The sequence below is a fragment of the Aythya fuligula genome, chromosome 5 (assembly GCF_009819795.1).
Source record: "Aythya fuligula isolate bAytFul2 chromosome 5, bAytFul2.pri, whole genome shotgun sequence".
NCBI lineage: Eukaryota > Metazoa > Chordata > Aves > Anseriformes > Anatidae > Aythya > Aythya fuligula.
In genome coordinates, this window is record NC_045563.1 from 27,096,561 (window position 1) to 27,237,590 (window position 141,030).

The 141,030-nt window shown below is 47.1% G+C and overlaps 1 protein-coding gene across 1 annotated transcript; it reads left to right on the plus strand.

Annotated features, from left to right (window-relative positions):
• The first annotated feature begins 6,246 nt into the window (after window positions 1-6,246).
• On the plus strand, window positions 6,247-82,669 carry ADCK1 (aarF domain containing kinase 1). Its single transcript, XM_032188650.1, has 10 exons — window positions 6,247-6,376; window positions 10,864-10,947; window positions 34,168-34,371; window positions 57,248-57,406; window positions 61,200-61,358; window positions 65,023-65,139; window positions 76,373-76,522; window positions 76,770-76,967; window positions 80,354-80,547; window positions 81,883-82,669. Exons 1-10 carry the CDS (start codon window positions 6,251-6,253, stop codon window positions 82,052-82,054), a joined length of 1,563 nt encoding a protein of 520 aa, XP_032044541.1. The 5' UTR covers window positions 6,247-6,250; the 3' UTR covers window positions 82,055-82,669.
• The last annotated feature ends 58,361 nt before the right edge of the window (window positions 82,670-141,030 follow it).

Below are 141,030 nucleotides of genomic sequence, written 5' to 3' on the forward strand. Positions count from 1 at the left end.
AAGAAAGAAAGAAAGATTTCCTTTGCGTTTTTAAAATGATCTTTTTTGCTTAACATGTCTGGACAGTCATGGTGTCAGGTGTCTGTATGCATCACTTTTCACACATACCCCAAAATGATCTGTATGGTGAGTAAGGAGTTTAGGCCCTACAGAGTGCTTTATCCTTAGCATGGCTGCCAGTGGGGATGTTTTTAATTTGATTTGAATACCACAGCTGGTTTTGAGAACACTTCTTATAAAGCATACTTCTCAGGAGTCTTTTGGGGTAGATTTAGGCTGTTAAATCCTCTACACCTTTTTCATCTACTTCAGCACTTTTCACATTTGCAGATGCAGAATTAAATGGCTCATGAAATATCTTGTAACAAATGAAGTTGACAATACAAAGTAATGGAATAAGCTATTGCTAATATCAGATATCTGTATGCCTAACAGTCACTGCACATTGTGGGATAAAAACGATCAGAACAGATGACACTTCTTAACTCAAGGGATAAATTATGCCACAGGTAAGATGCTAAAACAGTGAAACAGAAGAGATTTACCTAGATGGAAAGGTTCAGCCACATCAGCAACCCCTGCACTTCACATTCCCTTAGGGGTTACAGGCAGCATTCAGAAGGAATAATTATAGCTAGGGGAAAAAGATCAGAAGGTCTATTAGATTAGTGCTTTTGTAAGAATGTTTAAATTCTTCAAGCCACATCTGCATTATCTGGAATGACTTTAAGGGAGAATGGCTTCATTTCTGTTATTCTTTATAGCTAGTAGAGAAGTAAAATTTTGCAGGTATGCAAAAATCTTCTCATACACTTCTGTAACACCTTGCTGTTTCCAGGGTGTTTTGTGAACTTCGTTTTGGAAGCTTTCCGCTCCCAGCTGATGAACATGCTCTTTCAACAGAGGTTGTGGTGGCCCACTGCAACTTCCCCACAGGTTGTAAGAGGAAGTGGCATATCGTTTAGCCACCAGCAACTTCAGAAAACAAAGTGAAGAGAATTGTTATTTATTTTATTGCTAACAGAGATTATAAGAGATGGAGGTGGAGTGCAATTGTCTAAAGTGATACTGATCAACAATGCTGAGCATTGCAGGAATCTTTTTTTTCTTTCTTGCAGGAAGGAACAAAACCAGTGGAAGTGGATTTTGAAGCTCACATAAAGTGCATCTCTGAGCAGCACATCACTTTTGTTGTCACATTCAGGCAATTTTCATTAGTGATTGCGTGGACTGACTGACCTGGGGCAATGGGCATTTTTTTCTTGAGAGATATTTTATCCAAATACTGGCCTTGTACAATATGATCTGTAAGAAGCCCCTAATCTGAAATTGGATGGCTCCCAGAGTCAGCTCTGAGTTTTCCAGTGCTGATACAAAGGCAGAATCTGTCAATCTCTGTATAAAAATCAACCAAGAATGTGGGAGGGTTTGGCCCAGCAGGAGACCTGTAGGTGTACGTTGTGTTATTTTCTGCAGTCAGCTCTAGGGAGGTTTTCCATGTTGATTTGTACAACTATTGAGTCTTATACAGAGGTGTTTGTAGTATTTCTTCTGGTGGCCCAAACCAATTGGAAAAGAATCAAAATATTTCAGAATTAGATATCTCTAGCAGCAGAGATCCTGCTGGCCAGATCTTCAGCACATAGGAATTGGCATTGCTGCACTGACTCTTAGAGCTGAACTAGTGTGTAGGTGCAGAGGAGGCACCTGCCTCAATATTTGTACTGGTACCCATCCACAGAAGGGCAGGGCAGAGAAGTGAAGAAGGGTCTGCCAGGTCATGCTCTTCTCATTCTGCTGGTAACAATTTCTCCTGATACCTTTTCACATCTTCCTGTTAAACTTGTTCCCTGGGTACACAAAACCATAGGGTCTCCTGCTCTCTGGGACTGCTTTGATTTCTCCCTAAGCCTCGTCCTCTACCATACGTTAGGAATGTCTGGTGTCAGTGAGACCTCCCAGACATCTTTCCGTATTTTTCATCTAAGGGAATCTAGAAAAGAGGTGGTTTCTCAGTAGTAAAGGCTGGTCCTTTGTTGAAGTAATCTGTCTGCTCTTCCCAATCCAGTGCTTGGGACAGGGAGGCCTGAGTTTTGTTTTAGGGAGGCCTTTGGATTTGTTTTAGTGCTTCATGAGATGCACACCTGGGATGCAAATGCCTTAAAAATAAAAAGGAAATACTTTTCACGTTTCGTCTTTCACAGCAAATTGGGGTAATCTGAGATTTAATTTATTCACTAGTTGAAAGGGAAGTGGAAATCAAGCCAGCATCTTTCTTTTGAGCCAAGCTCTTTCTTGTGCACCCCTGTGGAGGCTCACACAAAAGAGCTCTGATCACTCTAACTAGGTGATTGTCCTAATTATAGAAAGATTTAGCTTTGCTTTCATAATTGCCCACTGCACTTGGGCACATGGCATTGTTATACTACAAAAGCTTTTTTTTTTTTTTTTTTTTTTTTTTTTTTTTTTTTGTCCCCAGCAGGCCCAGCGTCAGCCTGTTTAAGGGAGCTGCAAGGAGCAGTATTACTCTGAAACAACCTCACAGAGCTCTTCCAGGAGAGGCCAACAAAGTCAGCTGCAGACCCACTCCCTTGGCTGAGAACATTGCCAGTGCCTGTGATCTAGCAGTTAAAGCAGGGGGTTCAAAGGCTGGGCCACAGCCTTGGGCAGCCTGTGTTGAACCAGTGAGCTGTGATCAGGAATTAGGGATTTTGTGTGCAGTAGTTTGGGAGCTTTAGATGGGTACTTCACTGTTACGCCCAGTTTCAGCCTCACCCATGGAGGTAATGAATTTACAGACACTAAAATCTACAGCAGAACTTCCACAGGTTCAAGGGGATGGAGTAGATCCTTTTCCCATATGTCTAAGCTTGTTTTATCCTCCGTGTGTCGGCGGGGTAATCACCCTGAGCTCTGCCCTTGGTGAGTTGTATCTTGAGAGAATGTTTACCAGTAAACCTGCCTCAATAAACAGACCGTTTGCTTCATAATGTGAGTATTTCTAAATACCCTTTTTTCCCTGTCTCTGCCTTTTTGTGTGCAACTGTATCCATGCAAATATGAGTGGAATCACAGTATGGAGATTGTTTCCTGACGCTGTTTCAGTGTTTCCAGAATGCTGTTAGAAACAGTAGCTCTCCAAGAACTATTGATTACCTATTTGGTCTCTGTGTGGTTTTGGTTACTGGCATCCTTTTATAGTATTTTTGCTTTTGGATTAATCGTGGCAGCAGTTTCCTTCCAAAACCCCATCCTAAATACTTTCAATTTGCCACCAGGGATTCCCAGGCATTACTGAATTGCAGGTTTTCTTAGCAGAAAGATGCCGAGTGGGAAACAACAGTTCCTTCTTCTTGCAACGGGAGAAAAATTGTACCAGGGTGACAGAGCGCTGGCACAGGTTGCTCGGGGTGGTTGTGGAGTCTCCTTCTCTGGAAATACTCAAACCCCGTATGGATGCCACCCTGCACAATGTGCTCCAGGTGATCCTGCTTGGCAGGGGGGTTGGACTAGGTGGCCTTCACAGGTCTTCAGATCTTCCAACCACAGCCATTCTGGGGTTCAGAAATGCTGAGTTTGAAATGGGTGGCTACCAAGCTAGGTGTTAGTTTCAGGGAATATGAATGCTTTATCACAAATAATGTGTATTTATGACAATTCAGCAACATGTTGCATTCTCTGCTCTGTGCCTTCTCTCCCAGGCATGGCAAAGTGGCTGTGGTTTTGTTCACCTGTCTCTCAGGCCTTTTATCCCCACCTTTATTGCAGGAAGGCTGTGGTGAGGAGGTTTAAAAGACGTTTAGATGTAGAGCTCAGCGATTTGGCTTGGTGGAGGACTGGTTAGGGTTAGGTCAGAGGTTGGACTCAGTGATCTTGGGGGTCTCTTCCAACCTAGATGATTGTGATTCTGTTTTGCATAGCACCTCCAAAATACCATTTATTATCAGTTCCATTTCTTCCAGCAAGGATATAAACTGGAAACCTTTTTATTATCATTATTTCTCGGCTCTGCGACCGCTCCCCTTGTGGCCCCCAGCCCCACGCAGGGGGCCGTGTGATGGCGGCCCCGCCCGCAGACTACATTTCCCGGCGTGCCTCGCGGGGCAGGGCCGTACCACGCGCGGGGGGTGCGGCGGCGGCGCTGCGGCGGGGCGGTGAGTGCGGGCACCCCGCGGGGGGGGGGGGCACAGCAGGGCAGGGGGGTGGTTAATTAGTGCGGGTGTTAATGGGGGGGGGGGAATGCCCCCGGGTGTCACGGCATGCAGGGGGCTCCCTCGAAGCGCAGCTGGTTTGGGCAACTGCGCTTCTGTGTCTCAGGTGTAAGGGTTCCGTTTGTTTTATGGGATTTTTTTGTCACTGCAGTGCATGGGCATGGACCTGTGGGGCTGGGGGCGAGCTCGGGTGCTGTGCCCCTGCCTCTGTCACCCCAAGTGCTCCTCGTGCTCGTGACGAGCACATACTTAATATATTAATAGATATACACACTATATATATTAAAAAAAATGGCTGTTTGGGACTTTGACCATCCAATGAACGAGATCTTCCCAAAGCCTGCAAGGAGCAGCAATGCTTTAATGAAAACCCCTTGGGGAAAATGCCTTTTGAGGGTGCTGAGGAATGCAAGAGATCCCCAGCAAGGAGCCCCCAGCTCCCCAGCAGGGGAGGGGGACAGCTGTCCTTGGGAGGTGCACCTGGAATTGGCTGCAGCTGGAGGACCAGGTGCATTTTCTCTGAGTTTGACCATAGTTCAGAGGAGCCCTGCTCGGCCAGCTGCCCCTTCCCGTGTGAGAAAGAGCTGGGGTGCTGCAGGCAGCTTTGCCCGGTGCTGACAGGTTGTGTTGTGGCTTTTCTGTCCTAGAGCTTGTAAGGAAATAAACAGAAGTAATGAAGTTTAGGTAAGGTTCATGTACAGGGTCTCTTACGTTATATTACCCTGTTTGGCTGATTGTGTTCTTGTGAACTGTTCCTGAAAGGCTTGACCTATGTCGCTGTAGGTGTTTTTTGGTTACAAGGCTTCCAAAAGGGAAGGCACAAGGCAGACCAACCCCACTACAGGGTCACAGCAAGAAGTAGGAAACTTTCTTGATCAAGTTTAACTGTAGGAGAATGAGTGGGCTCCGTCCTGATGGGGTGAAAATCCCACACTGTTATGGATGTTCTGGAGAGCTTGCAGAGCAGGTGACCTGTGCTGCTTGATCCATGATGTAAACAAAGACTGGTCGGTCGTGTTTGCTAATACCTGCCTAAGGGAAAATAAAGAAAAATACAGCTAGTTGGTAATCTTTTTTTTCAGATTTGAATCCTCTAAAGTGACATAAAGAGTCCTGAAATCTGTATCCTATATTTAATGAATTAGATGTTTACTCCAAGTAATGAGTACAGGTGCTCCAAAGTTGTTAGTGTGGTCAGCACATATTTTTCACACCCTCATCTTCCAGAGGAGGGGTGAGGGAGGAAAGGAGTGACACACCTCGGGCTTATGCCAGGCCTGCGAAACAGCCAGGACTGGGTTGTTGATAACCACAGGCGTCTGTCCTGGCAGAGCAGTTCCTGCCTGGCGCCTGGATGGGATGGAGGTGATGGGAAAGTGAGTTTTGTTCAGCCACCCCCATCAGGTCCTTTCCCCTGCCCTGTGTGCAGCTGTCTGCCACTGACCCGTGAAGCCCTTGCAGGGCTTCCAGGGATACATTGTGTCTCCTCCCCAGTGCTCCTCAGTGCTGAGGAGCTTTTGCAACCAGTCTGACAGAATTTCCAATAAATTTTAGGCTCTTAGTGTTTAAAGAGCATTCTTTAAAGCCTGCTTTTAAAAGAAGTCTTCTAGTATCCCCTTACAACCTGCCTGTGCTACGACAGCTTCAAAACACGTGCAGCGAAGGGGCAGCCTGTTCCTGTGATCTGAACTGGCTTCTGGTGAGCACGTGCTCCCTGCTGTCCGACCACCTGTTGTTTCTCCTTGCAAAGCCTTTGGGAGCATGAGCAAATGTTGAGTGGTGGTTACACAAGGTCTAGCAGAGTGAATTACTTCTAGATTTGCGGCCTGTGGACACTTGATTTAGAAATAACAGTGGGGTCAGAGCAGAATTGCTTGTGTTTGGTTGCTGTGTGATTGCATGAGCTCTTGGCTGGGAGCAGTGCTAGCAATGCGTAATTAGAAAAGGAGTGATTAAAACTTAAACTCTAAGGTCCCTGTAGGCTTCACTACATCATTCTCAGGTGTTGCTTTTTTGTGTCTTGGCAGGGTTCATCAGTCATGGCACGAAGGGCCTTGAAGCTTGCCTCACTGGCAGCAGCCACTTCTGGCATCTATCTGTATGGCAACAAGTTCCTGGACCCCAATGATTTTGGAGTGGTTCGTGTGGGCCGAGCCATTGCCACAGTAAGTGTCGTACAGGTGAAGTACAGGAAGATTCCTAGGTGGGTAAGGGAATTGGAGTTCACAAAAACTTGGGATTCCTTGCAGTCCCTCTCTCCTTTTCCATTTAGCAGTCTCTCCCTGAGTCAGACGGTCAGGAAGGGGGCTCCTCAAGTTGTTGACACACTGAGGAGAAAATGGGTGAAAGCATAGACGGAATAGAGGTGTCATTTGCACATTTTGGAAAGAACCAAACAGAGGTACTGGGCTGCAGAGAACTGTCCCTGTCTTCCTGGATTGTGTGGGGTCTTTGGAAGAAGGGCTTACTTTGGGCCCACATCGCCATCAGCCACCCTTCAAGGTCAGTTATGTGGTAGGGTCTCCTGCTGCCTTTAACAGTGATGTAGTTCAAACTGCTGTGTCTTGATTTGTAATTTGCATATGCAACTTTTTACGCTGGGACATTTTGTTTAAAGCATTGAGGTTGTTGTATTGGTGTCCTATGGCTGCCATTGCCCTGAGAGCCTAGTTATAAGAAATTTGGGTAGAGAAGGGCAGGTGCTTCGTAGATCATTCTCAAAGCAAATGTGAAGTGAGAGTGGGAGGTGATCTGCTCCTGAGATTGCATTGGCTTCCAGATACAGAAAATAAATCCTCGCTTCCTTAATAAAGGTGTCCTAATAAACCCTCCTAGCATCATTGCTATTTCACCCTTGTGTTGATCACAGCTTCAGAAAACCTGAGGATGGAGACTGCCAGCCAGGTTGTTGCCTTCTCCTGGGGGCCATTCAGTGATGAACCCATGAGCAGCCAGGAACAAGGAGAGCAGAGACTCAGGAGGGGATGTTGGTCTGTCTGTACCTCACTTGCATTACGCACCTGTCACTTCAGGCCACAGTCTCCATCATTTACAGACCCCCAGTGCTAAGCTTCTGTCTGTGTGCATGTTCTATGACTTCTAAGCACTTAATTAATGAGTTTTACAGGCAGTCAGCTCCTGATAGCAGATGCAATATGAAACAAGCTCTGCTGGTTGGCTCACATGCCATGCCATTTATATGTGCAGGCTGCGCAATGAATTGTTGTGAAAACATGTTTATTTTGAAAAGCGTGAGGGCAGAAATATGAATTTTAGTCTTCCCTTCTTAAAACAAGTGTTAAATTTTGTGCTCTGTCCCTGACTATAAAGCAGCACTGCCTGGTGGCAAGGAGCAGCTCTCCCTTTTTCTGCATGTGAACATGGGCACAGAGAGGGAGCACAGATTATTGCAGCTCGAGAAGAGTCTGTTATCCAGGGTGTTTGGGCTGCCCAGTCTGCCCATGAGTTCTGCCTGCTTGATCAATGTTTCTTCATCTACTTGAAACCGGTGTTTGTTTGTTTTTGTGGCTGTATTCTGTTTAAGACAAAAAAGAGTGAGAAATACTCAGTGATGAGGCTGTGCAGATGGTCTGTGTTTCGAGTGGTGGTGAGAGCGTATTTCCCCAGCGAAAAAGTAGGGGAAAGAAGATTCTCATCAGACAATCACAGAATGGCAGAGATCGGCAGGGACCTCTAGAGGTCACCTGGTCCAACCTCCTGCTCAAGCAGGGCCACCCAGAGCAGGTTGCCCAGCCCCATCCCCAGGTGGTTTTTGAAGATCTCCGACGAGGGGAGACCCCACAGCCTCTCTGGGGAGTCTGTGCCAGTGCTCAGTCACTCACACAGTATAGAAGTCCTTCCTCATGTTTAGACAGTGTTCCTGGTGTTCCTTTGCTTTAGATGCTGCCAAATCGAAAGATGTGCTTGACTTTCGTGTCCCCTGCCTTCAGGGAAGTCATAAGTCATGGGCTGAAAAGCACTTTGCTGGCCCTGCTCTTTAATGCCTTTGAGGGTTCTGCACCCATGGCTACGAGCCAGAAGTGCTGCCGATGCTCTGATGGCAGCATGTGCTTGTGTCTGTGTATTTTTCAAACAAGAATTTTCTGTCTCTTTTTGAAATTTCTGTTGCTTTAATACATGGGACTGCATATGGTCAGGTTGGTCCTGAGAGATCCTTTAGTCCTGCTGCACCAGTGATCTGTCTTCCTACCTTGGGGTCAGCTCCTAGCTGGAAAAGCAGGGGTCAGCTCTCATCTGGGCACTGGCAGCACAAACTGGTCTCGTTCCTGGGCCATACACAGGCTGAAGCCAGTAGAGCAATTCAGTGTGTTCATTTCCAAGAAGCTTTCAGCTTCTTGGGATTGCTCTTTCTGCAAATGAAAGCTGAGGTTCTGTAGCAAACTTTGGATATTGGTGGCATCTACATGGACCTAACATGTCTGTCCTTCAATCTAGCCCTGTCCAGGCTTCTTAACTGGTTGCTTGACCCTATCATTGGATTGTATTCAGATAAAAGGAGGCTGTAACTGGAAGGCTGTAGTTCTTAAGAACTGAGTTCAGCAGCGTCAGATGAAAAAATGTAAGATAAGTTACAGTGTTGGGGCAAAAAAAAACAACACAGCAAAACTTGAAAGAAAGAACACATTGAGGTTAAGAAACCTGAGTTAGACCACTAAGACTCCAGACAGTTTTCATCTGAGTTTGATTAGAAAGATTTGAGTGTGCCTGTATTTTAAGCATGTTGGTTCAGTTGTCCTTTGTGGACTTCCTGAGAAACATGAAGTTCCCTAGTAGAAAATTTCTTTCCCGAGCCTCAGTTCAGGGAACTGGCTTTTGCTTACATGTAGATAGATAAGTATTCAGAAAAAAACATTTTGCCATGATCTGATGAGATCCAAGGATAGCTGTAGGAGTCGTGGAGAGTTAATGGAATCGAAGTGGAAGCACAAGCCTTTGGGACGCTTAATGCTAGGTTGGATACAGGATCTGTTGAAGTAATCCAGCATTTGTAAGCGGAGGTTGATCTTGTAGGTCTTCTTATGTCTTGGAGACTCAGCCTCACACTAACATAAATTATGGTGCTAGTCTTGTATGAGAATGAAGTCAGTAGACTGGGCGGCATCACATCTCAGCCAGTTTCTGTGCTCTGGTAAAGGAACCTGGCAGAGCAGTTGTGCGTTTGCCATATTTCTTTGAGGGGCTCCAGGTTGTTTTGGGTCCATGGAGTGAATATTCCGTGCTCTAGCTGGGATATATCTCAGACACGAGCAGGGATTTGGCAATGTCAGGGTTGCCTATCAGGATCATCATAACACTAATTTAGTGTTTAAGATTATGATGTAATTAGCAAACGCTAAATTAATTCCCTCTTCCTCTGTAATACAGGCCAATCTGTTAGCTGCTTCTCTTCAAGTTGGAGGTGATAATTACCCTCGTGGGCCAGAGATAAAATGAGAACCAACTCAAGCATTCATGCCAGGCTGATTTGAACGTCCCTCCACTTCAAAGTTATTCTTTGAGGTTGGAAAGATGCTTTGAATTTTTTTTCTTCCAAATGTGTGTCTGCGTAGCGGTGTAGCTCCTGAGTTCATCATTAAGGGCAAGAGAGCCTGAAAAGCCAGAAGAAAAAAAAAAAAAAAATGTTGTACTCAGTTTCCAATCTGGGAAACAGGAAACGTGAGAAACCTAAGCTCCACATGGAAAAAAGTGTGTCTATTTTTAGCTGATTCCCTGTTGATTTCCTTGTGGAAGCTTCTCTGGTCTTTTGACTGTTTCCCTTGTGTCTGCTCCAGTAATGCTGTTTCAAACCAGACTGGATCCTATCTTCTCCCTGGCTCTGCAGATCCCTTGTCTATGCTTGATGTGCTTGATCTGTGTCCTTCCTAGGCATTTTGCAGTGAAAGGGGGGCTGTTATCCCATCCCGTTGTTCATTTGCTGGCATTCTAACTGTGAAAAGAGAGAGACTTTCGACAGAGGATGGAGTTGTGAAATACCCAAGATCCATTTTCAGAAATCATTAGGACACTTAAGAATCTAATGTCTATTGTCTGTGGCTATATTTAGCTAATAAGCTTTAGATGAATCCCCATGCTGTACCTCTGTGATTGGGTATCTGGCCCTTTTGCCCTCTAGTCCTTCAGGAAGTTGAATATCCCGAGTACTTGTGCTAATCAGGGAGCTTCTCTTCAGTCACCCTGTTCCCTGCTGAGCCATCTGACCAGACTGAGCTGACCAGTGTGGTTAGGCAGGCAGGAGGTGTAAAGATGAAGTGTGGGGTAACTGGTAGGGCACAAACAGGACTTCATGATCTCTCTTACTGGCAGCAGACCTTATAGTGGAAACCCCAGGTGGCTGGCTGAGCATAGGAGCCACAGTGCAAGGTGCTGTACAGAAATTACAAAAGCTCTTTGAGTTTCTCACATGGAAGACAATATAGGCATGCCAAGTGCTGTTTTTTTTTTGGGGGGGGAGGTGCATATCAATGAGATCAATGCACTGTTTTCTGTAAATGTTCATTCAAATGTACTTTTTGTTCAAATTCTTCTGAGTCTGTTACTGTAAACTCCACTATAGAGTCTAGTCTTTGGAGCCTAAGCTGCATACATTTATCCTTAACAGACAGTTTATTATTTTTTCTGGTTTAATTTTCAGACGGCAGTAATCAGCTATGACTACCTCACCTCCCTTCGGAGCGTCCCGTATGGATCAGAGGAGTATGACTCCCTTAAATCACAGGTAGGTGATACACTGAACTGTGTTCCTCAGAAACTGCACAAGGCAAAGGTGTGTTGCTAAAGCCATTGCTGTAATGCAAACTATCAGGCTGTCAGCCTAATAATTCAATATGCCTTCTACTAAACTGTTGATAAAAGCAGAGCCAAACTGCAGCATATTGAATAAAATCTGGCAAGACCTACACTGCCTGATGGATAAGTCACTTTGTCAAGAACAGGCATGTGCAAACAGTGCTCACGTATGCCCTTTAGACATTGATGTTCTTAGTGTATGGGGCAAGATGCATCTGGGCTCTGTTACTGGATCCCTGCTGCCCAGACTGGTAGTGTGGAGGTCAGCTGCTGGGAGGGGTCTGGCAGTGGTTTCTTATCTTGCTTATCCAAGTAGGATAATAGCTGTAATATGAAGGCTGAGAGATTTAAGTAAAAGAAGTGTTGGATGGAAAATAATAGGGGTGTGAATCAGGCTTGCAAATCGTTAAAGAAATTAGTAACTGGGCAAATGAAGGTAGATTGCACTACAAGACTGTCTTCCGTTGTGTTTTGATGTGACTAATTGATGTGAATAGAGAAAGCATTTCTAGTGAGAGGTAAGATAAGCACCTCTGTTGCTCCTCTCAGTCCTGTGCTGCACCTTTCACTCTGTCCTGCAGCCCTACGGTACCTTGAGCTGTGAGTGACACTGAGTCGTACTTGAGTGTATGTAGTGTAGCCAGTGTCTCTGCTATTGCAGCTCAGGGCCTCTTCGGATTGGGAAATACAGGTTGTGCTGAATTACACACATCTGTGTAACATTTTTAAAGTATGGTCTTTCACCTTCTTTGTCTTAGTACTTGTTGGATTTGGGCCACTGGTGTGGCTGTAATGTATTGGGTAATGCTCTCCAGGGATGCTCAGACCGGAGGGGCTCTGAAGCTGGAAGCAGCGATGGGCCTGGCTTATGGTTGAACATTGGGCTCTATTTCATGCACTGTACCAAGCCTGTGTCAGCCATGCTGGTTCAGACCTTGTCCGGAGTTAGAAATCAATAACATTTGACTTCAGTATTCATCTGTCAGAAAACCAACACCATCAGTGTGGTCTTCGAGTGTTTGGAACAGTTTGCAGAGCAGCTTTTCTGTTTTTTTTTTTTTTTTTTTTTTTTCTTATCCTCTGCTTCTGTGTGAAGATGCTGAACTGTTCTGCTGTAGCTCCTCATCCCAGGTGAGTGGTGCTAATGCACTGGCATAAATAGGGATAAACACGTTGGGAGTCTGGAGCTCTGCTTTCCATCTTCCCATGTCTCTGCCACTTGCTTTGAATCCTGGTTTGCAGAAGCTTTGTAGCTTTCTTGAGCGACACCCAAGTTATGGAGTTATCAATGCTGTGGACAGCTTGTTACTTGGCAGCAGCTCGTAGCAGCCCTTGCAAATTCCTGACCTTTTGCCATGTGCCTTCATGGCTTCATTAACCTCTGTCATGCAGGCATTGATGGTTTGTCAATTCATGCCCCAGGCAGCCAGGACAGGCCCTGTTTGCTGGCACTGCATAGTGTGGTGCTCTCTCTGCTTGGCAGACAGGACCAGCTGAGGCGGCCTCTGCATGTGGCACGGCCCCTGGCTCTGTGTGGCCAGCACTAGCCTCTGGCTGCATCAAGGAGAATGAGCTGGAAGACAAAGAAGAAAGTAAGTGCAGGCATAGTGTGATATGACAAAGCTCTTTGGCCTTTGGAAGCCTGTCCTGCTGTGGGTAGGTATTTTTGGAAGGCCACCACTGAGCCTGGAACTAGCAGTAAGTAGTCGTGGGTCCCTCAGCAACGTCACTGCAGTGCTTGTGCTCGGAAAGCATCAGCTTGGCAGCAGAGGATTTTCTGGGTTTAGAGCACTGCACAACAATCCCTTTATTTCAATGCAGCTCCAAGTGGATGGCAACCAAGTTTTTACCATCTTGCAGCTCTTTGAACAGCTTGTGGGAGCTGAGTTTGTTGGTGTTGGACCAGCTCAGAAGGGGGTGACTTTGAAGATCTGTTGAGTTGGTACTAAAGGTTAATCAGTGGATGGGACCAAGAGGATGTGAATGACCCTCCCAAGTATGTGTTGTAAGTAAAGGATATTTATTTAGATGTTAATCATACTTGCCTCTCTCCTGGATAGATCTTTGGTGCTTTCAGACGTTCATTGTATTCTTTTGGCTTGCTGTTCCTCCCCTGAAGCCAGCTGCACCTCCTCTTCATATGCTGAGTTTGGACTTTCCTTTTAAACATGTGTGTGAATTGTTTACTGATTTCCAGTTTCATTTCTGGTGCTGTGCTTGGAACAGCGATGCTGTGAGGCAGGGGCTTGGTGTCCCCGGGACTGCGGATAGTGCCAGCAGGTCTGGGTGCAGCTGCTGTGCCTCTTCCTCTGGTGAGGGGGTCAGTGCAGCTGCACTTGTGTCTGGGCTTGCATCTGGGAATGGGGAAGGGCTCCCTGCTGTGTAGCTCCTCCTGGTACTCAGCATACTGATGGGTGCTACTTGAGTGCAAATGATAATGCTTAACTCTTGGTGGATTCCCAGCCAGCCTCCAAACCAGGGCTTCTAAAGGAACCCACAGGCTCAGCTGGGAGATGGGAAGCCTCAGTGGCAGCACCAGTCCCTGAGCCCGTTGGGGTGAACCAGGGACATAGTCATTAGGAAGCAATTAAATGCTGAGCAGATTAAAAAGGAAATGGGTTCCCTGGGGGCTTTTAGCCAGGTTCCAATGTAGCTCCAAGGAAAACTCTTCAATCTTACTCTATTTTTCTGTTTCTCAGGCACCACTTTGATGCTAATGTCCTCAGCTAGCCAGATCTCAGCACCTTTTATGGTCAGTAGATCAGGGAAGTATTTTCTGCTTTCCACAGGGCAGGAAGCAGTAGCTGGAATGCCACTGTGTGACCCTGGGGCTGGTTTAAATCACTTACACATCTCTGTTGTTTCCATCAGCCAGGAGACATGAGGAACCACCTTCCTGAAGGCACTCATAGCTCTTATTAAACAGCGATGAAGAGGGAAGAAGTCTTACCTTTTCCACTGCTGCCACTGCCTTAGCAGGGGTAAAGCAGTGCTCGCTTCAGCTCACCACTGGTGAGACCATACGTGGAACTGGATCGTTTCCTGGGCTAGCTGCCTTTGTCCTGCTTTTGATGATATTGCCAATGTACTGATGGCAAGGCCAAGTGGTGTAGCCATGGTTAGCCCCAAGACTCTGTATGTCTGTAAGTCCAGTGTCAGTAACATCTGTGGAGCTTTGAGGTTTCTTCAGTGCTTGTCTCTTCCACGAAGTGGTTCTGACCATCTTTGTACTAGTACACTTGGGCATTTCTTCCTATTCCTGTCTCTGCTCGTACCGAGGATCAGAGGAGGGCACAGAGCCATTTCCCAAGTGGGACATTTCTTACCTGTTACTTCCTCAACAAACAATTTTATTCTGTAGAGGGCTGCATTTCTCTGATAATCTTCTGCCTCCTTGAGTATTTGTCTCCCCAGTCCCGAGTCAGCCTACTCTGTGACATTTCCAGCGTGGCTCTCATCACAGCACCTGCATGTCTTGGTTGACACTTCTTATATTGCCGGCATCAATTTCTGTTGATCCTGCTGTCAGTCAGGAGGTATCTCGCAATGAGCTGTTTGTTTAAGGGCTGGCATCAGTGGGCTCCTATGTTGTTGTCATTGTAGTGAGAGGATCGCAGCGGGTCAGTCATCTTGCAGGTTTCTGCACTAGTGGCCACAGCTGAAAATCTTGTCATCTTCCGATGTACGACAGAAGGTACTGCTGCAAATGTTGATGCAGGTATTTTTTTAAACTGAGAGGAGGAGATGGCAAGGAGAGAAAAGATCTCTGGTCCAGGTGTCTCTGGAGACGGTAAGAATCCATTCTTGAATTAACTTTGCTGGCAACAGAATTGCTTTGTCAGGGAAAAGACATTTGGGGAGGTTAATTAACTTTCTTCCTTTTGTGAGCAGAATGTGGTGGTTCTCATTCAAACTCTTGGTTATTGGGCTGTCAGTAGCTGGGCAAATATTTGGAACGTGTAATCTTGTGCCATCATTATACAGAATGGGATTTCTTGCTCCATAAGAGTTATTCCTGGCATATGTTGACTTTATTTCTCAAAGTGAGGTGGGTATTATCAAAAAAGAGATGTTTCACAGTGAAGTTGCCTGACTGAAGGACCCTACTGCCCTGGAAAGAAAGAGTGAGCACACGTGCATATTTTTTCCAAAAATAGCCTCCAATTCCTGGATAGCTCAGACCAGTAAAACAGCCTGTGTCTGTGGCCCTTCCCCATGGTTAAGTAATGCTGCGTGCCTTAGTAGGAAGGGCATCTTAAAATAGTTCCTTCGTGATGGAGCTGGGCTGTGTCTGCAGAGAGCAATGCCTGGGAGGTCTCCATGGCATTCCTTCAGCCAGCCCTGAGCAGGGACTGGGGGCTGTTCTGCACCACAGCCTGTGCATGCAGTGGTGGTTCTCTTCGACTTGAATTTGTGGTGAACTGGGCTGAGGAGCAAAAGAGCTCCCTTACGAGACATGGAATAGCCATTAGGTGGCAGTGACTTCCTGTCACCAAGCTAAATGGGAACCAGTAAGAGGTGAAGAGCCTCACAGCCCATCTACAGTCCCTGAGCTGATCATGCGAGGTTGCCCCATTATGTCCTCCCCAGGATATCTCTTCATCTAGAAGGCAGGGTTGGTGCTAATGCAGTCTAAAGAAGCTACTAGCAGGGCCAGCTGTAGGCTTGATGACTCTCCATTTGAGCGCTGCTGTCTAGCAAGCTTCCTGCCAACACATAAAGCATGAAAGCTTTGCACTGAAAACACATAACAAGCTGTAAAATAAATCTTACAATTATAAGAAACTTCCTTTTCCTCCTCCTGCTTTCTAGAGTGCTGTCAGCTGAACGTTATGGCCACAACATCACTAGGTTTTAATTTAGTAGCATTGCAGGAAGGTCCATTTTTTGGGATGTGTGCCTACAAAGCAGGATGTTCTTCAGTCCTCTGCAGGGATTTATTCAGAGAAATGGGCCATTGTGACACTTCTGGAGGAGGAGGAAGGAGAGAGGTGAGGGGAAAAGAGGCAGTGCCTCATCCACTGCACTTGTCTTGATGGCTCTGCACCCTCATTCCTGAAACGCTTCTCTCCAGGAGCATGGGTGAGGTGTCAGGCATGCTTCTGGTCTGTGCAGAGGATTTCCTAAGTGGTCCTGCACGTTCCTGGCAGCTCCCCAGCAGAATGAAGCTATGGGCCTTGCGAGCATTTTGCCTTCTCTCCTCCAGGTGGGGCTATCCCTTTGCATTTGAATCCCTGCATCCTTACAGCTTCTGAAGAGGTACCTAATAGCCAGAGGAACATCTGAAGAACATTTCAGCTGGTGCAGTGAGGAACCCATCAGGGAGCTCTTGAAGGATGTAGGCTGTGAGGAGCTTGCACCATGAGGAGCACTATAAAAGGAGCAACTGGGAAGCGAAGAAATAATTTTATTTGATCTAGTGTTTGGACTACACCTTGAGACCTAATGTGGAATGAACACCTTAATGCAAGGTCAGACTTGTAAAGAGAGGCTCTGAAGAGTGTGTGGTTGAGACTTATTTGCCTAGATTTTCATCCCAGGTATGAGTGTTGCAAATAGATAGACACAAGATTTCTCAAAGTTGAAGAGGGAAGGAAGCAAAAAGAAAGCAGGATTGCATAGGATGCTACTTTAAGGAACTTAAGACTGCTCCCATTGACTTTGGATCAGACCCTTTGATAGGATGTTTCCTTAATGAGGGATTGTGTAGCCTTGAACACAAGGTTGGTTTAGATAACCTCAAAGAATCAGAAAGCCCATGTTGGAAGGGACCTCAGAAGAATAATGGCCCAGCCCTTCATGGGAATTGACAGAAGCTGAAACAACTTGGTTGTTGGAGGCTGCCTGTTAAATCAATAGAGATGGCAGGTAACCAGTGCTTTACCTATTTAAAAAAAAGAAGACATCTGTCTTGAGAATTGAAATAATACTATCTGAGATTGGGGAAAAATAGATATGTAAACATTCATATGGGGATAGAGTACAGCAAAGTTGAAACAGGTAGACAGACTGATGTTGCATGCAGAGGATATTTCATATAGCAGGCCAGGTTGGAATTGTAGAGAAGAGCTGAAAACTGTGGATTTGCTCTGCTAAACCAGTGACCTTATCACGTTCTCCCCAAAGTGTATCTGATAAAAGAATGTGCTGGAGGGTAGCACACAATTACCTTACCTGTCAAGCCAGTGTCTTCATTTGGTCTGGGAAGTGAGTGCAGAGGGGATGGCTGTGCTGGGTGGTGTCTTGCAAACGCTTCCATGAAGTTCTTGCAATGTGGAAGGCATCTTGGTGGCTTTCAAACAAACCCTTTCACCTGTGTGAGGGCTACCCAAGTTGCATACTTGAGGTAAAGGTATCCCTGAAGGCAACTCTGCTGTCTTTCTCCATCTAGTGCCTCAGGGCCAGGCCAGACTTTGTCAGGCTGAGGAAGCCCTGTCCACTGGGAGAAAAAGGCAGCTGTTTCTCTGAGTTTGTCTAGAGACAAAGCAAAACATAGAATCCAATGCCAGGCTTGGAAGCTACTGCTTAATTTATTGACTATGGTGTCTATGCCCTGCCTAGAAACCTGCTGATGTGAACATGTCTGCATTTCAGTAGATCTGGACAGAGGTGTGTCTACGTGTAGATGTGTGCCTGTGTGTTCAGCATGTGAGCATTTCTGCTCAAATAGCCACTTCCAAGACAGAGTCAAAGATGGCTTTGAGTGAATCCGAAATGGTAATCACATTCCCTGCTACCATAGTTAAGTGTACTTCTGATCCCAATAGAATTGGTTTGGGGTTTCTCCCATTCCTTTTTTTTTTTTTTTTTTTTCTTTTTTTGAGAGAGAGAGAGAAAGAGCCCTGTCTGAGTGACTGCAAATTGTGCTGATGGTGCACCATCAGAGCAGCTTGCTGTTCCCTCCTCTGCAGCAGCAGCATCTTGGCAGGTCTGACACCAGTAACAACGTGTTTTTGTCAGTGTACTGAGCTGATGTGACTTGGAAGGGGCCCACAGGGAGCAGATAAACATAGTGGCAAGGGTCATCTTCATACAGCCTCTGCTCTGTTCCTAGCTCCACTTCAACAATGAAGCTGCGTGTGAGCCTGCACATACACACGCATGCACAGTGCTTTATGAAATGCCTCCTGCCAAGCTTGCACCCATTTACTGCCTTGCCAGCTTTGCTGAATTTAGAGGTAAATTCACTGAAAAGGTCACTAGCAGAATTGCTTTTCAAAAAAACAGCTCCTAAAATGCCTTTACTGCCCCTGCAGTTTCTGTTGGAAAATATATTGGTTTTGAGTTGCCTGTGAACTCTGTATCCATGCAGCCTGTTTGTTATCGTAGGGTTGCTCTGAACACAAGTTGTTTTTTTCAGCATTGCTGAAGGGCAGCAGGCTTTGCACTCCTATTTGTTTATTGTAGGATTGTTGTGTGAAAAGAAGTAGGGAAGATAGGCTTTCTTCCCCGGAGCCCTTTCCTTTGTGTTCACAGTCAGGCATCGCAGCTGGACATTTCCAGAGCCCAGCAGGAGCTTTCTCATCTCTGCAGTGCCCTGGTAGTGCCTGTTCTCTATCTCTTCTTTTACACGACAGCTTCCCTGCTTGTATTTCTTTCAGTAAGCTGAGGTTTTGCTGTGGTAATCTGAATTGGGAGACATCCATTGCCAAGACACAGAGTGGTGATCCTTGACTGAGCAACGTCGTAATGAAATGATCACTCCTGAGCGATGGGGAGCGAGCAGCAGCAAGGCTGTTAGCTGGGGCCATATTTTCCTCACCCTGGGCTGGTGCTTGTGCTGGGCTGTTCACTTGAAGATGAGATATCTGCAACCTGCTGTGTGTGGAGGGCTCCCAAGAGCTGTACCAGCTCCTGCTTCCCTGACCGCCAGGGCTTACATCCACTGCAGCTTCCCTCCACCTTCACTGGCCCCAGAGGCCACAGGTTAGGGACTGTGTGTACCAGGAACGAGGGTGATGTCTGATTCTTCTAAACCTGTATTTTGATTTTGGGGTAGCAAGAGCTTGGTGTGGCTCAGGACTGGGCAAAATGCAAGCAGCAGTAGCTTTATACAGGCACCTCTCCTGGTGTATTCCCATCTGAACACAGGCAGCTTCCCATGCTGTCTCTGTACAGACTTACTCCACCCTCCTGCAGGGCTTTTACCAGATGGGGCACAGACTTTCTTCACCCAGCACTGCACTTACTGGTGCCTCACATGGCAAAGGTTCGCCACAAGATTGATTTTTTTTCAGAGAAAATCAAGACCCAGGTCCTGTGTGGATTCATTGTCAACCCCAGGCAGGTCTTCCAATGCTGCGGCTTTGCATGCTTGTGTCAATAGCAGCTGAGCCAGGAGAATTTCCCTTCCCAGTCCTTTTCTAGAGTAAGGTTCCCCGCAATGGCTGAGCTTGATCTTCACCTGGAGAGATGAGCACCTACGCATGCTTTAACTTCTTTCCTAGAAATCTCACTCCCAAAATAGTCAGACATCAGGTTCCATAACGTGCTCAAATTTAATGAGCTTCCAGTTCAAGAAACTCTTTCATTTACGAGCAGCCTACAGAGGCTGTTACATTTCATATTAGTATTGAAAGACTAATGCAGGTTTGTGGCTTTTGTTTGAAGGATACTAAATTTAAATAAAGCAACAACAAAAAAAGACATTCTGCCCTTTTGCAAAATCTTTGAAATGGTCGGGCATATATGCAGCTAATGAAGGAAGGTTGCTTAAAATATCTCCAAAAACATTTACTGCTTATAATTACTGGACATATGTGTAGTTAATTAAAGAAATAAAGTACAGATAAGACACAACCACCATCCCAGTAGCAGATGCTCCTCCTTCCACCTGCATTGCTCAACAGATTTCATCTCAAGAAGGGAAATGAATTCTCAATTGCAACATGCGTAGTAATTAACCGCACTGTAATTCCGATGTGCAGTGCTGTCACCCACCATCGGGTGGGAGTGGAAAAGGCACTGCATTTTGTTGATGGTTGAACATTTGTTTTCCTCATCATTTTGACACCAGAGGTAATTGCCATTCCTGAAATATTCTCTCGCTATCATTACAAAGCAACTGTTAGGGACAAATTAATTATGAAGAGTCTCGTTATGACAGATTAATAGGCCAACAGAGGAGATTTCTTTTCCTCCTTTCAGGCAATTGAATAGTAAAATCTAACAGCTCCCATATAACTGTTAGGAACATGTGCTTTACTGTAAACCAACACTTATTTTGCTGGAGATGAGGGATTTGCAAGCCTAGGAATAGTGTGTAGAATGTGTTTCTAAACTTGCTTTTATTGAGCTTTTGGCTCCCCGGTATCGCATGCCAAAATCAGCATGAGACAGGGTATTGCCATATGGAGGGCAAGTCTTCGTGGTTGGGATTGGACTGGTGGGGTCATGGGTGAGCAGTGTTGTGAAGGCTTGGAAGTGAGGAATGCTGGATGTGTGGGTTCGATGGATTTTAGAACAAGACAAAGTCATTACTTAGGCTGTTTTATGGCCACTGAGGGTTCCTGGTGTGAGGAATGTCAGATCCGATGTGCTGGTTGAGTTCCAGATAGCCAATGATGTTCTGCCTGCCCGTGTCCCTCTGGAAGTTGCAGACTACCTGTCCTAAATTATGCTGAGGACTGGTGTGGGGTGGCCCTAAGACAGCTGCAAGCCTGTGGTGGGAGTGACTGTGGCACTCTGCCTCCCTGTGACTGAAGCGTTGTCCAAGCCCAAGAGCACAGGAGTTAGAAATACCCAAATTGCTCATGGCTGCATTTAGGAGTTCACCCAGCTATGTGTAGTCAGGACAACAATTTATATAGACTTGCTTACAGGGCATTCAAAGAGGCAGTGAGATGTGCATCTCATCACTGACTGCCTACTGTGGGATGCCAGTGAATCCGAGGTGCTGATGAGCACACAATTAAGAAGGAGCTTATTTTAGGATCTAGAACAGACTTAACATAGACTTAAAGCTGCCTCCTGGAGGAGGCCTGTTAATGTTTCATTGTGACTTCGGCCTCCTTCATAGGATCTCTGCGTCTCTGTCAAGTATGTAAATATTTTAATCTTAAATATACTGGAAGTCACAGACAGCATTGCTTCTGGATTACTAGCATCTGATTTCTTCTCATTGCTTTGCTTCATGTCAATCTTGCATGATGGCAATTCTCTGTGGTCTTTTTTGGCATGCAAGTTTTGTTGGAAACTGCCTATTTTTGACTTGTCTGTTGATGAAGATTCTCTTGCCTATTGTCTCCACTGCAGTGTCACCTTTGTATGTTTTTTTTTTTTTTTTTTTTTTTTGTCTGGTGTTAGTCTCTTATATCAGGTTCTTGTCCTTTTCTCAAAGGAACCTCAACATTTGCCACATGAGATTCAGACGGAAACCTCCTAGATGATGTTTTGTTTCTCAAATTGTGGCAGGCGCTGCCAGATTTGTAGTTTTGTCCACAGAAGTGTTGTAATTGAGTGATGATGGAATAGGCTTCTCTTACCCTGCTCCTTGGGGTACTTGCAGAGGTGATCTGTAGTAATCAGCATCTCATATTAAGAAAAAAACTATCCTAGATTTCCACTGGATAAAGCCCATTTCTTGCTGTTTGTAGCTGCTTCTCTGGGAGGGTGGGGGATAAAGGTAGAGAGATTCTTTCGCAGGCAATTGGGCAGAGATCATTTCAGAATGCCCTAGGCTGAACCACTCGTCCAGACTATGGACCAGTCACTGTGGTCTTGGATGGGTTAGGTAACCTGAAGGTGGAGGCTTTCTGCTCTTTTTCTTGTTGGCTTTGTGCCCAGCTCCCCATGCACTGACAATATTTCTTGTTGTACCCAGTTTCTCAGAAGTAAAATAGTGGCTTACAGTGAGTCTGCAGGTGGAGGGATGCTCTGTTTTCTTAAATTTAGAATGAAAGAAGACATTCAACAGCTTTACTGACTCTTTTCCTCTTGTTTCTTATAATATATTTGACATTTACAAATGCGGTATCCCTACCTTGTGGATGCTCATTCATCTCTTAGATGAGAGAGAGAACTCAACACCTGGCAATGGAAAGGGCAAAATGTTGAATATGTAAGCTTTTATAAAGATGATCTCAATTTTATTCCCTTCACATCCTCAGTGAGCCCCAGCCAAGTGTTGTTCGTTGTGATACCAACTGCAATAAAGGCAATTGTCTCTGGTACTGCTGGGGGTAATTCCTTCTGCCTATGGTGGGAGCAAAAGTAATCTGCTCTGGATAATGACTTACCAACATACAGGTTCACCTGGGCTGTTGGTTTGTTTATCTCAACGTGATGCCATGTCAAATATTTTTACTTTTTTGAACTGCTATCTCATGCCTTTTTTTTTTAAGTGGCACCCTCAAAGCCGTTATAGGTTCTCTGTTGCTTGTGCAGCCAGGAAGATTCAGTAGACCAAGTGCTATCTCCAGTAGCACCCACATAAGTCCATTTTTTCCCAATCCTGCTCCCATTGGCACCTATACAAACCTAATGTTTCCAGTATGAAAGCAGAGGAGTGGCTGTGAGGAAGGATCTGACCTTCTAATTGCAGTTTAGCAAGTCTATTGATTGTACGTGGATCAGGAGAGACATCAGCTCAGTCTCCCATGGTGGGATCATTGCTGGGGTGCCAATAGACACCAGCAGCCTTTCTGGGTGTGTAGCTCTGTGCTCTTTGCTGGAGGAAAAAGCTGGAGTAATTTATGTGTTTTTCACTGAAGTCAGCAACTCTGGCTGATACCCAGAGGGGAACAGATCTGCTGAGTAACAAAGGGACATTTTTTCTTTTTTTTTTTTTTTCCCCTCTTCATCATAGGCCTTTTTAAATTAGGCCTGTGCTATACCACTGATGATGACTTAGTGCCGCCACAGCCACTCTCCTTCTGTTGGACGTAGTGCTATGACAGTCACTGCAGTTTTTTGGAATTGACAGCATAATCCCATGGTTGTTATCTTTCCTGACTTCCTAGTCAATCTAATTTAATCACTTCTAGGTATTTCATGTGTTGCTGTCTCTCTCCTCTTCAGGCACCCTGTTCCTCTGGGAAGAGGGCTGTACTTTAAAGGTCAGAGCTTCTCAGACTAAAGAAGGGGAAAAGAATCTGCCTCTGTCAATTTGGTAAGGCAATGTCTTACTGAGGTCTCTAGAGAGGCTGCGATGGAATTTCTTCTTTCTGTGCTCTGTGACCAAACTGTGAGTGCTGGTGCTCATCTGTGTGGCCGTGACTGAGGGAGCCTGGTTGCTGTGCTGTCCCGGCCGTTGGAGTGACCTGCCAGGAGAGAAGCTGCATATGCACAAGGGGGAGAAGCTGCTGTCGCAGGGCTTCATCGCCTGATGTTGACTGAGATAGGTCCTGACTGGAGGTCAGCTGTGACGTGCAGCTGGTAGGGTGGGATTCGACTGCTGGGAAGAGAAAAATGTCAGCCCGGATTCTGTGGTGCTGACAAAGTGGATGTGACGATTTCTCCCCTCCAGCTGCAACGGCTGCCTCTGTGCTTCCTTCTTCCCCGCACCCCCACACTGGGGAGAGCAGACTGTGTGACGCTACCCCGTCTTGGCCCACTGCTGCTGAGCTTGGTGAGACTTTGCTGAGCTTTCTCCATCTTTCCTTCTGTTTGGAACATCCATCCTGATGTACCTTGCCAGTCAATGTGGTTCATCCAGACTCCATGGCTTTTCCAGTGCCATTTTATTGCAGGATGGAGTATGGGTACTAAGGGAAGAAGCTGTCAGATGTTCATCTTCATCTCTGCTGCTAGGCTCCTTCACTTTCCTTTGGAGGCCAGGAATATTCAGCATTGAACAGATGGCCTTGATACTGATTTTATCACATCTTCCACCTCTTTGCTATACCTGGTAACACTCTGTGTGCTTCCTTTCCCATTTACAGTGTCTGACCTCTTGAGCAGTTGTAAAATGTTACCAAGTTAATCTGCCCGGTATCACCTAGTTCTATTATTAAAGCAAATCATGAAACTCCTGATGCCATTCTGGTTCAGCTGTCTTGTAGGGGCTCCTGACATACTCCACCTTGTTTGTTTTGCTCGCTCTACTTTATCTGGGATTTTGGACTTTTTTTTTTTTTTTAAGTGAAGAGACCATCTCCATACCCTTCTCCCCAGTGTGCAGCTTCCCTGTGCATAGCCAGAACTGATTCAGTGGCAGCTAATCCCTACTGTGGCCTCGATTGAGCTCATTTCCCCACCCTCCCCATGGCCCAGGACCAGCACTCTCATCCCATGCTACTGCCTACCCAGTGTTTCCTTGCATGCCTATGGCTGTCTGGGGAGCGTTCTCCCTTTAGGTAATTTTTGCTGCTCAAAATTATTTCTTGCTGTTAGGTTATTAGTCTCCGGAATCTGTAGGGTGTGTTGTCAGCAGTTTCTGTTTAGGGAACACTTGTGAATATAACATATCTCAGTTGATCTTGCTCCTTACAGCAACTGAAAATAGCAAAAACAAACAACAAAAAAAAAAAGCAGGGTTTAATCGGACTGATGGCTGGGTGCCCCCCCCCATAGCTAAACACACAGACGTTTAAGATGGTGTCTTTACAACCCTCAGCTTGTTTCTACTGCCAGCCCACATGATTTGATCCAAGCTGAGCTGAATTAATTTTGTTAGCAAGGTTCTGAAAGATGCTGTGTCACATTTATTATCGTTTCACCTGCCTCTGTACCAGGAGCTGCAGGCACTGTGATCAATGGATTAAGACACGTGCAGCTTCTGCATATGTCTCTGTGCAGCCGCGGTGCTGAGTGAGTTCCTCTCCTCCATGGGTGCTCTGATCTTAAGACCTGATCTTAACTTATCTTGATGAGTAGGTGCCATTCATGCAAGTGTACCTACCCCAAAAGAGAGGCTGTGTGAAGGGTCTGTTGTGTCATGGGTTGTTTTTGGAGTATTGTTTTCTGGAGAGCACTTCTCTCAGGGTTGAAAACAGCTTCAAGAGAGAATGGACTTCATGCCGTGTGTTGGACACAGCTCAGCACTTTTCCTTCCCAATAGGAAAGGTGGATACAACAAGGCATTTCCATACCTGTGTGAGATCATCTGGGGGATGGATGTAGGGGTAAGCCTGCAGACGGCCTGCCAGCAGAGTCCTGGCGTGTGGCACAGTGCCTGCACTGCCCCGTGAGTCCTCTGCCAGTCCAGCAGCCCAGCCGTGTGCCGGACATCCTTGGTGGGTGCATTGCAGATCTGTCAGAACCCAAAAAGGGTTCAGCAAAAAGGGTCTGAAAACAGCATTGGGGTTGTCTTAGCATTGTAAATAAAAGATAAAGGCATGACAGTGATAGGAGGGAGCTATGTGAGATACAAAATGTCTGATTTAACATATGGAATGGAAATGAGCCTTCCTTTTGCATTGGTGCCCTCCAAGTTTCCTCAGAACTAGATCAGGCTTTGGCATGTAAGTTTCCCATACTGCCCAGAGGCTTCAGAACATCTTATCGTTGTAAATTTCTTTTCCCTTTTTACCTTCCAAAGTTTAACTTTCATATCTGTAGTGAGGTGATACCTGCCCTGGTGTTACTTTGGTGTGTATTTACAGTAAATCATCAGCTTCTCTAACTGTGAAGGAGAGACCATCTGAAACAGACAGGCATAGATGCTAGAAGCAAAAAATGTCTCTGAGATAAACCTGACTGGTAAGAGATGGTCTTTTTGCAAAGTTCTGCCTGTCCTTTTGTGTCGGGTGTGTCATGTAGGTAATATAGCACAAAGTACAGAATTGGGAGCTTTGATTTTTATTCCCAGTCCTGCCAGTGGTGTTCCTTGTGGGACCCAGTTGAATTGTTTCATTCGTATGAGTTCATTTTCTTGGATCAAAGGAGAAGAAAGAGGGTTTGCCTTCGTGAAATGCTTTCAGAGGTGTATGTGAAACTGGCAGTAAGAGTGTTAAATAGTCTTATGGTTAAGGCTCCTAGACTATGAGCCTGTGATGTCTGGAGGCAGAAAGGGATCAACTTGACTCTCAGATTGCAGTGTTCAGCAGTTTGATCTGGAACCATTAGTTGGTGAGCTTGGGCAGGTAATGCCATAGCTGTAGAAGTGCAACATCCCAGTTATTTCAGCTGTTATTTTTCCCTTGTATCTGACCATCCCTTCTGTGCACTCCTTGTTGTCCCTGCTAAGGAGACTTAGAATAGTTGCATTATATCACAGAGGTGTTTAGATGGGAACAGCTGCTCCCTTCTGATTTTTTTCCTGAACTGCCCCACAGATAACTAATTGCAGCTCAGTTGCTTCTATTAGCTATTTACCTAAAATTGAGCTGGCTAATGAAAATGTTTCTAATTAATACGAGGCAGATTAAAACTCATTACAGCAAGGTCGTCAGTAATGAGAGATAATCAGAGCACAAATGACCGAGCTTGGAGCAAAATGAAGATGGAACTCAAGCAGCCGATCGGCGCTGGCTGTGCATGCACCAGCCGGCAGAGATCAGCAAGGTGGCTGCTGGTGCTCGGCGCTGGGGTCGAGCAGTGCTGCTTCCTCCTCCCAGTGCAGCCTGGATGAGACTGGTCAAAGAGATGGACCTCAGCCGAGTGTAAATGGGTCCCTAATCACGGGGTGTCTCTAACTAGGGCTTTGTTGCTAGGCCTGTTAGACACCAGTCCTCCAAATGGTTGAGAATCACCTTGTGGTATTAGTGCACTGTAGGTGGGAGGTCAGTGCCTGCGGGTGCTTCTGCATGGAAATTCGCAGTTTTGATGGTTCAAAGGGTGAGAGGTTGCGTATCTGTTTAGTGGGGAGTGGGCTTTTCCAAACTTTCTGATTTCCAGAGAGGATTTCATTTAATGGTGAAATGTGTTCGTTTGCTTTAATTTCAGTTGCTTTAGCACTGGTGATGTAAGGCCAACACCAGATTTCAGCTGACAGAGGTTCACTGCGTATATCCTTCTGTTTGTGCAGTTCAGTGGCCGTCCTGCTGGTTGTGTGACATGGAACTGAGGGGCTATGACCTTGTCACTTCAGGACAGAGATGATCCCTTAAGTCTGTATCCTTTGCAAGCTATAACTCTTTCCTACTTCCTGGCTGTCCCACTGGCTACCTGCTGTTGTGCTACAACTTCTGAAGGATTTTGATCTCTGCTAGGACTCTTTTGAGCTCTGGCAGTCAAAACTGAGAATTGGTGGATGCCTTTTTACCCAGGGTTTGCCCTAAGTGGAACTAACCAAAAAGTACAGGACTAAAAGGGTGACAACACACCTGCTGAAGTGAGGACTCCTGAAATGCCCTGGTCTCCTATGGTTAGACATCCACAGACAAACCCATATGAATGTTACATGTACCTTACACAAATAATGAAGTATTTGATTGTGGGGTACGCTGCACCAGGAGTTATTCCAATTCCAAAGATGTGTGCTCAGCCTGCCATCAGCAGTGTGATCAGTAAGTCGTACTGTAAGGAAGCATTTGAATGGGAAATATCTGGTGTGCAGAAGATCAAGCTTCTGTAAAAAGCAGGCAGAAAAGATAGTATATAAAAGAGGTAATAAGAATTCCATTTAGAGTTGTGTCTCAGTGCAGCATCCCTGCTGTCAGTCAGTTTGATTACCAGGCTGATAGTGTTAGTGCAGGCTATAGCAGTTTATATGAACTGTGTGCTCACAGTGGTTGGAAGAGGGGATAAGAGCCCCTTGGACCCAACCACGCTGTTGCTGCAATGGGTTCTAGGTTTTCTGTTGTGGTTTTTAAAGGACCCAAGTACCCTGTTCACCTCACCAACAGCTGCATGCTCCCTAAACATCTTCACAGATCCACAGATACTTGGCGTGGCACTTGCTTGAAGTCCCTATCTGTGTGAAGTGGGAGTGGACTTTTTTGTTCTTCTCCAGTTTGTGCTGCCCTGGGTCATTTAAAGTCATTCTGTAGTTCTACCAGTCACGTGCACGTGGCCCTGTCATCAGGTGTGGAAGAGAAAGGGATGTGTCTAGATCGCTTTCCTGTCTCCTGTGACATGTGTTGTCTCCACCCATCGCTGAAGGCGTTCTGGGGATACCCACTGCAGGAGGGTGATGCTGTCTTCCCTTCCACTGTATGGGACAGCGGAGTCCAAGGGGCAGCCTGGCTTTTCCAGTGCAGTGTCCTGCTGCTGCAGACATCCCTGGGAGAGCCCACAGGATACGTACCTGGGATGTTTCCACACACCCTGCACCACGAGATACCTCCCAGCATCCCAAAGGCTTAATATAAATGACCCTGAGTGGTACTTCTGCTGTGCCATGGGAAGAAAGCAAGGAGTCACAGACATCACCAGCGTCCAAAGTCCTTGCAGTGATAGAGAATTTAGCTGATACAGAAGATTTTTGGAAACCAGTTGAACCCCCAGCAGAAGAGGTGACTGATATAATTGGAGTGTGGGAGATGAATCCACCAAATAGGTTCTTAAGAGATTTTAATGATGCTGGGAGCATCAGTGCACCCTGTTTGCATTCTGTCTCTCACTGTGGCCGATCAATAGGGTAATTTTTGTCTTGATGCCTTGAGCAAGAGTGTTTAAAGCCCTTTAGACATTTTATTACACGTAATGTTCTTATGAGTCTGTAAAATGGGGGATAGCGATCCTGAGTTTTGTAAAGAGCTTTGTAAAAACACTTTTAGAGATGAAAAGCTCCATATTAAATCAGGTATGGTTGTTTTATCATAAATGTCTAAAGCCTTTCTGAATTCCATTAAGCTCTTGGCTTCTCTATCCTCTGACAGTGAGTGCCATTGGTTAATGCTGTACTGTGCAAAATGGGATGTAAAAAAATAACTAAAAGGATTGTTGCTTTGTGGAATGCCCTATTATTTGCTGTTTTGTGAGAGCTGGAAATAGGAATGGGAGATTTGATTTTTATTTTTTCATGTAACTCCTTTCTTTCTTATGCATCAACTCTCTAATCAAAACTGCCCCATAACATTTTAAATCTCTTTTTATGGGCTCTTTTCAGGACCATGATAATTTTTTTTCTCTCCTTCTCTATCCTCTTGTTTTTTTCTTCCATACCTCTTTCTGCGATGGTATGTCCAGCATCCAAGGTGAGGTTTGCGCTTTCAATTTATACAATGGCATTTTGATATTTTTAACATTTTTTTCTTTCCCCTTCCAAACACAGTTAAGCAGCTTGTTTGTTTTTTCCTGACCCCCACTGTGCATTGAGCAGGTGCCTCCACTGAGCCGTCCACAGCAACATGATGCAAGTGTTCAGTGGTTACAGTTAATTTAGAGCCCATCAGTGTGTGCAGGCAGGATAAATTGCTCTTTCCAATATGTGTAACCTTGCAGCCATCCATGCTGGGGGTGATCTGCCCGTCTGTTGATTGCTCGCCTATCTTTGGTAGGGATGTAGCAGGGTTTATGTTCCCATAGTGGAGAATAATTTCTGTTGCTTCTCCTGGAAGTTTTGTCACTGCACTGTTCTCTCCTTCCTACCGCTAGCAGGGAAATTAAACTTTGGTGCAGGAGGGGGTGGAACAGGATGCTCTGATGTTAGCTGTTGACAGCGATGCAGGCAACTCATTTGTAGTAGAGAGCCCCTTCTGCCTTGTGGGTACTACCTCTACCTGCTTTTTCATCACATTTCTTGGTGTTTCTCCTGCTAGTTCAGCCTCCCTGGAAGTAACAACATTGCAGGTGCTAATGTGGACAGGGCTTCTGCAATATCACCTTGTCTAAAACTGCTCAGCTCAGGCTGGAATGGAGCTGTGGTAAAAACACCACTAAATGTGGCACTTTTGTCCTAACCACTAAGTCCCCCACTGCTTTCTGTAGTGCTGGGCTTGGTGTGCCAAGGAGGGAATTCTGAGCAGGGAATGGGATGAAATGAACAAGTAAAAGAGTGTTCTTGCATCTTGTCTAATAATTACTTGATTTTTTTTTTTTGTGTGTGTGGAGGAATTTATTGAAAGCCACTTGAAAGTCCTGATAAATATCTTCCCTTTTACTTTCATTGACTGTTGCATTAACATGCTCCGAGTATTTTAGTGGACTGGTGAAGAATGATTTTTTTTTCCTCCTAACCTCCCTGTTTTCCTTTTGCTTTTTCTGTTCATATCACATTTAGCTAGATTATTTTTGGTACTCTTTGTAATTATTGTCTCAACTAATTTAGTTCAGACAGAATAAAAGCTAATGGGGCTATAATTTCCCAGATTACTCTGGACTTTTCTTAAAAACAGGGCAACATTTGTTCTCCTTCCTAACACTTTTAATGTGTGATCCCCTTTTTGTTATGATTATTAATGTTTCAGCTACCTTTTAAAATCATTTGTAATTTTTATGTGATTGAGGTGTTCAAGGTGTTTTCTGGAGATGTATTGTTGAAATACTGTCTTGGAATGGTCGGTGGCATGAGAGGGCATCTCCTCCCCTCCCTTGTTCAGGTAGGGAGCAGGTGGGATGTGAGTGGGCAGCCAGGTGGTGTGGAGCTGGTCCTGCTCACCTGTCCCAGGGTGCTGTCCGGTGTGGAGGTAGGTGAGTGGAAGGAGCAGCTTTTCCAGACCTGTCTTCCACAAAATCCAGCCTGATGTCCTTTGTGAGGCATCTGTGTTTGTAGGGTTCCTGGAGGCAACAGTCATCATCGGGAATTTCTGGTGACTTGTTTGTTATGTCTTTGACTAATTGCATTTCAAATTTTCTCTCTGCATTCCTAATCCTCATTTCACGTTTTGCCAGCTGTGAGGATGCCCCTCGGGGTTGGAATGACTTTTCTGAAGGATTTTTCATGCAGAGAACGGCTTTCGCCACTTACCTTACTGTCCTCAATGGCCTTTCTGAGCCCTTTTAACACCAGATCTGTCAACAAATCCGATACTCAGGTTTGCACCAGTGTGTTTTAACTTTGGTATTTATTTTTTTCTAAATTAGTTCCTTTATTTTTAAGGCTGGGTTAGTGCCTGCCTGTTTGTGACACCTGTGCATCTGGTGCTCTGAAGAACAGCTCTTGGTCCAGGTAGAAACTTCTTCAAAAGCATCAAAATGACTTGCACAGAACAGATCTGCTTGTACATCAAGGGTAAGCTTAAAAAAAATAAATAAAAAAAATTGTCCCTTTGCACCTCTGCTTGCAGAGTGTGTGCTTCATCCCAGAGGTGTGTTCTCTCCACACCTGAGACTTACTGCCTTCACTATGGCCCACATGGAACCACTTTAATCATCAGTGTTAATCCCACTCTACCCAGGATTTAGGCAAACCACATAGGTCTGATAGCCATGCGGTGGGCCAGTGGATAATTGGTAATCCTCCGTATGTGCAATGCTTCCTTTCTCTACAGGGTGCTCCTAGGCCTGATGCGTAGAAGCAGGTCCATGTCTAACTAGCTGTTATTCCTAGCTCTTTTCCCTGATAAGAAGAATCTTCAAAGCATTGCATGTGTAACAAAGAGCAATATCTTGTGAGATTTCTTGGAGAAAAGCACTGAGCCATTCTGGGGGATTTCCGTTTACCCAGTTTCTTAAAGGTAGGACAGTAATGTGAGTCAAGAGCATCAGACACTGTGGAAGGAATGTGACACTTCACTTATGATTAAGAAAAGGTCATATATCAGAGAAACAAATGCTATGTCTGGACCATGACCTGCCTTGCAGAGATCCAGGCAATTAATAGATAACATTAGGAACATTTTTCTGCTAAACATCCTGACCTGGTTGGTAAGAAAAGACTTTGGAAGCTGGAATCACAGCCCCACTTCATTCTCAATTCTGCCTTCAATGCAGACTGGAGTTCTGTTAAATTCAGGGCTACAGGTAGATTTCCTTCTTCCCAAACATGCTGTCTGGCCATCTCTTTATCTAAGAGAGGCATGAGCTGGCATTCCCTGGTCCTGACCACCATCCAGGGTGGCTCTCTCTCAGGAGTGTTAACCAGACCAATCATGAAAGCACTGTGGAGGATGCTGTGCATAGAGTTTTTGAGCTGTTTTGTTCCTAGAGCCCTCTGTAAGGATGCCCTCATCTCTGTTGTTGAGGACTGCTGAGTTCATGAGGCAAAACAAGTTCTCTGTAAGATGGATAAGTCTGGGAGGGCTGAAATTTCCTCTTCCACTGCAGGCGTAAAGTGACAGGCATGACCTTGCATCCATGTGTATGTTCAGTTGTACATTCAGCTATGTGACTTCTCCATCCTTTTGGCTGCTTTTGGTCATTTGCCAGCCCTTGGCGATCCGGATGGGGCAGGTGGGCACACTGGAGCCGGTGCCTCTAGCCCGAGCTGGCTGCCCTGGGGTTGCTGCTGCTCTGCCCTGAGCCACACAGCACTGTGGGATCTCTCGATGAGCTCCTGATGCATCTGGGGGGATCACAAGCCCTGGCTGGCCCTTGCTCAGTGCTGGAGATTTTGGAGTGTATCTGCGAGGAGCTGGGCCTGGCTCCTGCCTGTGCCCTGGGCTGCAGCTGGCCCCACACCCTGGGGGGAGCCAGGCACGGCTCTGCTGTCGGCAGGGGGGTTCCTCCCCTGCTGGAGGCAGCGTGCAGAGGGCAATTATTGGAGCTGCATTAAAGCTGTTTCCCTGTAATGGGCTGAACTCCCTGTGCTGTGACAAACTACCCAGCTGCTCTGGCTCCCTCCCTCCCACTGCCTTTCTCTTTCATCCCATTACTCCCTCCCTGCTCTTCTTGCTTTCTCGGCCGCTTTCACAGCTCCTTTTCCCTATTCCCTTTTGGCCTGCTTTTGCCTCTTGGCACACAGAGGAGAGCAGAAAAACAGCCAGGGCAGAGCCCTGCTTGTTACAGCAGGAGCTTTAAAGCAGGTACATAAAATGCAGCACAATAATATGGGAGGCTTCAGGGATGCCTGCGGATGTTGTTTTCTACCTGTGCATCTGTGAGTATTTTGGGCAGGCAATGTGCTGGGACAAGCATGCTCCGAGTGCCAGTTCTGCTTGCCTGTGCGTGCCCACCTAGGAAAGTGTGGGGGGGTGTGCGTGCGTGCAGCAAGCTGTCAAGTCTCCCAAACGGAGTGTGAGACTCTCACATCAGGCTTTCTCCTCACACTCCCCCAGGCCTGTATTTTATGTGCTTGCAGCTCAGCACCCAGCCTGTCCCCTGACACGTTCCCACAGGCGAGACATTCACCCTGTCCCGTGATGTGACACCGTGCTGCTTGGCGTGGAGGGCAGATGGGGAATAGGGGTGTGTGTGTGTGTGTGTGTCCGTGTGTGTAAGGTTTTCATTGGAGTTCTTCACAGGATCTTGGTGTCTCCTGGGCGGATGGGGTCTACAGACACAGGATTTGACCTTCAATGACATACGACATGGAAGCCAGAGGAATGAGGAGCTTCCATTCAGATAGGTGCCAGGCATTGCCAGGAGATGGGTGCAGAACATTTTTTTTTTTGTCATTGATTTGCTTAGATTTTATTAATGTATCAGGGTAAGCTTATCTGAAATTTATTAAAGAATATTGAGTGTAGCTGTGTCCTTGGCAGGAGGCATTCCTAGTGAGAGCAATAAAGGCAGAATAAATCAATGTCACTAGAAGATGTGGTGGCTGGTCTGGTTTTGAGCGGCAGAATGAGCTTCAGGAGCTGAAATCCAGACTGGGCAAGTGGTGGGCGATAAGTTTTGTCATTTGGGTGCTTCTTGGCCAATGTGAGCAAAGCTGGCAAGTCTCCTAATCCTAAGTTTCTAAAACTACTGTGTCAGTGGACTTCGGCGATGTGAGCAGTAAGTCTAAGACGTGGCTTGACTGGAGAGATGCAATGTCCCCTTGTGGTGTTTTGAAGCGAGCAGAGGAGGATGAAGGACGGCCCACATAGTGCCCTTCCTCACTGCCAAAGAGACATTTGTAGTACTGGTGATTTTAATGATGTTTTTAACTTTTCTTCCAATTTTCTGGAAGTTCTTGGGATGGTATCCATGGTTTTCTCCTCACTTGATTTCACTGTGCTCTCCTTGAGTCTGCTAACCATGGTTGTGGTCCTGACAATTGCCTTTTGACAGGGGCTCACATCACTGGATCACAGTGATGGATCACAGTGATGAACCAATGCTGCCTGTGGGTGGACATCGTGTGCTCAAGGATGTAGCCCAAGGCAGAGCCAAAAACTAATTTTCTGTCACTGATCATGATGCCTATGCGCCATCTGCATGGTGCAGATACACATGGAAGTCCCTTTTGCTGTGTAACAGGCAGCAAAGGGGCCTGGCTGATGTTCTGTTCTCTCCACAGGTGCACCTGCGTTCTGCTGAGCGCCTCCGGGAGCTGTGCTGCGCCAACCGAGGCACCTTCATCAAGGTGGGACAGCACCTGGGAGCGCTGGACTACCTGCTGCCCGAGGAGTACACCCGCACCCTCAAGGTGCTGCACAGCCAGGCCCCGCAGAGCACCAGGCAGGAGGTTGAGCAAGTCATCCGCGAGGATCTGGGCAAAGAGGTAGGGGCTGTTCGGGACAAAGATGCATTAGCAGGGCTCTGGGAGGAAAGACTGCTTTCCCCTGGTTGCAATAGACCAATTCCAGCTGGCACTGACAGCCCTTTACTTTCTCGAGCCCCTAATTAACCCCCAAAGAAAATAATAACATAAATCACTTCTGGTGCTTGCAGTCAGGTAGTGCAGTATCCAAGGAGTCTGTGTCACCGTTAACCCTCAGCAGGCTACAGCACCGAGATCAGAGGTGGGTGCCTGCGTTTGCTAGGTATAAAAAAAAGTACCTGTGACATTTAGAGAGGGCACTCTGCTGCCTGGAGTCTTGCTCCATAGGAAAGGAGGTCTCCTCACAACTCCCAGGTGGAGGGGTGGAATTTCAAGGAGCACAACTGCCATGGTGAGAGGGAGGGAGGAGGCAACAGTGTGCAAAGGCAATAGTAGAGAAGATGGGAGCGTGGTGGGGGGAGGGAGATGGCTGAAGAATGGAAGCAGCACGTACATGTGTATCTGCTTATATAGAGAGGTTTATGGGGCTGTTTTGGGGTGTTGTGGGCAGTCTGTGTGTTGAGGAAGTATGGGGAGAACATGAAGGGGTAAGTGCAGTATTTGCACCTAGCGGATATGTTGTGGGTGGATTTGGGTGGGGTGTGTCTGCCTAGGTGTAGTTTTAAGGCCTAGGTATTGTGTACAGTTCATATGTCCCTGCAGTTTAATGGCAGGGTTAATGTGTGTCCCTGACCTGCCTTCCCTTTGCCTGCATGTGAGCCAGCTCCTTCCTCTCTCAGCACTGCATCCTCGTAGCAAGGCCAGTACCAGCTGTGTTTCATAGCTCACTGGGTAGATGGAGCAGGGCAGGCTGTCTGCTCCCTGCAAACCCCTGCTGCTCCGCGGGGCTCCATCCAGCAATCTCACTTCTGCAGGAGATGTGGAAAGCCACCCTGAGGTTAGCCCCTGTTCAATTACCAAAGCAGCCACCTCTGCCTGTCTGCGTGGTGCATCTCAGAGGCTGAGCCAGGCGCTCAGAGGTGGGCCCCCTTCTTTCCTCTCAAGTGCATATTCAGCTGCCACTGATACGCCCTGGTTTCTTTCAGCATTTCGGGAGCTAGACGAGCCCTCCATGCCTCATTGATTCCCAGCGAGGCAGCTCGAATCCAGTCTCCACAGCAGCCTTCCCTCTTAGCATTCACATCACCCACATGGGCAGTGCTGGGCAATATTTAATTTTAAAGAGACAGAGGAAAAAAAAGATAGAAATGGGAAGAAGAAGAGAGGAAATGCTAATGAGGATGAGAGCAATGATTACATAAAGACAGAAATTAAGAGAATGAAATGTATAAAAGTGAAGTAGCAGGTGAAACTGGGCAGTACTAAAATCACAGGTAAATGCCCATGCCTATTAGTTTCCAGGTAACAAATCCAAATATTTAAAAACAGAAATGATGTCAGGAACCTAACGCACCACAGTTTTCTTTGCTGAAGCTCAGAGGATTAATAGGGTTATGTCAGGCACAAATTTAACTCCAGTGTAGCTACATCCTCAGTACATGTTAAATACAGTATCCTTAGCTGAAATATAGATGGCAGAAGGGCAAGGTGGAGTGTCAGAGCAGTGGAGAGTGCAAGGAGGGATACTGAAACCTTCCCCCTTGGGGCCAACGTCAAACCTAGGAACTTGCAGATGAATCCAAGAAGAAGAGAAAATAACAATGAAGGAATCTTCCCATGGGGCCTAGGCCTAACTAACCCTGCTGCTCTCAAATTCAGTGGTAAGACTTGCAGTCCTCCCTAACAAGTACAAGAGTAGGCTCCTCAGATAAATCTCGTGTATGCAAGAAGTAATCACATACAGTTGGGATCAGTGCAGAATAAATGGGGGGAATAACAATTGGAAATGCAGATACACCTAGGGAGGAACGTGACAAGCTGACAAATCAGGCCAGAGCTTGGAAAAGGACATGAAAAAATCAAGAAAAGGCAACAGACCAAACATTATCATGTATAGAAGCATTGTATCTCCAGTCAATTAGAAGCAGCCTGTCTTCTGTTGTGACCTACTCCTGAGAATCTTATCAGGGGCTTGGATGATTGTAAAAAATGGAGTGGCTTTGTGGGAAAATTGGTCTAAATGGAGAGCATGGTGATGAGACTGATCTTTGAGCAAAGGCAGAGGGCTTGTGAGGTAGGCTGCAGCCATTCCACACGCATTGTCACCGTGCAGACTTGCACAGCACCTGCCGGTAGCAGAGCTCCCTCCGTGGGCCCAGCAGCATGGCGGGAGACTGGGAGCTGCAGCTTGTAGCTCCAGGTGAGCTAATGGACTGATTAAAGCTGCGTGGCACGTGTGCAGGTAGGAAACGGAAGGGAGAACATAATACATGATGGTTTGTGTATTGCCCGGTCAATCCCCATTTTAAGTCTAGGGGGGTTATGTGCACCTATCAGGGATTATAGGGATAAAAATAATTAGTAGAGAGCAGATGCTGTCTCTCTCATCTCAGCCACAGTGGTTTGGCTAAGTGATGGTGCAAGGTGATCATTCTCTAGAGTATTACTTAAAAAAAAAGTGTCAGTGAGAGAGCAGGCTGCTCAGGACAACACAAGGAGTAACAACAGAAGAAACTGCACAAGTAAATCTTTACCATGACTTGTGGAAATGCTCACTGGAAAGATCACAGAGTAAGTCTTTTGGGGAGACAGTGGCCATACCACAGGTTGGGCTTGCTCCAGATGGATTTCCTGGATGAGTTGGGAAAAGCTGTGTGCATAAAAATAGGTGATAGGATGTGAATGAAAGAATCTCTTCTACCTCTGCTTTTATCTTCCCTGTTTGAGCAGGATCCTGAAAGTAAATCATGTCATGTGTTGAAAATGAATGAGAAATGAGTATGTTCCCTGCCCCACAATTATAATTTTCTCTGCAGGGCTACTGATGACACATAGGAAGATAGCTGGTTCAGCTAAATTCTGATTCAACAAGGTGCATGCAAGAGCAGAGCTAGGCAACTTCTGGTGAAATGTGGACACCAGACATATCAGGAGAAAGTGATAAGGGACTCTGGAAGGTGCATCTTTCAGAGTGGAAACACCTTAAAAGTGCAAAACCCTTGAGCTTAGGAACTAAGAAATGATGGAAGAACTGTTTGGCCAACACTGGGATTAGGAGCACTTCCTCCCTCTGGCAGGTGTGTTGGGAGAGATGGACTTGTGGCTGTGGGATACAGGGGTACTGGGGAGGTGATGACAGTTTGGTCCTAGAGCAAAAGCAGAGGACCCAGGGCATCCCTGAGTTTGGCTAAGCCAGACAGGATAAAATTAGCACCCCCATGAGGCTAGTGTAATGCCAGGCAGGGGCTTTCCCATGCTGGCAGGGTGCTGGTGCTGTGTGGCTGCCCGGGTGCTTTGTCCCAGGCTGTGTCCTGGCCTGTGGGGTAAGGGTCTGGCTGTGGGAATGAGGGTCACTCCTTCCTCCTCTCACCTTGACTTACCCTCACATCCTTGGCCCCTCACTAACAGCTGCTGAAGCTTTTTCAGAGCTGAGTGGAAACTGCTGAAGCTGGAGCAGTCTCATCCCCTATTAAGTAAGGGGTCTTGAGAAATTTTGACCAGCTTTTTTTTTTTTTTTTTTTTTTTTGTGACCCCAGGTATCCACACACATGCTTACACAACTTCTGGAGGTTTTGCTGTGCACCAGGAAGACCAAGAGGCAAAACAGGCTCCCTGCAGGGAACATGCCAGTGATTGAATTCATTGCTTCCAGTGCTCACTTAGTTCAAAGCTGGGAGAAAGCACTGGGGAGAGCCCAGGGGTCAAGGCTTCACTGTGATGAAGCCAAATCATATAAAGGGTTTGAATAGATGGAAAGCCAGACATTTAGATAGAAGGATGTCAGTCCAGCCCTGCTTTGTGGGAGCACAGGTAATGGGAAGTAGTTTCTAATTGCTTGATTAGCTGGCACCTCCAAGGACACCATCCTTTTCATCCACAGTTAGTTAATTGTGGCTTTTACCTGTTCAAGGACTATTTTGCCATTTGTAAGAAGCCTCCTGCAGCTGTGCAGTAATGGAGCTTGCTGGCCAAGTAGGGCAGGGTACACCAATGTTTGGACTGTGATTTGTAACCAAAGCACGTGCGGTAGAGAAGCCTCCTGTGCTGTAGTTTGTGAATCAGAATGTATTTTTACAGACAGTGGTGTATGGGGGACCCAGCCTTCAGTTAAAAGGCTTTGCTCTCCTTGAATTCCTACCTGGCAAGGCACCGCTGCTGTGCATTAAGAAACAGATATATGCTCCTTGTCTGCGAAGTCATCATACCTGCAGCAAAACCATGGCTGAGAGGGAGGCTAGCCTTTGTTCCTCTACCTTAAATTGCTCACCAGGTTCCCAAAGTGTTTTGTAGGTTGGGTACAGGGAGGTTGTGGAGTCTCCTTCTCTGGAGATATTTAATGCCAGTCTGGACGTCTACCTGGGCAGCTTGCTCTGAGGAACCTGCTTTGGCAGGGGGGTTGGACCCAATGATCTTTTGAGGTCACTTCCAACCCCTTCAATTCTGTTATTTTCAATCAGATTACATGAGGTTTATTCATCCCCTGTTGAAATATACCCATATACACCTGGGAGCATGGTCACTGCAATGATGCCCAGCAATGCTACACAGCCATTTGGCAAGGAGAGGCAAAATCCTACGCCCATGTGAACCTACCAGGGAAAGGAGCTGGAATAAGACTGTAGCAAGGTACCAATGTCCTGGCTTTTGCCATGCAGCCTTAACCATAGCAAGAAACTTCCCTGCACTTGAGCTGTTGCAGTCTGAGAAAGGACAGAGGGAATAAGAGAGACTTCTTTTTTCACTCCTATTTCTGTAGGCACTCTTGGTACAGCATGGCAGCCTTTGCTGTGCCAGCAGTGGGAGGAGGACAGTGATTCCTTTCTTTCTGGAACTGTTTCTCAGCACTTTAAGCTCTGGCAAGACATACGCTTACTTCTGATTTGCAAAACTGTTGAAGCAGTGTGCAGCCCTGTGGAAGAGTAGCTCAGGCTTCAGTAGGCTGTTGGGTATTACACTGCATGTCCTACAGCATCCAAGTTGTTCCCAGGGGAATGTGAAACACTTTCTGTAGCCGGCTCCATATGCTGTCCTAGGGAAGATTTGCTTATCCTTCTAGTTCACAAGGTCTTCAGGTCGTGATGCTGCAGATCCTATTGTGACCCCAGGAAGCCTCGTCCCAGATGGGCAGTGCTGTTGAACTGATCTTGGATGCCAGGAGACATGCTCACTTCCTCCAGGTTCTGCAACCTTCTGAGTTGCTTCTTCAACCTTCTGTGTTGCAGAACTGGGGTGTTCTGCCTGAAAGCACTGCTGTGTGGCCCGGTCAGTGCACACACAGTCGCTCATGGTCTCTCAGAGCTGAGGGTCTGATGCCAAATGGCTCCATTCAACCGGCTGCGTGTCCTGTGGCAAAACCTCCAAGTCTGGGCCTCCTGTAGCTTGTGACCATGGTTCTGTCCTCATGTACCCCACCCACTCCAGCAACGCTGTGCTTTGAAGTTGGGCCTGCTTTGAAGTTGGGCCTCCTGTACATCACCAAGAGGCACAGGGAAACTAGAACTAGCTCAGCAAGAGCCTGCTGTGGGCTCTATGTCCATCACAGGAAATCTCCTTTTCTGTGCTGTTACCACCCTCATTGTCCACCAGAGTGGTGGCCTGGCTGTGATGGCCATGACTGATGGTGCAAGCTGCTGTTGTAAGCACGGGGCTGGGGATTTGGCCCTTCTCTCGCTCCTCTGCTGCTCTCTCTCGGTAGGCCCATCAGGGCTTCCAAGCAGCTGTCAATAAAAAATACATTTGTATTAAAATTATAATGAGGAATAAAAAACTTTACTTTTTTTTCAATAACTCAAGATATAAAAAAGATTTTTATCAATTATGAAAAGGATTTTGGCCATAAAAAGGTAATTTAAAGAGTCTGAGATGGATGGCGAATAGCATTAATGTCATCCAGAACAAATGGGCCCACATTACTCAACTGGAAGGCAGGAGCAGCTGCTGCACCAGTCCTGCTGCTGCCACTGCCTCCACCGGGGCCCATCTCTGGGTAAGGGGAGCCCCTTGTTCCTGGTGGGGCTTGGTGCAGCTGCCCCCACACCGGGCCTGTGCAGGCGGTAGCTGCCCAGAAGCAGTGCTCCAGTGCTACGAGTGGGCAGGGAAAGCAAACAAGGGACTTTGTGTGGCTCAGGTGGTCCACCTTGCTTTGTCCCTCGTGCTCCTGCTTGCTCTGTTTGCAGGCTCCAGAGTACTTGATCCTTATTGTCACTCCAAGGGCAAGCTGGTGTCCTTATTCCCAAGGGAGCTTCGGGACAGAGTACTCCCTCCTACAATGTGTGAGAAGGCAGTTTTCTCCTTCCAGGTGCTCTAAGCCCCATTGCCCATGAGAAGGAAAGTTGTGGTGGATACGTTAGAAGATAATCTTCTTTTCCTTCCTTTAAGTTCATGGTTTACAATACAAGAGGTTGGACAGTGGATTTTCTGAAGGATTTTTTTTTTTAGTCTTCTGTGAGAAGGTGAAACATCTGAGATAAGAAGATGGAGTGGGGAATGGCCTGGTAAGGAGTAATTCTGATCGGCACGCTTAGTGACTTTTTTCTTCAATTCACAGATTTAGGTGCATGGGGATTGGTATATGATATACCTGCACGGAATTTGTTGGCTCACAGTGTCTTGTGTGCAGATGGTAGGATCCCTTCAGTATAGTTTTCTGAGAGATTTGATGGCACCTGAAGTGTTTCTCTGATACAAGTCTTGGCTGCCAGCATGCAGCACAGCTGTGTCGGGCTGTGTTCAGTGTCCATGCCTGTGGAGGTGGTGGATATGGTGCTCAGCAGTGCTCTGTCCATAGGCACAAACCACATCTCAACACATGGGTCACCCTTCCAGTAACAGTCACTGGAAACCTGTATCTCTAACTGGGATTAGTAGTCCTTGGGTGGCCCTCTTGCATGTGGATACTGTTTTTTTGACCTCAGAGTGTATCTCACTTGCTCAATAATGTTGGTGTGCTTTTAAGACCCAGCAAGATCTGAGCAGGGGCAGTAACCCTGAGCTGCCATGTGGGGGGACTGGCTTCTGTTTCAAAACCTGCGGCTGGTACACTCAAAAATATTCCTACTTGGTGCTCAGATCTAGGCAGAGGCTGGGTTTAGCTCTTAGAGAGCAGGGAATCTTGTTATCTGCCCGCCCACTGATTTTCTCATTTCCTACTTGATTCTGCCTCATTGGCATCTCCTGTTTTCTCTGAGTTTTATGTCTGCACAGTTATTTGTCTCTTGACCTATCAGGAACATGAAAACCTGGCACAGTGAGTGGTGTCTTTTGGCAAAAGTTCATTTGAGGATGAAACAAAAGTGATTAGATAAATTAAGGAGTTATGGGGCCTCAACTTGGCATATCTGCATTTTCCATTTATTCATTCACATACATCACATTTATTCAACACACAAAACAGACATAGCATTTTTACAATTTTTTGAGGTGTACAGGCAATCTAATAAGTTCTGTTTTCTGGTACTTCTGGGATCAGTCTGAATTCCTTATTTTTGGAAGGACACTGAGTTACAGAAAGGACTTCAAGCCTGTCTGCAGGTTTTCCTCCTTCTGAAAAAGCTGCTGTGAGTGAGAACATGGAAATCCTCTTCATAGGAAGCCTCACACTCAACATGCTTTTGATCTCAGGGGTCTCAAGGGCCTTCCCACCATTAGCGAGCTAAGTGTTTCAGTTCCTAGTAAGCAGGCCAGCCTGAGGGTGAGGAAGTTTTCGAATGTTCTCTGTGGAAATCAAGTTATGTTTGTGACCATTATGCACATTTTGCACTTATTTTCTCTAAGCTTTGGTTTTGCAGGCCGCATGGTTCAGAGCCAAACCTACGAAGCTGTCTGTGACAACCGAAGCAATAATCTCATGTGACCTACTGCTGGTGCCAAGAGAGCTCAGCTGAAGCAAACCGATGAGTTTTTCCCTTACAAAGCTCACATAACCAATCCGTTTCAAATAGGCAAATTCTTGGAAGAGGCTTTTCAGCACCAACCCTTCCAAATTTCAAATGATTAGTAGAAAATATACATTAGCTGGCTCATTTCAGAAAATGGATGAAACTGAGGTAGCATCGGTTGTGAATGGAGAACAAAGCTAAATTTTGCCAAACATCTTATTGGATGTAACTGATTGGTTCAGGTCTATTAAGCATTATTCCCATTTATCAAGAAAGGGTAGAAGGTGACTAGAGCAATTAAAATCACCAGGGCTCGTTAGAGGGATTATACTAAAGAAGTCACTCCACATAACTTACACTGCCCCATCTTTTGTGAACTGCTAGTGTCTTTGTTCCTGATGGCAAGGAAACGTCTAGGCCCCCGAGGGGCTCCTGTGTACCACGCCACTTATCCCAGGCTGTGTTTTGTACTTTGGACCATAGCCTAACCTTTCTCTTCTTTATTTTTCTTATTTTTTTCTTTTTTTTTTTTTGTTTGTTTGAAAGAGTGATGAGTGGTTCTTAGCAGCTTATCCTGTCAGTTATGCCCTTGCAGTCATCAGGACCAGCTGAGGAATTACAGGTTGGCAGCTCCAAGCTAACCATTTGAGATACGGGGCAGTTCTCAGTGGGTGAGCAGGGCAGAAGGAAAGGGTTGTGACTGTAGTGGCTCTGTGATTCTCCTCTCTTTGTTCACTACACAGCCATAGCACACTGCTGGGCTCAGCGTCTCAAGTGACTCAGTGTCCTTTACCTGATGAAGAAAGAGGTGCAGCCTGCTCAGTGGCTGGTTCTGGGCTGCTCTCACCTGGCACTGCTGACAGGGGGTACATCTGGAGTGGATCTCAGTCCTCAGCCCTTCTCTGGTGAGGTGCATCCTCGGCTTATGATGAGGATTTTTTTGAGATGGGTAATATAATTAGACAATCCACCAAACTGCTTCACTTCAGCCACTGGAGCCCAATGATTTTGAGCTAGAAAACAGAGGTAGATACCAGGAAGTGTTTAGAGGCTCCCTGTCCTGTTCCTGTTTCAGGCGCTGACTCTTGCTCCATCTGTTTTTGAGCTGCAGCAGCTCTAGGGATGAAGGGCAATTGGATTCCGGCCTTAGAATAGTGGGTTGCTGAATTTCTCGGAAATGTGTGTGAATTAATCAAAATTAACCCCCTACCTTTGTTTTCTTAGCCTACTTTTATCCTTGTAACAACCTCTAGCAGTACACCCTGGGGGTGCCAGGCAAGAACTTACTTTCAAGGTGGAAGACAAATGAGCTGTTTACCACTGCACCCCGGACTGGCAGCCTTTCCCTTTGCAACGCCTGTCACCCTGCAGTGGCAGCAGCAATGCTGGGCCTGTAAGTGCAGTTGATTTATGTTAACTGTTGAAACGATAATGTTTAATCTGTAAAGTGCTAATCTATTTTTTATGTTGATTATGAATAGGCCAGCTGTGCCTACTTTCCTATTCATAGAGTTTAGTGAACAAGCCCATTTCACAGGCTGGGTTTGGAGGGTGATTTACGTGAGAGCAGACACTGCTTTAAGAAGGGTAAATCAGCTGAGTTATGTCACTGAACCAGAGACCTGGCAGCCCAACAGGAAGATTCGGAGGCAAGGGAAGAAACATGGAGGGAAGAAAAGGAAGGCACAGAGAATAAACAGTCTGTAGAAGGAGCAGGTAGATCAGTGTAGAGGCACGAGAAGTAGAAATATAGGCAGGAGAGAAAAGTAGAGGTTAATACTCAGAAGGAAGTTTGTCAAGGAGGGAGCAGGAAATATGTGGCTAGCTTAGCATAGGACTTTCCTGTCTTGATAAGTGCAGAGAGCTCTGGGCTGCTGGGTTCATATGACTGGTCATTAGGGGACATATGGATGCGTTTCCCCAGCACAGTGCTGGTGATGCTGTTGGCAGAGAGTCTGTTGCTGTGCAGTTGTTTCTCTTGATTGACTTTTCTGTGTCTCCATACATTTCTTCTGAGGGAAGCAAAAGATACAAACTCCAGGGTACCATCCAGATCTCCTTGTAAGTTATTCTACCTCTACTTCTTTTCAGTCCTGGCACCCTGTTCTCTGTGGGGCGGACTATACACATGTGCCTCTTTTTTCTGTTGAGTGGTCTGCTGGGTGTGCAGATGTTTCAGTACCCCATCAAGGCACAGTCAGTATCAGTAACTAGCTCACTAAAAGAGGGGAGATTTAGATTAGCTGTTAGGAAGAAATTCTTCGCTATGAGGATGGTGAAGACCCTGAAACAGACTGCCCAGAGAAGCTGTGGATGCCCCATCGCTGGAGGCATTCAAGGCCAAGATGGATGGGGCTTTGGGCAGCCTGGTCTGGTGGCAGATGTCCCTGCCCATGGCAGAGGATTGGAACTAGATGGCCTTCAAGGTCCCTCCCAACCCAAACCATTCTGTACTTCTATGATTCTGTGATTCATGAGTTTTACATCTTCAGCAGGGATTTACTACCTTTTTAGCATCTTCCTTGTAATGTAGTGACCTCATTATATCCACTTCTTCATATACGTTCCATTCAGGCAGAGATAACCCATATCTGCTAGGCTCTGTGTACTTCCATATCTACCTGAAATCTGCACTCCTGCATCTCTGTTACCTGTATTACTCTGGGATAATGCTGTGCCCAATAAAACTATATCACACTTCGATCAATTTTTGATCAGTTTTGGCATTGACATAATTATGGCCAAAGCCAGAGGAAAGGACACATCTGGGCAGAATCTGGCTGAGATTGGACTTTGCTCTCCCCGTTTTCATTGTGCCATGCCTCTGTCCACCCTGGCGACAGGCTGCTGGGCAGTGCAATGCAGCTTCTGCCATTCCTGCCCATTGTTCCAGGCCTAGAAACATTTTTACCTCATTTCTTTCTGAAGAAACACAGATAAACACTCCTTGTAGTACTCACAGGAGCACCCATCTCTCCTCCCTCTGACTTTCAGGAGGTAAATAGGTCTGCCACTGCAGCATGTACTCACATGCAAGCAGTGCTGTCCTGACAGCGATGTACTCTGCCGAACAGCGCTCTGCTACCCATGCACACCCTACCTCTGCACACACTGGAACACCCACCCTGGCCCTCTACTTCACTTACCTCTCTATGGATGGAGGATTTTGCCTCCCATTCCCCACGCAAGCTGTGCACGCAAATGCACTGCCTCGTGCCACCTCCTTGCTGCTTTATGCACAGCTCTGCTTGCCAGGACGGTGCTCATAGCTCACCTCTCCTAACTGTATACCCCAGAAATTCACTTACCGCTCTGCATAGTCACATAAACCTGCTCATAGACATTCCTCCTCCCCATCCCTTCTCTCTTGCACTTCTCAAAGCCCCGAGGCTTCAAAAACTGAATCAGAGGCATTTAAGATGAGGCACAGGTGATGTCTGTTCCCGAAGGTCCCTACATATCCTCAGGCTCTGGCAGCTGGTTATTTCTCACAGGACTGCTGCCGTTGCTCAGGCTTACAGCTGACAGGGCCCTTGGGGCATCTCTGCAGTCCGTGGCAGAGCCTCCCTCTGCCTGGCTGTGACTAAGCTGAGCCTGTTGTTGGGGTCCATTGACCCTTTCCTACTCTGGTTTCAGTCAGTGAGAGGCAGGGATGTGTTTATGCCAGGAGTCAAAATTATCTTGGAAATTCTTTTGTTTCTGGGTGCTTTCTTAAATCTTACTTTCTTGCTTAACGTGCCAGCTAGCCCCATCTCTGTGGCATTTCCTTCCAAATGTGCTGCTGACATCAGTAGGGGTGATACGTCATTTGGGTATGTCTGCGGGAGTTTGATCAAGGTGCTCTGGGTGCACTGGAGACCTGCATGTGTCTCGCTGTGTGTGTGGCTCAGGAGGAAGGGGAACTTGGGGGCAGAAAGGGGGAGAGCAGTGGAATTGTTGTCACCTGTCACTTGTGGGCACTTGTTCTTGGTGAGGAGTTCGCTATGCCAGGCACTACACAGGTGTGAGTAAAAATCAGTTTCTGTCCTAGAAAGCTTACAGCTTTGTTAGAAAATAGAAGACAACAGATCAACACAGTGTCAAAGCCAGAGACAGAAATGAACTACTAGTTAGGTGGAAAATAAGCCCTGAAGTCTTGAAGGTAAAGGAAAACAAGCAAGTCTGGTTAACAGAGAGGAGGAGTTAGGGGAAGGCTCTAAACAGACTGTGGTGAGGCCAAAGGGGTGACACAGGGCAGCAGCCTTTACCCTGCCTTGGAACAGGCGTGATCCTTAAAATAGGTATGGTCCAGGCCAGACCTGTGTGCATGTGTCAAACCCAGGGGAAGAAAGCTGTTTCGGTATCAAGGTGTGACAGGATGGGAACTGGGCTGATAGAATAAAACATTTTGGAGGTGTGTTGTGCTTAAGGAACATGCGAGATTTATACCTGGCTTGGAAATGAGATCGAGAGGAAGGTCACTGCTGGTGAAAAGGCCAAGGTTGCAGGAATGCTTGACAGGTTGGTGATGCTGTCTGTTGTAGTGAGAAAGGAAACAGGAGGATGGTTTGAGGCAGAACTTGGTGGAATGTTGCCAGAAAGCTGGGAGAGAGATAAGGAAGCTGCTCAGACACCCTAACAGAGCTGTTAGGAAAGCAGAAGGCTGTTGCTGTTGTCTTCCTTAGGAGCTAGAGGGATGTTCCTGCTGTGTTAGCACTTTCAGCTCTATTGCTGGGGAGCTGAAGAGGAACTTAAAGGGAATGCAGTAAGTTTTAAAGCCTAGGGTTTTGGTAGAAAGGAGCCACCACTGCCTGAACCATGGAGTAAGAGAATCCATTTTGGCAGATGGGATGTAAAAGGAAGTTTTTTGGCAATTTTCACTGCTAACTAATGTAGCAAGGATGGGGAGCTCCTTTATTATCAGAAAGAGTGATTTATTTCAATTAAAACAAAAATAAAAAGGCAAGGTGGTGTGGAGAAGAGGTGTCCTCTTGAAGAATTGTGATTCCAGTCTGTCTCAAAAATTGACAGGTATGGCTTCATCCTCACAGACAGGAGAGGTGCAGGAAAAGTAATATTTCTCTGAAAAGACAGATAAAACGGTGGTCTTAATGAACACTGCTCAACTCAAGTGGAAGACAGCTCAAGATGAAAGAGCAAATTAAGAGAAAGGGAAGCACTTGCATGTGCAAGGGGAGGGTGTGGAACACGGGGCAGATTGGAGCCCCATGGCTTGCACCATTGGAGGGAGTGAGTAGCTCACAAGTCACTGCTTGCTTTTTCAGCATGATGAAATGGAAGTGAACAGGATTTTATATTTGTATACATGCCTCAGCTTTACTCTGCGTGTCTCTGTGTGTTTTGTGGAGACTAAGTTGCTTATATCATGCAAAAGAGTGTGCAGTGACACCACTTAGTGTGCATTTTGAGAGGTTGTCTCCTACCTTCTGTTCCACAGAAGCACAGTTGCTGGTGGACTGTGGCTTGACTCTGGGTCAGAAAGCACTGGCTGCTGTCAAGTCATAGAGTGGGTTTGGGAAATTAAGATAGCGGGAAGGCGAAGGCAACCAGCTGCACAAGAAGCTTATTCTGAGTTGGAAACAAGGGGGCTGCTGAAGAAGCCAGGTCATTGCGCTGATTAACTGCATCTGGCAAGAGGAAATGGGCATAGTCCCAACAGCAGCATCAGGGTATTAGAGGGACCAGTAGTTTGTTTTCAGACAGGGGGATCCTGAGGAAATGATTCATTTCAGTGATGCAAAGTTCTTCCACCTTGCTGTCTCTGGTTTGCTCTATGTGCTTGTGATGCCGAAGATGTTGAACCAGACCTGTGGTAATGTCTGGATTCTTTGTTTTCCCACTATCCAGCATGATATCCATCTTATGTCAGAAGTGTAACGTGCAGTCCCTCTGCTTTAAGAGTGTTTTGTAAAACCAGCACCTGGACAATGAACAGCACCGACAGCTGAGTGAAACCCAGCATGGAAGAGGCTGTAGTGATGCTAATAGAAAACCTGTACAACTCCAGCTGGTGAAAGCATTTACCAGGATGCTGAGCTGAGTTAATCTTGGTATTCTGTCTCTCTGGAAGGTAGCAGGACACCCAATAGCTTCACTGATGAAAAACATTTATCTCCTTGTGACAGTCAGAAGGATGTTCTTGAGACAGTGAGATTCCAGTCTGGCCATGACAATCCTTACATTTACAGGAATAGATTTTTCAATTTCCTTTGTTTAGAACTAAAGCCTTTAAAAAAAAATATTTAATCTTACCCCCCTCAGTAGCATAGGTTGTAAGGAATCCAACCAAGAACCAGGTGGCTTGATTTGTCACAGTCTGATCTCACTTCTCATTGAATGCGGTTGTTTGAGGTTTCTGTCCTGCTTGTCCAACCTGGTATGAGACAGGTCTTTGTTTTCTGAATCCTCCAAGGCCAGCTGCATCTTACCCCTGCTGAAAGATTCTTGGCTGATGTGGAAGGTGCAAGGCTGGGAAGGGCAGGACCCACTGGAACCTGGGCCTGAACTGTGGGATGCTACCTGATGCTGACATGGGCTACTGGCAAAAACACTGTTCTGGTAACTTTATTGCAAGAGTGCGTTTTCTCACCATCACATTCATGCTCTGGAATTCAATCCAGGGGAAAAGTAAAACTTGGAGAAGAATGAGGTTGCCACTTGATCTGGATAATCATGATGAGCAGTATTTAGAGGTATGCTGGCTAGTCTTCCAGGGCTTTGGCTTGTTTATAGGAGCCATGGGTAAGCGGCTCCCCTTTCAGAGAGACAGGAGACGATGCTAACCTCACAGGCTCTCAGGTGGGATCTCAGGAGATGTGCATCAGCTCTGTTTTCTCATTGCTGTTACTGCCTGTGGAGCTGTCACCACTGGGATTGGTTTCGATCCAGCATGAGTGATATTCTCAGACAGATCTGTCTTGTCTTAAGAATCTGACTTAACTTGGGAAAATGAATGAAGGTTCTACGTGTGAGCCTGAGCACAGACTATTAAGCAGGAGTAATCAGGGGTGGAATAAAAGGTGCTTTTCCTCAAAGTATGGCTCTCTATCAAAGTTACTATAGCAAGTAGACTGGTACTGTTGCTGTACAGCTCAGTGGATGGATGAGAAGAAAGCAAGAGTGTCTTAACGTAGGCTTTTCTACTGCTTTTCTAGCCACAAGAAACTACAGAACGAGGATTGTAGTTAAGCAGAACAGGGTACAGGGAAGATCCTAGGTACAGGGCAGTGGAAGAGTGGGCATACTTTGGTCTCCAGGTGATGGGATGAAGGACTCTTCCTTTTGTGGAGTTCTTTTTCTGTAACACTGATGGTTTTGTGACTGGGAAGCACTGTTGATAGGATCCCAGAGAAGATTCTTGGTGGTATAGCTGCCAGTGGGCACCGAAGTGGTACAAGGTAGAGAGAACGGGAAAAGGTGAACTTCATGCTCCAGCTTCATCTCTCATCTCAGCCCTTTCCCAGAAGACTGATGGTCGATGGACAGCCCTCAGTGGTTTTGTGATATTGCTGTGTGGTGTTAGCAGTGATTGGTATTGAAATGTGTACCATTTCAGGTAAGTTACGTGTCAGTGGTTCTTCGTATGACAACTTATGTATGCGTATTAGGCAGACAGGTTTTAAAAAGATATTAAAGCTACAATTTGGGGCCTGAGAAGTTAGGTAGGAGCAGATTTCTAGCTGAATGGACAGCCCTAATTCTGGTCATCTAGGCGTGAGCTCTGCAACGGTGTGTGGCCCGGAATCACGTAGCGGGGTACCAGGGGGAGACAATGGGGGAACTCAGCTCTTCTGAGCTTAATGTGCATCATATCTCCCCTGGAGAAGGACCACGTTGCTTTCCCTCCTGTGCACTGAAAGTTGTAGGGATTTTGGGTAATAAGCCATGTGTTGTTTCAGTGTGTCAGAATACATGTTCCTCTTACCTGGATTCATTTGAATGCAGTGTATACCCCTATATACTTCGACACTTCCATGTATATGTAATATGAACACCATGGAACCCACTCAGAAGAAACCATTATTCTGCATATATCCACAATATCATTAAAAATATTGAGTTAATAAATACATATTCTTGACAGATGCATTTAGGAACCATCAATTAGGCTTGGCATTCATTAGGTGGGGAGAAGTCCAATCAGATTTCACTGACTCAACAAAGCCTCCTATAAATTCTGGGCTGTTTGTTCTGACACTTGATAAATTATTCTTCATAATCCACTGTCTGCTGCGATAAATCTAATCTTTCAGTTTTTGCTGTCTTAATAATTCTTGGAGCAACACTGTGACATTTTGTTTTCATAGAGGGGATAAAGAGGCTGGAGCAATAGAAATAAAATGTTTGCTGTCTGAGAAGTAGCTTGCTCTACTCCAAGGTAACATTTTCTCATGCCTAGAACTATGGTCTTGCAGTCTTGCAGAGATCAGTGATTCCATGGTGCTGTGGACAGTTACATGTATGTTCTTGAACAGGTGATCAGTACACAGTGAGGTTCACATCCTTTGGATCTACATCCAGGAAAGGTATTTTGAGAGCAATAGAGTCCTTGTGTCAATAAAGAGAGTTCCGAAAGTCTGAGAGCTGTGCATCTTTGAAATGTTATATCAGGCTTAGAGCTGAGTATCTCTTCAGCTAGTCTGCCACCTGAATTAGAAGGGACACTATCCTAGGTAGTGTTAAGACGGCAGCTACAGCAACCAGAGCTTCTCTGGGAAACCTGCTCTGTTCCCAGAGTGGTATGTGTGGTTCTGTTTTCCAGCAAACCCGCAAATCCCATTATCACAGTGCTCCATGATGTTTCATCTGGGAGGCTATGAGGCAGCATGATCCTTGTGCAAATCTGAGAAGGTTCTCACAGACTGGGCTCACTTACTTTAGCAAGTTGCCATCTGTGGAGCCATGATCAAGAGGGGAATGTTCAGTGTCAGCTCTTTTGGGAAAAAAAAAAAAAAAAAAGATAAATCAATTCACCTTGTCAAAGGAATTCCAGCTTGGAAAATCACAGCACAAGGCAATGTGCAAAACTTGCCTACTGTAAGCCCTCTGTTGCTGTCATCTTCTTCCATGGACCACTCTCCCAACTGTAGGATCCCCTTTGTCTTGATAGATTTATAGCTGCTCCCCCATGTGCACCTTCCTGTGCTGCTGCGTGGCATCCAAATGCTAGGAGGCAGAAAGCTGCTCCTGGCCATCAAAACCCAATCCTGGTTGTTAAAGGAGCCCTGTTGTATCATTGCCTCGGAGGTAAGAAGTTCAAGTTAATTGTGTATCGCCTAGTCACCCCTTCAGGAATAGCAGGACTTCTCATAGATTGCTATCTCCAAATATAAAATGCAGGGCTCAGGAGCAATTACAACATGCTGTGATCATAAGAGGACATCTGCTGTGAAATTGTGGAGGTTTTGAATGTTTCAGTTAGCATTGATTTTTGGGGATAAGAGAATAGCATCATCACCCTCGGTTCCCTGTTAGTCGATGGATTTGAGTAGATTTGATTGGGGAAGTTGTGGAGCACGGGGAAGTACCTACAGCTGGCCTCTGGCTGAGACGGTTTCAGCTTCTGCAGTTTCTCCAGATGTGCTAGGCTCTGGCACAGTCCCCTGATATGGGCATATTTGTGCTTAATACTGGCATATTTACAGTACTTCTGGTTACAACAGCAACTCTATTATCTGAATGTTGCATGACAGGCATTTCATGAAGCTGCACTGTTATCAGAGCTAGAGCTTACCCTGGAGAGCGAGCCACCTCCAGCTGTTGTTCCCTGCACCCTCTGAACTCCTAGACACTCCACAATCTGTCAGTAACTTTCTGGGCTGTCACATAGCAGCTGAGCCCCAGGCTAGCAGCAGGTGAAACACCACCTTCATTTTCCATCCTCCTGTCATCGATCATTGAGACCGGTCAGTCTGGCAGGAAGAGCTTCTGGAGAACATAAAGATGGAGATACTTGTACCAAGAGTACCAAGCCACTGCTCAGTCTCCAAGTGTAGCTAGTGCTGGCTAAGAGACAAAGGCTGTAAAAGCAGGGCAGGCATACAATTAAACTTCACCTGGTATGATCTCCCAGCTTCCTAATCTGATGGTTAGAGATTTCCTGTGCAAGAGTTTGTATCTTGTTGTTTAATAATTTGGGCTGGATTTTCTACATGGACTTGTCTCCCCACCTGGACCTTTGGAATTTGTAACACTTGGCAGTGAGTTCCATGGCTTAATTAAACAGTATGGGGAAAAAATACTTGGTTTTGCTTGTTTTAATCCTGCTGTCATCTTATCTTGTGTCTTAATTGACAATTTGCTGTTCCTGAGTTATTCTACAAAGCTAATGAACATTCCCAATCCTGTTCTCTATGACTGAAATGATTTTATAGAGCTCTGTGACATTCCCTCCCCATTGTCTCTCTTTCCACACTAAACCTTAAAATCCTTGAAAAAGAAATTGTTGAAGGCAGTTTTGAAAGGGTTTGGTACAGGACTCTTCCCAGGGAAGTGCTGAGCATTTCTAAGTCTCCTGTACAGTGTTGTTACCCACCTGTACTGTACTGGTTCAGTACAAAAACACCCCGGACTCTGCTGGAAACCTTCTGGGTAGGACCCGTAACTGCAAAAGAGGTTTATTTAGACTTATTCTGGCTGTACCATGTACAGGAGTCTGGAGCACCCTGCAGGAAGGGTTCAGCCTGCCAGCTGAACAGGGCTGGGCATTGAGGCAGCTCCTATGCGTGATCCTGCATCTCACTGCATCCTAAATTTGTCCTGAGCAGATGGTTGACACGTGGCCACTGTCCATCTGCTGATGTGTAGCGCTGGGCCAGGAAGGGGCTCTATGACTTCTGCTCCAGGGTACACTGTTAGCAGCCTTTCTGGGGAGTGAAGGAAACGCACCTCTCTGTGGAGCGGGCAGGTTGAAACCAAGCTGTGATATTGGATCGCTTGCTACAGCACATGGATATAGAAAGGTTGGGATTAAGAGGCAATATATTTCAAAAGAAATTAGCTAGCAAGACATGCACATTTAACGTTTATGGTTGGAAGATTAAGACACCGAGCCGTAACTCAGGATATCTGGGTTAAATCCCAGCTCTGCCAAAGACTGCTCAGAACATGCTGGGCAGGTCGTGTAAGGCAATGCTTTCAGAAAGGACTTAGGAGCTTAAATCCAATTGACTTCCAGTAACTTCCTAAGTGTTTAAGGATGGGATTCACAAAAAAATCTGAGGTATCCTGGTGCTCAGCATTGCAGCAGCAGCTAGCATGTGCCACAAAACTTGGGCAGAGCAGTGTGCGCGTTGGGAAGGCACTTCAGTACAGGAGGAGGCCTGTAGGTGACAACCTGGGACACCTGCAGTCTGTGAGCTCATACAGGGCCTGCAGTGGCTCTGCATCTCCTACAATGGCACTCTGGGCCTAATGACAGTCTCTAGGTGCAACCTCAGCACAAATACATACTAATAAGTGTCTAAGTAGATAGATCCTGTAAGAGCATTTATATCGGCTCCCTAAGGTATGAATACTAATACCAACAATCATGAAAAGATTTTGCATATTTTAAATTAAACAAGCTTCGTTCTTTAGAATTAGACAGTCAGGGCTGTGTTTCCAACCAGTAAAGCACAATGACACATTCATTTGCTGGTTGAGCACGTGCCCGCTGGGCAGCTGGATGTACAGCAAGCTAATGAGGGAAACCGCTGTGTGCAGGGACGCTGCTCACCTCTGCAGCTGCAAACCTGCAGCTGGCTGTCCCACTCGTTTCAAAGAGCAACCCTAAAGTTCCTTTTCTCTCTTTTAAACCTTTATTAAACCTGTCTGGAAACTGTGCTTGTTTAATCTCCTGCCAGGATTACAGATGGTAACAGCCAATTTGATAAGGCCCTTTGAGGCCAGCTGTGGCCTGGAAGAAGCTTGAGAGTTCCTCAAGTACCGTGTCAGGTGGGCTCTGAGACTGTCCCAGAGCTTTGCTTACTAATTATCCACCCTGGAAATGATGGATAGAGTTTTTGTTAAGGGTCCTTATTAACTGAGTACTTGTCAGCATCAAGAGCCTGCTCCAGTGAGTCCCTCACCTGCATGAAATGGGTGCAGCGCCTTCCCTGGGGAAGGAGCCCCGTGCTTCAGCAAGCATTGTGGGAGCCTGGCTCATCCCCTCTCTGCTTCCATGTCATGCAGCCTCTTGCTCGCTTTTGCCTCTTTAGGGCACGCAGCCTGCTTCAGAGGCACTAGCTGCCTCCAGTGTGCTGCAAAAGGACAATTTCATAATGAATGAGGGCAATTTGCTAAGTGGGGTCCTGGAGCCCAGCTGTAATTGTGCTGCTGCTTTATCTCAGCCTCACACCTGCTTGTGTAATGGCCTGGCTGTGATCTGCTCCCTCCCCTAAATGCGTGCTCTACCCTTCTGCTCATGGAGGAGCCATCAATTCTCTGACCCTGGTGCAGTCCTTCCCCTTGCTGCCCTGGCCTGGAGCCCGCGGGGGCGCACAGATTTCCCCTCGAGCTGCAGCAGGGCCACTGGGCTGGCTTTAATGGATGTGACTGCTAACCTGGCTTTCCTCTTCTTAATAACAGGATTTTAAATGAAATCCTTCTGCCCAAAAAAATTCCTCAAGACAGCTTTCTTCAAATGGTATTTCTTTAGATAACTTAGTCACATAATGATATTGTATATATTATTCCTGCCAGAGGGAGTAAGTGCAGCTTCGTTTTTCCTGCATGTATTCAGTAGTGGTGAAAATGGTTGGATTGACAGTGTAGGCAATTAAAAGCTTTTGAAATCCAGAGCAGGTGGAATTCTCTCCGATTTATATGCACTCTTACTATAAATGTACCTTACATGGGATTCAGGCCAATGAACTCCCAATTCTGTGCTTTAACCTCTAGAGGATGTTACCATCTTAATGACAGGTGGACTAGTGATCTTGGCTGGTGTTCTGTAAAGGGTACATCCCGTTAATAGAGGATGTAGGGTAGTGGAAGAGGTACAGAAAGCCCCAGCTTGACCTCATGTAGCAAATTCTCTGGATTTTTTTCTTCCCTTAGGGATCTCATAGCCCAACGTGCTTCTCCTGGCCACCTTAAGTCTCTTCCCTTTAACAGTCTCTCTCTTTGACAGACAAACTTCACAGAAGGGTAGAAATCCCTCTGTCTTGAACACGAGTCCCCTGAGCCATCTGTTGTCCTGTAGGTGCTTCTTTCTTTATACTAGTCTGAAACAAGAATCCCTAAATTCATTGAAGTGAGAGAGAAGAGAAGAAAGGGATGGGGAGGAGAGAAAAACCCTCTCTCTCTTGAGACGGGAATGTCAATAGGTTTGAATTATGGACCTGCTGTAATTAAAAAACACATAACTAGTTGTTTTTAAATGCAGTTGTTTTGCTTAATTGATTTCGCTGCCAGGACCAAATGGAATTAATTAAATAAATAAAGGCACCTTCCCAGTGAATTATTGGAGGCAGCTGAGTCTCTGTTGGAATCTAATTGCTGCAAACGCTCCCGTTTGTTGCTACCAATGGGGTTCTGTGGCAGGGGCTGGGAGAGAAGGGGTATGGTGGTGTGGGAGGGGGCTCATTCCCTGGCAGCTGCAGGAGGGAACAGGCTGCTCCTCGTGTAGTGTTTTTCCCCCTTATCAGCAAAAAGAGTATTCGTTTAACACTTTGCATCAAGACTTTGCTTAGAAAGTCTTTATTCATATTTAATTACTAGCTCGCTGCAGCTCCCATCTTTAATTACCTTTTAAAAAGCAGGTTGTAAAAATGCACTGACATTCTTTCTTTTTTGTTGCTGCATAAATTACAGGCTTCTCAGCTGCTCACCCGAGATCGGTCCATCCCAAGGAGATGGTGGGGAAGGTTCCCTTTGCTGAGTCTTCTGGAAACCTTAGTGCTTGTCTGCACCTCGCTATACAGAGCAGGACAGGAACCCTTGACCAGCATTACATGAACTAGCTCTGTGCCAGAAGCAGCAACATAACCGTGTTGGCAACTCCTCTGGGCTTAAATGTGCTGAGGGGCCTGGCTAGTCAGCCAGGGTGATATCACACTACGGTGGTGATAGTGTTTTCAGGGTGGCATTATGCAAGGCAGACAGACCTTTGCCTGTCTTCCTTTGCCTCACCCGCATCTGCCTAGGTTTTTGGTTCCTGAACATCCCCCTGGTGAATCTACTTCCTAATCTGCAGTTTTCCATATAGTCTAGTCCTGAGTTACGCACCCAGAGCCACTGATACTTTCCTCTCTGGCCCACAAAGTGCTTTGCTGGCCCCATCTGGTAGTTTTTCTGAGCAGAGATTGCTGATTGATTTCTTTTGAGGCATGAGAAAGTCCATCACGTAAAACATGTTTTCAGGCCAAGTGACAGGTGTAAACTGCAATAGGTGTAAACTCATTTTTTGAATCCAACAAGTCCAGCTTCTGCTCGTGTGCTGGCTTTCACCATGTAAGCTGGCTGACGTTGCTGTAATGGATGGGAGTGCGCACTGCGATGTTTCAGGAGGGTGATGGTGGGTGGTATTAAATAGCTGCAAAAGGATGACACAGAAGGGACAGCTGGAGGCCACTGCACCCAGTCATAGCCAAGGGTGCTGACCGTAATCGCTCCAACCTGTTTTAAGGACAGCATGGAGGGGTACCTGAGTTGCTGCCTAGCCACTCCATGTCCTAGATGAAATGTGCTGCTGGGGCTCTGATGCAGGTTTCCATAAGCAGAACATCTTCAAGGCATTTCCTTAGTGAGCTTCCCTGGGAAGCCAAGCAATGACAGGGCTCAGGCAGGGGGCACAGGCAGGATGAAAGGGCTGAGCCTGTCCAGCTTTGGTGCATGCTGTTACTGGCCTGTGGTCAGGGCTTTCCTTAAGGATAGTTTCTGGCGCCCCAAGCTAATGCCTTTTTCTCTTTTCCTGACAGATAAAAGAGCTCTTCCTGAGTTTTGAGGACACACCCCTGGGAGCAGCGTCACTAGCCCAGGTGCACAAGGCGGTGCTGCAGGATGGGAGAACAGTGGCAGTGAAAATCCAGCACCCGAAGGTCCAAGCTCAGAGCTCCAAGGACATTTTGCTCATGGAGGTAAAGCTACCCATTGACTTTGACTTACAGAGCAGTTGCCATGCAAATGTGTGGGTATGTGTTCACCCAAAGTGTGATGAGCTATAAAAACAGCATCCTGTAGCTCTGAAACCTGCACAGAGATAAGTGCTGTCTTACAGGAGTAATACAGAAAGTTGGTGAAGACTACAGTAAGGGCAATTGTGTGAATGGAGAGACTGAACAAGAGTGTAAGAGTGAAGGGGGGCAGAAGAGATGACTGGAGAGCATGAAAGACATCTGAATGAGTTCTGAGATTTAAAAATCAGTCAGCCCCAAATGTCTCTTTACTGCCAGTGTGCCCATTAGCTGGTAGATTAAACTGGTCTCAGTTCTCCTTGCAGTGAGGTCTGTGCAACCAAGGAAAAGTGGTCAGAATGTTTTTCAGTTAAATTTCAGAATGGGTTCAACAGTGACTGAGGTTGCTGTGATCGGTTCTGTTTCTTGATCAACCCCTAAAGCTGACCTGACTCGTGCTGGAAACAAAAACACTGAAATATGGAGAGGGTCACATAACAAGAGCAGACAAATGAGGGATACAGCTGGGAAGTAGTTCCTCTCCGGAAAGGTGGGTATCACTCATGTTCCTAGTGCAATTCTTTAGCTTCTCCCAAACTTCTGAAGCCCAGCCCGTTGAAGGGAGGAACTGGGGAAAAGCTGTGGCACTGCACTGCATCCGAATAGTCAGAGATGCCAGTGGTATGGTAGGGAACAGAAATGGGGATGGAGCTGAGGTGGAGGACAGGGGAATGATTAGGTCTGTAAGTAATAATACTGATGCTTTTAGCTCTCCTCGTAAGCACACATATGCAGTATGTATAGCACCAATATACAGTAATATGCACATCTATTGACAGTCATTATGTCCGTGGGACTAAAGAGAGGAAGATGGAGTTCAGGAAGTCTGATAAGTGTTCCGAGGGTACTGCTGATGCAACGACACAGAGTTCTGCATCACAAGAGATCAGGAATCAAAGATCCTGACAGCATCCTCTCAGAGCAGTGCATAACTAAAGCTTCTTAGGCAGCTGAAACACCCTGCTCTGAGCAATACTGGCTAGTCTGCAAAGCAGCACAGCTGGTTCCAGCTAGAGCACATCAAATTCTAGCAGAACATTTACGTTGAACTGCTAGTAACATAAATTTTGAGGTTCAATTACGTTATTCCATTGATATGGGGTACATCTGTTTCAGTGCTAGTTTGAGAAAAGAGTACTGTTTGAACTGGCTTTGGGTCCAGCTGCAGGTTGGATTGGATCAGATCCTCTCCAGAACTGACTGCAGTGGGCTGCCTGATGAGTTTGCTTTTGAGAGTTGTCACATGCATAGCAATTCTCAGGGGGCTTATGGCATCCTTCAGTCCCGCTTGGGATGGGATAGCAGACACTGAGCAGTTGAGGATGAGCCAGGTATTGAAAGACTGTAATATCAGGGTAATAAGAGGATTGTGGATGAATGAAACAGGACCCAGGTTGACCTTGAGATGTTTGTGCTTTTAACAGGGGATATCAGAGGAAAATTCTCCCTTTGTTCTATGATGCTCTGATTGGTGGCCATACTGTTAAGAGACATTCAGACAAATAATTTTACCATGATTCCTGCCTTTTCTGGTTTTAGACTAATCATCCTGGGAAACTTTAAACTAAAGGTGTATTTCCTTTTGGCAATTCAATATTGTCCTTGCTTTACAGACATTCTGTTTTGCCATACTGGAGATTTGTTGTATGCACACAGTTATGTGACAGCAGCTCACAACACGACACATACAGCCTTGTTTTTAAAGGTTCTTCTGCGGACTCTTGGTTTACATGCATCATCATATCCTTGTATGGAACTATGCTTGTGTAGGCTTCACTTAAGGACAGGTTATGTCCACTGAGGTTCTGGTCCTTCAAGAATCAGACAGCCATTGCAGCTAGGTAGGAGGTTAATTTAAATATTTGTGGAGGTAGTCATCTTTAGAGATTGATGGGAAGGAATCTGACTGGGAAAACCTAGGTGGAAAATTCCTAAATTCACTTGAGGTTTCATGACGTCAGTGCTGACTCTTTAAAAATCAGGACAGCATCTGATAAATCCAGAGAGAGATCCCTCGCTGCTCTTATATCAATACTTGTTTCAGGATAATACGTTAGATGTCAGAAAAGTGACAGGCCTAATACTTTTTAAGTATGTCACTGCTGATGATCAAGTTGGCAAATTGATTCAAAAAAGCATTTAAAGAAAGCAAAAAACAATGTATGAATTTTCTCACATCAAGCACCGATAAAATAATCCTGCAGCCCTTATAAAGTTTATGTACATCTTCATGAAGATCGCTGGTTACATTTCATTTGGGTGACATAAATTTGAAAGGATTTATGCCTCTAGATATAATAGTAGAAAAATCATTCAATAGTGTCTGGAACCTGGTGATTACATTTTAAAGGAACATTGAGTTTGGTACTGACATTTAGATAAGAGAAGTAGAGACAGAGGTGGAGAATAAATGTTTTTGCACAGCTGAACAGGAGCAGTGATGGTTCATGAATTTATTTTTTGTCATATATTTCAGTGACAAGAGCTTTCTGTAGATGTGTTTTAATGTTCCTCCTGCAGTCCAGGAGTCCTCACCTCAGTGGTGGAGATCTAGAAAGGGAAACTGTCCAGGAACACACACTGATAAGTTGGTTTTCATTTTCAGATGGACATATAAGTAAGATAAAGACAGCAAAGTAGATTATGCTTTAATGATTCCAGTAGTTAAAAAAAAAAAAAAAAAAAAAAAAAGATTATTTTCCTTAGTACATGGTCCAAATTGTCAACTTTTGTAGATTTGTGACACTGGCAGAGAAACTGGCCCTTTATTTGAATAGAAAGCATGCTTGGCTGCTGTGCAGCTTTGTTTATGCCATCCAGCCACATAATCTTGAATTGCTTCAGGAAGAACTGTCTGTCACTTGCCCCTTTATTAAATGTTGCTGTAAACAAACATTTCCAGAAACTTTTTGTCTGGTCTTTTCAAAGCCACGTGCAACAGAATACTTAATCCCCTTAAGAAGAAGAGAAAGCCAGTTGGTGGAGATATGATACTTAGAAAACACCACCTCAGTGTTGCTGAGGACATCTGTTGCTGACACTGAGGGGGAAATGCCTCTCTGACCTCTGACCAGAACTGTCCCTTTAGAGATCTGTAGCCTACCACCTGTATCTGAACTCCACTGTCTTCTCTGAACTGCCTGGTGTGTCACCAAAATTCTTGCTCAGAAGTGGAAGTAGCATACAAGTGAGAAGCCTTAATTTGAGATATTCATCGTTTGCATTATGTGAGGGCTGTTCAGATGACACCAAACAATGTCTTGTAGAATTAGAGAAGTTAGAGACTCAGAAAAGAGTTACTTCTGGGCTATTCCCTTGGCAAGATCTGGCCTCGTCCTCTCTTCTTCAGAGGTTTGCTCACTTATTTCTAGGTAGGGGGCAGATGGGCTCCTAGCACTGCCCTTTTGTGTCTGTTTCATCAGGCAACTTATAGATGTGCCTGTGTGGAAGGGCAAGCCAAAATTTGTGTTGCAGAATCAAGGCATAACACCATATGTTGTACTATGATACTGCAGGAACCCTACAAGCACTTACGGTGCAGGAGGAAGGTTTTTTTCTTTGGTGGGGGGTCTGTAAGTTACATGGAATGAATCTGTCAAAACAGCATCTGCTCTGTGTAGCTAACAGCGCAGCACTGTGTATAGCTGTGTGGCTTTGGAGCTGGCAAGTGGCTGATTGTCTGCTTCATTGTTCCCAGGTTCTCCTCTTGGTTGTGAAGCAGATCTTTCCAGATTTTGAGTTCATGTGGCTGGTGGAAGAAGCAAAGAAGAATCTACCTTTGGAGCTGGATTTTCTCAATGAAGGCAGAAATGCTGAGAAGGTTGCTCATATGCTGAGGAACTTTGACTTCCTGAAGGTGAGGGAGTACATTTTCTCATGCATGTATGTATGTTAATAGTCTCAGTTCATGCCTCACATTCACCTCATTCATCACCTGGAAAAACTATATAGATGGAGAGAGTTCAGTCCCTTTGTGTTGTTTGTTCTAGACTGCTCTGCTAATATGGACAGCAAAAGCTAGAATGAGGCCGATAATGTCAAGTAGTGTTGGGTGGACTGTGTGCATATCCCATGAGGAAGTAGGTTGCATGAATCTTTCCTCCTGCAGAAAAGCACGTTTTCACTCTGAAAGCGAGCATACATCCTGCATACACATCGACAGCTAATGCATTCATGTTACCTTTGTACACAAACTCAGCAGCTCCCATACTGCGCTCTTCCTTGCTGATACACGTACCTCACCTCTCCAGCCGTGCACAGACAGAGGTCACTGACAGATGTCTCAAGTACAGCCAGACATGCACCCATCGCCATCTCTGTAGACATATGCTCCTATCTTCAAACCTGCACACAAACATCTTCTGCTGACATACACGGGGCACAAGCTTCCTGTGTGTGTATTCTGTAAGTACACAAGTACAATCAAGCCCATGTAATGCTGTGGCTGCAGACACTGACATAACTGCATTTGCACATATATAAAGGCAGTAAAAAATGCACACTCTTTTGGACGCTCCCCTGTATGCACATTAAAAAGAGGTTTTAACCTCCTGTTTGTGCAGAAGTCCCAAGATGAAAGTGACGGATGCCTGAAACGAAGTGAGTTTTTGCTAGACTTTATAGGCCAATGCACCCATTTTCTCCTTGTTTCCTCCATGCAAGGACTATAATTCCTTGTCACCTTAGGTTTGGGGCAGTCCTGTTGGAGCCCAGGGGCAGGAAGCGGCCTTTCCCTTGACACAGATAGCTGAAAGCCACTGAGGCTGCAGAAGACCAAAGGCCAGTGATTTTGCTGAGTGGGCGCTTATCAGAAGTGATGCACCTTGGTGAGCTGCAGCTCTGTTGCAGCTGTAACTAGGATACTGGGAAGTAAATCCCCATGGAGACGGCCAATCGCCTTCTTGCTGGGTTAAGGAGCTATCATGATATCAATATGTGTAACAGTAACAAATGGCTTGAGATGGCTGAATAATGGATCCTCCCGTCTGACCTGCCAATTCAGAGATGTGTTCATCACCCAAAGGCAACGGAAGAATTGGGCTCTGGTATCATTAATTTTCCTAAACATGAAGGAAAGCTGAGAAGTGGATTTTGTGCTGTGAACCTGGTTGAGCTTTTAAAGCCAGAGATAAATTGTTTCCATGCACTGGCATTACAGACAAACATCTGTGAGTAATTAAAAAAATCACTGAAGAATTCATCTGTGAGTGAGAGAGGCGTTTCCAAGAGCATCGATGGTGCTTTGTAAGCCCTGTGACTTGCCCCTGTAAATCCTGAGACAAGAATGAGTGTCAACTGAAATGATCTAAGGCAGCAAGGATGCGTGAGTCTGGGAGGCACACCACAGCAGCTGGAAGGGCTGGGGGACTGTTAGTGACTGTTAGTTTTGGAGTTGGCTTGCTTTCTCACTAAACTCTGCAAAGAGTGGACATGCAGATAAACTGGGAAGGCTGCTGCAGTTGGGCTTACGTGGCAAGGTTTTGGTAGCAGGAGAGCTGCTGGGGTGGCCTGGCCTCTGTGAGGAGAGCTCAGAAGCTGTCCCGTGTTAGATAAGGGACAGTTCCAGCCAGCTCCAGAGGGACCTGCCTCTGGTCAAAGCTGTGCTGATGAGTGACAGTGGTTGCACCTCTGTGAGAGCAGATTTAACAAAGGAAAGAAACTGCTGCAGCTGGGAGAGAGGAGTGGGAAAATGTAGCAAGAAACAATCCTGCAGTCACCAAGCTCAGTGCGGCAGGTGTTCCAGGCACACAGCAGCAGTTCCCCTGTGGCCTGTGGAGAGGCCCCTGGTGGAGCAGGCTGTCCCCCTGCAGCCCATGGGTCCCACATGGAGCAGATCTCCACGCTGCAGCCCCCCCATGGGTGGAGGAGCCCCCGGTGGAGCAGGTGGATGTGGCCTGGAGGAGGCTGCGGCCCATGGAGAGCCCCCGCAGGAGCAGGCCCCGGGCTGGAGCTGCAGCCCGTGGAGAGGAGCCCACACAGGAGCAAGGGGTCTGGGGGGAGCTGCCACCCATGGGGGATCCGTGCTGGAGCAGTTTGCTCCTGGGGGATGGACCCCGTGGTACGGAGCCGTGTGGGAGCAGTGCTTGAAGAGCTGCTGCCTGTGGGCAGCCCCCGCAGGATCAGTTCAGGGACGGCATCCCGTGGGAGGGACCCCACGTGGAGCAGGGGCAGAGAGTGACCGTGAAGGAGTGGTGGATGTGAAGGGCTGTGGAGTGACCACAACCCCCATTCCCTGTTCTTTTGAGGAGGGGGAGTGAGAGAGCAACATGGTGGAGCTGTCCATCAGTATGCAATCACCATGGCTGCAAGTAACTGAATCCTCGTTGAGTGTGCTGGATCCTCGGCACTGATGAGCCACAGCGGCCTGGCTGGTTCCTCTGGCTTTGGTTGCACTGGGTGGACAACATCCCTTACCTTTTTCTGCCCTACCTCAGTGTGCTGCATCCTTGCAGTGTGTGAGTCCTGAGTCTATGGCAAAGTCACGTAGGTGAGGGGAGAGAGCTGTATGGCTGTGTCTCTCTTTGCAGGATCCAAAATGTGTTACTGCTCTACTGGGGCACAGTAATGGGGGTGGATGAAGCTGCCTTAAGTCCTTGGTAAAATATACCTCTCTGATTTCTTTTGCATGCGAAGTTGAACCTGGACAGCTTGAGAGCACAATGATGTCAGGAATATCCAAAGGGAACTTCATCAATGACTCTGTTGGCAGTAGGAACTTCCACTCAGAATTGGGCTAGAGAGAGAGGCTGGAAAAGGGGGAGCCAGCCCAAGTGAAGGCTTCTCTTATGCTGCGTCACTGCCTCCCGGTGTGACACAGGGCCTCTTACTTAGACCTCACTCAGCTTGGTTTACTGCAGATTGAATGAAAAGTGCTTTGACGTTTTATGCTCGTTACTGTGTCACATTGGCAATAAGATAGTTAAGGGTCTCCCAGGGTTTCTATGACAAGCTCCTTATTTGTGACACTTGATTTTTCTCCCAGTTTGATTGCAGATGGCCTAAGTACACAGGGTTTGTCAGCTCAAATGCGTCTGTGTTCCAAGGGGCACTGCTGAGATACAATTTATGACGATGGCTTATCATTTTTAGAGCTGCATAAGTGAGCTCTGTACATAGCAAACGAGATGCAGTTCCTGTCTAAAGGAGCCAAGTGGATGATTCAGAAAGTTGCAATAGGTGCTAAACAGGCCACTTGTAGGAGCTCCAGAGCAAATAAGAAAGCTATCAAACAGTAATGGGAGAGGGAAGTGGTGAAGATTTTGTAAAGTGGGGCCTGAAATGTTGCACAAGCACTTTTTCTGCTGCCATTGTATTGGTGCATTGTCCTTGCACACATTGCTGCTGTCCTGGGGAAGAGGCCTGCAGTGACAATAGTTGCATTTACCTCCCTAGTGCACAGGAAAGAAACAAGGCCTCGCTTCAACCTCTTCCTTTTTTATTCCTTTCCTGGGTTGTGTGTGGTATGTTCTCCTTCCTTCCCCTGCCTGTTATTTGACCTGACCCATCTTTTCTTGTTTCAGGTCCCCAGGATCTACTGGGAGCTCTCAACAAGGCGCGTCCTTCTCATGGAGTTCATGGAAGGGGGGCAGGTGAACGACAGAGCGTACATGGAGAGGAATGGCATTGATGTCAATGAGGTAGGTTCTCAGCCATTTCTGAACTGGGCATGATGGACAATGCAAACCTGATGTTGGACAGGAACACTGACAGAACGGGAAGGGGCAGAAAAGGGAGCAGCACATACAGACATGAACAGAGCAATTAATCTGAAAAATCTCGTTTCTTGTGCTCCTGGGAAAGTATATAATCCCTTTTGGGGAACACTGTCCTGTAGGATTGCACAGCTAGAGATATCTTCAAGGAGACAGATTGCGAGTGATAACCATGCTCTTATATTAAATACACCGATGGCTTGTTCCAAGATGGCAGTTCCTGTTATCCTAGAGGAACAGCTTCAGGTTCTGATCTTTTTTCGTCCCTTGTCCTCCCCTCTCTTTCTCCTGCATTAACTTTCTCTAGAGCACAGGATGTAGCCTTTGTAACCCAATAGCTGTGTCTCCTTATAAAGGAGATGTAAATTACAGGCCTTAGGTGATTCTTGTTGCAGGAGTGCTGGAATCTCAGCCATGGTGGTTTGCATAATATTCTGCCATGTGTTGTTCTGGTCTGCTTTCCAAAATCTCCCTCTTTCTTCTGGATGCAACTGGGTACAGTTTTCTTTGCTTCTTGGTCCTATATTGCTGTGAAGTTTTGCTGCCCTTCATTAAATAGCTGCCAGATTCCATTCCTGGAGAACCTACATTTCCCCAGTGAGTGAAATAATTTGTATGTGTGGCATGATGTCAAAAGAGTGCTGGGGATTCTTTGTTGCTAAGAGATTCTTGAGGAAAAGAAGGCATTGCTTCCAAGAAGGTCTGAGAAGATGCCTTGGGAAAGGGTTTTGAGTCATTCAACAGTGTAAAGCCACATGTCTCAGTGCATGAGTGCTGATTGAGGCAGTGCTGCTTGCCTTTCCCCTTGTGCCCTATTGATGAGCCTCTAAGTTTCACTTGGCTGATTGGCTGTCAAAGAGGTACAGCATAAAATCAATTGTACTTACTCTGTCCATACACTTAATTCTGAAATCGGAACGCTTCCTCTCTCTCTGCTCTTCTTCCTCTCCACTCCCTTTCTATCCATGGCAAAATTCACGTGGCATTGGTTAGGACATACCAAAGACTTTTCAGGGAACAGGAAATGTGAGTTTGGTATGCGCCACAAGGGGAGAATGTTATGTGTATCTTCTCAGCTGCCTCCCTAAGTCAGTCTGAGGTCTGCCAAATTACAGGACCGAGTAACCTGCCTTTTCTCGGCGTAGATCACCTCTTCCTCTGGTCTTACACCCAGCAGAAGCCAATTAGGCTTTTTCTAGTAACTTCTACAGGCAAAAAGACAGGCACCTTGTCACGTGTTTCTCCACTGAAATACAGGAAAGTGCAAAGGTTAAAGTAGGTTTTAAGACTCTCTTTCCATTCTAATTGTGATGAACAAGCCAAGGTCAGTGGGCAGTAGTGAATGACCTTCTCTTCCCAGCAAGAAGTCCAGTCCATTTTCATTAAAGGGACTTCTTAAATGACTCACCTGTAGATAGTGCAGTCTCTATTCTTTCACATTTCCATCAGGAAGAATTTGGAACATTTGGGTCGCTAGTATTTCTCCTCCCTCCCAGCAGGGCATCAGAGAGATGTTTGTCAGCTGTTCAGAGGTAGACACAATTCTTTCTCTGTGTCTATTTTGTGCTGATGATCTTTCTTTGTATTTACCAAGGTAAGTACCTCAATGATGCATCTGGTCTGCAAAGAGCACCATTGTGTGACTCGTGAGAATATGATAGCTCATGCACTTTGTTATCAAGAGATTTAAAAAGTCTCGTCCATGGCAGAACACCCAGTCAGCTCCATTCACCCAGACAGAACAACTGGTCAAAAGTGAGTTGTTTTTTTGAGTGAACATGTCTTACATAAGTCCTTTTCTTCTGCTGTATGGGCAGAGGTCAAATCTAGCCCACAGCACTCAGAAACAAAACTGAATATTTCTCAATATTCAGTCTTGAAACTGGCAGAAAGGCTTGTTCTGATGCATTAGCAAGAGGACTCTTGAACGATGTTCAGATTTTGAACAGGGCTTCCTCAAAGTTCTTGGGCAGCAGATCTGTTCCGATAGGAGAGATTTAGGATGAAAATTTAGCTCTTATTTTTGTTCATCCACCCCTTTTGTAAGATTGTTTTGTGACATCTTGGCACAATAGGTTCCATGCAGCAAGGAAACAACATATTTTGCTGGTCTCTAAATGATGTCTAAAATGTATTTTAAAAAAAAAAAAAAGTTGTCAACAAGCTCTTTCTTACAGCAAGGTATAAGCCTCAGAAGTTTTGGCAATCTGTCAGTTATATGATGTTACTCAGCTCAGTTGTAGGATTCGACATTTCTGCAGTTTCAGTACCTGTGCTGAGCTGTTCTTTGTCTCTTTTCTCTCTCTGTCCCCCAAAATTAATGATTATCTTTTACTGATTGCCAACGAAGTAATCAAAGGAGTGGATACTAAGCCCCTCAGAAGCATGTGATGGGGAATAAGGTCTGTTATTATGGCCACAGGGAGATGGTAGGAGCCATGCACACCCCAGACCACTTCTCTGGTGAGGTGCAGCAGATGAGACAAATACAACCAAGGTCCATTATCAGCTGCTGCTGTTGATGCCATGGGTAAGGAGCTTCATGGCATGGTGGCAAAGTGAACAAAAGGCAGTAGGCACTGAAAGGAGCATGAGGAGGGGGTGGCAACAAAGGTTTCAAAAGTATGATGTGACTTAGACAGCAATTCTGGCTTTTAAGAGATGCATTAGCTCCCTGTAAATCACCTCAATCTATCTATCTATCAACTCCTCTATCATCTTACTCCATTTTGTTTTACTGGGCAGAGGAATACGAGTCTTCACTAAGCAGGATTTCTCTTGTGTGACAACGCAGCCTTGAAAAGCAAGCTGAGCCTCTCTCCTCTAAATGGAAAGGATCCCTGAGGTGAAAGCTCCCTTCAAACCAGGTTACTGACATTTACTTAATACCGTCTGTAGCAGGATTATCATTAAAGCTGCCCAAAAGCACATTAATCTCTCTGGATCCGTCCAAGCGCTGGACTGTAATGGCATTTAATCAGAGAAGGCTTTGATTTCTAAAGACAAGTGCAAACACTGAAATATCTGCCTGTGGAACAGTTACTTATTCATGTGTAAGTGTAGCCGAGGATGAGAATGCAGCTAGGATATTGACAATGGGAGGGAAGCCTGGAGAAGGGAGTTACGAGGGAATGAGCTGGTGTGAATTTTGAGGGAAGACCAGGGTTAAGAAAGGGGCTGCTTGGAAACTGGGTTGTTCCTGTTTCAAGACACAAGTTACATGCTTGCTTGGGAACATATATTTGGAGGAGGTGGGCAGAGCAGAGAAGGGAGGAAAAATGTAGACTGAGGGGCTCTCAAATTGTTTGTAGCATACATAGGAGGAAAGGAAGGCTACGTAGAGCAAAGACTTCTAAAGAAGACCTCAGATGGCACACATGCCCACTTTGCACCTATTCTGATTTTAACTGATCCATTTAGAAAGACCTCATCCATATACAAATCTTGACATCATCTCTGATCTGCTGCATAGGTCCTCCTTGTTCCTCCTTGTAGGTGCTCTGACTATCTCCACAGAGGCTGCTGGATCAGCGGGCTATGGGAGCTGTGGAGCTTAGAGGTGTGCTTGTGGCACATGCTGTATTGCCTGCAGGTTAGCCAGCCAGTACTGGCAGGCAGGTGGAGAGCTCACCATGATTGCCTTGGTTTGTGTTGGAGTCAGGAAAGGAAATGGTGCTGTGTGCTTCAGCTCACTGAGTGCCTGGTCATGGGCTGTGGATGATTCAGAAGTCAGTGAAACATTTTGTCCAGCTGAGAAGTGAAAGCAAACAGCTAAGATACTTAAGATGAGCTACTGTGTGCAATTATTGCCATCTGTCACTTCATCCTATTGTGGCTTTTTGCTTCCTTCTGTTACTAAATGGAATCCTCACTGCAATGATATCTCTTAGCTCAATAAAGAGCTCAGCTACCTTCTGATGGTTGACAGCTTTGCAACTTGAAATATGCTTTCAGTGTGGGATTTACCCTTCTGCCAAGAGCCAGGAGCCGCTGGCTTGGGGCTGCTAAAATTTAAATGGGATTTCCCAGGGTGGAATCCTTTTGTCAGTGCAAGTATGGAAACCTCTCATGTCTCAAGTATTTGTGCTTATAAAACTCAAGTGTTAGATGAAATGGAGCATGGAGTTCTTGGGGAAAATGGTTATTCTTGCTCTTTGCACCTGCTGATTTAGTCTGGGGAGAGGTTTCCTTACAGATTCTCCTACGTTTCTTCTTGCCTGAAGCTTAATGACAGTTCACAAGGCACTGGTAAACAAGGATGATGACCTCCAGCATTTCCAGCTTCTGAACTATGCAAAGATACCACATAAAGAGTTAAATTACACACAAACCCTTCTCTTACTGGAAGTCAGTCTCAAGTGTAAGTGTGAATCAATTGCTCAAGAGTCTCAGCAAGATGCTTTATGTTAAATCCAAGGAAATACAACTCATTTTAAAGCCAAGGGAAAATGATCCCCCTGTCCATTTCAGGCCTGACAGAGATGCAAATAACAAATGAACAACAACTGGTCTTCTCTGTAGAAACTTACTAAGCTAGCCCCTCAGTTCCCTGGCTAGTTAAGTCAGAATATTTCTTCCCATTTAAATGCAGTAGAAGATGGGGCATCGAGCAGGAAAATAATTTCTTTAGTTCCCAAAAGAGGGTATGGGGCATGCTAGGAGTACACTCTGGAAGCCCTAAAAGCTGCTCCAGAATCTTAATGACATCTTATGTGTCCAGATATCACCTTGCTGTGTTGCTAGATCAGTAGACGGCAACAGTGCTACGTTACAGAGCGCTGTGTTTTGATCCTCACAACTGCATCATAGAGGACAAAGTGTGAAATTGGATCTCTTGTGTGTGACCATCCTAATCTTCTATGGACAAGAGCCATTTCAGAGCAGAGACATACAGCAGGCTTCAGATTGTGGCTCTTCTCTATCCACACCCTTTGCTAATTTGACACCAGTTTAATTGGGCAGGATTGTACTAGCAGGATTAAGCAAACCCTTAAGACGATGGCCATAATAACAACTGCAGAAGAAAGCAAAAACCCAATACGCTCTTCAATCCAATTAACCTTCGATTAAGGTTCCAAAATCAATGCTATTCTTTTGGCCTGAGGAGCTAATATTGAGCCCTGAGAAATGAGCTGCACAACGACCTTTACTTTTAATGAGATCAATAGAAGTTAGTGTCGCCATGTCTTAAAATAATTGGCAAATATTACAGCCAAATTAAGGCCGGAGACTAGTATCTGCTCCTGATCTAAAGAGACAGTCACAAATGGAGGTGGGACAAGAAAAGATAGTGCCCTATCAGGCAGTTTCATCTGGGTCTTATCAGAGGCAGGCAGTGAGATCAGCTCTACAATGACCATGCACAGGATGATGTTTTTCTTTGCCCTTCTTCTTTGTGTCAGTTGGAGGCACGTAGCCAGGACTGCTGCAGATTACTCAGGAGGCCAGGAAAGTATCAGTGACTTTTCCTGGATAACTCTGGCCAGTTTTTTACATTGCAGCTACCAGTGAACATGGTATATCTGCCGTCTTGTTGCTAAAGGAGTTTTGCACTCACTCATCTCTCTCTTGCTAACTAGGCATATCAGCCTGGTGTTTGTAAGGGTTTTTATTTGTGATGGACTTTCCAGTGCTTTGTTATTATCAGGTTGTTCTGTCAGCTGGGCATGCTGTTTAGTTAAGAGGTGGCTTGTATATACAAGAAGAAATACATCACTGCTGCTACCTGCGCTATGGCTTGGGGTCCTCTGAATTAGATGACAAAAATGCAGTAGGTGTACTTGGTACGCTGCGTATGAGTCAGCTTAACAGAAAGGGTGGGGATTAGTAGGGAAGTTGCAAAGTAGGTGAGAAACTGATAGAGGCAATGGTAATGAGAGGAATTATCACAGTGGAGTTTTGCAAGGTTTGCTCTTCAAACTGATCTTCATAATTTCAGTAATGACCTTGACACAAACAGAGCTTTGTGAAAGAGGTTGTGAATGGCACCAGTTTGGGACGTTTTGTCATTGTAGAGGATTGAAGTAGCAATTGCACTTGGTGGCCTTGAGGACTTGAATGATAGAAAGGGATAAAAATGAGAAATACCAAGTGAAAAGCCATGCACTTAAAAGCTAATGAGAACAGTTTCCTAAATATGCTGGGAGTTATCAGAGGGAAGTGAATGGAGTTAAATCCTGCTGGAGGCTGGTCACTAGTGGTGTCCCTTGGGGCTCTGTACTGGGGCCAGTTCTCTTCAATATCTTTCTCAGTGATCTGCATCAGGGGATCAAGTGCACCCTCAGTAAGTTTGCAGACATCACCAAGTCAGGTGTGAATGACCTCAGGTCAGGTGTGAGGAACCTCCTACCTGCTCAAAGGTAGGAAGGCTCTGCAGAGGGATCTGGATATGGGACGACTGGACCGATGGGCTGAGGCCACCTGTAGGAGGTTAAACAAGGCTGAGTGTGGTGTCCTGCACTCGGGGCATAACAAGCCCAAGCAGTACTACAGGTTGGGGGAAATGTGGCTGGAAAGCTGCTGGGTGGAATGGAACAGCGGGGTATTGGTTGATAGTTGGCTGAATATGAGCCAGCAGTGTGCTCAGGTGGCCTGGCTTGTATCAGAAACTGTGGCCAGCAGGACTGGGGAAGCGATCATCCCCCTGTACTCAGCTCTGGTGAGGCCACACCTCAAATCATATACTGTATTTAGTTTTGGGCCCCTCATTACAGGAAGGACATCGAAGTGCTGGAGCGTGTCCAGAGAAGGGCAGTGAAGCTGGTGAGGGGTCTGGAGAACAAGTCCTACGAGGAGTGGCTGAGGGAACTGGGGTTGTTTAGCCTAGAGAAAAGGAGGCTCAGAGGAGACTTTATCATGCCGTACAGTTACCTTAAAGGAGGCTATAGCAAGCATTTTTATATCCTGTAAGCATTTTTTTCCAATATTAAAATATTGGGTGGAAAAGGTGTGGTTTGCCTGACACAGTGTCACGGTCATGTCATATCACGTGGCAATGGCAGGTTGCTATTTGCGTTGGCTGGTGAGGACACAGGCTTTCTTGGTGGCTGTAGTCGTCGTGTTCTGCTGCAGCACAGAGGGACAGATTGAACTTTCTTGGCAATAACACACCTTCTGGCAATAGGCAAGGATGTGCCTCGGGCCAAAGCTCGAGTTTGGTGTCAATCTGACATATCAAGCTCAGCTCTGCTTGCTGACTGGCACGTTTTTTTATTGTTTCTTATAAGGTTATGCCTAAATTATCCTATTCTTGATTACACCTGCTTCTACCTAGTTGTATTTCTCATAGCACATTCAATGCTACAAGTGCCTCTGTTTCCTTGGTATTCAAGCCTTTTAAAATTGGTAGACCGTCTTTTCTCTGGTATTCTTTAGCCAACTCCAGAGCCGTCAGTTCTTTTAATCTTTTTCCTAAGTACATTCTTCCTGCATCCTGCTCATTTATTTGCTTTCTCTAAACTCGCTCCATGTTGTCTGCATCTCTCTTAATGAGGTGTCTTGAAGTGAATGCAGGATTCCAAGGGTGATTATCATTATTCTTTTTTACCATGCGCAGCAAACAATGCTGGGAGACCCTGGTATTTATAAGGACCTTGTGTTGGATGATAAACAGGGAAAGGAATGATGCCCTCACTGTGTCATAACAAAATGCCTGTGTGTTTACTTTGGTCTTTGCTTCCGTAAATCATTGCAACCTTTTGTCTAATTTGCTATGCACCTTCACCCTGAGGTCTTACACAGCCTGAATGCATGCTGAATTCCACTCTTCTCCTGAGCAGAGGTTTTCATGTGTTCATTTTCTCATTTCACCTGACTGCATTCTTCCAAAGTGAATTGTTTGTAAGTTATTTGTCCAATGGCGTTTTCAGTAAGGATGCACCGAAGGCCAGTAGTGATGAGGCACTGGAGAAAGGAAAAGAGGGGTCAGCATCTGTGGGAAGTTTGGTGACATAGATGGCAGGTTCTTCCAATTGCTTTTCCACAAGTGTTTGAAGAACCTTATTCTATGAATATTCAAAAGGTAAACTGTGTTGGCTGGTGATTAATTTGGAAAACCATGTACTGCTGTTAGTCTTCCCTGACCAGGGGAGCCTGTATACACTCCAAGCACCAAGACAAACTGATCCCCTAGGGCACCCTGTCTGGGAATCTCTCTTGACACTGCTTAGAGGGTGTCAATAGAAGATGAGTGCTTCGGAGTTTAGGGGAGTTCACTCCAGGCAAATTACTGGGAATCATTGTCAGTAGTCACTGAGGTCTCAGAGAGAGAAACTCAAAAACCAAGCACACGTGAAACAACAGCCCTACAGTTATCCACGCATGAACAAACACTCATTGACATATACTTTTCCTGATACTAAGAAATCATATTTTTGCTAATATACAGACACAGAACTGTACCAAACATACATTACCTGCTCCACAGGTTGTAGATGCATAGGTCTTTTGCAAAGCCTTGTATCTCATCCAGAGAGCAAGCTGTGTCAGTGGCGGTACTTGTTGCTGCTCACTGCTGTGTGTAATGATGATGTGAGTGCTAGGAAAAAGATGAAAACTTGAAGAAGGAATATATTTACCTTTATTTTTAGTTTTCCCTTTCCTGTCCCAGTCCCCTTTCTCTGGCCTCTTTGGGATGTAGAGCTAGAAAGCTGGGAAACTTTGAGAAAAACAGAATTCAATTTTTACATTCCTTTTCCTTTTTTTTTTTTTTTTTTTTTTTCCCTCTCTGAATCATTAGTGAAAGTCTTTTTGTACTAAGTTTAAGAATCCTGTAATAATAGCCACATTTCAGTACTTCAGTAAGTGCACATTAGATAACTATGTACAGAAAATGAAGTTATGTAAGTAAAAAACTTACAGCATTGGACACATGACACATCTGTACCAAAAGTCCTATATATAGTATATGTGTCTTTGATGACTCGTGGAGCTATATTGCAATTAATGTATGTAAGGGCATCGTGGTTATTTCTTAGCTTTTTGCTCTAGAAACATGAATTCCTTTTGTCTGAATTATAATGATGGGTCACTATTGTTATTTTATACTCTGGTTTCTAGAAATATGGCCTTCCTTTTTGTTTAGAACTCAACAGCATTGATGCTTTCTATCTTAAATTAATTTCTCTTCAATTTTAGAGGTATGTCAGCAGCCAAAAATAAGCTAAAATACTTTAGTGTGCAGCTCCATCTCTTACTCTAAGTAAATTTATTTTTTTCAAAGGTAAAGATTGTTTTATTTTATCATAAATCCCTGTAACATATTTTCTGTATGCTAACTAAATTATACGGAATGCTTTCCTCTCTCTTAAAGAAGCTGTAAAGTTTAGTTTCAGTGCATTAACTACTGGAAATATTCAACGCTGTACTCTAGTGAAGTAAATACAAGTATGGCAGAGAAGGGAGAGGGGATGGGGAAGTAAAGGTTGTCTTGTACCCCTGAGCAAGGCTGTGACCCCTCTAAGGTGACCCATGGTAAGGTGGGAAGATGAATCCCAACCTTCTGTTGTGTTGTGTTTTGGGCTGTAAAAGGCTATGACCAGGATAGTAACCTGTCTGCTGATGGTGGCTCAAGAGGGGACACCTGCCCTGCACCTGAAGCAGTCATGATGTCCAGGTCCACTTCTCCTGGCGTGCAGGTCCCTGGGAGTCTGCATGAATGAATGATTAGCTCAGGACAAACTATGTGACATGTCCTTGACTGCCAGGTTCTACTTCCCTTTTCTAGGCTGTCAGAACACCTGGCACTTTGGACTTTTCAAATTTTACAGCTGAAGCACCTGCGTGGGTGATTTGGCATGGGGCAGCATCCCCGTGATTCAGTAGTCGCTCCAGGTGCCACCTGAGGGAAGGGGGGCTGTCCCACCTGCTTCTACAGCTGTCCCTGCTGCTGTGCTGCAGGAAGGGTTCCCATGTGTCCTTCTCACTTGTAGTTACTTGGGCATTCCTCATCAGGATGCTGTTCTGCACCTGGCTGGTCTGCTTCCAGCTGCTCTCCTGGGCTCTTGGTGGCTCAGCCAGACCTGGAGCTCCGCATGCCCTGTCCTGATGCAGTACCGTGGCATTGTTCTGTGGCTCCCTGAACAGCCACTGTGCTCCTCTCAGAGGTGGCTGCATTTCACAGGTGGGTAAAGCAAGCCCTTTCCTAGCCGTCAGGTTTTCTGCAGGACAAGCTGTCGTTGGTATAACCATTACCTCTTCCGCCCCCCTCCGCTTGTGGGGACAGCTGCCTGTTTGCTGCTTATGTCGTGTGTCTCCTTGAAATCATTTATAACGATTGACTTTTAATTGTCTTTTAATTGCTTGTTCAGCACTCTGCTGTGGAGCACTGTGCCACTTTCTGACGGCAGGGAGGACCAGCAGTGGGATGTCAGGGTGAGAGGTTGCTGTGCTGGTGTGGTGAGGGATTGATCTGAGGTCCTGGGGATGTTCAGTAGCTCCTAGGAGATGTTCACTTTAATAACATCTCTGGGTGATGAGAAGCAGTGGCATGGAGGGACATGGCAATGACAGGATGATTTAAACAGCTTTTCTGTGCTGCTTCATCTTCGCAGACATCGTAAATCAGATTAGTGTGGGACTGAGGAAAGGAAGGGGGAGAGTAGGGGACAGTGTGGTGGAGGGAGGGCAGAGGGAGCCTGCGTTCATTCCGGTAAGCAGACAGGCAGGCTGATCTTCTCCCACCCCTTCTCTACCGGGCCCTGCTGTCATCTGTGGAGGAAACACCTGAGTCTTCATGCAGGTGGCATTTCACCCACCCCAGCAGCTTCTTCAGTACCTTCCCTGTCAGTGTCTATCTGCCACCATCTGCCATCTCATTTTCCTCCTCCTTACCAGAAACCCCATTCCTTCCCACAGGACCAAAACCCTCATTCCTAACCCACATTCCTACCCTTTTTCCTGCCAGAAAATGTTCTCAAATAACCCCTAACCCTGCAAACATCTTCATGATACCCCGTGTGGATCCCTGTGCAGCAGACACCAGCAGCCGTACCGTGCATTTGTCAGCACGAGGGGTCCCAGGAGCCCTGTGTGGGGACGCTGGCATGTGCCAGCCCCTTGCTCCCCCCCGTGCTGGCACACAGGGGCTGCCTCCCCTCTCCTCCCTGGCACGCACCCTGCTGGGGGTGGCAGTGTGTGACCCGCTCCTCTCTCCTTACAGATCTCTCGCAACCTGGGGAAACTCTACAGTGAAATGATCTTCGTGAATGGCTTTGTCCACTGCGACCCGCACCCAGGCAATGTGCTGGTGAAGAAGTGCCCAGCCTCTGGCAAGGCCCACATTATCCTCCTGGACCACGGGCTCTACCAGGTGTGTAACTGGGGGCGCTTCCAAGGCCCTGTGGGGCTGCCGGTGGGTGTTGGGCTGGAACAGCATACCCAGCTGCAGCCTTGCTCCTCAAAGCCTGCATAAATACATTTTTCCTATTACTCCCATAACCCTCCAAGGGCATCTCCTGGCTCTGAGGTGGGGGATAGGGCATGGCTAGGGGGCACAAGGCTTTCCTCCTTGTTCCCTGCCCTCTGCGAACTTCTGAGGGCTGTGTCTCCCTCCCCAGGTGCTGAGCGAGTCGTTCCGCATGGACTACTGCCGCCTGTGGCAGGCCCTTATCAAGGCTGACATGAAGAGGGTGCAGAAGTACAGCCGGCGGCTCGGGGCAGGGGATTTGTACCCGCTTTTTGCCTGCATGCTCACCGCCAGGTCCTGGGAGTCCGTCAACAGGGGCATTGACCGGTCACCAGTCTCAGCCAGCGAGGTAGGACCTGTGTGCCCTCCCCTGCTGTATGTCCTCCTTCTGGGTACCTTCCCTGTTCTAACCACGTGTATCACTGATACCAGAGTGATACTGGGCAACCCCTGGCAGCTCCATAGCAAATTCTGCCTTGGCAGCTGAGCTAGAGTAAGCCAGGAATTCTTCTACGCTGTGTGTTATAGCGGCTAAACTTAATCTCCCCGTTTTACTTGTCATGGGCTGCTTAAATTTTGTATGATATTTTAATGGCTAAGTGTTCACCGGTTCTGGCAGGAGAAACATTTGTAGATCAACCTTTTCTTAAAATGAAAAGGAGTGTTTAATGCAGCTGTGCAGGGAACCAGCAAGGAGGATAGGGTGAGGTAGAGGAGACATAAAGGCCTAGTGGGAAGATACGAGAAGGATAATGCATTATCACTATTCATGTAAATGACTATCAGCACTGATACAAACTCCTAAAAACCCTCGGAAATTACCTCCCAATCAGAAACCCTATTAACTTGGAGTCAAGGTTGCTTAACTGCAGATTCTGTCAACTCAATCACTACAAATCTAGGAAATTGCCACTTATATTCTCCCCGCTTTCCTATCCACACATGCTGGGATCCTTCTCACGCCTGCTAGCACTCCTGACACACACACATTGCCTTAAGAATAGTAGCAGCCCCTGCCAGCTGTGCTTTTTTTAGAGGTGAGCCTATAGTGATGTGATTTCAGGAAATGGACCAGAGTCTGTAGGGAGAAACATGTTGTATCCTATGGTTTGTTCTTATCTGCACACATTTGTAGCAGATAGAATGAAATTAATTTAAGTAGCATTAAAATATCGTTCTGTGAAATCCTCTCCTGGAAATTCCTTTGGGTTGGTGTTTCGTTTTGATGGATGGGGCTGAATTTGCTGTGCTGGCTCACCATTACGCGCAGCAATGAGTAGGTCGGATACCTGGGGTAACGGAACCCCCTCCCGTAATTTGATTGCTTCCTAGTTGAGTTAATTTTCTGCGTATCAGAAATAATATAATGACTGTTCAGCAGATCTATGCTTGATCTGTGGAGTTCTGGAGCTGGTAGCTCCAGAAGAAAATTCAGAGACACCACAGTGAATTTACACAGAGCTGGCTCCAGTCCAAAAGGCCAGCCTTGAACCTGAGCTCACAAGTGGTGTTTGTCCTAAGCTGGCTCATGTAAGTTATGCAGAGCTGTGGCTGTGGCTGCACGGTGCACTGTGTGGGCTAATGAACTTTGTCAGAGCTGAATTGCTTGTATGGAGCCAACTCTGTTGTCTTGGCCTGTATGACACAATTAATGCTGAAACTGGATAATCCTGCAGCAGATAATGGGGAGCTGAGCAGATTTACTGTGACATTAGGAAATGAGCTGCTGCTTGCCCTTAGTTTAGAGGTGAATTGGAAAGATCGTATCAGCAGCAAGAGCCAAGTGCCCCTGTAGGCAGGTGCCATCAGCACAGAGCTCGGGTGAATGTGCTTGAGGATGGATTGGCAGCAGAGTGGTCTGAGAGACAAGTAAACCCTCCTGATACAATATCTTAGCTGTAGTGTGCTATGTCCAGCCTGGGGCACTGCCTCTTGAGAAAGGTTTGATGAAAGTGGGAGAGGCCAGTGGGGAGCTACAAGGACTGATGGTCAAGCAGATGCAACTCATGAGCTAAGGCTGAGCAAGCTAGGGCAGAAAAAGTCCAGAAGAGTGCAGGCTGAGGGCAGATGTAAGTGGGATTTTCAAATCTGGTAAAGACAGATTGCAAACACGACAAGAAATAATGGGTTTAAAGTTCAGCTAAGGAGATTTTGGTAATAACACGAGTAAAGCAGGATCTAATGGCAAGGCCAGAGAGATGCTGGTGTGGATGGTCTGGGGAGGATGCGGGTCACATCACTGGAGGGTTTTAAGAGCAGGCTAGGCAAACGTGTGAGGGTTGCCATAGGTGTAGTTGTTCCTGCCTTGAGCCAAGGCCGGGCAGCTGACTGCCCAGGGTGGCTGCTAGCCTTATCTCATCAGATTTTGTTTGTGTTTTGTTGCATCCTGCAGCAGCCTCTGCGACTGCAGCCAAGGGGCTTTTCTCAGGTCCTGTGGCATAGCTCATTTCTTCCTCCGTGCACAGGCTTCACCCTTCACAGAAAATGACAGGTCTGATGACAGATCTTGTGGTTGCTTTGTGATGTGTACAAACAGCTGGAGCTAAAAATAAAAAGGAAAGAAATAGAAAAGAAAATCTATGCATGGAAAATAAAGTAGCCTCTGCAGTGATGCTGGCAAGGATGAGAGATAAGAATATCAGGAAGGAATTTTCTGCCAAGAAATACTGGAACAAAACATTTAACGTTTAGGAGAGCTAAGCATCTTCTTGCTGAAGATTTGTGTGTTAGATTGGTGATGGAGGCAGGACAGAAAGATTTATGTGTCGACACCAAAACTAACATGATGGTGTGTAAACTGGATACACCTCTGACCATCATGGCCTGCACACGAGATTTGTGTGGGTCTTTTCCTCTGTAATAAGTCTGAAGTTCACAAAGGGTGGGTGTCACATCCCGTACCATGAAATACAGACCTGCCATCGCTCACTCCACAGAAGAGAAGGTTTTAGAGCTGTCTTCTCTCCCCCACAGAGGAGCCTCACTCCCTGTAAGAAGTCATTTACTACCCTTTGCATGTGTCTTGCTGGTTTCTGGAGATTTCAGGTGTTCCAGGGACTTTTTTTGGATTTCCTCATATGGGTCTAGATGGACCTGTAGCCTGACACAGATGGCAGTTCTGTGGTCTTTTGGGTTAGCATAAAAGTCTGCACAATGCCTTCACACCTCCACTGAGCTGCATTGAAGACAGGGGACTAAGCTAAGCTTAGAAAAGAGCTCCACTGGTATATCATGAAGCCATCAGTTGCATGGGACAGCAAAATGCACATGGCAGGGAGCAGCCTGCTTGTCCTTGCAGCATGCCCGACCTCCCAGGCAGTCCTGTGGTACTTGCAGCACTGCCAGCATTGGGTCTGTTGAGGTGAGACTCAGTCAGAAAGCTGCAAGGGCAGTAATGAAACGGTGGTGTGGTCTGCCTGGGCCAAGAGCTGAGATAGCAACAAACGCCCTGTTCTCCTGAGAGACTGTTAATGCTGCCTGTAAGGTGAAGGGGCCTTATCTCACTGAAGGGCAGGTGGAATATAGCAAGAGTGCTGTGTGCCTGTGCAGTGAGTGCTGGGGACAGCCAGCTGCCTGCTGCAAAACAGCAGGAAGAGCTCTTTAGCACCTGGCCGAGTCATGGTCTGGCAAAACGCTGTCTCCTCCTGCCAAATCTCGGCTGCGTCTGGACAGGGGTTTCCCGTGCACTCTCAGCTTCTCTCTCCTTTCTTTCTGGCATGGCCTGGCTGACTGCAGGATGTGGAGATCCGGTCCAATGCTGCTGCTTACCTACCCCAGATCACCCAGCTCCTCAACAACGTGCCCCGACAGATGCTGCTGCTGCTGAAGACCAACGACCTGCTAAGGGGGATCGAGTCAGCCCTGCACACGCGGGCCAGTGCCAGCTCCTTCCTCAACATGTCTCGCTGCTGCATCAGAGCTGTTTCCACGTGAGTGTCTTCTCCAGGCGCCGGGGCCCAGACATGGAGCAGCCTCCAGATCAGGAGGGCTGGCTGCTCCCTGGGAGCCAGGAGCCAGCAGGCCAAGGGCCAGTCCTGAGCAAGGCAAGCAGGGCAGGCCCTGTGATGCTGACCAGGTTCAACCAAAAGTCCATATCATAATGCAACATCATGGGGATAAGGCAGGTCCAGGGGCAAAGGAGGAAGCTGACCTATAGGGCAGGCAGAGTGGTTGCCAGACAGGTCTGTAGGGACAGGACAGGGCTGAGGTTAAGCCAGGAGGTCAGTGTGCTCATACCTAAGTACTCCTCCAGTACTGGGCAGGCACTGAAGGCCCAGGCCTCAGCTCAGAGAATGCTGAGCCTATAAGCAGAGTGTGTGGAGGAGGCCCCAGGCTAGCCAGAGCCATGAAGGCATATTAGGGCCCTCCACTCAGGGCCCTGACAAGGCCTGACTTGGATCTTGACCTCTTACCCTTAGCAATGGACCCTTCCCACTCATTAGAGCATCTGCTGAGGTCTGACCCCTACTCAGTTACACACCTCTTTCTGTGCTGTTCTTGCTGCCATCAGCCTCTCCACAGGGCAGGTGTGTGACCCTGCAGCTGGGGACAGGGATGGAGGTGCAGCCCGTGGGATAAGGTTTTAGGGTTTGGCCCTGTAACCCAGAAGAGGGCAGGGTGCCCATTACAAGCATCCGCACTGGGAAGTATTTGTGGGTAGGAAAGATCTGCCAGTTCGCTGCTGCCTGCTTCTGCAAGGTGTCGGGGCTGACTGTGACAATGAGGCTGGTGTTCAATACCCAGGAACAGGAATCAGGCAGCTGATTTCCACCTGTGAGTCAATTCATTCCCCCTACCTCAGGTTCCTCCTCCTTGCAGAAGAAATAACTGCAGTTTGTCTGAATGGTGAGAGAAATGCAAGGCCCAGTTAACCTTTGCTTCTAAAGAAAGGGGGAGAGTTACTTTTCTTGGAACCAGTGTGTCAGGATTGTTGGACTCCTACGAATGTACTACCAGGAAGGGCTACAGGGGTGTAGCCGTGGCCCAGGCTCACTACATGCAGTGGGAAGGGAGCTGGGCTCACGCAGGAGCAGGCTGACTCTTCTGCCAGATTTGTGCCAGAAAGGGAGTCCCCAGCTCCTCAGGAGCATCTCCTTGGAGAAAAGCCCTACTCCTGGGGGTCCCCACTGGTGGTGACTCTCCAGGAGTGGGACAGTCGCCTCCCCTGGGGGGGGGTGGTTGTACTGGGGCTGCAGGACAGGCTGCCTTCCTGTCAGGCTGCGTCCTGCCGGAGCTAACGTGGCTGTTTCTCTGTTTTGTTCTAGGTATCAGAGGAGCAAGAGTCACTCACTTTACAGGAGGGTGCAGATCTCACTCACAGAAGGACTGAGCCTGTGGCAGATCAACCTGTATGAACTCTTCCTGTGGCTGAAGGGGTCCCGGCTGGGGAACTGGGTCATTGCTCTCCTGAGCTGGATGCACCATTCCACATACTGACACGAGCTGGTGGGAGAGGCCTGGCTGTTCCCTCTCTCACTGCTGCTCTCCACGGCACATTTGCCTTTCTGACTGTTTCTGTCTATCCCGTGGGCTATTTTTGGGTCTCGTTCCTTGTTACATGCTGCACTGTCCTTGCATGTTACAGCATTAGCTCTCTCTGTGGCAGCAAGAGGTGGAGTAGGTACCAGGGCTCTGCTGATTTATGGGTTAGGAAAGGGAGGCGTGGAGTACCGTGTGTCAGGAAGGGCATGGTGCTTTCTCTCCCCCTTTGAACAGGGGAAATTCCACACAGATTCCAGTGGAACTGCACTGGAAGCAAAAGCCTTTCCTCAGCTCTTTCTTAAACGATCCTAAAAAAATTAAGAGAATCACAGCCCTGCCTAGAATGCCCCAAAACATTTGTCTGACCCTCAGAGAAAGCTGGTATATCCCTTAAAAATCCGATAGGGTTTATATTAGTTATTGCAGAGTCTCCCTGCAAGTGCCTGTGTGTTTCTGGACTTTCCCAGGTCCATTTCTTTGCAGTTGAAGTGGGGGAAGGGGACAGTGGTCCTTCTTCTTTTCCAGGATTCAGGGAAGGCAGGAAGGATGACGACTCAGGGCTCTGAAACTGCTGGTAATGTATGTGTACTGTACAGCGCTGCCACACAGCAAAATAAATGTGTTGCATCAAAGACATTTGTGGGAGGGATGCTGGCTGTACATTCCGGGTGACATTGTGGCCTCTGACCTCTGTCCTGTTCCCATTTCTCCATGGAGTGAGTGATGCCAGGCAGTACTTGTTAACTCCTTGCAAGTCAAATGAAAAGCCATCTTGCTCTGTCCTCTGCTCAAAAGGTTTGTCCCACAGCTGGGTCCTCTGGTGCTGTGTCAGATGTGTTGGGATGGGCTGGGGTGTTTTCTCCTGGAGGACACACCGCTCCTTGCCTCCCAGATCCGTGCTGAGCCTGCCTCCTCCCTGGCTGCAGCACATCTGTGAGACATCATCATCGAGCATTGGCACATCGAGCATTTCGCCTCGTCCCTGCCCGTGACATCTCACTGCTCCTGCCTCAGATGAAAACCTGCCACTTGCTCGGTGGTGCAAGTGACGGGTCTGATGGGTCTGATTCAGCAGCTATGGGATGGCCACTAAGAAGCCCTGCCCAGAGGCCTCTCTTATGCCAGCCGTACTTGGGATCCTGGGAGACAGCCCTGCTGCTTTTGAGGATTCCTGTAGTCCACAAGATGGAGGTGGCTGCTGAGATCATTTCAGCTTTTTCATAAACAGTCTTGGTGAAAAGCGGCTTACATGCAGGGCACAAAGGATGGGCTGGGAACACCCCTTTGCTGCCAGCAAGCTTGCTCAGCAGAGGTGTGTTACTCAGGCACCAGGCTGTGCCTGAGTGTAAGTCCCAAGAAGAGTGTGTGCTGTCTCCATTTGCACGCAGTTTCCCAGTCTGCACAGGTGGCTCCTCACCTTGCAGCGTGTCTGCTTGGGTGTGAGGGGAATCAGGGGGCAGAAGTGGGGGTTTGTGTGTCTGTCAGTCCTCAATGGCTCTTTTTGGCCCTGTGGGAGAGGGGAGGGATGTAATGCACAAAAGGTACCTGGCTGCATGAGTGCTTGGGCATGAGGAAGGAGGGAGTGGGGAAGCCTGGCTTACAGCAGCGACTGCCTGCGTGCCCACGCACAGACAGCTGCCTCGGGGCTGTCAAAAAGTGGTGTGTGATTGGCAGAGCTGTCGATGGGGAATTACTGAACGTGGGGTTTTGGTCTCCTATGCAGTCAATTGCCTGACCCTGGTGTTAACTCTCTGATCTCTTCCCATGAGGGGGACAGAGGCAGGAGTGACGTGCTGCCTCATCTTTGCTAAGAGCAAAAAAAGAAGCCTAGGTAAGACCAAATGTCCTTGCAAAGCTTGTCCCCAGCCGGTGCAGTGACAGATCAGTGATTCCCCATGCTTGTGGGTTGTGCAATGGTGTCAGGGACTGGACTGGAGGTAATTGCAATGGTGAGACTCCTGAGTCAACAAGGAGTCACAGGGTTAGTGGTCCTGCAGCCTGGATGTGAGTAATCTTTGCTTATGTGAGCAGTCCTGCTGAATCAGTGCCTCTCTTGGGTAATTACAGCTGGGAGGCTGGCTGCTGTGGGTGGGCCTGTCTTGTTCTCTTTAGAGGTAGAGCTCTGCTTGAAAAATTGCTCAGGTGCACTCAGGGAAGTCTGGGAGACCCTCTAGTGATGGTGACCCACTGCGCAGCCCCTTGTAGCTGCCCCTGCAAATCTCCTTACTTACCCACGTCTGTGTATAATGCCCAGAGCACTGCTTGGGCCTCTCAAACGTCTGTAGGAAAGCTCATCCCTCAGCAGGACCCTGCTCATGCAGCACCAGCCACACAACTGCTAGCGATGCCGCTTTCAGGGTGCAGGCTCTAAAAGTGGATGGGAACCAGCAGCTCCTCAAACTCGTTTTTGGCAGCAGAAAGCAGGGTGGATTTGAAAGAGCTTTGTCTATTGACATTATTCTCTGCCGGGAGGCTGCGGGCTGCGGAATTAGCAGTGGGGCTCCTCAGTCAGTTTCGCTCAGCTCTCACCATTCCCACAGTCAATCAATGAGGGTTTGCCTGAGGAAAGAACAAGCAAACACCCCGCGTTTGACCCTTTAACATTCCTGCCTTGTCTTTTCGCTGAAAGCTCGCAAAGGTGAATGTGTTAAAAGGGTTTTGAAAAGACACCTCCTCATCCCAGTTGTGGTTGTCAAACACGGGTAACCTGGATCAGCTCTGTGCACTTGGCCTTTCCTTGCAGCCTGAATTTATTGGAGTTCTCACCACCAGCAAATGCCGGCTCTGCTGCTCTGCTCGCAGGCGGCATGGGGCTGCGCTCTGGCTGGGTTCAACTGTGAATGAACTGAAATTTCACAGTGCTCCCGCATGGTCCAAGCACTAAACGCGTGTCGTGAAGCAGACTCCTGAACCCACAAACTCCTTCTGAGGACTGATGAGGGGTGTGGTTGAGCTGAGGCCAGAGACACCAAAATGATGGGCAACTTTCAGCTCCCGTGGTGTGAAATCCTACGTTGTAGCCTGGTAAAGTCTCACTTCTGAATGTGCTCTGAAATGCTGAGGCAGCAGCAGCCATTTCAGCTGGTACTTAAACATGCATCATTGGGTTGGCTGGAGGTGGAAAGGGGATAGTCAGGGTAAATGGTGTTATCAAGTAAAACTGTGCAGGAATTTAGGGTAGGAAGTGAACAGGCTTTTTTTGTATCCACCTGAAAAAAAAAATAAAGCATTAGTCCAGGCTAACCAGCACAGCCTTTACCTAACACATCCAACGAACTTTAATGATGACAGGTAGGTGGCATACAGATTTGCAGATCAGGGCTGCAGGGTGCCCTCTGCCATCTCACAGGGACGCATGAACCCAGTGCAGTCGCAGCGTAGAGGCTTTCCAGATGAATCACTGCTCGCATCCTGTAGCAAATACACCAAGCCCGGCATGCAGCCTGGCCAGCACCAAAGTCATTCCCTTTCCAAATGACTCCCCTGGGGTCACTGGGGCTGCTTCCTAATGCATCTCTAGGCAGAGCTCTTGCCCCCTGCCACTCTTCTCTCTATGTCCTCCCCCCATGTGTGTCCCTGGATGCGCCACAGCCGCTCCGTGCTGTGTCTCAAGCTGTGCTAGGTGCAGTCAGCCTGCGAGGCCCAAAGGCTTTCTGCTCCTGATCGCCAGTCCTTGGGCACTGCCAGATGGATGGGGTAATGCCCATCCTGCCCCTGCCTCCTGCAGGAGGAACCAGCCTCGGCTGTTTTGCCATGGCAGGGTGGTGGCCAGGCTGTTAATAGCAGTGGTGGCAGCCCTGCCAGGCAGCAGGCAACTCTTAGAAGGGCAGTGTGAGGATCTCTGTGATGTTGCATGCTCCCAGCAGTTTTATTTTCCTAGTGTGGGTTGGGGGTTTGGGGCTGGGACGGGGGGAGGGTTGAGGAAAGGAAAGAACAAAAGTATAGAAGTGCTCCCTCCCTCCCTATTTTGTTAGTAAATACCAAAAAACAGCGTGACTGTAAACTCATTTGTGATCTTTAAAAGCTCCTGGATTGCTCTGCCTTTTGTTTTGCAGGTCACCCAGACACTGGCAGGCGCGCTGAAGGGTTCCCCCTCACTCCCACAGCCCCACGTGCCACTGCGGCGCGGCGTGATGCTGAGTGAGGCACAGCCCTTTGCAGGCAGCTCTGAGCCTTTTTTTGGCTCCGTCTCCGTGGAGCTTTCATGTGGCTGCTTCTCTCCCTCCCCCAGCTGGGACTCGTGGGCTTTTCTAAGCTTTTTGTTCCAGCTGGTCAGCCAGCAGCCGTCTCTTGCTGGGGATGACAGGCTGGCACATGCGAAGCCCCCGGCTGGAAGGGGATGCTGGGCCTGCCTCGGCTCCCTGTGGTGCGGGGCTGAGGCGGCCTGGCCCTGCAGGGCAGCTTTCTTGTCTGCCTGGTGTGGGGCTGGCCCTCCATCAGCCCTATCAAGGTGCCCAGGGGCTAGGGTCATCCTCGTCACTCCAGGAGTTGCTCAAAATCTGCCCCAGACTGTAAAAGAGCTGGACAGCAGGAGAGTGGCATTAGTAAATCATAAATCACCCTCCTGAGAAAAATCATCCTTCCCAAGTGTCATAGAGGTGACCACAAGGCCTCCTGCCTTTTTACTCTGGTAAGTGTCACTAGGACCTTCCTGCTGAAAAGAAAACCTACCAGCAAAGTCACGGCCCTGCTGAAAAGGAGCAAGGAAGGGTTGTGGAGGTTGTGGTAGACCCCACACAAACATGAGCTCACAGTGACCTGTCACTGGGACCCGTGGAAACCACATCCAGGGCTACATCAGGAGCGTGGCTGGTGAGGCTGCTTGTTGTCCTCTGCTTGGTGCTGATGAGTCCTCACCTGAACCAGCGCCCTCTTTTGGGTCTCTCAGGTTGAGAGAGATGGGCTGCATCTGATGGAGGGCTAGTGGCATGGCCAGGACCTACTGCCCATAGCCTGCAAGAGAGATGGGCTTGTTTAGGCTGGCAAAGCAGCAGCGAAGGGATAATCTGATAACAGCCAGCAACTCTCTGAAAGGGAGTCAGAGAGACAACAGAGCCAAACAAGGGCTGGCGGCCACAAGTTATGGCTTGGACAGTTAGATTCGACACAGGGAAGAACTTCCCCACCCAGGGTTTATCTTTGCTCTGAAGTGATGCCCAGGCCAATGCTTGCCAGCTATTTCACTTGCAGACTGGGGCTGTGAGCTTGGGTGTCCCGGCCAAAAGCCAGGCTGGGTAGCCCACCTTGCAGCTTGAATCAGTCAGGAACTTCTCAGATCCTTCCTGGGTAAAACCCACGTGTTGTGGTGCTTTCATGTGCAGGGGCTGCATGCTGCTCTCCAGGATCCTTCTGTGGGCCCGTTCGTTCGCACCAGGGCTGCCTCAGGCTTTAAACCAGGAGTAAATTCTGCATGCATACAGATAAAGGCTGCTTGAGCGAGCTGGAGGGATGTGAAGTGACCTTTGTGTAATGGGAATTGGGGCCCACGGAGAAAGCATTAGGTATTTCTCTGGCTGAGGGCATTTGGTCTTGTTCTGCCAAGAGCTGCGCCCAGCTGAGAGACCTCTCCTGCCTGGCCTTGGATCCTTGGGAGGCTGCAGCCAGTTCTCCGAGGGGTAGCGATCCAAGTCTCTGTCATCTTCAGGGATCACTGCAGTGTGTTTGCCCTCGGCTAAGCTTGAAGGAGCCCTGCAAGCTGCAGCTCAGGCAGGAGATGATTGTGCACTTATCTGTGCTGCTTCCACTGAACCTGTGACACACTCGGCAGCACCAGCCTCCTCCTGCAGGAGTCTGAGTGCAGCTCAAGGTGACGCTTTCAAAGGGGAACAGCCTTCCTGGGTTGGCTTGTGTGACCTGGAGAGCTTCCCTCTGGTTTCAGTCCTCCATGGCACTTCAGATCAGTGACAGTGTCAGACCACTGGCTGTGGTCTTTGCACAGATTTCACCTCGACCCAACTTGGCTGTAACCCAGATATTTTGATTTTTGGTGTTCTGGTGAAAACTGCTCATTCAGTCTGCACAAGCAATATGGAGTAAGGAGGAGCTTTTTTTTTTTTTTTTAAATAAAAATAAAAATATTTATTTTATTCTATTAATTCTGATTTGATTCAGGTTCTTCTTTGCAGAGGCTACTTTTCTCCACTCTGATAAATACGAGCATAAATAACGCTCACAAAGCTCCTTCCTATAACCAGAGCAGTGCAAAGAAGGGACAAGAATTAGGTCTAACCTCACAGGACCTGTCTGCATGCACCAGGTCAGCTGCTGGCGGTTTGCAGCCCTGCAGTCGCAGGCTCAGAGTGGATATAAGCAAGCAAGCAAGCAAGCAAATGCCTTTCCAGGGTGGCTGTCCCTGTGGGCTGTCGGCTGTGGTGCTTGGCCACAGGAACCTGCTGTCCTCTCAGCCGACTGCCTAATAGCGCCTCTGACTTTAATAAACCAAAGACAGAAGAGATTACTAAATGGTAGCTAATAAACAAAGTGACACGCATGAAGTCTGGTGATATAATATTGCTCTTAAAGAAAGTATGATAAATAGTAATCATGGTCATTGTTATTACTGTCTTGTCCTTCAGCAGGCTTAAACTATCCATCATGCTGATAAGGCTGAAAGGAACACCCGGCAATATAAGATGCATATATCACGGGGCTGGCTGCCTGCGCTGCGCCCAGTCTGCACTGGGACTGCGTTTGCTCCTCTCCATTATGGGGCCAGCAGATAAATTGGAGCAGAAGCGAAGCAGGGAGAGCCAGCCCACAGAGCCACCATTTGCAGAAGATCAGTGCTGAAACAGCTGCTCTGCAACAGAAAGCATGGAGGCCTGAGCAGTGGGGTGGCATGGGCTGGGGATTGATTTTGGTGTAGCAACACCCAGAGAACACATGGGTGTGAGCTGGACCAGCAAAGGGAGGAAAGTGGATTGATTTATGTGGGGTGGGCAGCCAGCTAAGTGTTGTAGCTCTGCTAACTGCAGGCAGGCCGAACTGCCAGTTTAATGGGAGAAGGGTAACCCTGGGTAAATTGTACATGAGTTTTCAACGGCATGCCCAGCGAATAAGAGTCACTAAAGATGAGGACAGGACCAAGAGCTGAATGGGCTGTGCCAGGTGCCGGCAGGGGCCTGTGCCCTGCTGTTTGCCCATCAGGCCCGGTGTCTCAGGCAGGGTGGGCTGGTGGGCCTGCTGAGCCTCACTGTCCACCTCTGCGTGCCCTCACTGCAGCAGGCTCCGCAGGCTGGCCACCCTCTGGGACACCCAGCGTGTTCCCCCGGCAGCCACCGAGGCAGTTTTATGGCCTTGGTGCTGGACTGGGGCCGACGGCCTTCCCCGGCCGCCCGTTCGCTGCAGCGCTCGCCTGGGATGAGTGGCCCCGTCCGTCGGCGCCGCGCAGAGGTGAGCGTGGCTGCGATTATGAATGCGCTTCTTGTTTGTCTTTTCTGTGCTGAAATCCTGTCAGCGAGGAGAAGCGATAATAACATGCTATTAAGTTCTTTCTGGATAATGTAATTCAGGAGTCAGGAGGCAGTTTGGTCATTTATGCCTTTGAAAAGCTCAGAATAATTTTCAGTGTCATTATCTTCCCTTTTAAAGAGCCCGTCTCAAACATCAATACATGGAGCCCCTCTCCTCACCACCCCACACTTGCTTTTGTGGTTTTCTCCCACCTTTTGTTCTTGTTTTCTCTTAAGTTTTCAGGGATTTTGTTTTTTGTTTCCAGTCAGCCACACGCCATGAAACACATACTGCACCCAATTTTCCTGTTATATATTTATTTTTTTGAAGCTTTTTTTTTTTTTTTTTTTTTTTTTTTTTTTGTTTGGGGTCTGGGAGCTCACTCCAATTTTATTTCACAGCTCTGGACAGGGGCTGATGAGTGGCTGCTGCGTGGCCCCGAGACGCCGCTGAGCCCCGGGCAGCCATGTGTGTGCCCAGCACGCTGGGCACGGCCTCGGCAGATGCGAGACGTGGAGTGTGGTGCATCCTTAGGTGCTTTCCTCATTTTTTTGTCAAGCGTATGCTTCAGTGTAAGTGGTTAATGGGCATTTTTGCCCTGAAATAGCCCCCAGGATAGGGAGCACAACGGCTCCTTCCAGATGCAACTTCAACACCAGCTTACGCTGCGGGCATGAAAACAGACAGCTGTCTCCCAGTGAATGCAGGAAAAATTACTACCCAGAACTGGGGCAGGAAAACAATCCAGCTCCTCTCCTGCATGCACAGGGTGCCAACGAAAAGGAGATTTTTATTCATTAAATTAATTGGCAACGATCTGTGAAATGACAGTCTCGATCTTAAGTTTGTTTCTAGTTTTGGAAAGCATCCTAGCCATTCTGTTTTTAGAAGAAGAAGGTACATGACTCTTTCCATTTTTGGTGCTCTGGCAGTGCTGTTTCTGTGCAAATAGGAGGGCTAATGCCTTTCCATAGGCTGCCTTCTGCCTTCAGAAGGGAAATGGGGTCTCCCAGGCAGATACAGAAGATCTGCGGGGAGCAGGAGGGAGTCACATCCATTATTAATTCTGGTCCATATTGTTCAGCAGCTTCTGAAGGAGCTGACTGGCACTCACATCCAAACGAAATCAGTGCTGTAGTACGGATGTGACCTGGCACAAGCTTATTTGCGGAGGTTGTGGGAAGTCTTGCACAGGGAGCAGGAGCATTAGCAGCACAGCATGGCCTCATTAGGGAGCTGGCCTGGCATTGTTAGCACAGGGCATGCAGTCTCCTTCGGACAGGTGCTAGCCGGTAGTTCCAAGAAGGGAAAACACATGAGAACAAACGTTGCAACGAATGCAGCTGGTCCCAGACAGCCATGTGCTCTGACTGCCCAAAGGCTATGGGAGCAGGGACCCGGTGCTTGCCCAGCTGTGATGGCTGTGCCTGCTTCCATCACCAGCCAGCTCCCTGCTTCCCATGCCAGTGCAAGTGCCCTCATGAGCGTGGGGGCTATGAAATGGTTCCTGCGGCCTGCTCCCAGCAAGGAGCCAGGGTCAGACAGAGGGCTCGGCACTGCTGCAGGACCTGCCAGGCTGGGAGGGCTCATCAGCTCCCTCCAGGCTGCAGGGAGACCAAGCAGCTTCTGTCACCTTCTGACATGGCCACATAGTGCCATAGAAAGCATGGAGAGTGTGAAGTCTGCGGATTGTGCAATGCTCCAGCTTCTGCTGCTGAGAGAGGCCTGTCCAGGACATTCCTGCAGCACTACAAGAACAGGGGCCAAGGCAGCTGTGTGCTCAAGGTAGATGAGCTCAGCGAGGGCATGATGTTCAGCTCCCCTTCACTTTTGCATTTGCTTTAGATAATAACACCCTGTGCGGGGTCCATAGGTCACCTGAGACCCCTATCTGGCTCCTGGTAAGGGGGAGTTCCCCCGTTTGATTTCAAGGGAGGCTCCTAGGGTGTGAGAGCAGGCAAGATGTCTCCAGGCAGCTAATTCATTCCTAAGCTCCTCTTCCAGCCATCTGCTGGGAGGTAGTTGGAGCTGCTCTTAAGAGCACACGTACACGTGCTCACATTTACGTGGCAGCAGGAGCGCTGAGCTGCAGCCCTGCTGGTGTCGCTCACAGTGCACTGCCTTCTCCACGCTCTGCCAACCCTGCAGCCAGAGACACCTTCCAGCAGGAGTGCCAAAGGACTGTGTCAGACCCTTGGGTGGCAGCCGGCTGTTTGGTTGATGGATTATCCACTCTGAACAGGAGACAGTAATCTGCAGAGGAGCGGACCCAGAGAAAGTGGCAGAGTTAATCTTTTTGAGTGTGGACAGCAGTCAGAGTGGGATAAGGTGGACAAATCTAAGAGAGAACAATGTGGTTTGGAGGGCAAATGGAAGCAAGAGGGAAAGTAAAAGCACAGACAAAGAAGTCAAGAGCTGTTGCTTGGCTAGGAGGGTCAGAACAGGACTGGTGTATTTCAGCAGGATGGCACTCAGCCTCCACCAGCACCCTCCTTTTGTCACTGATTTCTCATGTGTTCAATAGAAATGAACTGCATAGGATGTCTCCACGGCGGGACAGCAGAGCGTCTGCACAGAAAGCCAAGCCACACGGTTACACCACAGAGAACACAGACCTCTCTCCCCATCGCCTGTACTGGGAAGGCAATGAGAAGTGCTCAGGCAGGTATTTTATGCCTCACAGATTCAAACAGATCTGCTTGAGACTATACTTAGCAGCAGGAGAATTTAACTTATGAAGGCAGCTCTGTGTTACTACTGTATTCACATAAAGATGGTTTTGAACTCCACACTACATTACTCCAGGGAAGACATTCTGGGCTTCACACCAAGCGAACTGCGTGTTGGACAGAGGGTGCTGTCACTTTCCTGTACATCTTCAGCTGGGTCAATGAGTATATTAGCCACTATGACCCAATCTGAACGGGTTATCTCTAGGCTCCTGCCAGCCTACGCAGTATCTCTTTCCACAGAAGTGCTTTGAAATCCATGGATTAAAAGCATTACAAGTGCTGAGCATTAATGCCTCAGTTGAAAATGTATAGCCGGTGTTGAGAGCCAGGATGTGCTTATATTGTTAAGGTATGTGCCAGTTGATGATCCCACTACACATAGTCTTTCAAGTTATTTTCCTTATGTTTGGCCATGGAAGGATGTGATGTGGCTCTGGGTTTTTTAAACAGAAGCCCTAAAAGAGAAAGAACCTTGTAAAGCACCTCTGTTCTGCTTTGGTCTTTTATTAATATATTTCAAGGGGAAATCCACACCTTCCCTGGACTGAGGTCCCTAGCAGAGCCCTTGCAAGCTCTTCAGCACCTCTGCTCCAGGGTTGTGTAAACAGAGAAAATGTTTAGAATATTCCCAGGTACCAATCTTCTAGTTCTCCTTTGCCAGAAGGACAAGCTACATGCCCTGAGTATCTGTCATTGCACAGCCATGGTGATGTCTGAACGGTAAAAAGTCATTAAAATATTAACATGATTTATAATTAAAAGCCACCATTTCCAACATGAATATGGACTCCTAATGGCCAGATAAGACCAAATGCTATACTTTCTACTTTCTAGCTACTGAAAGTAGTTCATCTTGGCTGGTCCAGGGAAAGATGGAAAAGCCTCATAAATGGAAAAAACTTAAAACTTGCCAACCGGAGAAGTTTCCTCTTACTCCATACTTTCCTTTATAGTAGGTCTAAACTTTTAACAGGAAAGCTTACATTTCTTATGTTAATACACAAAAACATATACATGTGTATTTATATATAACGCAGCTGTGTTGGTTTTCAGTGACTACTGAGGACTTAGAAATCTTTATAACCAGTGCAAGGCCATGACTAACAATTGGCTACGTCTGTCTGGGCCCAGCCACTTCTTATGACACAGCAGTGGCAAAGACTGAGTCAGAGTGGTCACCAGCGTGTCTTGTCCAAGTCCTCCTGGTCATATGAGTCACTGGGTTCAGTCACATCACCAGATCGTCTTGGGCACTTGGTTCTGTGGGCTGGAGTTGAGTCACCAAGACCAGATGAGGCATCTTGGTTCCTGAGATCAGTCACTCCAGTAAAGTGCAGGTAAACTCAAAAGATGACCTTCACAAGTACAGTAACTTATGTTCTGTGAGGAATGTTTTAACAATTCGTGTCCATAAAGAACAATTCTGTTTGAATCCTGTCTGCCTCTGGGCCCTGCACTGGCAATTTAATTCTTGAACCACAGATGCAGTGTGTCCCAGTCTCCCCCTCATTCTAGTCAATTTATCACTTCTTAAATTTATGAACCTGTTTGCTTTTGTTATTCCGGACTTCTATTTCTAACACTGCTATAGATGTGTCTGTGAATGGCTGGGGAAGAATGTTTTAATTACTCGTGTGTCTGGGAGTTTCAGAACAACTGATAACAACTAGTGACTGTTATGGGATACTATGTGGATCTTTGGTATCTGGTTAGGGGGGGCCAAGAGATAAAGAGGAAGGAGAAAGAAGCTGAAGGGCGGCTGGGAGACAAGACTTGAAGAAGATGTTCCATAAACTTGGTATGGTGCCCAGTAAGTACAAAGGTGGAGAGGAAGACTATGAGCCTTCAGCATGAAAGACCCCTAGAGACCCCCAGAAGAGACCCCAGAGGAGACTGCGCATGCTCCAGTAGGAGGGACTGCACCCCGGAAGCTAATTTTAATAATCTATTTTTTTTTAGAAGTAGTAATGAATATGTATTAGTCTAGGAGCATAAAAATCAGCTGCTTGATGTAACTAGTGTGCGTCCTGGTGGAGCGGAGACTCCCGGTGCACCCAGCGCTGTTTGCTTACCTCTATTCCTTTATATTCTTTCAATAAATCCTATTTTTATTTTAATCCTAATTTGAATCCTGAGCCATTTATAACAGTTCCCTCTTAAATATTTAATCAGAGCAATTAGTGTTTGTTTCCTTCTACCCAAACTGATGCTGCCTTTGACTGTTGACTCTGTGCACTGCAGTATGAGGTTGTGTCGTAAAGTAAGCTGGGCTTGGAGAACCTCTCTTGCCACCTTACAGCCCTTGCCCTGCTTTACTTCTGGCTGTAGGAAGGACTGTTGTGGAGCTGGAGACAAGGCATTGCTTGGCACTGTGAAAGGAGGAGTAGCTTGAAGAGAGGAGCTGGTGGCTGCCAGAGCTTTTGGAGAAGGTGTCAAGAATGAGGAGGGCAGCACGGAAATTGTTGGCTGAAGAATTTGGAAGAGGTAAAGTGGAGGGCCTTGAGGTGGAGACAAATGGACAGGAGCTGAATGTGGAGGACTCCATGTTTCAGTCGCCATCGCTGGAGGTCTTTGAGAAATGTGTAGGTGCAGAACTTAGCAGCATGGTTTGGTGGTGGACTTGTCAGTACTAGGTTAAATGCTGGACTAGATGATCTTTAGACGTCTTTTCCAACCTGAATGATCCTATGGCTCTTCCATGGTGTGTAGTCTCAGAGTTTCGTTGTGGGGCAGAGAGGGGCTGGCTTGCCCTATTGGCCACGGCTGCCTGCATGGACCTGCAGTGCTGAAGGAATGTGGAGGCTGCCAAGAGACAAGGTCTTATGGGGATGTCTGCATGCCAGGCTGAGAGAAGACAAGAAACCTCTTGATGTGATTCAGAGAGTGCCCTTGGAGATATGCCACAAACCTACCCTGCAGGGAACTGCCTTAGGATGATGGGACCATGGAGGTTCCCTATCATGGTCTCCTCCTGAGGCTACCAACAGCGAGGACCTCTGGGAGAAGCGTGGCAGTGCCAGATCTGCATTTCTGCCTTGGGAGGAACGCAGCCCATGCTTACCTTGCATGCATTGACTGCATGCTTTTGTTGTAAATATATTTTGTGCACCTGTCCTCTGCTGGAGAGATCACCTAATGGTATCAATTGCTTCGGGGGGGTGGGGGGGGTTAATGGCTAAAATATAACAGAAAAACAGCATCCTGTTTTTGAGCACCTGTTGAGAGATCTTAAAACCCCAAGCCCCTGCACTCTCTGGGGTGCAGCGTGACTCGGTGGTGTCTTTGGAGACATTGCTGGTGACTAAAGGTTCTTTCCTAAGCAGGAGAGAGCTTAACCCCTGATTTACAGCAAGGACTGGTACGTTAATACCAGCAGTATTTCTCTCTTGCTGCTGTCTGGGTGTGGTACAGGTTTGTGAGGAGTGCCTGTGCCTCTTCCTGTGAGGCAGAGAGAAGGAGGTTCAGAAGGCATGCGAGAAGCTGCCCCACCACTACAGGTGGGACAAAACACAAGGCCAGCTCCTAATAGCCAGGAGCTCGTTAAGGATTCTAATCAGGCAGAAATATTTTCCCGTTAGCTCGTTACAGGAAGGGAGCTTCGTCCTGCCTTGGGCATGGGTTGTGGCTTGGTGTGGTGTGTGGTGGCAGCTGAGGGCAGCTGGGAGGAAGCATGAGCAGTGTTTTGGCTTTTGGGGGGTGCTGTGTTCTGTAGTGATCTCCACCTCCCTGCTCTCGGCCTCAGCCCACATCACTGAGGGGAGTTCTGGCTCTGTGCACCAGTCACTGCTCAGCCTCAAAGCCCTGCTGCCTGCAGGCCCGCCAGCAGCTCTCCTTCCTTCCCTCTCCCAGGACTCTGAAGGGGCTTGGCCACGTGAGGGGCAGCTTGCAGCAGAAGTCTCTGGGAATCTCAAAACATAAACCATGTTGTAATAAGCAGGAATTGGCACTTGTGCTGAGTCTAACACTAGGTCTTACTGACTGACCCAAAGCCTCTGAGCCCACTGACCCTGAGAGGCTTCCCTTAATATGGAGACTTGTGGCAGGCTGTATTTATTGCTGAGATAACCCATGCTCTTGTTAAGCCTCCCATGTCAGCTGCTGAGTAACCTCACGGATGCCTTTGGATCTGCAAAGCCATCTATTTGCTGAGACAAATGTCCTCCTTGCCTCCCGTCAGTGGCAAAGGCCGTCATCGAGGTGGAAGCAGACAGCCTTCGTGATGTGACAGAAATTTGTGGCAAGGCTGCTTTGGGAAGAAGATGTCGTTCTGTAAATTCACCACCTGCCTTGCTGTTAAGAAGCTAAATAATAGCTTTTGCTCGTGCAGACCCTTCAAAGCAGTCTTGGCTTTTACGGGTTCTGTTGAAAGCCCTTGTTGTGTGCTTTGTCCCCTGGGCTCCTCTGTGTGGTCACTGGGCTGGAGATGCTGCAACCCATGGGGGAGATGTTTCTCTTGGCTGCAAGAGCCCACTAGAAGCTTGAGGAATAAACCGTGTCAGAGGGACCATATCCAAGACGGATACGCAAAGGTTAGGAGGCTGCTATCCAAGAAGTTTGCAAACAGAAAGGAACAATTGAGGGTAAGCTAGAAAAGCACCCTTGGGCTCTATTGCTGCCTCTCCCGTACTGCAGAGTCAGGAAATGAGTCTGAGAAGCATCTGCTGGATGCAGTTAGCATACAGTGGTGTGTCTTCTGGGCTGTATAACCCTCCAAGTACCCTTTGTTGAAGGATGGGTAGTTATAGCTATGGACAGAGAGGATTGAAGACACAGTCTCTACTATTTTTCTTTCTTCCCAGTCCACAATACATAAGACAAAAACCACTTGGAGTTAAAATAATGCTGTTGTGATGTGGTGTCTAGGTACCAGCTAGCAGCAAATGCTTTCAAGGAAAAAGGCACTTGCAGTCTGTTTGTGTCAGGGCATTAAATTAAATTAACTTGGACAGAAGAACGTTAAGTACAAAAACTAAAATGAACAAGTAATTAGCATCTGAGGTTGCGGGAAGCAATTCATTTAGTAGTCCCACAGTGAGCTTGCTGGGTTTAAGGTTCTTGGGCATGTTCTAAGTTTTTTTTTTTTTTTTTTTTTTTTTTTTTTTTTTTTTTTTGCTTCTGACAGTCTTCCAACTGCTATCTCTATGCTACATTGCTTCACACCTGGATTGACCTGCCTTTATAACGTGTCCTTGACATCCAGTCAAGGTGGTTTGAAACAGAAATGCTTCTCTTAAAATGTTAGTGGGAGGCCCGAGGCTCTCTTTCCAGTGCTAATAACAGTAATTTTGTATCCTCCACTAAAGTGGCCATGCTCTTGTGCTCCCAAGTGACCCTTTCCAGAGTCCCTGGATGTGACTGACTTTGCTAGGAACACTCATCTGCAATACTGGGTGAGCGTCTTGGAGCTGAGAAGGGGCACCAACAGGGCTGGCGTCCAGTCCAGGTCTGGTGAAGTGCCTGAAAACTAAGAACCAAAACAGTCTTCCTTGTGACACTTCTGCCACTTACCCTTTTTGTCTATTTTCCTGTGAACGATGCCATTTCTCCACCTGAGGATGAGGAGGTAGAGAACTTGGTGCAGAGACTAGGAAGTCTTGTTTGCATCTACCAGGAACCATTCAGGTGCCCACGAATTCCCTTCTCCGTGGGCTGGAGGGCACCCAAGAAGTTGTGTGGCCGCGTCGTGCTGAGGTGGCTGCGCAGTGCAGCTCTTCCAGCAGGCAGCCTGTGCAGGCTGTGGAAGGGAGCGTGATGAGTAATTACGTGCTGTGTTACAACACAGCTACACGGGGAGGTTTAAATGGCTCTTAGCAGCTATTGCCTGATTGCCGCTGTGTTAACGGGAGCAAGGATCCTCTGTCTCTTGGCATTCAAACTCCCTTCCCCCACGTACACGCTACAGCATCTGTGGCAGAGACTTCAGCTTTGAGCTAATTTTACCGCTATTTTTGCCTTCGCTGTGGTCTCTATCCTTCCTTTCCAAATCTGTGTCATGCCTGCTGTCCATCCATCTATTGCAGCCCCTTGCCTCCTGCTCGAGATGTTGGCACTAAGGCATTAGAGAGGCAGGAGGAGCATTGCTTGGCAAACAGTTTTTATAGCAGCAGATTGACAAGAGAAAGCCATAGGAAAGGCGCGTTGGCTCAGTTTCATTAATGCACTTGGTTTTAGGAAAGATGAGACTTTTCTTGGAGCAAATGGCCCAAATCAGGCTACAGAGACACTTCTGAAGCGCAGAGGCTTTTAACTTCGGAACAGCTCTACTGCAGTCTTTTTTCTTTCTTTTTTCTTTCTGGTGTACTTGAGGATGGTCCCCAAAAGGGACCTGAAGACTGGGGTTGTGCTTTAGACTATACCCATCTCCCACCAATATACTCAATGTTTCCTTCTACTTCTGTATCAGCTGGGGAAAGGGAGGCAGAAAATGCAGTAGTAAGTTGGTAAGATAGCCTGGCTTGTTTGCTTGTACATCAAAATCCTCTGTTTCCTGAAGCATTAATGTGACCATTTCCAGCACAAATCACCTGCAGGTAGTGCATGCCCAATTGATACCCTTTGTGTGGCTGCTCATCTTGGTGTCCTCAGCCATCAGCTGAGCCATGCAGCCAGCCTCTGCCTCAGATGTATGTCCTGTGGGGTGAGTAACTGGAATTTATCTGCTTATCTGGACTCCAGAGCAGGAAGGAAAGTTAGGATTAATGCACGATTAACCTAGAGCCTGGAGTTGGGTACTGGGTCAGGAACATGGAGCAGGAAAGAATTGGTGTATTATTGAAACTGGTGTATTATTGAAACTGGTGTATTATTGAAACAACCACCTTGCCACAAGTCTATGGAAGCACATTTGGGGTGGGATTTCAGTTTTTCTGGAGGGCTAACTGAGAATGCACAGCCTTGGGGAGGGCCAAGATGCATGCGGTGTGGAAGTAAACACCTATTTTTGTTACAAAAAGGTTGAGCAGTTCATCCCGGCCTTCTAGTCTCCTGGCAACTGTGAAGAACAGACCATACTGGGACCACTATTTTAATCAACCAAATTGCAGGTCCTTTCTCTCCTCCCCCAGCAATCAGCCTCCTGCGAGATGGAAAACCCTTTTGAGCACGTCATCTCCAGGACTTGGAAACTCTGCTTTGCTAAGCTGCAGTTACAGATTGCTCAGGTCCGTGCAGGGCTCTTGCTTCATATTTCTTGCCTGAAAACAAGGCATTACTTTTGTTGTTATATTAAAATAAATGTGTTATATTCGCTTCACACACACAAAAAAATGTCCACTTTGATATTACTTCAAAATAGGAATACTTTACACTTCCAACTTGTTTCCTTGCCTACCTCTCTGCCTGTGATGTCCAGAAGTTCTGTCTACCTTCTGCTCCTGTCCGTTCTCTAGAAGTGCTTTCTTGCCTACGCAGATGTGCAGAACAATAACAGTTTTGTGTACAAAGCATATGATGATTAAAAAAGTCTACTCTGATCATGAGATCATCTATTTTCAGCCTTGTAGTAAAAGTATCTCCTAGCACTTTAACTTGCTCAGCAATCAGGGCAATTAGCTGAATTCTCACCTGCTCAGACTTCCTGACTTCTGCAGCTATCCGGGCTGCCTTTCCAGCACGGACAACAAGAGAAATTGGCCCTGGAGCCGAGTGGCAGAACACTGCACTACGGGCAGTTCTGGCATCCAGGATGATAACGTGAACAAGCTCAGGACTGCGTGGCTACACCGACAGGCTGGCGTAAGGGCTGGGGTTAATGTGCTTCAGGTCACTCTAATTAAACAGCTGTGCTCAGTGCAAAGGAACCAGGGAGTCTCTTTACCCCTTGCTCTCTTTCACTGTCTCTGTCTGTTGGCCCTACAAGATGAAAATAACTCTATTTTGTACTTTTCTCCTTGAAACTGGTATGCCTTGTCTACACAGTACTGGGTATGCAAAACCTACTGCTCTACCTCGCTGCCCTGTGGCAGCAGTACGGCACAGCACACAGGGAGGCACAAACCTGAAAACAGGAGGCTGTTTCTGTCCCCCTCCTTTTTTTTTTTTTTTTTTTTTTTTTTTTCCTCTCCCTTTTCCTGGTTATGCTTTTTCCTGCTTTGTTCAAAGGCTTGACCTCAGGTCTGTCCTTATCAGGTGATGACCTGAACCGCACGCTCCCTTTCAGCTCTCCTCGTTCAGGGTCGCTACTGGAAAGCCTCTGCTCTCAGGCGTGAAAGCAGGCTTCTGCTTCCACAGCTGATACTGCAGCACCCCTTGACCCCAGAAAACCTGCTTCAGAAATGTGTAGGGCCAGGCACTGAGAACATCAGTTGCTGGGGGATCAGGGTTGCCTGAGAAAGCTCTCCTGCCCTCTGCAAGTGTACGCTGGAGCTCGAGGCAGGGTCTTCAGCTCTGCTCTGAAACCTGATGGAGGCAATTTGGTAGGAGGGGGGGAGGCTGATGCAATTCTTTCTTTTTTCCCTATTCTGGTCTAGTGCCTGGAGCCCAGCAAAGGCCTTTTTGTCAGAGCAGCATGTGGTCCTCCCAGGAGCACTAAATAAAACACCAGGTGCTGTTCAATGGCTCCTCAATTCCCGTTGTTGCTACAGGAATTGTAGTTTCTTTTTTCATTTGTATCTTTGCCCTCCCTAGCCTTTTTCTTTTTAGAAAATCCACTGAGTGATTAGATTTGCAAATGAACGGGCAGGGAAGTGACAACAAAAGGGAGCTGGAGCTGAGGAGCGCAGGTATAATTACTGTAATTAACTCAAGCAGCAGGGGCACAGCCAGCGCTGGGAGCATCACTCAGAGATGCCGTGGGCGAGAGATGGGAGAGGAAGGATGGCCAGCCATAGGGAAAGGCCTCGGCCTCACGGGTCCCTGTGATGGTAAGAAAAGCTCAGTCCTGCCCAGCCCTGAAGCACCACCACGCAAACATGCTGCAGTGAGCCCATCTCCCCAGATGAGATGCAGGGGGACCTCGTTCTGCACCGTAAGGAAATGACTGTGCTCTTCTTGGGCAGCCCATAAAGGGTTGCCCAGAGCCTCAGTTTCCGCTTGATCCCCAGGAGCAATGGATGCTCTGTGTGCTGCAGGATTAGCCCCTTGCTTGGGAGACAAAGCCTTTTCCCATGCAGGTAAACCCTGCAGCAGCCAAGGCCTCGTGGGAGGAGCGGGGATAACTGGCCCAGGTGCCAGCATCTCTCAGAAGCTTTTTAGCATCAAAATACATTACTCCTGGACTTTGCTACGTGCTGGTCTGGGACTTTATGGTTCATCTAAGAAATAGTATTAATTGCCTTCATCACTGACAGGCTGAACAGGGAGCACAACCACGGCAGGACACATCTATAGAGTGGAAGCGTGTGTTTGATGCTCTCCTGATCATTGCAACATCACTTAAGAAGGAAGGGGTATGTGCTTGTCTGTCCTACTTCTGCTAGCTGCAGTCAGTCCTGTGGTCACTTTTTCTCCTCGTGGTAGTGTGCATGTGCACAGCCCAGGCGCTGCTCAGCTGGGAGCACGGCAGGGCACGGCGGTCCCAGCAGGATCTCCCCATTTCCACTTGTGTGCTGTGTGCTGCAGCATGACAGTGTGCACAGCGGCCTGTGCTACAGCTCTAGACCTTCAGAGAAGGGCTTCTCCTCTTCCCTGCCTCATAAAGTGACTGGCAAAGGGGACGTGATTTCAAATACAGGTATTGTATGATGACATTGACCCTATGCTTGGAGTCTGTGGCTGATACCCGTTTTAGGGTTTTATAATTGTTTTAGCCATGAACTTTGCTTACTGGGGAGATATTTAAGATTTAACACGTGAGAAGTTTGCAGACCAGGGACCCTGGCATGCAAACACTTTTCATAGCTGGAGCTATTGAGCGAGGAAGGCACATGCAGGGAGCTGCAGGGCGCTGCAGCTCTGTAGCCACCCCTTGGAAGAGTTACACAGGCTTGTTAGGAGAGGCCTGTGTCCCTGCTCCTGAAAGATTAATGTCCCAAGTGCTGTTCCACATAGAGTTGAGAGCACCTAAATGTGTGTCTGGTATATTTAGAAACTGCTATGATTACAGCCCATAGATTTGCTGAAGCTGCGTAGCTGGTGTGTGTTTTGCTGCTCTGTCAGGACTTCACATCTCACCCTTCTCATTGTGAAAAAGATCTGATACAAGGGAGGGGGAGCGGAGAGGCCTGCGAGCAGCTTCTGCTTAAACTTGCTCCTACTGATCAAAAAAGCTATAGGAAACAGGATTGGAAGGGGCTTTGCGAGATCATCTAGTCCATCTCCTTCCCTCAGGCATGTTCAGCTGCACCTCCTTTGCCCTTGAAAATATTCGACCAAGTTCTGAGCATCTATTCCAGTGCCTCCCTATTCTAAACAGATTAACCCAAATCTTCCACGCTGAAGTTTAACTTATTGCCTCTCTTACTCACCATGGGCATGGAAAACAGATTATTCTTTTCCTTGCAGAAGCTTTTCAGATATTTGAAAACTGTCAGCATGTCCTCTCCCAGACATCTCTTCTTTATCTAAACATCCCTCTCTGTTCTGTAGCTCTTGTTGGCCAGGGATCCCAAACTTTTGACCATCCCCCTTCTCCTCTCCTGGCCTCTCTCCAGCTGGCCTCTGTCTCGGAGTCAGACACCCAGCACTGGACGTAATCCTCCCTGGAAAAGCCTACATCACAGGTCTGTCAGGCTAACCTTCTTAGCATCCCAATCCGATACTTGATGTCCTGTGTGTGCAAGATGCTTTTTTGTCTCCTTTTCAGCTTGTGACGTACAGTAACTTCCAAACCCCTTTTTGCAAAATTGCCATCTAGCTGCCTGATCCTTCTTCTGTGTTTTTGAAGTTGATTATTCCTGCTTAAGTCTAATTACACGAGGATGTCCTGGTTGAATTTCATCTTGTGTTCTCAGATCATTTGTCCAATTTGCTGTGATTGTTTCGTATTCTATTTCTGTCCTCCAGCATGTTTAATCCCTCCCAGCTTGATGTCATCTGCAGATTTAATAAGTATACTCTTTATTTTGTTATCCAAGTCATTAATGGAAGCACTGCCTGGTGCTGGACCCACCAGCTAAGGACTGTAGAATCCACTCGATACATCTTTCATCTGGCACTGAAATAATGATAACTATTTTCAAGAAATGGTTTTCTAGCCAAATGTTATTATCCCCCACTAGGTTCATCTAGACAATCTTTTCTTGAGTATTGTGAGTCAGATGTCAAAATGTCAAAAGCTTCACTTGTGTCGAGACACAGCACCTGCTACCTCCCAAGCCTTGTTCCTGCATTGGAAAAGGGACCTAGATCAGAGTAGCACTTGCAAATCCATATTAGCTGTTTTGCTTCTTCATGAGAATAATTTCTGCCTAGGTTCATGTTCCTGTCCCATTGGAAGGGTACGGCTCAGCGCTTTAAACCCATAACCTCTCAGCAGCAGCACGTACTCTGATAAAATCAGTATAAGCTCCATGCTTGGAGGTAGTTACTTCCTAATAACATTATTTACACTGAAGGGAAGGCTGAGTCCCAGGAAGCTCTGGTGACCTGCTCAGACACACACAAAGGAAGCTGAACCTATGCACTGACCCCAGCAATCTTGTCCCTAGGTCCAGGCCCCAAAATGAGCAAGGATGCATGCCCTGATGCATGTGGGCAGCACCGTCCTGCAGCCGCAGCTTTCTTCGGAGATGCAGCCACCAGGTGGGGCTGGTTGTGGGCACCAAACATCCTCAGGCTGAGGAGGCTCCGGCCAGCTGCTGCAGGTACTGGGCTGCCTAACACGCCATGTAGGGGTGGTGCTTGAAAAAAAGGTCCCACAGATGGAAAAAAGCTGAAAGACTGATTCCCCTCCACCCCCCAACAAGTGCAGTTGGGTATTTTTAGAAAGCAAACGTGCCAAAAAGCAGAAATTGATAAATATAGAAGTCTAAACTTTTTTTTTTCTTCTTCAGATCTTATCAATGAGGACTCTGCCTCATGTACTTAGGAAAGAAATGAAGTAATTCAACAGCAATGTATTTTTTTTTTCTGGTTTGGGGAAAACTTTTAGTTCTGTCCCATTAATTCCCAGCTGTATTCCAACATCACTGGGTAGCATTAGAATGACTGAAGGGGCTCTCTCATTTTAAAGTTAAGATTTTTAGTTTCTCAGCTCTGCCAAGGAACAACTCACCTGTCACTGTACTACGTTGAGAGTGGGTGAGATCTGAATGGAAAATTCAGAAGAAAGGGAAGAAAAATCGTAACAACCAACATGTAGAATACTTTCTTACTTGTCTTGGGTTTTGTCCCATTCTTGCCTGTCCCTTGTCCATTTTCTTACCTGCTGCCATGATGCTGAAGCCAAACTCCAGGTACATGCGTAGGATCAAGGGGCTCAGCCTGGAGCTTTTCAGGGCAAAGGCTCACTAATTAGATGCTTGAAAAACTCATAGCACACTTTTAGAAATAATTGGAAAAATAAAGGCTGATGCAAATTTGAAATAAAATGGTGTGACTCATCAAAATGTCATCAAATTACAACCAAAAATGTTATCCTGTTGCTTCTTAAATTAACTTTCAGCCCAGTAAATATGCTGTAAGGCACGAGTCCTGCTGGAGCATATAACTGTGCCAGCAGAACTGGGATGAATACTTGCTGTTACAATAGATCAGCTAGCCACAACACATCTAGTTTTCTGGTGGCTTATACTCTTAGAAACTGGGAGTAGTTGCAATGTAGAGAGCAGGTGCTTTGGTCTAAGGAGATGTCTGGCCATGGGCACCAAAGTCCTGCTTCCTTACAGCTTACATTTTTTCCCCCAATGTTGACATGGTACTTGCTTTTGCCAGAGCCCTTAAGGCAAGGCTGGGGAATGGTATTTGAAAGGCACAATGTGTTGCCCTTTTTGGAGCTACCTGAATGTGGAAGGAACATCTAGAGGTGTTTTTGCCAGAGCAGGATTTCCCGTCTCCCTAGGCAGGTAGGAGCTGGATGTGGGTGATCGAGCTTTATTTCCCTTCTGTACTGAAAATGTCTCCCCTGGTTGGGCACGGCTGCAGAAGGAGAGAACAGATTAACTGGGAAATGCGGGAAGCAGCAGAGCCCCTCTCTTCCTGCTGTGGGGTGCAGCACCCCAGCCACACACAACTTCTTGGGTCATAAATCTGCAGAGCTGCAGCAAATTATTGGCGAATTTGAGGTGAGACAGTGCAGGAGAGCGCCTGCTGCCTGGGGAGCTGTGCGCTGAGCTCACGTCCTCCCTAGGAGGCAGCCCCACATCATGGTGGGGGTCAGTGGTTACAGGGCATGGGGAGACAGAGGTTTCTTCAAAGAAAATGATTGCTTGGCACCTGGGTTTGCACTTTGCTCAGCAGGGCTCGGCTTGCTGCCTTCACTGACTGCTGACACCTCAGAGGGGACATCTCCAGGGAGCAGGCTCAAAGAGAATCAGAGGGAGAGCAGGTATCAGCATGGAATAGCATCTGCGGATCCACCACACTCAGACTGTAATGGTTTTGCTCAATGACTGGCTGAAAAACCGTTTCTCAGAGAGTTGGAATTGGAACTTCGTTGTGACACTTACTGCTAACAGCACTCCCCTGTTGGGGTTCTCTGCTGGATTAAGGGTAGAAGTCACATTTCGATGTGTTTCTTCATAGAAATGTGGCTTCCCTCTCTGCTTTCCATTTGCTTGTTTTCACAAAACTTGTGAAAATGCAATATTAGATGGAGATGTAGCCATGTTAGAGATGTAGCTATGCCACAGTGGGGTGGGAGAGGCAGGAGGGAAGGCAGGCAGCTGTATATAGCAATATACCTACGTCAGCCAGGCTTTCCTAGGAAGTCTCGGTGCATTTAGCAGAAAGTCCCAAGCAAGCTCTTCCTCGCTCTTGCTGTCAGTCCCCAGAGGGTGCCTACAGCTTGCCTGCTTGGGATGCCCTGGGGATGGTGTCCTCTCCCCCTCCTGCTGGCAGCCCTTGCAGGGACTCCTCTCTCCACACCCTGCCATGGTCTGCACGTCCCCCGTCCCCCATCCATCCTGTCCTCCTCCCTGCCCTGCCTCGCTTTCTTCTCTCCTTCCAACAGCCCCTTGTTCTTCTTCCCCTCTCTGCCTCCTCCCGTCTCTCCTCCCTCCCCTCTTACAAAAGCCTCCTCGGGGAGCAGCGGAGAGGGTTCAGCCTGCAGGGCCTCCTGGCTGCAGGATCACTGGTGGCCTCATGCACGGCGAAGTGCCTTTTTGGCATGCAGATCCGTGAGCAGCCTCCTGCTCCCCCTTCTCCTCCTCGGGCTCCGTGCCAGTGGGCAAGCGTTTGCGAAGCAAAATTACAGAGCTCTCCGGGTGACGATCTGCCCATTCCCTACAGCAGGTGGCTGCAGGCTGAATCCACACCACTCCCTCGCAGCCCCACTCCCAGGCACGTCAGGAGGAGGTGGCTCTTCCTTCCAGCTGCTGCCGGCCAGAGACACCCGCAGTCACCCTCCCAGTGGGAGGACACCGTGTGCATGATCCTCTGCAGTCCCTAAATCAAATCCCAGCTCCGAGAGGCCAGACCAGCTATTCCAGGAAAACTCAGTTTGTGAGGTCTGGCATTGGGATGCTGGGAAGACCTCCAGGCACAACGTCAGTTTGGCCCCGAGAGAAGCACAGCTTTCAGAGACAATACCTGGTGTGTATGGGAGGAAGGGGCGGTGGAGGCCTGGTGGCAGAGCACACGATGCAGCTGTGTTACTTCAACCAGGAGATTCCTTTCTCTCCCACCCACGTGCATTTTGCACCCATGTATTACGGCCTGGCTCTCTTCTGCCTTGTGATATTTGAAGTTGCCAGGAGTAAGGGGTTATTCTGGGTGAGGGAAACAGAAGTCATTTCATGCCATGGGCGGGGATGGAGTGTCAGGCCCCAGGCAAAGGACACAACACCCATGGGCATGTAAGATCCACTTCCTTTTGGCTGCTGGGGACAAACTCTGGGAATTAGGAAGATGAAACTGTTTACCTTTTACAGTGTTGTAAAGGATGGATGGTGTATGCTGTTTGGGGTAAGAACTCAGCCTGGATCTCTGTACCCTCTTTATACTGAGACATTTTATATGGAGACTCTGAGACTCTCTCCTCCCAGAAGGAATCCCGACAGGAACTCCTTATCCACATTTATCTTGCAAAATAAATATTTAATAAACAAAGCCAAATACCGTTAAAGGGCATTCTGAGACATTAACTTATTCCCTTAAGCAATAGAACAAACAAAGCAACTTCATTAGCAGTAGTATATAATGTAGTGCCTGAGTGTCTCCCATTGGGCGGGAGGGCTGGGCTTGCACAGGTAAACCTGAGCGTTCGGGGACTGGAGAGGACCATGTTTTGTTTGCAAGGATGGAAGCTCTCCCATGGCACAGAGGTGAAGCTCTCCTCAAGGGTGACATCAGCCTGGCCCCTTCAGAAAACCCATGTGGCCACAGCAGAGCTGGGAGCCCCGGACCGATAGCCATACAGCATGTCCGAAGGGCCGTCAGTGCACCTGGAAGAAATACCTGACTGCTGCCGTCGTGGTGTCACTGCCTCGGGGTCTCCGTGTTAATTCGTTCTCTTTTTGGCTTCTGCATGAAAATAAAACCCAAAGAGTAACTACTTCACAACAGTGGAGGGAAGAAGATAAGGTGAAATGGGGGATGAAGAAACCGTGGATTGGAGTGAAAGTGGAAGCAAGGGGAAAAAATGACCATGTGGAACAGATGAGTCTAGGGGATAGAAATCTGAGTTATGCTCCCTTCCTAGTTTTCTTTTCAAAGTTTTACTCTTTTTGATGCAGTGTGGGCCCTATAAGTAATAATGTATGATAGAACTCATATTTATATAATAGGTGCATGAAATATTTTAAAATTTGCTGTAATCTGATAAAATGTTATATGCATAGTAATATTTTGCCTGCTTCTTGTGTCTCCTGCCTGGTGATCTTAAAGCACGTTGAAAACTTTCTGTTCACTACATTTCTTAACGTCTTTGTAGGGCAGGCTTACCTCTGGTTTACAGGTACCGAAATTTAACCTACAAGTTCATGTAGGCTGAGCTAGGAAAGTGGCCCAGCAGTGCTGGCTAACGTGAGCCTGTCCATCCAGGCAGTCAGTCACTGGTGTGGTTGTACTGGAGGAGCCCACGGCAGGATCCAGGGAAGGGCTGAGGAGGAGGAGGCTTGCGGTGCTCCCTGCTAGCAGACGCTCTACTGGTCTGAGGCTGGCCCCAGCACAGCCCCAGCCGTGTGAGCAGGCCCCAGAGGGAGCTGTTAGGCGCTGAGGACACGGCCCCTTTGGGCTCTGAAGTCTGCAGCCATGCTCAGAGCAGGTCCCTCATTGCTGGGGTCCCCGAACTGGCGCAGGTCCTGCAGCCCTTCTCAGTCCATTTGCTGCTGTCATCTCTGTGTGGCTCAGCCCAGAAGCGCAGGGTGGCTGTGTGCGCTGCCTTGCTGGCGACACTATGGCAAGGGGGCTTGGCTGGTGCTCGTTTTGCTCTTACCACTGTCATCTGCAGAGGAAATAACACAGCACCAGCAGGGAGAGATCTGCTCCTTTTGGTACGTGATGTACTTCTGGCAAATGACAATCTGGTATTTGACACAAGAAGAGATGAAGCCAGGGATGGGTAATTTGGCCCCGTTGGACCCCTCCTCTCTCTCGTTCTTTCTTTTTTCAGAGCGGTGGCTTCTCCGCCTCTCCTTGCTGCTGGACAGCCCTGTCACAGCCTGTTAAGTCAGCCACACCTCGCAGCGCTGCCCTGGCCCTCACCGCGCTCCCTCGTGCCAGTGGGGTTTGTGCGCGTGCTGTAAAGGGACGGAGGGTTCAGGAGCTGCGTGCCTACCCTAGGGTGCTCCTGCCTAGCTGGGCCAACAGTGGTGGCCTGGCAGAGCCCAAAGGGTGGGCTGTCTGCAGCCCTGTTCCCAGGTCACCTCATCTCGGGGACTGTCCCTTAAGCCCCCCTTGCCTCCTGGCTGCCCTGCTGCCCTCATTGCTGGTCTGCCTGCAGAGAGCAGCACTGTGGGGCTTGCTGTGAGGTCACTCCTGTGGTCCCAGATCTGGTGGCCTTCCAGCTCCCCAGGGAGCTTCTGCTGCTGCCTGCAGGCTTGGGTTGTTTCTGTGAATAAAGAGAAAGGCAGGGTTGGGTTTTGATCTCAGATACTGCTGCACTGAGCCAGAACCATTGATCTTCGGTAAATCAGGGCTGGCTCAGGTCCTTTGGGCCACCAAAACAATGCAATTTCATCAATTCCAAGTTCTCCTCAACTGAAGATATCCCCACCCCTGGGAGGACGCACTGCAGAGCCAGGTCAGTCCAGCCTGGAGATGGGTGCCCAGTCCAGATCCCAGATCCTGGCCCTTTCCTCCCAGTGCTCTGCCCCACGCTCTCCTGAAAGAGATTCTTCCCAGTGCCCTGCACGTGTGCCAGAGCATACGGAGCAGAAGATGCTGCCAGAGTTCACAGCGAGTGCCACAGGGATCTAGAATAAATACTGCCATGTAATAGATTTTTATCCACTGCCTTGCCGTAATCCCCATCTGAATCCCTTCCAAATTGCAGTCAGGCAGCTGTTTGTACAAGTCAAACATTGATTCAGCTGCTCTCGAAAGGGATTCAGGGAGCACAGGCTGGAGGGAGCGCTAGCCAGGGAGCTGGAATAATGGGATTTATTTGTTACATGCTGAAGGGTTAAACTGTTTTCACAGCGCCCCGCGCCAGAGTATCTCTGCTTTCCACACAGAAGCAGGAGGTATTCACAGAAGGGATAATTGCTTAAGCAGCGAGCCTGGCACCTCGAGGAGCTCTCGTGTCCCTGCTCACCGGGACATGGAGGGCAGGATCACAGCCACACACAGTGGGGCTGTGTCTTACTGGGACCTGCAGGCTGTGTGTGTGTGCTCCTCGTGGGTCAGAGCAAGAGGCGTTTCCTCAGCATCCCTGGTAGGGTGCCTGGGGTTTTGTGTTCTGGGTTGTACCTGGAGCTTCAAACAGTCCCTGGGGAGGCCCTTGGCTGGGATTGCTCTTACTGCTGGTGGTGCTGGGTTCTGGGGCATGATCTGGTGCCTGGGACATGAGGCTCGTCCTGGGTGTCTTTAGCACATCTCAGAGCACCTGTGTGAAGGGGAGGAGTACAGAAAAAGTCCTGGAGTCCTGGGCAGTGGGTACTAGTAACTCTCACCTTATCTGACTTTCTGGTAGATTTAGATTCGATATTACGAAGTTCTTCCCTCTGAGGGTGGTGAGGCCCTGGCACAGGCTGCCCAAAGAAGCTGTGGATGTCCCATCCCTGGAAGTGTTCAAGGCCAGGCTGGATGGGGCTTTGGGCAGCCTGGTCTGGTGGGAGGTGTTTAGCTTCTGCTTCATTTTCTGCCTCCTCAGTGGGATTTGGCATCATGCTTTTTGCTTTGCTCAGCAGTTCCCTGTCATTGGCAGGGTCGACACACTGGCTGAAGACTTGAGGAGCCTCGGCCTTTGGGATTGAGGTGGTTTTGGACAGCTCACAGAGGGGTTCCGTGCTTTGGTACAGACTAGGTCCTCACACCAGCCTCTCAGCTGCCACAATGGTGGAGGATCACAGTGAACGCATAGCAGGCAAGACCAGGATGGTTTTGCTTCACCAGATGCTGCTGTATCTCTTGAGATCCCTCCAGCAGCGGTGACTTCAGCAGGGCTCAGCTCACAGGGTGCTTCTGTACCCGTGCCATGAGCACAAGGGGGGAAAACAGCATAGCCAGTTGCAGGTTGAGTAAGCATATTTCCCTTCCCTACACCAGGGTAGGCTGGAAAGAAATACCATAGTGGATTATAGGTCAGTGGGGCAGAGATCAGTTCTTGCCCTGTGCTTTGTACAGCACTGAGCCCAGAATTTACCCATTAGTAAGGAATTTGCAAATCCTCTTTCTTTTCTGCTTGCTCCAGATGGCCACGCCTGCTACTTACAAGGGTCCTGCTGGTGCTGGATTAGCTATGCAGCATCTCCAGGAGGTGAGAGCTCAGTGGAGGTGTTCTCCACACATTGGTCCATACAGGATTCATGAGTACAAAGAGCTCGGGGACCACACTGCATGGTCCCAGGCACTCAGCCCAGGCACTGCCACCTCGGGTCAACAGCCACTGCTATTGCCCAGGGCAGAGCAGAACAAACAAGGCAGAGAGAAGCAGAAGCAAAGGATGCAAATTCCCTGAATGAAAGGTTGCTGATCACTGCTTTAGATCGGGGTGGGGGTAGATAACTGGCAATGATGGTCAGCTGGGTAGGGGAACGAAATGTCCCTGGCTGCTGATCACCGACAGACAAATCAGGTTTAATCTAACCAAAGTGAGATCTGAGCAGAAACCTAATCCACCTGAGTCTACCAGGAGTGTTGAGCTATAAGAGAATTTGCTGAAGAGTTTCAGTGTGGGTTTTTTAGGTTCATTTCCACACCTGCAGCAAACAAACAGGATTATGGTGCCAGTAAGAGTGGTTAGGGGCTTGGGCAGCCTTGGTGAGGGAGCTAGGAGCCTTTGGCCCCTACTTGGCTTCAGCTTCACAGATCAAGTCAAAATTCATTGAAGGAGAGGAAACAAAATAAATCACTTGATCTGGGGAGAAGCTGCTGCAACCAGCCTGGCCACAGATTCAGGGTCATCTCAGGATGGGAGGGAGAGGAGCGGGGCTGTCCACTCTCCAGGAGAGCGAGAGCAAGAGGCTTAAGGCTCCTCAGCGCTAGAGAAAGGAACTGAGTGCCCCGGAGCTCGCAGCCCTGCTTGAAAATGATGGAGGCTGACAGATCTGGGATTAATCTAAAGGTTTCAGCTCTCTGAGCACCGAGTGGAAATTCGCCTGGAAACCACAGCACAGGAACTTGGCGTGACGAAAGCACTAACTGGAGCGGGGGGAGGCGGAGGCGTGCGTGGGTCAGATAGCTTGCCCCGCCTGATTATGCACAAAGCTGGAGCCCTCGTCTCCTGCTTTCCCAGCGATGTGTCTGGGCGAGGAGGGAAGGCATTCAGTGCTAATAAGAGCATCAGAAAATAGCCCACTTTTTTTTGGACACTAGGCCTAAATGCAGACTCTGTTCCGGGTGCAGCTTTGCGTTGCTAATTGGATGTAGAGGCAAAGCTGTCCCCACAACGAGCAGCTCTCCTGCTTGCACCTGGGCATGTTCCTGGAGCAGCAGGGTGTTTGGGTGGCTCAGGAGGCCTGCACAAATCCTACAAGCTGTGGTTTTGCCCATGCAGGTATCTGTAGGTACTGGACTGCTCGTGTGGGATGGGAAGGGAGAGTGGGAGCTGGCTGAGAGCCGGAGCCAGGGTGTGCAGACCTGGCCTTCTGTTCAGCTGCTCCAGCTGCATAAGGTAAAGCCTGCTTCCCCTGATGTCTACAGCTTTCCTGGGAGGCTAAGTTGCTGATTTAGCTCAGTCTTGAATGTGGAAGACCAGGGCACTCTTTTTGGCCGATTCAGGATCCACTAGAACTGCTGCTAAAGGGTTGTGGGCAGACACCAACCTTCATACTTCATCTGGGCACAGCCTGCGAGGACAGATGTTATATGTGGGCACACTTATGCTCCCCTGCCCTCAGACACCCATAGCCTACAGCTGGGGTGTCTGAAAGTCTTTTCTCAGCACAAGAAATCCACGAATTCCCATACATCCTGCACTACACAAGTCCCTGAGCATTAGCACAGCTGTCACAATCCTCAGCCACGTCTGCACGTTCATGCCTTCATATCTGATTTCGATACAACGGTGCCATCACCCCTGCTGCTCACCTCGAAGGACTGAACGCATCACAGCGCACACTTAACTCCTCTAGTTTGCTCTATAAATGCACGACCCACGGTGAGCAGGCGTGTAATATATACCTGTGTACGCTTCTGCTAAGTGCTGCGCATGGATTTGCTGATCTGGTTGTTTTGTAGTCATTGGGCTACATCTTCAGCAGTAGGAATAAACTGCTGCAGCAAAATGGGGCTGCCAGTTTATTCTCTGTTGGGATCTAGCCCATAGTGTTAATCTATCGTAGAGGCTTGCTTTTTTCTGGAAAGCGTAGGCATTTTGAGTGTGCAGTCAAATTGGCATTTTATCTGGGTTTCTGCATGGTATAATTGCAATTTCCAGACGATAACTGTTATAAAATTATTAAAAAATGTAGCAGTGGAAGGTTAGCTTAAGGTCGTGGTGTGATTTTTACTTCTTTGATGTGATAGTCAAACTGAAATCAGCGTGGCAACATGTCCCAGTGCACAAACTGGGCACGTAGCAGAGATGATCACAGGCATGGTTGCAGACAAACCAGCCGAATCTGAACACGTGTCCTCTTCTAAGAAAGGAGTTTAGGAGAAATAATTTTCGGCTTCCTGATCCACACACCCAGTCATTATCACAGACATTATGATGGTCTCTCCCTGCTCGTGTTTTAGAAAAGCTCAAAGGCTGAATTGCAAGACAGTCGTTGCTAATTCAGAATAAGTGGGCGACGCTGCAGCTGCTGTCTGTTTGCCCATCTAATATATGAATAGCAATCGATTTGGACCTTTTCTCTAAATGTGATGTGATACTGAGTATGAGATCATTGCCAAATCTCCACGAGGAATTAAGCTTGGTTTAGCAAGGAGGACAAGGCAGCTTTGTCACTGTCTTTATGGGTGAAGCCCAGAGTCCCCTCCATCCTGGAGAACTGTCTCCCCATGGATATCCTCCTCTGTATTTAGCTTCATAAACTAAAGCACCTTGTAGCAAACAAGGGAAATTAGTGCTCCAGTTCTAATTCCTGTACTACATGGATTTCCAATAAATACACGCTAATATTCATCCTAGGTTTATTTTATGGCCTTCTTTTTGTTCTTTTCCATTTTGTTCTTTTCCATAGTTTCACCCTCATAATTATCTCTTCTCCAGATGTATTGTCTGCCAATATTTGAAGCTGGTTGCCTCTTTATTCTGCTATTGTATTGTTATTTTCTATGACTTATGGTTAGTTACTGGTAATCTTATTAGTTGCTATCACAAATATCTAGTAGCATAGGTACACTGACTGTGTTTTACAGCTATTTTAAGATTGCTTTATTTTAATTTATAAATCAGCTCCTTCAGTCCCGTTGTCATTGATTGCTCTTTCCGGAAGTCTCTCCTAATCTGTTAATCTCGTTCTGGACTGAGGTGTGGGGAGAAGCCCTTTGCATGATCAAATCGACAGCAAGTCTGCTCCTTTGAGATCTGAGGGGGGAAAGCACTGCGTAAGTGGCACATGCAGTTGGGAACATCAGAGGAGTACCTCTGCGACGCAGCACTGCGCTTTGTGTTTATTCTCCCTCGGTGATGTCCGCATTAAAGCACTTCGATTGCAAGTGATGACAAAGTTGTTCTCTGCTGCAAGCTGAGCCTGAAGGCAGGAGGCCAGCGTGTGATGGAGAGCTCTGAGCTTCTCAGAACGATACGTTGCCTTCGCTCCCTCAGCACGCAGTTTTGAGGAGGGAATTCTTTGGCTTGATGTTTGAGTATCAGAGACAGAGTCAGTGATGCTGGGAAGAATTCAGGTGTAGGAGGGGGGTAAATGGGCTTGGATGAATCAATAACAAAGTTAAATCTTTGATCAAAACATGAAGTGACATGCCTGCCTCCTCCCTCCCTGCTGCTGTCTGTGCCAGGCTTGGATGAAGCTTGGGGAACTGGGGAGTTAATAACAAATCTTTGTTCTGTAGCAACTGACTTTGCATCTCTACACCATCTCAACATAAGGACATATATCGTGCCAGTCCCTAGGATGATGTAACATGACAAGTGAAGAGATGAGATGTCCAAACCTCATGTAAGAGCCCCTGTACAATTTACGTTTTTCTTTTCCAGTGTGTGTGGAGTGAGCTGTTCTGCGCACAGACATCCCAGCTGGAGAACAGCAGAGCTAGGGTTGGGCTGGGTCCCGTTTTCTTCTGTGCTTGCTGCGTCTTAGGGTGGAAAAAGGGTGGGCTGCCAAGATCTGAGTGTTGGTGCTTTCCTTCAGCCTGGTGCTTCTGTCTCAATCCCGACCTTTCTTGCTGAGCCTCTTCTGTGTGTCCTGCTGTCAGTGCTTAGAGCCCAGCGCTGCTTCCCATCGTGTCCCTGTCAGGGTGGCAAAGGCAGCAAACATTGGCTCTTGCAATATGGGAAGCTCTGAAAAATGGGCTTTTCCCAGCAATTCACCCTTCCTGCAGGATGCAGACTCAGCAAGGCCTGCAAGAGGAGAACTCTTGGGGCTGGGAAGCCACTGGCCATGGTTCTTGGCACCATGAGAAAAGCAGTAATGTCCTTTGGAAGCAAATCGGGCCATCACCTCAGGCCCTTGGCTGGCTGGCTGCTTGCTGGCATGAGGTCACTGCTGAATTTTGGTTTTCCACATGGATTTCAGAGCTGCTACGATGCCCTAGCCTCCGAGTTTTGCTATTAATACCACGATTTTCTTTCATCAAGGTGGCAGGAATCCACTTGTGACATTGCAATGGAATGAAAACATAAGAAAATGGGTGTAGTTTAGCCAGTGTACCTGACTTTTGAAAGTAGCCTTTGATTCCTGCAAGGTCCTGGTTCTGGTGGGTGCTCGCCTGGACTTACATGCATCCCTGAGGCAGTCTGATTACCTGAGGCACTGAGAATAGCAGCACTTTACACAGATCTGGGCAAGGGACTTCCAGCTGTGGGAACACCTTGGTGTTTGTGGTCAAAAGCTGATGCCTATTAGTGCCAGTAAAAACAGGCCTGGTTTGGATCCTAAATCTGACCCTCTACTCTGCAGAAGTTTGAATCTAGCTTTATTTTTGGCCCCAGGAGACCTAACCTGCAGGATGCCTTTGAGCCCACACTATAGCCCCAATCACTCCTTGCTGCAGGAGTACCCTGAGCGAAGAAGTTGTTTTCATGGTCCTGCTGGTAACTCAGTGCCCTGTTCTGCCAACACCATTGCTCCTGTCTGGGCATCGCTGGTGCAAGCCTGTGCTGGAGGGTTTTGTTGACTGAATAGAGGTGAGATAAAATACTCTGACCCTGGCTGTGTCGGTGCACGAGAGCACCCAGCTGTCAGTGGGTGTTTAGACAATAAATCACCTGCATTTACTCCCTGGGTGAGTCTGTAAAGCTAGAAGTGCAAACAGCAAGCTGTGTCAGTGATGGAGAGTCACCAACAAATGCGGACACAGTGGGAGTACCATGCCAAAGTTTTTACGTGAGTTCTAGTAATACCCAAGCCAATGTGTGGAAAGGTGCTAAGCTGGGAGGAGAATCTGTCAGAGTTGTGTTTGGTACAGCTGGTGTCTGATGTAGGGAATGTGCTCGCGTTTGGCTGTGCTATGTTTCTCCAGAGCTTGACATGTTTGGCAGGTCTGAGTTTGCATCTGTGTTTGGAAAGCTCAGTAGAGGTTGCAGTGGTGCAAAGTGCAGGAACCACTGCTTGCCAGCCTGTCTTCTCAGGAGCCTTTGAAATTAAAGCCAACGAACCCAGCATCATATGAAAAAGGATAATACTTAGGACTTTTAATCTTCACAGTACGTCACAAATAATACACAAATAAATCTCCCCATGTTGGTAGACTCCATGCTTGTCTCTGCTGTCAAATGGGTATTTTCCCTCTGCACATGCCTTGGTTTCCCTGTTTGTCTGCTGGGGGCAATAAGACACTGTCTGTTACCTGGACAAGCTAGAGAAGTGGGCCCATGTGAACCTAATGAGGCCCAGCAAGGCCAAGTGCAAGGTGCTGCTTCTGAGTTGGGGCAATCCCAGACATGAGCACAGACTGGGTGAAGAACCTGTTGAGAGCAGCCCTGTGGAGAGAGACTGGGGGGTTCTGGTGGATGAGAAGCTTGGCACCAGCCAGCAGTGCACACCTGCTGCCCAGAAAGCCAACTGTGTCCTGGGCTGCATCAAAAGTGGCCAGCAGGTTGAGGGAAGTGATTGAGGCACCCAGCACAACCCACTGAGCCGTTGTCATTGCTCTGATTGGCACTGTGGACCCTCCATCAACCAAGTCACCTGAAAATTACTCCTAACTTTATACTCCAGGCCAGTTTTGAGTTAGCTATTAAAGATTTGAGCAAGAATTTAGCAGAACACTGAAACACATTAGGCTCTTGTCTGGGTAAAGGAAATATTTGCAGTCACAATATACTAAAAAATTTGTCAGCTAGCTCTTGTTTGGTGGGATGAAAGAATTTCTTGATAGGCAACTTGTTATACAGTTATTATTTACTGGTGGTGAAAACTTCTTCTGAAGCATCTGGTACTTACAAACATGGAAGATAGGAGCAAGAAGAGCTAATGGACTCATTAGATATGGAGATTTGTGTGTTTAATGCAGAAGGTGCTGCCTATACAATGGACCTCTCCAACATATAATATGTTGCCATGATTTTGGTCACTCTGTATGTTACAGTCTTCGAAGCCTACACTCCTGTGTTAAAGATGAGAATGATTTCTGGTCCGTTTTGTAGCTTTGTGTGCCTTCCTTAGCCAGGGTTGCAGCCTCGCAATGGTGTAAGTATATCAGGCCTTGCCTTGGGGCAGCAGGATGGGTTATATAACCCTGAAAGCCTCCCTTCCAGACCGATTTTCCACGATTGCAATGCACAAGCACCTTGGAGGAATATCTGGCCTGCAGCTCCACTGCACTCTCTCCACCAACCCTTCCCTCAGTGCCTCCTTCCTAGATGCAAATCCTTTGCCCATTCTCTCCTCTTTTTTTGCAGCTCTCTGCATCTCCTTAAACAGCTGCAACACCATTGCTGTGGGAATAATCGTCACCAGTTCCTCAGGAGGCAGCGTGGCCGTGTCCCCGGCCCCACGGTGGGACACCAGAACGAAGATGCTCCAGAAGCAGCGTCAGCTTTTTTCTGCCACTGAGCTGTGCTGTGGCTCCCCTTCCCCAGCTGCTGCTGGCAAGGCAGCAATTTGCTCTCATCGATCCCTCCTCTCCTGGAATCGCCCCGCGTGCACCGGCACAGTGTCACAATCAATAGCCCAGCCCTCGTGCAGAGACAGTGAGGGGGCCAAAGAGGCAATTTGCTCACTGGACAGGTTACGATGAAATAATATTGTGTCAGGAGGTGAAGCGGCAGAGCTCCTGGCACTAAAGATTTCCCTCTGTGGCCACAGGGAAAGGCAGGGCTGCATGAGATTTAGAGTCAGGCTCGAGAGCTGCTGCTTAGATCCTGCCAGTGATAAAGTGTAACTGAAATACTGTGAGGAAAAGATTGTTCAGGAAACAAAAAGTGATGAGGACCTTTAAAGCTATCACTTCAAAATTATTATGGCTCTGTAAGCAGAGGGGGAGAGAAAATGCCTTTATTTTTTGACCTCTAGCCAATAGGCATTAGATACGTACAGGGTTCATAGCAGACAAAACTCGTGGCTTCCAACAGCGACGCTCAGTCAATTAGTTTATTAGTAAAAGCAAATATTGCATCCAAACAAAGGAGGCACTTGCCTTGACAGTCACTGCTGTCATCCTGTGTTAGATGCATATTGCAAAGTAGGTAATCAAAGGTACCACTTAGATTTTCTGCCAATTTCTGACAGACTAGCCAAAGGGAGTTTCAAGACTTCTCTGAAATGCTTTTATTTTGTTTTGAGTAGCCCCTTGACTTTGTATCCCAAATGAAATGAGTAAATAGCTTTATGCCTGTTACTCTCTGATGCAAAGCTCATGCTTTGTACGTGATAGCCATCTCTCCCATGTAAAGTATGTTGCAGTCTTCTGCCTTGCTTAGTGTAAGCAGAGAGGGCACTGTACATACAGCTTAGCTCAAGGGCAGCGGTGCTCTCAGTACTTATTTGCACCCACTGCTCTCTTCCCAACATATTTGAAATACTTAGAAATACATACAACTACTTAGAAACCTAATACTGATCTCTAACATGGAATCTATGTTAATATGTTTATATAGAATCAACACAGGTTTCTGTAGGTATAATAAGATCTCCAGTCAAAGGCGAGCTCACAGGAAGAGAAGACTTGGTGGTTAGAGCAAAGAAACTGCCTGAAGACTGTTGCTGCTCCCAGCTATGCCTTGCCCACACTTTGAGACTCAGGCGTATCATTTAGACCCAATTTTTCAAAACTGTCCAGTTATTTGAAGTGCCTTATTAGTAATAACCCAGGTGTAGATCACCTGCAGATCAACCTCTGAACAGCAGGATCTGTCAAGGCTCCACACATCTGCCCATCAGCTCCAAGAGGCCTGCAGTCAGGCATCTCGCAGTTCTGATGGAGGCTTTCTGCTTTCAGCACCTCTCGGTTCCCACCTCTGTGAAATGGAGGCAGTGTTGCAGGTGGAAAGCCTTTGATTCTGGCCTTGAGGTCGGAACAAGCTGTTCACCCTGCATGGCAGCAGGGAAACCTTGGGTGACTTGGTACTCCTAAGGAAACATGGACCTTAGGAGTCATCACAGGCTGCACGCCCCAGGAAAGCCTGGCCTCCCCTGACACCACAGAGAGAGAGGGTGAAGTGTCAGCCGTCCTCTCTGCTCTGCACAGCTCCCGCCTCCACCAGTCTGATGGTGCTTATTTGTCACTGCAGAGAGGGAAACCCAGCCATGTGCAAGCATGACATCTGCTCGGTGGGCTGCCTCCACTTGGCACTGATCGCCGTGCAGCGTGGCACTGCTTGCGGACCCAACACAGCTCATCCTGGGGGCTTTGCGGCAGTGCTGGCCACAGTGGGTCCTAGCACAAGGAGGGACAGGGGAGCTTCCTGCCTGTGGGCTCAGAGCTGCTGTGTCAGAGCCTAAAGCAGAGCCTCCAGGTGGCTGACTAGGGATATGAGCAGGGACCCAGGGCTATTATGCCTTATACGTTACCTCCTGGCCCCTAAGGATTAGGAGGTGTCGGGCAGAGCAAGCTGGTAGCTGATGGATGTCTAGCCGTGAGAATTTGGATGAGGTCTCTCTCCTTCTGTGGGTTAGCTCCTGCCTCACAGAAGGATTTAATGCATTTAACAAGACATTTGAAGATTTCTTGATTATTGTCCTTCTTCACAGTGCAAAAGGATCTGACTCAAATCCCTAAATGCCAACACTTCTGGGCTACTGATTTAGCTCTAGATATGACAACAAAGTCTTCCCCCCCCTCCAAAATAGTATGGCTATGTTAAACCATGGCATAGTCCTGCTTTGGGGCAAGGGGCAAAAGGAGAGGGCTCCTGTGCATGGTGGGAGAGCTCTGCCCCAGGTGTGGGGCAGCAGCAGCCCTGGGATGCACAGGGCATCCATGGGGAGCAGGTCTCCCACAAGTGAACTGAAGATCCCACGCCTGTGATCTGTATCTGTGTAGTGATGAGGGCTTTCCACTAGAGAGAGACATGAGTACACACAGAAAACCTGTTTGCTATTTGTATCACACAGTCCACCTGGCCAACATGGTGCAAAAGGGAATGGCTGGAGCCAATCACAAAATGAGCTTTTTGCACTCCAAAATTTGTGTTTATCGTTTCTGACTGAAACTTGTTTTCATGTCTTCTGGGTTTTGACAAAGAAAATCCTAGTTTTTCTTCATTCTTACTTCAATTTTTTAACTGTTTTTGGTTCTTTCATTAGAGGCCCAAACATTTTCAAATACTGGATGTTCTTAAATAAAAATCAAGAAACTCGTCAAAAGTATTTTATCAGAAATATAATTGCAGAGAAATTTTTCAGGGGGTTGCTGTTTATCTGACAGGGAAACTGATATTACCCAGCCAAAACTGGCAATGCTCATTGACCTTTTTGTTCCTGTAGACAAAAACCCAATTCAGTGACCTCTAAAATATGAACTTCTGTGGGAGGACCATGGCAACTATTGAAGAGTGAAAGAGCACCTTTATGGAGTGGAAGTAAGGAATAACTTTCTTAGATGAAAATCCAGGGGAAATAGAAATATGGCTAAGGACAGTGATGTTAATAATACTATAATTATGCCATACCTTAATCCTTGCAGGCAGCCAGGCCTGTGCTTTGCACACAGGAGGGAGCTGGTCCTCTCAGCTGTTTTTTACCAGAGACATGGTGCAGCCAGCAGAACCAAACCTTCATAACACCGTGCTGGAACAGTGCCCATTTGGAGGTAAGAGCACTGTTGAGAGAGATGCCTTTAGCACATTTTATATATATATATATAGGGTAGGTTTTCCTTTAGGGTCATTTACAGCTGTCAGTGTGGAGGGTGTGTAGCACCTAACACTGCTTTGCCAGGGATTTCTGGTGAGTATGTAACTCAGGGTGACAGGGCTGTGAGTCACACAATTTGTTCTATTTTGGGTCCTGTTTTGAATGCTTTCCCCTGTGGTATATGGGTGGTTGAAGGAAACACACACATGCAAACTCCACATACTGCAAATAGAAAGTCTGCATTTAAAGGCCTCCTATTGCTTACTCACAGACCCTGCCAAGTTTCAATCTGCTTGTCTTAGTAAACACACCCTCCTGTGGTGTTGCTCACCAGGAACAGATGGTCCCCTGGGGGACAGATGGCCCTGGAGCTGGGAATTTCCAGGGGCTTTTGATGGGAGATGGGATCCCATCCTTTACCTCACAGGCCCATTCTAAAGGCTCAGTGGGAGCATTCTCCTTTGGTACTTTTCTAATCCCATAAAAAATCCCTTTTCATTGCCATCAGGTGTAAGGCGAGTAGGTCCTCATCGTAACCCATGCTGAAGCAGTGGGTTCCAACATACAGGCACTCTTTCTTTCTGCAGGACATAGGAGAAATCAGAGGAATTAACAGAGAAATCTGTAAAAACACAAAGACTTGAAGACCTTGAAATAGGGACCTTTTTCTGTGGTACCTCCAAAATGGCTTCTTGCCCCCAAAGATGCTTCCTGCACTGCTCAGGGTAAGACCACAGCAGATCTCCGTATCATGACTGGAGGCAGGAGTGTAAATCTATGACTTTAAGAGTTTGTTGTGAGTTCATGTGGATCTGAAAGACTCTCTTTTTTTTAAAAAAAAAAAAAAAAAATTGCTCTTAAGTCACATTCCCAACTTTGCTCCATCTTAACATTTTGGGGGAACGGAGATGCAGGACTGAACTGATCCCATCAGCAGCCATTCCTGGAAATGAATTCCTTTCTCTGAGATTGTTTCCTGGATACTTCCTGCAGACAGTCTGATATCTCACAGAGATGTCTTCTCTTTTTCTGTTTATCTGCACTGAAACTATTGGGATCACAGGAGCTGCTGGATTCACAAAAGCAGAGGTAGAAAGCCTGGTTGTATCCTGCCCAGTGCATCCCCCCTCTCCTCCTGCACCATAGTTTCCTATAGCCTTTTTTCAAGGCTTATGGACTAGACCCAACAAGGTTGTTAAGCTCCCAGTTCCTATTTGTTCTTAATTTTCCTGTTGAAAGCTAGTCCTAAAGGTCTCAGAAATGGTAATCCTTTGTTATACCAAGTTTTTGTTTGCTCCAGCTTGAAGCACAGCTTTCCCATGGGGAGATAATACCACACGTAAGGGACTCACAGCGGAGAGGTAATATAGTTGGGAATTTTTACCTCTCAGTCATATTTTATTGTAGATCACTTTCTCCCTTTGTAATCCCCCTTCGGGCCTCCTAATAAACCTCTCCTTCCACTTGTTTATGGACTCTCATTCTGTTTCAAAAATCTGGTAAATGCAGAAGCATTTAGACAGAAAATGTAGACTAAAAGCTGCTCTAAACCAATGTTTCTTCCCTTTTCTTTGTAAGCCCAGTGCACATTAAATGAAACTTATATGCTTCTTGAAGCTGCCTGTGTTATTATTGGAACTGATGCACATTCACTCCAACCAATCTATTTTTATTTGAACCACTTAGGCTGCACGAAACCAAGCATAATAACTACAGTCAATATAGATATATTTGTTTTTATTTAAACTCCTAAGTGTGCTAAAAGCAATAAATGCTTTTCCCCCTGAAAACCAATATATACGTATAATAGATGGAAAATGTATATATCAGTCAACACAGGAGTGACCAGAGGCCCACAGGGCTGCTCCTAAAATCCATCCTGCACCACCATTACAGGTGGCTGCAGGGGATGTGTGCAGCAGGAGCTGTGCGCTCGCTTGTGGCTGACCTCTGGTCACAGCCAGTCACAGCCAGTTCCAGCCAGTTTAGGCCAGTTTCAGTTAGTCATGGCTGGCTCCACCCAGTCAAGGCCAGTTCCAGCCAGTGATGGCCAGTTGGTTCCAGTCAGCCAAATCTGATTCCAGCCAGTCATGGCCAGTTCCAGCCAGTTTAGGCCAGTTCCAGTCAGTCATGGCTGGCTCCACCCAGTCAGGGGCCCTTCCAGCTAGTCATGGCCAGTTCCAACCAGTCACGGCCGGTTGGTTCCAATCAGCCAAGTCTGATTCCAGGCAACCAAGGCCAGTTCCAGCCAGTCATGGCCGGTTCCAGCCGGTTAAGGCCAGTTCCAGCCAGTCACGGCCAGTTCGGGCCAACTCTGCATGGCCCCAGCATGGGACATGGTGAGCCCTTGGGAACATGTGAAGCCTCTAAGCTAGGCAGGGCAGGTTATGGCTCCTCAGCAAAAGTGTGTTTAAGACAGTAGATGACAAGTTAAGGGAACAATGATGCCAGAGCAGGGAGAGGAGGCAGAAGAAAAGCCCAAACCCGCTCTGGTGCCGCAGGAAGAGGAGAGCAGCTGAGGGGGCAGCAGCCTGAGCGAGGCCAGGAGGTGCGACTCTGAGGGCTCAGGGGGAGGGGGACCAGAGAACAGAAAGGGGGAGCAGAGGTTTGGCACAGGCAAGTTACATGTTAGTAACTTGCATGTTAGTTTGCTTCTTTCAATACCAGAATCAGTTATTAGAACATTGTTACCTGTCAGTAAATTAAATTGATTGCAAATCCCCCCAGATCAGTAAACTGGTCTTGCTCACAACACCGCTATGCCTTTATTGGTGTTATAAATTAAGTAATCTGGGGATGGACTTTCACCCAGGGACATTGGAAACAGGCCTCATGCAGGTAGCAGTCATCCTTCTTCTGCTCTGATGGGATCTGCTCTTTTGCTTTTGTTTCTCAGGCAGCTTGTCAGTTTTCATCATGGAGATGTTAATATGTAGAAGGAAAGCTTCGGGAGTGATCAAAATGGCTGATCAAGGTTGGAAGAGCAGCTCAAGGTAAAGCCCAAAGGGCTTTATATCTGTCCTGGTTGCTTTTGAAATGCAAGGTCACATCTTCTAGCCTGACCACACATACCACCAATTAATACTTGCACAAAGTACAGTAAACTGCTTCTGCTTTTTGTATCATTTATCCACAAACACATAGTACGTCAAAGGTAAGAAATGCTGTGATCTGATATCACAGCCATATATATGTGTGTTCTGCAGCTCCTCCTAGAGCTCACAGACCATCACCTATGTTTCCTTATACTTGCCTGTCTTTATCGTTAGAGTAGTCCCCTCTTCTTGTAACAGCTTTGTTATGCCTACTCTTCCATAAAGAGGATTCAAACCCTCTAGTTTGGTTATCCTGTTCCTATGCCCCTAGGCAGCATCAGTGCTCATTACCAGGCTCTCATTAAACACACTGAGTTGTGAATGGCATGTTTCCAACTGTGGCCTTTGTTAGGCTATTAAATCGTTGTAGAAAGAAAGCTTTTGGGGCATTTCAGTTGGCCAACAGCTGCAGCATGTCTATATCCTGAATGCCACATGTTGTTCATTTGTTAATGTGACTTCTATATTACCTGGAACTGCTTTCCTTATGTCCAGTAGCCTAGTCCAGGCAGGTGTGTACAAACAGTTCACGCTAGTTGGTCATGGCATCAAGTGATGCACCAATAGTTTTCGTTAAATGCAGTTTCTAGCTCTTTAGCATGTACAAGTCTTTCAGAGATAGATGTGCATATTCAGCTACTGGATGAAAAAGCAAGTCCAGTGTTGCTGAGTGAACCTACAGGTAGCATTTATGAGCTATATTACTGTAAGCACTAAATTTACATTTTGACTCATTCACGTGTGCTTTAGAAAACAGTATGCAGTGGACTATCACTATTTGCAGTTTGGGTTGCTGGAGTGGGTGGCTTGTGCCACATTCAGGCTTACAGAAAGTTCCTTGTTATCTTTAAAAAGTGAAAGACACTCATATGCATGCTAGATGGGTTTGTGCATAGTTAGTGTTCAGTAGTGATCAAAGACCTAGAGAGCATTAACAGTAATATAGCTTTGGTTTGGATGAAGTCTTTTGTTTAGAGAGTTGGTTTGTTTGGATAGCAGTACCTATGCTGGCCATGCACTTCATCATCGACCCTTTTTTGTCAATGCACTTCATCATTGACCCTAGCTGTTAAGCAGTATGAGTGCAAGTATACCTCCTTGTGGTGAGCTGTTTTATCGCCTGCCTTTAACCATCTCCTTTTGTTTAGTTTGAGGCCAAATTGTTTTCTATTGGGGCTGATACTATCGTATGTGGGCACTTGAAGTGTGGAATTTGCCACCAGCAGAGGTAGGCATCTGGGTATCTGACTTGACCATCATGGTGCTGAGCTCTTCCTTTCCCCTGAAGAACCTAATTTCTGGTCTGTTACCCACCTTAGTACAGAGTGAGCCTTTATGTCTAACCTAGTGGCTCTGATGAGGGTCTACATCCTTACTTTGTCTCCACAAGAAATATGGGCAACGTGTGCCAAGGTAAGCCCAGCTGTTCTTGTGAACTCCATCAGAATGAGTGGCTGGTTTGGGAGTCAGCTGAGGTACTGATGTCTTGTCCTGCTTCCAATGTGCCACAACCCTCACAGACGCTAGTGCACTGTGGTAATCTCCTTGTCCGTATTAGAAAAGGCCAAGGGCTGAATGGACCTTGCTGCTCATTTTGGAGAGGGTTTCCCTGGGCATGAAGGAAATTAGATAGTCTCTCCCATACTGCTCTAGTCTATAGAGAAGGTTTTCAGTAGCACAGTTGAGCACACCGCCCAGCTTTGGTCCTGGAATCAAAATGCCTCTCATGCCTCTGCTGTTTGCTGCCAGTGCACGTGGGAGTCTCTGAGAGTCTCTGAGGGCAGTTTTCTGGTGCCCAGGGTGTAGGGCACAGAGCCACCAAAAGCAGTGACTGCCTGTGCTGCTTGGTCTGGGGCAGTCCAGTAGCAGGGCACCACAGCCTGGCTCAGAAGCCCTCCCAGCTGGACTTACGGACCTGTGCTCAGCACCAGTGTGGACACAGAGCTCTCTGGCTGTGCACAGTGTGGTAATGGCACACCTTCATCTCTCTCCGCCTCAGATGTCTCAGCTTTACAATGAATTAGATACTAAAATAAGTGGTATAAGACAGATGGACAATATGGCAATAACAGCAACCTCCAGGGAATGTTTGGAGGCTAAATTCATGTCTGGAAAATGTGCTGTAAGGACCTAAAGATGGAAGAGCATTATTGCTATTATTGATATTGCAATAACATCTTTGAGGCCTCATTTTGGGACCTGACTGCCAGTGTGCTAAGCTGTCTGTATACCCATAAGAGAAAGATAGTCCTTGCCGCAAACACCCTTCAAAAGAACAAAATGACAATTTCTGTAGCATGTGGCGATTAACCATAAAATGGGAGAGAGGACAAGGTAAAAGTGAGAAATCTGGCATAATAATCTGCAGTCGTGACACACCCACTCCTTTGCCATTTCCATGTGTTAAAATCCTGCAGTGGTTCATCATATTACCAAGTAATTAGCTCCCTCTTACAGACCAGATATTCTTCCTCCCTTCTGCCTCTCTTGGAAGGAAAAAGTTATACCCAGCATGCCACGGCACCAGTGCTGAACCCCAGAAGGATTGGGAGGAGCTCAGACTGTTAGCGTTGGTACACAGGGATTATCCAGGAACATCTCTTCAGGCACGCTCCAGACCCCAGTACCTGCCAGTTAATCCATTTAGCAGTGTGTTCCCATGTTTGCTGAGGTATTCAAAGGGGCTTTAAGAAAAAGAGGACTTCTCCGTAATGAATGGAAACAAGCAAGATAAAAAGGTAGAGATAAGCAAAGAGACAGGATTCCAATCCTAACCTCCATTTAAACTGAGTGGCTGTCAATACTAATAACGTAAAGGCAGCAGTGAAGTGTGGCTGACACACGCCAGGTAGAGAATGCTCAGAGACATCTGAAAATCCCATCAGAAACTGCAGTGGCAAACGTAATCAGTACATCTGGAATTGTCTAATTCGTTGGTTTTAAATTTTCTTTAGAAGCTGGCAGGGATCCTCTGCACATAGCTTGTGCGGACACAGCTGTGTCCTTTTACCTCTTATGGGTACTCTGTGAATGCAGGTGGGGGGGTGATGCTAATGCAAGGTGTTCCTACCCACAGGACCACTGGGTGTTGCTGCTGTGTGACACACCTCCTCAGTGAGTTCAGGGGTCAGCAGCAGCTGAAATTGCAGACCCAGCATGTCAGTCCTGCATGCTACAAGAATTCGACTTTGGTCTGACTAAATGTGACGTGATACAGGTCAGGGGGGAGATGCGCTGTCAGAGCAGTGTGGAGGCCAGTGGCTGGAGTAGCTGGCAGTGGCATCAGCTGGGACAGCAGAGGTGTGTGGGGAGGCACGAGAGAGGCACGTGAGGCTTAGTCCACTGAGGGTGGCTGAAGTGACAGGGGGTTAGCTATGCCTTTGTGGGACCGTGCCCAAATATTGGTACAGCACAGTAAGGAACAGAAAACTGGTGGGTGAGGGGGCAGATCTGAGAAGTCAGAGGTTACAAAGGAAATGCAGGAGCCCAAACTGCAGCTCAATATATCCCCAAGAGCACATTTAGCAGGCAGTGGTTGGTGATAACACGGGGATTTGGGGGCTTCACAGTAAATATCCAAAGCCATTTGCACAGTAGATTAGTGCGTGACCCGGGAAATCAATAGGCAAAAAGTGCATTTTTTGCTGAAGCTTGCAAACAGGTACAACATCACAGTAAATGGATGCAGAATGAGTAGTGACCACCTGTGGCTGATGCTGAAAACTGATTCTGTTTCACACAAGAGATGCAGTTTGAGCTACGCTGACATGTCTGTATAAATACATCCAATGGAGTTGCGGGAGAGCTACGGTGTGCTCAGCTACATTTTTCTGACGCAGCTTTGGCAATGAGGAGGGAGCCTCCATTGGAATATCTGGCAGGAGGATTTGAAGTAGTAGTGGTGGGACTACCTGTGAGCTCAGGGTGGAGGGCAGGCTGCTTCCAGTGTCAAACAGGGTGCTGGCCTCGTACAGAGGGAGCAAAAGATCAGCTGTAAGGAGACGTAATTTGATTTAATGAGCTCATCCTCAGATGTACAGGGCCAATATGACTGTTAAAATACAAACACTACAGGGAAATCCATTACCAGTGACTAAACTAAAAGCTGAGCTGGGAGCGACTCACAGACCCACCTCTGGCAGAGCAGTGGTTCCTGGACACCAAGCCATGAGCACAGCACAGAGCACTCCAGTGAGGGGTCATTGCTAATCCAGAAACTCCTCATTTGTTCTGGAGAACATATCCTGCTTCCAGTCATACCTACCAGCTGAGGGCCAGCGTTGGCACCACTGTTGTCACCTCCAGAGCTGGTGAGGAAAAGAGGAGGCAACTCTGCAACACCAAACCAGATAGAGAAGCAGTGTAGATGGGTGGCATGGACTGCAGGTGAATGGAGGAGAGAAGACAGCTGTGACAACAGCTGAAATAGAAGAAAAGGGCTGAGGAGGTCAGCTAAACAGATGCAGAGCATTGCTTCATTTCTCAGATGAAGCTCAGCTGCAGAAAGGTTGTTCTTGAGTAAATAGGGGCTGCTACAGTAGCCTGGATTTGCAAGCAAGGAGGATTGATGAACAAGAATAAATTTGCTATAAAGTAGTTTGGGTGAAACTGAAGAGCCTTGAATGGGCAAGGCTGGAAAGAAAGAGACTATAGAATAAGGCAGAAAAAAAAGGCAAGGGTTTTCTGGCAAGGAAGCACAGCCTAGCTTTCCAGGTAACTTCTAAACGTGGTGATCTGTTGCCACACTGGTATTGCAAGATCAAGTGAATGGCTGATTTTGCTTCCCTGGGGATAGGGCAGAGCTGGAATAACTCAGCAGTCCTGTGCTGGTGCGTTTGTTTTCATTTAGAACAATGATGGTAATATGTCCTTCCTCTCGCTGCCCTTTTTTCTCAAATGTTTGGAGTTGGTGTTTCTGTTATAACTAGGTCAGGGAACCTAAGTAGGTCACGGTTACTCTCTAAACGTGGCAAATCTTGAAGCAAAGCTGGTGAGGGAAGACCAGACGCTGTGTAAACAAAAGGCAGGAAAACTTGGCTGAGGGAGAGGGATGATCCCAGGGTGAAGCAGGGAGGGCCTGAGAAACACCCAAAGGATGTAGGCGGGGACTGGGGATGAGGGGGTGAGAGGGTTGGGGAATGGGCTGGAGCTGAGGGAAAAAAGGGCAGAGAAAGGGATCACAGCTGCGGGCACGAGGAAAGCAGGGAAGGGTGTTAGGGCCAAAGACTTACAAGGAGAGTGGTCAAGGCAGAGGAGTGGGAGAACAGAGATGTGTAGGTAGGAGCAGCTGGGAATGGGGCGTGTGGGGGAAAAAGACTGAGATGGTGAAATGCATCTGAGAGAGTGTGCTGGGGACTGGGAAGAGAGTATGGCCTGAAAGAGAGGGATGGAGGAAGGGAGTGTAAGGGGATTAGTTGAGGGATGGGAAGCAAGACGAAGCTGAGAGAGCGGGGACCAAGTTTAATGAGAGGGTAAAAAATGGCAGACCAGGGAGTGAGAGAGGGAGGTGGAATTCATGTAGTGGGGAGCTGTTGATTCCAGCAAGGCTATGGTGAAACGCTTGCGTGCCTTCCCTCCTCTTCTGGGGAGCAGAGGCATGTTGAAGGCAAAAATCATGAAAGGAAAAGGTATCCTAAATCTGCCCCTGCTTTATAGTTGCCCTTCATTTTGTGTGGGATTTGTTCGCTTTGGTGTTCAAGTTCTGACTTCCATCTGAAGTTTGCTGTTTGTCTGCTGGAGTCATGAAAATATCTCTTCCCTCAAAACTGAAGAATAATAACACTGCAGCAATAAGAAGAGCTCTTAACACTAAAGGAAGAAACCCTCAGGATTTGAAAATTAATCATTTTTCATGTGACTGATTTTGGGCCTCTGTCATGCAGTGTCTTGCTTGTTTGGGGTTGGCAGGTTGAAAACGATGTGTGCTCCCTATGCTGCCCTGCAGGACACCTCAAGCTAATGTTCCATGGAAATGAGACTTGGTTCCCAAGCACAAATGTGGCATGGGTGCAAAATCACTGCAGGCTGAACGTACTGTGTAGGGTGTTCTGGGTGTGTTCCGTGTGCTGGGAAATGCTTCTTTGAGGACCCAGCAGGACGCTGCATTGCATCATATTCAGTGGGCTCTTGGGCAGCGTATGCCAGCACTCAGCCTGGCTCCCCCAGCTCCTCTCGATAATGTGTGTGCTGTCCTGTTACGGTATGCATGAAGTTGCTTGGAGGGGAGTTAGGGTAGCAGCCCGCAGGGAGGGATGTCCGGCTTCATTGCTATTGTCTGTCGCTGCCGTAAGGTCCTGTGGGGTAGTGTCTGCAGTGGGACAGCCCGAGCTGTCATTTATGGCTTGAGCGCAGAGATCTGCTGCACCTGAGCCCTTACCCCACAGCCCTGACTGCTGTGCTTCCCCTAGCCATACTGAGAGCATTTTAATTGTCTTCTGTGGGAAGTATTATTCCTGATTTAGCTGCTGATCAAATCATAGCCGCTTCAGCCTTTTCTGTTTGTTTTGCATAGCTGCTACATGCAGTTCTACAGAATTTTACCTCTTAAGGCTAAGAACAGTGGATTTGGATGAGAGGGAAGAAGGACAAAAAGGAAATAGTTGTTGAGGAGAATGTCTGTTCATTAATGATACCAACCTGGTAAGCCTTTCTTTCTCTTCTGAATAGTAGAGATGTTGCTGTGAAGGGGCTTTGCAGCTTTTGATTCTAGCAGCAAAATCCACTGATCACCTCTGGGCCATTGGCAGCTCTTGTCTGTGAGATCTATAAAGTTACCTCAGTATAGACTGGAAACAGATGCAGTCAGCTGGAGTCAGTATGCGGATAGGTACACGGAACTGATGGGGCACAGTGCTGTAATGTTAATAAAGATTCCCATGTACCAGCATATACATCCTCCAAGAACAGGGGAAGAAAAGCTTTAGGATTATGTACTTTTAAAATGTTCTTTTTAAGTGGAATCTGCATGAACTCAGGAGCAAGATGGGGCATGTACTTCTCACTCAAGTAAAACAGTTTTGTCTGCAATATTCAGATGAATAGAGAACAAATCAGGTGCTTATTACAGAACAGTGCAGATGTCTTGGATGGAGATGGTCTTCAGGACAAATTAAGCCTTTAGGACAATTCTAGCTTGACTGTGTTTCCAAAACTATAATTTGATGACATACTCTGGTGACCAGGTTAAGAGCATTAGGTGAGAGTTTTAAAAAGCGTGAAACAAAATATTTTCCCCACTTATTTTGGAGCAATAAGTGCATTGTTAAAAAGGGGAAAATTTTCCTCAATAATTTAATAGGAAAATGGAACTAATTGTTTAAGTACCTTTTGGGGTATATTCTTCTAGCTATTCGACTTTTTTCTTCACCCCAGATATTTCTACTGAACATGAATGTATATATTGATTAAAAAATATATATATGTTTTTTGGGTGGTGGTAGAGTCTATGTGGAGTAAAAATATTGTGGTTAGAGAATTTTCCGAGAACTTTGTTTTCTGAAATGCCATGAAATTGTGTAGAAACTGGGATGTTGAAGTGAAGCTGGGAAGTAATGCCCCAACATTGAACTTTTTTTTCGATGCAAATTTTGTGAAGTTGGTGGAAATTTCAAGAACTGTGATGACAGCATTTGATTTATTATTGCCCCTACTATTATTATTATTGTCAGTGTTAAGCTTTGCCTGTCTGCTTTCTTCTGTGCATGCATTAAGAACAAGGGCCACTCTGGGACTTCCCAGCCGAGTTCAGACAGCAGCAAAGCGGTGTAGTTACATGCATTAGACATGAGGAAGATTCACCACTGCAATGAGGCAGACGCCTGGGATTTGTGATGGGCAGGACCAGTGAAATCTTTCAGGGTACTGATACCTGTCAAACAGGACCAACAATCGGTGAAGTACAGAATATTGCTGCGCTTCCTGGGTGGAGATCGGTAGCAGTTCTCAGAGTTGGTCTTGTTTCTTTTTCTTTTCTTTGTTTTGGTCTGCTCGCTCCCATTCATCTTGTTTGTTCCAAAATCAAACACAGAGTTCTGACCCAGCTGGGCTGAGTCTCCACCTGGATGAATCTGTTCCTTCTTTTCCCAGCTCCCCAACCTCCTTTACCTGCTCATCTTGGTGCCTTCACAGCCTCCCACCCAATCCCACTTCCACAGCAGCTCAGCATGCACTGCTGCCCAGACATCTTCCTGACAGCCTGTTGCTTCCCAAAGGAGGCTTTATGGGTTAGAGTGCCCCCTACATTTCCCCTCCAGTTCTGGAGAGACAGTGGGAATGCATTCTGTGTCACTCCTATCTTCAGGAAGAGCCAAAGGAGGAGGACTCAAAGAACTACAGCAAGTCATCCTCACCTAGATCCCTGTGATGTCATATTAATTAATTTAAAGCTGGATGGTGGAGCAGAATTTATCCTTTAGCAAGTTTGTAGGTGATACAAAACTGGGCGGAGTGGCTGATGTGGCAGAGGGTCATGCTGCCACCCAGTGGGACCTCTACAAGCTGGAGAAAGGGGCTGATAGGAACCTCATGAAGCTCAGAAAAAGGAATTACGAAGTCCTGCCCTGGGGAGGAACCACCCCAGGCATCAGTATGTGCTGAGGTCCCGGTGGACACCAAATTGAACGTGAGCCCACAATGTGCCTTTTCCACAAAGAAGGTTAATGGTATCCTGGGCTGCAGTAGCAGGAGAGTTGCCAACTGACTGAGGGTGGTGAACCTTCTTCCACTCTGCTCAGCAGTGGTGAGGCCACACCTGCAGTGCTGCGTCCAGTTCTGGGCTCCCAAGTACAAGGAAGGCATGGGACTACTGGGGAGAGTCCAGCAAAGGTCCATGAAAATGACAAAGGGACTGAAACACCTCCTGCGAGGAAAGGCTGAGAAGTCTGGGACTGTTTTAGCCTGGAGAAGAGAAAGCTCAGGGCGATCTAGTCAATGTGCACAAATACATGAAGGGGGATGCAAAGTGACTGGAGCCAGGCTCTTTGCAGTTGTGTCCAGTGACAAGACGAGAGCCAGTGGGCACGAAGTGAAAGGCAAGAGGTACTGTCTGCATGTATGGAAATGCTGTTTTATTGTGTGGGTGGCTGAGCACTGACACAGGTTGTCCGGAGAAGTTGAGGAGTCTCTCTTCTTGGAGACACTCAAAATCTGTCTGAACATAGTTGCCTGCAATAGGTGGCCCTGCTTGAGCAGGTGAGTTGAACAAGAAGACCTCTAGAGGTCCCTTCCAGCCTCAGCTATTCTGTGATTCTCTGGAAAAAGGCACAATGAGCTAGGGCAGGTGAGGCCAAATCAGGCTTCAAAGGGCAGGTCAGAGGGAGACAGTGCACATCACAACCTAGCAATGATAATACTGTGTGCTTTGAGGAGCCCAGGATAGCTGTACCACTGAGGTATCACTAGCTGAGATGACAGTTTCCTTTTGAAAGACTTAGAGTAGTAAATTTTTTAGGAGAGAGATGAAGAAAACATGTTACACACAAGGAAGGGGATAAGTCTGATCATATGGAGCAGCAGGAAGCATCTGTGAAGGAAGGAGAAGGAAGGTTAAATGAGGGTGTTTAGCAGGAGTTCGTATAGAGAGCAAGAAGAAAGGAAGGTGCAGGTATGTAATTATTAAACTGCAACCCTGACAATCCGTAGCACTACTAGAATTTTATACCTACTAATATGCCTTATGTTAAATTGTAAGGACAACTCTGTGGTTGCAATTTGTTAGTGCTGAGCATTAGACGCTGTGTTGATGTCAGGTCTTCTCCTGGACTAGTACTATGCACAATAGAAGCCTACACAAATGTCTTTGTCTTACATGAGATACTGAAAAGGCAATTTGTAATTCTGCAGGTAGATTGTGTTGCTTTCCTCTTCCCTTGATCTCTATTTACCTGATTCTTTGAAATTCATCCAACTCTTCCTACAGATAAACCGAACACAAGAAGTTCAGTTCTTCTCCCTTAACACACATTCCTGCAGAGTGCCTTATAATACGCTGAGTTTGATCTCCACTATGCCAGCAGGGCAGTAAGATTTTGTGTTCCAGGCCTTGACCTGCAGCTCTGGAGATCTGCATTTAATTTTCAGCTCTGCCACTTACTTCCCAAGTGACCTTGTGCAAGTCATTTATTCTCTCAGCATTTAATTATCACCCTTTTGCAGATGAGAAGTTGACACTTCCCTGCCTTCCGGAGAGTAATGTGAGGATAAATTTATCAACCTTCATGTTCTGCTGTGAACAATGGGAGTGCGCTGAGGCAAAGCAAAGTCCAGCAGGGGAGATGAGACAACAGAGGGAAACAAAGCAAGGATGAAGCCCTTTTTAGCTAGTTAGAGATCTATCCTCTATGAATGGCCTATGATGTCTTGCAGGATTTTACATCAGTCCCGAGTGTACGATGCTGTGACTGTATCATCCAATCCTGCCATAGAGTGCAGTGACAAAACTGGAGGTGGGGATCACGAGATTACTTGTGCTCTGTTAGTAAGTAGTCATCAGATGGCTCATTCGCTTATGTCACGTCTTTATGTAGCCTGAGCCTTTTCATTTCTGTACCTAGTCTGAGTCAAGCATGGAAAATGGTCATTTACTGAAATTGTGTTGTGAATAGGAGAAAATGGTGCAAAGCAGTGACATGCTCTCTTGGAGAGAGGATGCTCCATGTCAGTCTGTGTTGTCATTGTACTTCATTGCCCTAGGGCAGCTGAGCACTTGTACTGTCACTGCCAAAGGACTTGAACTGCGTGGAACACCTCCTGCGTTTCCTGGAGAGTTAGCTTTCATTCATACAGGTGACAGTGGTGGGCCTGGAACACATGAACAAGCACCTTGACCTACGGGTGGGGATATTAGAAAGTAGGCACAATTTAGAGGAGCAGGACTTACTGCTGAGGTGTTGGAGTCAGCTTCTTATGCATCTGCTGGACCACTGTGCTCAGTCACTAGCAGCATCCATCTTTCAGTCACTAAGTACACACCACAGACACTTAACAGTTCAAATAGTGCCTCCCTTGAACGGCTTCCAAGATCCACAGAGGACTAGCTACCCTTTCTTCCTTCATATCTGTCCCTCCAAGTAAGAGGTTTAAGTATGTTAATGGCAAAGCTTTTGCTGTTCTTGCGTTCAGAAGGGAAGATTTCAAGTTCCTTTTTCATCTTGCTCCTACACAAGCAGGTGAGCAACCTTCTGTGTAGCTAGTGCAGGAGATCAAGTTTGAAGAAATTTGGGATGCCAGGTTGCATATGGCTGATCAGGGCTGTCTGACGGTCATTTTGTTGCTCACAGCTTTTATTAAAGCTAAATGGGCCTACAGGTTTTCAGTATGTTAGAAGGGCATGTTATTGACTGTGTAGATGGAAAACATTTATAAAGAAGCAGACTGCATTATTTTTATTATTTTTCAAGTAGTGAAAAGCTACCTTTCCCACTGCTGCTTAGTATTAGATTAAAAAAAAATAAAATCCTTGGTAATTGATTCAACTTCAGAATGATGTTCTCCTGCTTTTTGGCTTCCAGGAAATGTGGGTAGTCTGTCTGGAAATGGCATTCATAGATCTTCTGGAAACCTTCTGATTGTGTGAGCCACACACATTTATAAGCTAGCAGGGTCCAGGATGTAGAAAGTGAAGTGAAAAAAGTAATAGAGATACTGGGGCCCAGATGTTTGAGTATTTAAGTGACTAACTGTAATCTGTGTCAGTTTGAATTAGGTACCTGTATATTCTTAAAATTTGGGATCTGCTTTGGGGAAGTTTTTTCTTTATTATTCTTATTTTTTCTATCCCAATGACACTTTAAAATCTCAGGGATTAAGGACTCCATTCCTGCATCTTTGACCTGACCAGGCCCTGATCACCAAGTGCCTTCCCAGTATTTCTTATGCTGGGGATGCATTCCAAGAAAATCAAGCAGCCTGTGAGAAGTAGATGCTGTCTTTACTTCATCTTCATTCTGGCTTCTCTGGAGTAATCCTGGAGGGGTATAAAACATGTTTCCCGTTAGGAGAAAACATGCTGTAAAGAAAGAAGCCTAAGTAAATATACAATAAAGGGATGAATAAAAGTGTCTGAGAGACACAATTCATGGCTCTGTTAGGATCACAAGGAGATTTGGTTCTGGGTTTCTATAGGCCATTTCTGCAGTTCAGGGAATGATTGTTGTGCTAAACTTTACCTTTAAACCCCATGCCGAAAACAAACAGCCAGCATGTTCTCAGCCTATTCAGCACCTCTGTTAAATAAGGGAGCATAAAGAGGTGTGCTGTGGCTATTAGAGGTTTGGCACACGCATGGTATTGCTGTCACCGGGAAAGGGTTTTATAAAATGTGCTATGGAGCAGCTGTGGTGCTGCTGCTAACAGTGAAAGAGCCCCAGCAAAATGCCTTTGGAACCCACGTGAGCTGTGTAAGGTAGGAAAATGCAATGAGACCTTCTGTCAAAATATTTCAGAGTGGGGGATGAAGAAAATGTTCCTCCTCTCGCAGTGCAAGCCAGGTTGCATGGGTGGGTGCAGCTGATGTTCGGGCACACGCAGCAGAACTTGGCAACAGGAAGTGAAGTCACATGCTTAGCAGAAAATTCAAGGGCACGCTCGGGAGACAGAATGTAATTACTCAGTTTGGATTTTAGCCATGACACTGAGTTAACCCTCAGAGCAAGTATGATTTTATTTCTCTCCCATCGCGAGAGTTCCTAAGATTAGAGGGAGACACGGAGGATCCTGTATTTAATTTTCTTGATAAGCTTTCTCTGTGACCTGTATTCTTGCCATATCTGAGCCTTAAAACATGAACAAATTTAGTTCCTAACCTCTGCAAGGCTGGGAAATACTTTCCCAGCTGCCTTTTCATGCCTGCAAGTGGTCCCTGAGAGGGACCCCTGTCCTTTTCCACAAGGAAAGGACATAAATATCCAGGTTAGGAAACAAGAGGTAATTTAATGAGCCTCAGAAGACTTGAGGGGAGAAAGGGCAGTTCCCCTCACTGACATCCTTGTTCTTTGTGATCTCTTTTGAGATCAGGCAGAATGAGGGGCCTATCACTGTATATTTCATGAACAAAATATCAGGTTTGTTCTTGTATAGGGTATTGGATGCTATGCAGCTGGCCTGTCCCCTTTTCCTCCTGGCTGACAGTAGGATTCTCTGCTCAGGTACATCTTCCTGTTACGTGAGCCCTACCCATGGGGCACACATAGAAAGAAAACAGGCTTTCTAGGTGTTGCTTTTTGAAAGAGATAAGATGGTCTTCCCCCATTTTACAGGCTATTTCCTGCAGGACAGCTGCACAGCTTTTCTCGGGCCTGCTGTTGGCCCAAGTGCCTGTGATCATAGAAATAACCAGTTAGGTGGTGACCCAGAACAAAAAGACAAGGCAGGTAAGCTTCCCTGCTCCTCCCCTCCAAATAAAATAATATATATATATATACGTATATATATTCAGGCCAGAGTACACAGTTATTGCTCCTTCCTTTAGTTTTCAGGTGAATGGTTAAGAATGTAAGCAAGGACACACTTCAGGGTGCATAAAGCTATTTGAAATGTTCCACAGCAGACTTCCGTACCCAGAAAGAGTTAGACCCATGGCAGTACATAACTTTGCCTTCTGGCATGGGAGTGGAAGGAGGGATGTGTGTGCTCAGAGGTCAGGTGAGATCACAGGGCTGTCGACCCGAGCTGCCCCTAGCACTAGGGAATGGCTGGGCCAGCGAGTGCCATTAAGCAGGGACACGGCATCTGAAACAGAACCAAGACTTGTAGCTCGGGTTTGCCTGTTGAAACAGCCCAGTGATGCATCACTGTTATTTGTGGGAGCTCTGTGGTGCAGCCCAGGCAGTGTGTGGTGCAGAGGGAGTGCTGCTGGGTGGCCTGCAAGCACCCTGGGAAGAGGTGTTATCCCTCAGCTCTGCATGCCCCTGCAAGGGTGCAGGCGGGTGCCTTGGAGCCCCTGGGTGCTTTTAGGAGCTCTGGGTGTGCCACGTGCTTGCCAGACATTCAGCTGTTTGCAGAGAGCTGGAAAAAAAATAGTAAATTCGAAGCTCTTCATGAGAGCACTCAGCAAAATGGCAAGTTGAAATCTGCACTTGGGCAGCAATTTTCTTGCAAGGGTCTTTAAGCACTATATGAATATTAATTAAGCCAGCTGCAAAACCAAATCATCCCCGTATAGTCGAGGTAGGTTTTGTTATCCTTTTCTAGTTGGGGAAACTGAGGCAGATGAAATGCATTTTGCCTCAGCCTGCTCAGCCAGCCAATATCAGATCTAGGAAATAAAGATTATGACCCTTATGCTTTTGCTAATAGAAACCCATACAGCTCCTACAGCTCTGCTCCTTTTGGTTTTAAGAGATGTATTTCCTTCTCTAAACTAGCATTCACTTAACTGATCTAGATTGGCAAGCTTATGGCAAAGGATTTTCCAGCTAGCCTAATTACAGCAACTCTCACCTCCTGCCCTTCTGTATCCTGAGGTCCGACAGTGTTTTCAAAGGGATAAGAGGCAGTCACTGGCCTTATTTCAGTTGCACATCAGTGCATGTGTGGTGCTCGGTTTGTTATTCTTAGTCTTGAAAATATTAATTTGCAACAACAACTTGCACCCTTAATGCTCAGAAATACATAAATGCTTGCGCGGCTTTGCACTCAATTGTCAGGCATGTCCCATGCTGTTTTGTTGTTTCCCCGGACAGGTGGAGATGGAGCAGTTAGGCACTGACGGCTTCTGTCTGGTGAGCTGGCTCTTGATTGACTGATTAGCTTCTTTGTATGGCAGGCGCTTCTCTCAGCTCCTTCATTAAAGATGCATCATACCCCCTTGCAAGAGGTTTTTTTTTCTATTTTATTTTTTTCCCCTCAGAGACGGAGAGAAAGAGGGACAGAGGAGTAATTGTGAATGTTTTACAGTAGGGAAACTTAGTATTGGAGGTCTTTAGAGATGGAGTGCAGCCAGGTTTCTGGCTCCAAAACTACCAGAGAACCCACAACATGCAAAACTGATATATGTGTCTGTAAGCAACTTCAGAAAGAAAATGCAAAAAAAAAAAAAAAATAATTGAGGGAGTCCATTTCCAGTAATAGCTCTCATGTCTCTTAGGATTTTTCCTGTATATCATCCTATTAATTTTTGCCTGAGGAAGCTTTCTTTAGTATTAAATAGTTAACCTTTGGAAAATGCACGGGAAGGAGCTGGAGAGGTACTCTTTGTTTTACAATCAGATAAAATGAGGCACGGAGAAGGAAACTGGCCTACAGACATGATTGCAGGTGTCTGGACTGTCAAGTTCCAGCTCTCAGTTGTTTAAGCGTGACACGAAACTGTGCTTTTCTTCCCAAGGTGGGAGACGAGACCCAGGAGATGATCCCATTTCTCTGTCATTGCTGTTATCTGATGTAGCTTCTTTCCATGTTGCTGTTGATAATACTCTGAAAGTCCCATATCTAATAGGTTGTCTGTCTGGAGAAGTGATACCGGTGTGTGTAAGTCTAAACTTAAATTGATATGCTAGTATAACTTCATTGTTTTGTTATAAGAGAACTTCTCTCAGATCATCTTGCATCACGCTGAAAGGAGTTTAAGGAAAACAAAACAGCAACTCCTATTCTGCAGCAAGCATTTGCACAGGGAGTTATAACACTTGTTTGTTAAACAAGATTTCTGAAATTATACTGATAAGCCCAGAGAAACTGTTTCAGACAAAATCCAGAATGATTTGCTTATAATGAAATGCTTTATGCATTATCGTTGCAGATGATGTGATCTGCTGTGGTGGTCGCTAGTGTCACAAGTAGGTTTAGCTGTAGTCCTAGGATTGTTCCTGGCAAAATGGGACAGGATGATCAATGTCTTCTGTCCGCAGGTCAGTGTGCTAAGTCAGCTGTGGTTTGGAGAAGAGTAGCAGGAAACAGAAGTGTAGCTGGATCGGGGAAACCTGGAGTCCTCTTGTGAATTTGTCTGTGCATAGAGTGATCATAGGCTGTGCTTCATATGACCGCCGTGACTCCTTGCACAGAGCTGAGCACAGTATGTTCAAGGCGCTGCAGTTTGGCTGCAGCTGACACGTGCCATGTTCAGGCTCTAATAGCCCCTTTGGCTTAACCCCTGGGGCCTCTTGCTGAGACAGTGACAGGCTAGGCAGAACTTTGTTAATTAAAACCTGTTGGAAACCTTTTCTTTTTTTTTCAAATGGTAATAGGAGATACAGCAGCTGCAGACCCGGTGGGTCTTTGGGCTGTTTCTCCCCTTCAGCTAAAGGATTGGTTCCCATAGAAGGATTCCGACTCTCACTTGCAACAGGCCAATGCTGAGAGGCACTGCCTTATCACTTAACCAGGTACCTCCATTGCTTTTTATTGCATTTCACATCCCTGATCCGAAGAGCAGAAAGGTTCAGTGTCTCCAGCATGAAGTCTAGGGATCCAAACAGCACTTTGCCTAGCAGGAATATGCTTATTATAGAAATGTAGTGGTAATTCTGTATTAAGCCTGCAGAAGGATTCACAGAGCTTTCTGCATGGTGGGGATCAGGTCTACGCAGGCATTTAGACAACAACATATGGAGCTGTGTTGGGTTCTATATGTGGTATAAATCAGATCTGCAAGT

Bases quoted from the DNA above. Each gene is read 5' to 3' on its own strand.
- ADCK1 (XM_032188650.1), top strand. From the start codon at position 6,251: ATGGCACGAAGGGCCTTGAAGCTTGCCTCACTGGCAGCAGCCACTTCT. The intron at 34,372-57,247 runs GTAGGGGCTGTT...TTTTCCTGACAG, and splicing joins GCGAGGATCTGGGCAAAGAG to ATAAAAGAGCTCTTCCTGAG. The intron at 57,407-61,199 runs GTAAAGCTACCC...CATTGTTCCCAG, and splicing joins AGGACATTTTGCTCATGGAG to GTTCTCCTCTTGGTTGTGAA.